The 144,179-nt window shown below is 45.5% G+C and overlaps 1 protein-coding gene across 1 annotated transcript; it reads left to right on the forward strand.

Moving 5' to 3' along the window:
* Window positions 1-6,540: 6,540 nt before the first annotated feature.
* Window positions 6,541-118,240, forward strand: LOC148523023 (uncharacterized). The gene is made up of 6 exons (XM_088473295.1): window positions 6,541-6,696; window positions 57,675-57,804; window positions 58,027-58,152; window positions 69,816-69,950; window positions 111,982-112,131; window positions 118,121-118,240. Exons 1-5 carry the CDS (start codon window positions 6,541-6,543, stop codon window positions 112,128-112,130), a joined length of 696 nt encoding a protein of 231 aa, XP_088329421.1. The 3' UTR covers window position 112,131; window positions 118,121-118,240.
* The last annotated feature ends 25,939 nt before the right edge of the window (window positions 118,241-144,179 follow it).

Below are 144,179 nucleotides of genomic sequence, written 5' to 3' on the forward strand. Positions count from 1 at the left end.
GTGGTGTACAGCCATGTGTTGTGACTATATGCTAATGCTGGTATCAGCCCTTCCCCTGGTGTACAGCCATGTGTCTGTGACATTATACTAATGCTGGTATCAGCTCTTCCCCCGGTGTACAGCTGTGTGTCTGTGACTATATTCTAATGATGTTATCAGCCTGTCTCCTGTGTACAGCTGTGTGTCTGTGACTATATGGTAATGCTGGTATCAGCTCTTCCACCGGAGCACAGCCATGTGTCTGTGACTATATGATAATGCTAGTATCAGCCCTACCCCTGGTGTACAGCCATGTGTATGTGACTTTATGCTAATGCTGGTTTCAGGCATTACCCTGGTGTACAGCCGTGTGTCTGTGACGATATGGTAATGCTGGTATCAGCCCTTCCCCTGGTGTACAGCCGTGTGTCTGTGACTATATGCTAATGCTGGTATCAGCCCTTCCCATGGTGTACAGCCATGTGTCTGTGACTATATCCTAATGCAGGTCTCAGCCCTTCCCCTGGTGTACAGCCATGCTAATGCTGGTATCAGCCCATCCCCTGGTGTACAGCCTTGTGTATGTGACTTTAAGCTAATGCTGGTCTCAGCCCTTCCCCTGGTGTACAGCCATGCTAATGCTGGTATCTGGCCTTCCCGTGGTGTACAGCCATGTGTTGTGACTATATGCTAATGCTGGTATCATCCCTTCCCCTGGTGTACAGCCATGTGTCTGTGACTATATACTAATGCTGGTATCAGCCCTTCCCCTGTTGTACTTCTGTATTTATGTGACTATATGCTAATGCTGGTATCAGACCTTCCCCTGGTGTACAGCCGTGTGTATGTGACTATATGCTAATGCTGGTATCAGCCCTTCCCCTGGTGTACAGCCGTGTGTAAGTGACTATATGCTAATGCTGGTATCAGACCTTCCCCTGGTGTACAGCTGTGTGTCTGTGACTATATGCTAATGCCGGTATCAGCTCTTCCCCCGGTGCACAGCCGTGTGTCTGTGACTATATGCTAATGCTGGTATCAGCCCTACCCCTTGGTGTACAGCCGTGTGTCTGTGACTATATGCTAATGCTGGTATCAGCCTTTCCTATGGTGTACAGCCGTGTGTCAGTGACTATATACTAATGCTGGTATCAGTCCTTCCCCTGGTGTACAACAGTTTGTCTGTGACTATATGCTAATGCTGGTATCAGCTCTTCCCCTGGTGTACAACAGTTTGTCTGTGACTATATGCTAATGCTGGTATCAGCTCTTCCCCTTGTGTACAAGCTGTGTGTCTGTGACTATATGCTAATGATGGAATCAGCCCTTCCCCTGGTGTACAGCTGTGTGTTTGTGACTATATGCTAATGCTGGTATCAGCCCTTCCCTTGGTGTACAGCTGTGTGTATGTGACTATATACTAATGCTGGCATGAGCGCTTCCACCGGTGTACAGCCGTGTGTCTGTGACTATATGCTAATGTTGGAATCAGCCCTTCCCCCGGTCTACAAGCTGTGTGTCTGTGACTATATGCTAAAGCTGGTATCAGCCCTTCCCCTGGTGTACAGCCGTGTGTCTGTGACTATAAGCTAATGCTGGTATCAGCCCTTCCCCTGGTGTACAGCCATGTGTTTGTGACTTTATGCTAACGCTGGTTTCAGGCCTTATCCTGGTGTACAGCCGTGTGTCTGTGATGATATGGTAATGCTGGTATCAGCCCTTCCCCTGGTATACAGCCGTGTGTCTGTGACTATATGCTACTGCTGGTATCAGCCCTTCCCATGGTGTACAGCCATGTGTCTGTGACTATATCCTAATGCAGGTCTCAGCCCTTCCCCTGGTGTACAGCCGTGCTAATGCTGGTATCAGCCCTTCCCCTGGTGTACAGCCATGTGTATGTGACTTTAAGCTAATGCTGGTCTCAGCCCTTCCCTGGTGTACAGCCATGCTAATGCTGGTATCTGGCCTTCCCGTGGTGTACAGCCATGTGTTGTGACTATATGCTAATGCTGGTATCAGCCCTTCCCCTGGTGTACAGCCATGTGTCTGTGACATTATACTAATGCTGGTATCAGCTCTTCCCCCGGTGTACAGCTGTGTGTCTGTGACTATATTCTAATGATGTTATCAGCCTGTCTCCTGTGTACAGCTGTGTGTCTGTGACTATATGGTAATGCTGGTATCAGCTCTTCCACCGGAGCACAGCCATGTGTCTGTGACTATATGATAATGCTAGTATCAGCCCTACCCCTGGTGTACAGCCATGTGTATGTGACTTTATGCTAATGCTGGTTTCAGGCATTACCCTGGTGTACAGCCGTGTGTCTGTGACGATATGGTAATGCTGGTATCAGCCCTTCCCCTGGTGTACAGCCGTGTGTCTGTGACTATATGCTAATGCTGGTATCAGCCCTTCCCATGGTGTACAGCCATGTGTCTGTGACTATATCCTAATGCAGGTCTCAGCCCTTCCCCTGGTGTACAGCCATGCTAATGCTGGTATCAGCCCATCCCCTGGTGTACAGCCTTGTGTATGTGACTTTAAGCTAATGCTGGTCTCAGCCCTTCCCCTGGTGTACAGCCATGCTAATGCTGGTATCTGGCCTTCCCGTGGTGTACAGCCATGTGTTGTGACTATATGCTAATGCTGGTATCAGCCCTTCCCCTGGTGTACAGCCATGTGTCTGTGACTATATACTAATGCTGGTATCAGCCCTTCCCCTGTTGTACTTCTGTATTTATGTGACTATATGCTAATGCTGGTATCAGACCTTCCCCTGGTGTACAGCCGTGTGTATGTGACTATATGCTAATGCTGGTAACAGCCCTTCCCCTGGTGTACAGCCGTGTGTAAGTGACTATATGCTAATGCTGGTATCAGACCTTCCCCTGGTGTACAGCCGTGTGTATGTGACTATATGCTAATGCTGGTATCAGCCCTTCCCCTGTGTACAGCAGTGTGTCTGAGACTATATGAATGCTGGTAACAGCCCTTCCCCTGGTGTACAGCCGTGTGTATGTGACTATATACTAATGCTGGTATTAGCCCTTCCCCTGGTGTACAGCTGTGTGTCTGTGACTATATACTAATGCTGGTATCAGCCCTTCCCCTGGAGTACAGCCGTGTGTATGTGACTATATACTAATGGTGGTATTAGCCCTTCTCCTGGTGTACAGCTGTGTGTCTGTGACTATATGCTAATGCTGGTATCAGACCTTCCCCTTGTGTACAGCAGTGTGTCTGTGACTATATGCTAATGCTGGTATCAGCCCTTCCCCTGGTGTACAGCTGTGTGTATGTGACTATATGCTAATGCTGGTATCAGCCCTTCCCCTAATGTACAGCTGTGTGTCTGTGACTATATGCTAATGCTGGTATCAGCCTTTCCCCTGGTGTACAGCTGTGTGTTTGTGACTATATGCTAAAGCTGCTATTAGCCCTTCCCCTGGTGTACAGCCGTGTGTCTGTGACTATATGCTAATGCTGGTATCAGCCCTTCCCCTGGTGTACAGCTGTGTGTCTTATACTATATGCTAATGCTGGTATTAGCCCTTCCCCTGGTGTACAGCCGTGTGTCTGTGACTATATGCTAATGCTGGTATCAGCCCTTCCCCTGATGTACAGATGTGTGTCTGTGACTATATGCTAATTCTGGTATCAGCCCTTCCCCTGGTGTACAGCCGTGTGTCTGTGAGTATATACTAATGCTGGTATCAGCCCATCCCCTGGTGTACAGCTGTGTATGTGTGACTATATACTAATGCTGGTATCAGCCCTTCCCCTGGTGTACAGCTGTGGGTATGTGACTATATGCCCTTGCCCTGCTGTACAGCTCTGTGTATGTGACTATATGCTAATGCTGGTATCAGCCCTTCCCCTGTTGTACTTCTGTATTTATGTGATTATATGCTAATGCTGTTATCAGCCCTTCCCCTGGTGTACAGCTGTGTGTCTGTGACTATATACTAATGCTGGTATCAGCCCTTCCCTTGTGTACAGCTGTGTGTCTGTGACTATATGCTAATGCTGGTATCAGCCCTTCCCCTGGTGTACAGCCATGTGTATGTGACCTTATACTAATGCTGGTATTAGCGCTTCCCCTGGTGTACAGCTGTGTGTCTGTGACAATATGCTAATGCTGGTATCAGCCCTTCCCCTGGTGTACAGCCGTATGTATTTGACTAAATGCTAATGCTGGTACCAGCCTTTCCCCTGGTGTACAGCCGTATGTATTTGACTATATGCTAATGCTGGTATCAGCCCTTCCCCTGATGTACAGCCGTGTGTCTGTGACTATATGCTAATGCTGGTACCAGCTTTTCCCCTGGTGTACAGCCATATGTATTTGACTATATGCTAATGCTGGTACCAGCCTTTCCCCTGGTGTACAGCCGTATGTATTTGACTATATGCTAATGCTGGTATCAGCCCTTCCCCTGGTATACAGCTGTGTGTCTGTGACTATATGCTAATGCTGGTATTAGCCCTTCCCCTGGTGTACAACCGTGTATCTGTGACTATATGATAAACGAAATGACTGTATAGGAGTGGAGAGGGTTAAACTTCCTAGGCTGGGGGCAGACCAGTGTGAGGAATCATGTGATAATTAGGGCCTATGGGTTCTTATGATTGTAGGTTTTAGCAGGGATATTAGAGTTTGTTGGAGGTGGAGTCAGCCTCTTTTGTTCCTGTCTTCAGAGTTAGTAAGTGTTTTTCCTGAGCTCTGTGTTGCTGGGCAGTTTATATCATAGTCCTACTTCTGTAACCTCCCCCGATTTGCCTGTGTTTCTTTCTTTCTTTAATTCCACATCCTATCTCTATTGTGTTAAAAGAATATCCTGTGCTCCCTATTTTTGTGACCCTGATTTCTTTACCCCACAATTACAAACCCCCCCCCATTTGTGTCATGCCCCGCCACAGGCACGCAACGCGGACCCCTGCCCGTTGCCGGGTACCGGAGGCTAACGCTGGTGCCATAGTGGGAGCTCTTGATCGGCAGGATGGTACTGAGGTGACCAGTGGGGAGTCCCCGGCGCCACAGCGGCAGCAAAGCTTAGGCACGGCGGGGGTCAGGTGCGGTGGCTCAGAGCCTGATAAGACCCTGCGAGTGGGCAGAGCCGCCGCAATTTGGCCGGCAAGTGCTCACCCGCAGAGGTTTGGCGCGGCGGCTCTGAGCAGCAGTTAGTTAGCCCGCGGGCGAGCAGAGCCGCGGCAGGGAGGTAGGTCAGCGAATGCTCACCCCCCGTGGGTGCAGAGCCTACAGGGGCGCGCACGCTCCTTTAGAGGAGGTGTAGGGAGTAGGGCTAGTGCCCGGATGGGCAGCGGGGATCATCCCCACAGTTCAGGTAGTGAGGGAGGTGAGAGACCTGGCCCTGTCAGTAGTGTAAGGGCTAGGTCAGGCAGGGAGGCTGGCGGCCATTACAGGGAAGTAGGAGCAGGCATAGGAGGGGAGGGGCTAGGAGACAATATGGAGGATGATTGGCAGGCTGTGCACAGCTCTGATGGCAGCAGCCTGTCAGGTCCTGTTGTACAGCCTGAATCCACTGCTGCTGGTCAGCGCTCAGCGTGTAGGGGCGGGAGAAGCATTCCTGCGGTTGCAGTTTCCGGCTCATTGGATATGCAGTCCAGTAGTTGGCTTCCTAGTCAGGCTTTTGACCCTGCAGTGTTTGCGGCCATGATGTCATCTATGGCATCTGCATTTGCTCCCATGGTGGCGGCATTGGGTCCTAACTATGCAGCTAGTGTGGGAGTAGATCAAGGGCAGCGTTCCATTCCTACTAATCTGGGGCCTGCTGTAAATCAGTTCATGCAGGCTTGCAGGGCTAAGGGTGCTGCTGCGGCTTAGTTGGCTGCTGGTCCGGAGATGTCTGTGGTGCCTACTGCTGTGTCTTCTCTTGCTGTGTTGGCTGAGTCCGGGGTTTTGGCCCTGGGGCCAGCTTTACTGTCTTTTTCAGATGCTGTTGATGGCGGGACTATGGAGCAGGATTACAGCGTCGAGGAGGCGTCATCATCGGCAGCTTCCGGGGGTGACAAGGCAGGGTCGTCAGGTGTGACCTCAGAGGTTTTTTGATGATGATATTGCTGATTCTGCCTCCTCTTTCTCCTCTGTTTCAGACTTGTCATCATCTTCTTCCTCCTTGGCTTCTTCAGCCAGCAGCGCGATGAAGGCGCGGAAGAGGGCTGCTAGATATGCATGACGAGAGGCGGCAAGGCGCGATAAGAGGGCAAAACGGTGGCGTAAGTGGAATAGTTTGCGTAAGTCCAGGTAGCGCCAGTGTCAGCCAGGTCTGGTGTATTGCTACAATACAGCAGTTTTGCGGTGTTAGCGTGCTTATTGCAAGAAGAAAATTAGGAAGGGCAATTACGTGGACTTGTTTATCTTAACTGAGCAAGCCAAAAAGATTTTAAAGCAGCTAAGCTTAAAGGCGGTGTGGGGGTGGAATATTTTCGCTCTTATGATAACTGGCTGGCTGGGTTTTTGCGTATTCGCAGCATGCTACCTGAAACACCGCCCAGGGGAGCACCTGAACGTAATACGGTATATCCACCTGATTCACGGGATGCAGCGTATATCCAGGGGCGATGCCTGGAGGACCTTTGATGGGGAGTTTAGGCGCAAGGAGGACGGATCCAAAAACTTAGATTTCGGGAGCAAGGATTTGGAAGTGTGGCTTGACGTCACTCAACCACCTAAAGGTGGAGTGGAGGAGTCTCGGGCAGGTGGGGATACTAATAAGGGGGGGTCTGGTGCGTGGCACCCAAATTCTGATCCCTTCCCTGGGCGCCGGCAGACTGGCCCCGGGCAGCTTTCCGGGCAGACGCCTGTTAAGGATAAATATTTTGCTTTTAATAATGCCACCTGTTCCCAGGGCCAACGGTGTCGTTTTCGACACCTTTGCTTGCATTGTAATGGATTGCACCCCGCCTCTAATTGCATCCGGTTGTCGGCCCAACAGTGATCCAAGTCAGGAGGAGGAGCTATTCCCAAAGCCGGAGGTAGCGCAGGCGCTAAATAGGGCCCCAACACCTATCCGTTTGGATGCTATGTCCAGGTGGCTAGGGTGGTACCCTTATAGACAGGACGCTGAATTTCGTTTTTCGGGTTCGAGTTGGGTTTTACTTTACCCGTTATAGGCAAAGTTTGAGTCTGTTCCCCTAGGAATTTACAATCCGCTAGAGCCTTCAGGCAAAGATCGAGAAAGAAGTTCAGTTAGGACGGATGGCGGGTCCCTTTGCACATCCTCCAGTGGGGAATCTGATTCTTTCCCCAGTGGGGGTGGTGCCCACGAATACTCCAGGAAAATTTTGGCTGATCCGGCATCTGTGTTATCCATCAGGGTCCTCAGTTAATGACGCTATACCTCCTGAACACTGTTCAGTGAGGTATCAGTCTTTTGATGATGCTTTCAGTATCGTTAGGGCATATGGATGTGGGGCCCTCATGGCTGAGATGGATGTTGAATCAGCCTTTTCGTTTGCTCCCTTTGCGACCAGAATCATTTAGGTTCAGTGTTTTCGCATTGGGGGGGAATACTTCATAGACAAGTGCTTGCCTATGGGGTGTTCGATTTCCTGCGCATTTTTTGAAAGTTTAGCACCTTCCTTCATTGGTGTATGGATTTTTCTTGTGGGGATCATGGGATAGCGTTGACTTCCTCTGCGTGGGGCCTGCTGGTTCAGAGCGTTGTAACGAGCTACTTGGTTCCATGAGAGTGCTGTTTTTTCTTTTTTCTTGTACCAATGGCAGACGAGAAGACAGAGGGTCCCCTCTAGTGTTTGTTGTTTTTTAGGTATCAGGATTGATACCTTGTCCGGCTCCTGTCGTCTTCCACGCGATAAAGTTGACAAATTGCAAAAATCCATTTCAGAGAGTTTGGTTGCGCGTAAAATTTGTCTTCGGCAGGCCCAATCGCTTTTGGGTTGTATGAACTTTGCCTGTAGAGTTATACCAATGGGTATGGCATTTTGCCGAAAGCTAGAGAGGGCCACAGCGGGGGTTTCCAGACCGCACCATTTGATCGGTTTATCATCAAAAATAAAAAGAGACCTGAAAGTTTGGGTTTCCTTTCTGGCGGATTTTAATGGGGTCAGTGTCTGGTATCCCCTCTTGTGGACAATGTGGATTTGCAGCTGTTTACTGACGCAGCAGGATCTTCGGGGTTCGGTTGCTTCCTGAAGGGATCCTGGTGCATCGCAACTTGGCCGGAGGAGTGGGTTCGTACAGCTTTGACAAGGGATATGCTGCTCTTAGAGTTGTTCCCAATAATGGTGGCATTGGAGGTCTGGGGAGAGCACATCTGCAATCGCAGCATTTTGTTCAGATGTGACAATCTGGGCGTGGTGCATGCGATAAATGGTCAGAGAGCAAAGTTTTTGCGTGTGACAGTGGGAAGTTTTTTCCGTGGACAAGGCCTCGGTGGTAAGGGTCAGCATCAATTGATGCTTTCTTTTATTTGGCAGCTGTACATATCTGGCAGGTCAAGAGCAGTAGTCTCACGATATCTGGCAGGTATTTTGTTTTCTCCAAATTGAAGGGAATCCCTGACCTTACAAGGAGTTTTGTCATCACAAAGGCCTTGAAAGGATGGGCGCGCGCTGAGCCAGTTACCCCCGATAAAAGATGGCCCATAGACATCTCCTTGTCACCGTCCATCCTAGGAGCAGTTGCGGACGTGGCGGTTCCAGTTTGGAAACGCTTTTGTTTGAGTTAGCTTTCTCCATGGCTTTTCATGGTGCTTTCCGGGTGTCAGAATTAGTTGCTCCCTCCAAATGGAGGGATTCAACTATGCTTCGTTCGGATATGAAGGTGAGTGAGAGCATTGTTCTAAGACTGATCAGCTAGGCAGGGGTTGCTGGATAACATTGGTCCCCACTGCGGATGGTCAAATTTGTCCGGTCGGCTTGGCCACTCGTTATGCATCGGTTAGACCTTCAGCGGAGGGCTCATGGCTGATGCATTGCGATGGGCTTCCACTGACAGAATTTCAGTTTAGCTGGATGCTGCGGCGATGTCTTTGCAGCGTGGGCCTCTCACCAGGGGAATTCGGCATGCAGTCATTTCGAATCGGTGCTGCCGCTTCCGCCGCCACTGCGGGATTTCCAGAGTCACAGATTCAGGCTTTGGGCAGGTGGAAATCATCCAGTGATAAGTGTTACATTCGGCCAAATCGTTGAGGTTTAATGTTGGGCATGCATGTTAATTATGGTTTGTTATGTGTTAACTAAATGTCATTGGTCCTGGTCTTGTCTGTTCTTCCCCTGTCTTTCCTACTCGGGGATTAGCTACTCACCATTGATTTCAGTGGGAGTCTGGAGAGTTTTGACGATTTTTTTTACCTGATCTGACAGACTTAATTCGGCTATTGGATTCACTATGATAATTATATGTCCCTCAGCAGGTTTTACGTTTTCTCTCCGGTCAAGTTCATTTGTGTTATCCTTAACCCCCCCCCTGCCATTTTATTGTTTTAACTTATCCTCTTGTATCTTCATGTCACTTCAGATTGGCACAGAAGCTTGTTGATCTTTAAAGATTCAGAACTAAATTTTTCTTTTTGGCAGATCCTCACTAGTATGTTCCCCGTTAGATATACATTATTAAATATGCTAAGATTTTTACAAAAACTTTAATCTTTTCATTGTTTTTCCCTCATTTATAGGAATGGCTAGTGATGATTGTACTGTATGGATAGTTGGCCATTCATTTGTTTTTGGGCAGCTCAGTTCATGACCGCGCAGGAGGCACCATTGTTTCCGGGATCTAGTGGAGTTAGATGGCTAGGGATCAGAGGTATGTTGAGGGAGAGCCTTAAGCCTACACTCTTGCAGCAGGTTCAGCAGTATGGCTTGCCGAGAGTCTTGGTGATACATCTAGGCGGGAATGTTCAGGGCAAGGGACATCTCTGGAGTTAAGGCATGCGGTGGTGGATGCGGTGGTGGATGATTTGGGTCAGATTATGATGGCTTGGCCATCTTGCAAAATAGTCTGGGCTTTCATGGTCCCTAGATTGTTGGCGTGGTGTGGTTAACGGCAGAGCCATTGATAAAGCTCAGAAAAAAGTGATCTTGGCTGTTTCAAAATATGTGATGAGAAATGGCGGGGCGGTGGTCAGACATACTAGGATTAAATTTAGGTATACTTACCTTTTTCGGTCTGACGGGGTACACTTAGCTAAGGAAGGTTTGGTTCTTTTTCTTGAGGATCTGTTTGAGGTTGTAGTTTCTGTGCATTAGTTCTATGTTGGCAGTGCAAGGTGTCTGTTAGCAGAACCTTGCTTTTGGCGGGAAAGAACGGCAGGTTACCTATTAGCACTGTGAATATTGGTTTACTTTTTGTTTCGCTCACCTTCGTTGACTGTTAAAGTCTGCTGGACCACCCAGCCGGGGGCAGCATCATCACCTTTCCGGGTGGGTAGTCAAGGTAGAAGGCTTGAGCGCATTGTGTTGTGGTTAGAGTGTTTATAGTGTTAGGCTTGGGCTGTTGATAGCCGTTTTTTCTTTGCCACCATATTTAAATTAATTTAATTAATTTTAGTAATTAATTCATTATCTGTTAATTAAATAAAATAGCTAACAATTCTGCCAAATACAAGTCTCTGTGTCTTTATTTCAATTGAGTATGTTTTATTGTCAATGATTCACGCACTGGTCAATCCTCAGACGATGGGAGGTTTAGCTAATAGTGGTATCAGCCCTTCCCCTGGTGTACAGCTGTGTATCTGTGACTATATACTAATGCTGGTATCAGCCCTTCCCCTGGTGTACAGCTGTGTGTCTGTGACAATATGCTAATGCTGGTATCAGCCCTTCCCCTGGTGTACAGCCGTGTGTCTGTAACTATATGCTAATGCTGGTATCAGCCCTTCCCCTTGTGTACAGCAGTGTGTCTGTGACTATATACTAATGCTGGTATCAGCCCTTCCCCTGGTGTACAGCTGTGTGTATGTGCATATATATGCTAATGCTGGTATCAGCCCTTCCCCTGGTGTACAGCCGTGTGTCTGTAACTATATGCTAATGCTGGTATCAGCCCTTCCCCTGGTGTACAGCTGTGTATCTGTGACTATATACTAATGCTGGTATCAGCCCTTCCCCTGGTGTACAGCTGTGTGTATGTGACTATATGCTAATGCTGGTATCAGCCCTTCCCCTGTTGTACTTCTGTATTTATGTGACTATATGCTAATGCTGGAATCATACCTTCCCCTGGTGTACAGCCGTGTGTCTGTGACTATATGCTAATGCTGGTATCAGCCCTTCTCCAGGTGTACAGCTGTGTGTCTGTTACTATATGCTAATGCTGTTATTAGCCCTCCCCCTGGTGTACAGCCGTGTTTCTGTGACTATATACTAATGCTGGTATCAGCCCTTCCCCTGGTGTACAGCTATGTGTATGTGACTATATGCTAATGCTGGTTTCAGCCCTTCCTCTGGTGTACAGTTGTGTGTATGTGACTATATGCTAATGCTGGTATCAGCCCTTCCCCTGTTGTACTTCTGTATTTATGTGACTATATGCTAATGCTGATATGAGACCTTCCCCTGCTGTACAGCTGTGTGTCTGTGACTATATACTAATGCTGGTATCAGCCCTTCCCCTAATGTACAGCCGTGTGTCTGTGACTATATGCTAATGCTGGTATCAGCCCTTCCCCTGTTGTACTTCTGTATTTATGTGACTATATGCTAATGCTGTTATCATACCTTCCCCTGGTGTACAGCTGTGTGTTTGTGACTATATACTAATGCTGGTATCAGCCCTTCCCCTAATGTACAGCCGTGTGTCTGTGACTATATGCTAATGCTGGTATCAGCCCTTCTCCAGGAGGGATCTCCGTCGTGCGCATGCACCAGACGCGACGAGCGAAGGAAAGTCCTTCGCTCGTTGTGTCCGATCAAAGGGGGCGTGCTGTCAATGTTGATTGACAGCACGCCCCCTTTGGTGGGCGTTCCGGGGGCGTGCCTCCCTGACGGGGGCGTTCCCACGGGAACGCCTCCCATCAGAAGCCGGCCCTCTGACATCACTAGTGATGTCAGTGGGAGTGATTTTGTCTCTGATAGAGCCAAAATCACACCGGAGTTTGCGGTTGAAAACCTCAACCGCAGGCTCCGGCTCGCAATTTCGATTGTCGCGATGGTCTCGACCATCGCGGCCATCATAAATCACGCTCGTATAGCCTGTTGGTGGTGACCCACAGCTATACGAGCGTCCAGGAGGACTCTCCATGAAAATGGAGCCCGGCCCTCATTCAGAGCGTGCGCTCTGCTCAGAGCGTACGGCTCTGAATGAGGGCCTATATACTAATGCTGGTATTAGCCCTTCCCCTGGTGTACTGCTGTGTGTTTGTGACTATATACTAATGCTGGTATTAGCCCTTCCCCTGGTGTACAGCTGTGTGTCTGTGACTATATACTAATGCTGGTATCAGCCCTTCCCCTGGTGTACAGCTGTGTTTCTGTGACTATATGCTAATGATGGTATCAGCCCTTCCCCTAGTGTACAGCCGTGTGCATGTGACTATATACTAATGATGGTATTTGCCCTTCCCCTGGTGTACAGCTGTGTGTCTGTGACTATATGCTAATGCTGGTATCAGCCCTTCCCCTTGTGAACAGCAGTGTATCTGTGACTATATGCTAATGCTGGTACCAGCCCTTCCCATGGTGTACAGCTGTGTGTATGTGACTATATGCTAATGCTGGTATCAGCCCTTCCCCTAATGTACAGCCGTGTGTCTGTGACTATATGCTAATGCTGGTATCAGCCTTTCCCCTGGTGTACAGCTGTGTGTCTGTGACTATATGCTAATGCTGGTATTAGCCCTTCCCCTGGTGTAAAGCCGTTTGTCTGTGACTATATGCTAATGTTGGTATCAGCCCTTCCCCCGGTGTACAGCTGTGTGTCTGAGACTATATGCTAATGCTGGTATTAGCCCTTCCCTGGTGTATAGCCATGGAACTGTGACTATATTCTAATTCTGGTATCAGCCCTTCCCCTGGTGTACAGCTATGTGTATGTGACTATATGCTAATGCTGGTATCAGCCCTTCCCCTGAAGTACAGATGTGTGTCTGTGACTATATGCTAATGCTGGTATCAGCCCTCTCCCCTGATGTACAGATGTTTGTCTGTGACTAAATACTAAGGCTGGTATCAGCCCTTCCCCTGGTGTACAGCTGTGTGTCTGTGACTATATACTAATACTGGTATCAGCCCTTCCCCCTGTGTACAGCTGTGTGTCTGTGACTATATACTAATGCTGGTATCAGCGCTTCCCCTGGTGTACAGCAGTGTGTCTGTGACTATATACTAATGCTGGTATCAGCCCTTCCCCTGGTGTACAGCTGTGTATCTGTGACTATATACTAATGCTGGTATCAGCCCTTCCCCTTGTGTACAGCCGTGTGTATGTGACTATATATTAATGCTGGTATCAGCCCTTCCTCTGGTGTCCCGCCATGTGTATGTGACTTTATGCTAATGCTGGTATCAGCCCTTCCCCTTGTGTATAGCAGTGTGTCTGTGACTATATACTAATGCTGGTATCAGCCCTTTCCCTGGTGTACAGCCGTGTGTATGTGACTATATACTAATGCTGGTATCAGCCCTTCCCCTGGTGTACAGCCGTGTGTATGTGACTATATGCTAATACTGGTATCAGCCCTTCCCCTGGTGTACAGCAGTGTACAGCCATATGTCTATAACTATATGCTAATGCTGGTATCAGCCCTTCCTCTGGTGTAAAGCTGTGTATCTGTGACTATATACTAATGCTGGTATCAGCCCTTCCCCTGGTGTACACCTGTGAGTATGTGTCTACATGCTAAAGCTATTTTCAGCCCTTCCCCTGGTGTACAACTGTGTGTATGTGACTATATGCTAATCCTGGTATCAGCCCTTCCCCTGTTGTACTTCTGTATTTATGTGACAATATGCTAATGCTGGTATCAGCCCTTCCCCTGGTGTACAGCCGTGTGTATGTGACTATATACTAATTCTGGTATTAGCCCTTCCCCTGTGTACAGCTGTGTGTCTGTGACTATATGCTAATGCTGATATCAGCCCTTCCCCTGGTGTACAGCAGTGTGTCTGTGAGTATATGCTAATGCTGGTATTAGCCCTTCCCCTGGTGCACAGCTGTGTGTATGTGACTATATGCTAATGCTGGTATCAGCCCTTCCCCTAATGTACAGCCGTGTGTCTGTTACTATATGCTAATGCTGGTATAAGCCATTCCCCTGATGTACAGCTGTGTGTCTGTGACTATTTGCTAATGCTGGTATTAGCCCTTCCCCTAGTGTACAGCCATGTGTTTGTGACTATATACTAATTCTGGTATCAGCCCTTCCCCTGGTGTACAGCTATGTGTATGTGACTATATGCTAATGCTAGTATCAGCCCTTCCCCAAATGTACAGATGTGTGTCTGTGACTATATGCTAATGATGGTATCAGCCCTTCCCCGAAAGGTACAGATGTGTGTCTGTGACTATATACTAATGCTGGTATCAGCCCTTCCCCTGGTGTACAGCAGTGTGTCTGTGACTATATACTAATGCTGGTATCAGCCCTTCCCCTGGTGTACAGCAGTGTATCTGTGACTATATAGTAATGCTGGTATCAGACCTTCCCCTGGTGTACAGCTGTGTGTATGTGACTATATGCTAATGCTGGTATCAGCCCTTCCCCTGTTGTACTTCTGTATTTATGTGACTATATGCTAATGCTGGTATCATACCTTCCCCTGGTGTACAGCTGTGTGTTTGTGACTATATACTAATGCTGGTATCAGCCCTTCCCCTAATGTACAGCCGTGTGTCTGTGACTATATGCTAATGCTGGTATCAGCCCTCCCCCTGGTGTACAGCCATGTTTCTGTGACTATATACTAATGCTGGTATCAGCCCTTCCCCTGGTGTACAGCTATGTGTATGTGACTATATGCTAATGCTGGTTTCAGCCCTTCCCCTGGTGTACAACTGTGTGTATGTGACTATATGCTAATCCTGGTATCAGCCCTTCCTCTAGTGTACACCTGTGTGTATGTGACTATATGCTAATGCTGGTATCAGCCCTTCCCCTGTTGTACTTCTGTATTTATGTGACTATATGCTAATGCTGGTATCATACCTTCCCCTGGTGTACAGCTGTGTGTTTGTGACTATATACTAATGCTGGTATCAGCCCTTCCCCTAATGTACAGCCGTGTGTCTGTGACTATATGCTAATGCTGGTATCAGCCCTTCTCCTGGTGTACAGCCATGTGTTGGTGACTATATGCTAATGCTGGTATCAGCCCTTCCCCTGGTGTACAGCTGAGTGTCTGTGACTATATTCTAATGCTGGTATCAGCCCTTCTCCCGGTGTACAGCTGTGTGTCTGTGACTATATGCTAATGCTGGTATCAGCCCTTTCCTTGGTGTACAGCTGTGTGTATGTGACTATATGCTAATGCTGGTATCAGCCCTTCCCCTGGTGTACAGCTGTGTGTCTGTGACTATATGCTAATGCTGGTATCAGCCCTTCCCCTGGTGTATAGCTGCGTGTATGTGACTATATGCTAATGCTGATATCAGCCCTTCCCCTGGTGTACAGCTGTGTGTATGTGACTATATGCTAATGCTGGAAACAGCCCTTCCCCTTGTGTACAGCTGTGTGTCTGTGACTATATATTAATGCTGGTATCAGCCCTTCCCCCGGTGTACAGCTGTGTGTCTGTGACTATATACTAATGCTGGTATCAGCCCTTTCCCTGGTGTACAGCCATGTGTATGTGACTTTATACTAATGCTGGTAGCAGCCCTTCCCCTGGTGTAAAGCCGAGTGTCTGTGACTGTATGCTAATGCTGTTATCAGCCCTTCCCCTGGTGTACAGCTATGTGTATGTGACTATATGCTAATTCTGGTATCAGCTCATCCCCTGGTGTACAGCCGTGTGTCTGTGACTATATGCTAATGCTGGTATCAGCCCTTCCCCTGGTTTACAGCCATGTGTATGTGACTATATGCTAATGCTGGTATCAGCCCTTCCCCTTGTGTACAGCCATGTGTCTGTTACTATATACTAATTCTGGTATCAGCCCTTTCCCTGGTGTACAGTCGTGTGTATGTGACTATATACTAATGCTGGTATCAGCACTTCCCCTGGTGTACAGCCGTGTGTATGTGACTGTATGCTAATGCTGTTATCAGCCCTTCCCCTGGTGTACAGCCGTGTGTCTGTGACTGTATGCTAATGCTGTTATCAGCCCTTCCCCTGGTGTACAGCCGTGTCTCTGTGACTTTATGCTAATGCTGGTATCAGCCCTTCCCCTGGTGTATAGCCGTGTGTCTGTGACTATATACTAATGCTGGTATCAGCCCTTCCCCTGGTGTACAGCAAAGTGTCTGTGACTATATGCTAATGATGTTATCAGCCCTTCCCCTGGTGTACAGCTGTGTGTCTGTGACTAGGTGCTAATGCTGGTATCAGCCCTTCCCCTGGTGTACAGCCGTGTGTATGTGACTATAAGCTAATGCAGGTATCAGCCCTTCCCCTAGTGTACAGCTGTGTGACTGTGACTATATGCTAATGCTGGTATCAGCCCTTCTCCTTGTGTACAGCCATGTGACTGTGACTATATGCTAAAGCTGGTATCAGCCCTTCCCCTGGTGTACAGCTATGTGACTGTGACTATATGCTAATGCTGGTATCAGCCCTTCCCCTGGTGTACAGCTGTGTGTATGTGACCATATTGTAATGCTGGTATCAGCCCTTCTCCTGGTGTACAGCTGTGTGTCTTTGACCAAATTGTAATGCTGGTATCAGCCCTTCTCCTGGTGTACAGCCGTGTGTCTGTGACTATATGCTAATGCTGGTATCAGCCCTTCCCCTGGTGTACAGCCATGTGACTGTGACTATATGCTAATGCTGGTATCAGCCCTTCCCCTGGTGTACAGCTGTGTGTATGTGACCATATTGTAATGCTGGTATCAGCCCTTCTCCTGGTGTACAGCTGTGTGTCTGTGACTATATACTAATGCTGGTATCAGCCCTTCCCCTGGTGTACAGCCGTGTGTCTGTGACTATATGCTAATGCTGGTATCGGCCCTTCCCCTGGTGTAGAGCTGTGTGTCTGTGACTATATGCTAATGCTGGTATTAGTCCTTCCCCTGGTGTACAGCCATGTGTCTGTGACTATATACTAATGCAGGTATCAGCCCTTCCCCTGGTGTACATCTGTGTGTCTGTGACTATATACTAATGCTGGAATCAGCCCTTCCCCTGGTGTACAGCCGTGTGTCTGTGACTATATGCTAATGCTGGTATCAGCCGTTCCCCTGGTGTAGAGCTGTGTGTCTGTGACTATATACTAATGATGTTATCAGCCCTTCTCCTGGTGTACAGCTGTGTGTCTGTGACTATAAGCTAATGCTGGTATCATCCCTTCCCTTGGTGTACAGCCGTGTGATTATATGCTAATGCTGGTTTCAGCCCTTCCCCTGGTGTACATCCTTGTGTCTGTGACTATATGCTAATGCTGGTATCAGCCCTTCCCCTGGTGTACAGCCGTGTGTCTGTGACTATATGCTAATGCTGGTATCAGCCCTTCCCCTGGTGTACTGCTGTGTGTCTTTGACCATATTATAATGCTGGTATCAGCCCTTCTCCTGGTGTACAGCCATGTGTCTGTGACTTTATGCTATTGCTGGTATCAGCCCTTCCCCTGGTGTACAGCCGTGTGTATGTGACCATATTGTAATGCTGGTATCAGCCCTTCTCCTGGTGTACAGCCGTGTGTCTGTGACTATATGCTAATGCTGGTATCAGCCCTTCCCCTGGTGTACAGCCGTGTGTCTGTGACTATATGCTAATGCTGGTATCAGCCCTTCCCCTGGTGTACAGCTGTGTGTATGTGACCATATTGTAATTCTGGTATCAGCCCTAACCCTGGTGTAAAGCTGTGTGTATGTGACTATATGCTAATGCTGGTATCAGCCCTTCCCCTGGTGTACAGCTGTGTGTCTGTGACTATATGCTAATGCTGGTATCAGCCCTTCCCCTGGTGTACAGCTGTGTGTCTGTGACTATATGCTAATGCTGATATCAGCCCTTCCCCTGGTGTACAGCTGTGTGTCTGTGACTATATGCTAATGCTGAAAATAGCCCTTCCCCTGGTGTACAGCAGTGTGTCTGTGACTTTATGCTAATGCAGGTATCAGCTCTTCCCCCGGTGTACAGCTGTGTGTCTGTGACTATATGCTAATGCAGGTATCAGCTCTTCCCCTGGTGTACAGCTGTGTGTCTGTGACTTTATGCTAATGCTGGTTTCAGCCCTTCCCCTGGTGTACAGCCGTGTGTATGTGACTATATGCTAATGCAGGTATCAGCCCTTCCCCTGGTGTACAGCTGTGTGTCTGTGACTATATGCTAATGCTGGTATCAGCCCTTCTCCTGGTGTACAGCTGTGTGTCTGTGACTATAAGCTAATGCTGGTATCATCCCTTCCCTTGGTGTACAGCCGTGTGTCTGTGACTATATGCTAATGCTGGTATCAGCCCTTCCCCTGGTGTACAGCTGTGTGTATGTGACCACATTGTAATTCTGGTATCAGCCCTAACCCTGGTGTAAAGCTGTGTGTATGTGACTATATGCTAATGCTGGTATCAACCCTTCCCCTGGTGTACAGCTGTGTGTCTGTGACTATATGCTAATGCTGGTATCAGCCCTTCCCCTGGTGTACAGCTGTGTGTCTGTGACTATATGCTAATGCTGATATCAGCCCTTCCCCTGGTGTACAGCTGTGTGTCTGTGACTATATGCTAATGCTGGAAACAGCCCTTCCCCTGGTGTACAGCTGTGTGTCTGTGACTATATGCTAATGCAGGTATCAGTTCTTCCCCTGGTGTACAGCTGTGTGTCTGTGACTTTATGCTAATGCTGGTATCAGCCCTTCCCCTGGTGTACAGCCGTGTGTATGTGACTATATGCTAATGCAGGTATCAGCCCTTCCCCTGGTGTACAGCTGTGTGTCTGTGACTATATGCTAATGCTGGTATCAGCCCTTCTCCTGGTGTACTGCTGTGTGTCTGTGACTATAAGCTAATGCTGGTATCATCCCTTCCCTTGGTGTACAGCCGTGTGACTATATGCTAATGCTGGTTTCAGCCCTTCCCCTGGTGTACATCCGTGTGTCTGTGACTATATGCTAATGCTGGTATCAGCCCTTCCCCTGGTGTACAGCCGTGTGTCTGTGACTATATGCTAATGCTGGTATCAGCCCTTCCCCTGGTGTACAGCAGTGTGTCTGTGACTAAATGCAAATGGTGGATTCAGCCCTTCCCCTGGTGTACAGCCATGTGTCTGTGACTATATGCTAATGCTGGCATCAGACCTTCCCCTGTGTACAGCCTTGTGTATGTGACTATATCCTAATACTGGTATCAGCCCTTCCCCTGGTGTACAGCAGTGTGTCTGTGACTACATGTTAATGCTGGTACCAGCCCTTCCCCTTGTGTACAGCCGTGTGTCTGTGACTATATGCCAATGCTAGTATCAGCCCTTCCCCTGTGCACAGCCGTGTGTATGTGACTATATACAAATGCTGGTAGCAGCCCTTCCCCTGGTGTACAGCCGTGTGTCTGTGACTATATGCTAATGCTGGCATCAGACCTTCCCCTGTGTACAGCCTTGTGTATGTGACTATATCCTAATACTGGTATCAGCCCTTCCACTAGGGTACAGCCATGTGACTGTGACTATATGCTAATGCTGGTATCAGCCCTTCCCCTGGTGTACAGCCGTGTGTTTGTGACTATATGCTAATGCTGGTATCAGCTCTTCCCCTGGTGTACAGCTGTGTGTATGTGACCATATTGTAATGCTGGTATCAGCCCTTCTCCTGGTGTACAGCCGTGTGTATGTGACTATATGCTAATGCAGGTATCAGCCCTTCCCCTGGTGTACAGCTGTGTGTCTGTGACTATATGCTAATGCTGGTATCAGCCCTTCTCCTGGTGTACTGCTGTGTGTCTGTGACTATAAGCTAATGCTGGTATCATCCCTTCCCTTGGTGTACAGCCGTGTGACTATATGCTAATGCTGGTTTCAGCCCTTCCCCTGGTGTACATCCGTGTGTCTGTGACTATATGCTAATGCTGGTATCAGCCCTTCCCCTGGTGTACAGCCGTGTGTCTGTGACTATATGCTAATGCTGGTATCAGCCCTTCACCTGGTGTACAGCCGTGTGTCTGTGACTATATGCTAATGCTGGTATCAGCCCTTCCCCTGGTGTACAGCAGTGTGTCTGTGACTAAATGCAAATGGTGTATTCAGCCCTTCCCCTGGTGTACAGCCATGTGTCTGTGACTATATGCTAATGCTGGCATCAGACCTTCCCCTGTGTACAGCCTTGTGTATGTGACTATATCCTAATACTGGTATCAGCCCTTCCCCTGGTGTACAGCAGTGTGTCTGTGACTACATGTTAATGCTGGTACCAGCCCTTCCCCTTGTGTACAGCCGTGTGTCTGTGACTATATGCCAATGCTAGTATCAGCCCTTCCCCTGTGCACAGCCGTGTGTATGTGACTATATACAAATGCTGGTAGCAGCCCTTCCCCTGGTGTACAGCCGTGTGTCTGTGACTATATGCTAATGCTGGCATCAGACCTTCCCCTGTGTACAGCCTTATGTATGTGACTATATCCTAATACTGGTATCAGCCCTTCCCCTGGTGTACAGCCATGTGACTGTGACTATATGCTAATGCTGGTATCAGCCCTTCCCCTGGTGTACAGCCGTGTGTCTGTGACTATATGCTAATGCTGGTATCAGCCCTTCCCCTGGTGTACAGCTGTGTGTATGTGACCATATTGTAATGCTGGTATCAGCCCTTCTCCTGGTGTACAGCTGTGTGTCTGTGACTATATACTAATGCTGGTATCAGCCCTTCCCCTGGTGTACAGCTGTGTGTCTGTGACTATATGCTAATGCTGGTATCGGCCCTTCCCCTGGTGTAGAGCTGTGTGTCTGTGACTATATGCTAATGCTGGTATCAGTCCTTCCCCTGGTGTACAGCCATGTTTCTGTGACTATATACTAATGCAGGTATCAGCCCTTCCCCTGGTGTACAGCTGTGTGTCTGTGACTATATGCTAATGCTGGTATCAGCTGTTCCCCTGGTGTAGAGCTGTGTGTCTGTGACTATATACTAATGCTAGTATCAGCCCTTCCCCTGGTGTACAGCTGTGTGTCTGTGTCTATATGCTAATGATGTTATCAGCCCTTCTCCTTGTGTACAGCTGTGTGTCTGTGACTATAAGCTAATGCTGGTATCATCCCTTCCCTTGGTGTACAGCCGTGTGACTATATGCTAATGCTGGTTTCAGCCCTTCCCCTGGTGTACATCCTTGTGTCTGTGACTATATGCTAATGCTGGTATCAGCCCTTCCCCTGGTGTACAGCCATGTGTCTGTGACTATGTGCTAATGCTGGTTTCAGCCCTTCCCCTGGTGTACAGCTGTGTGTCTTTGACCATATTATAATGCTGGTATCAGCCCTTCTCCTGGTGTACAGCCGTGTGTCTGTGACTATATGCTATTGCTGGTATCAGCCCTTCCCCTGGTGTACAGCCGTGTGTCTGTGACTATATGCTAATGCTGGTATCAGCCCTTCCCCTGGTGTACAGCTGTGTGTATGTGACTATATCCTAATACTGGTATCAGCCCTTCCCCTGGTGTACAGCAGTGTGTCTGTGACTACATGTTAATGCTGGTACCAGCCCTTCCCCTTGTGTACAGCCGTGTGTCTGTGACAATATGCCAATGCTAGTATCAGCCCTTCCCCTGTGCACAGCCGTGTGTATGTGACTATATACAAATGCTGGTAGCAGCCCTTCCCCTGGTGTACAGCCGTGTGTCTGTGACTATATGCTAATGCTGGCATCAGACCTTCCCCTGTGTACAGCCTTGTGTATGTGACTATATCCTAATACTGGTATCAGCCCTTCCCCTGGTGTACAGCAGTGTGTCTGTGACTTTATGCTAATGCTGGTATCAGCCCTTCCCCTGGTGTACAGCCATGTGTCTATAACTATATGCTAATGCTGGTATCAGCCCTACCTCTGGTGTAAAGCTGTGTATCTGTGACTATATACTAATGCTGGTATCAGCCCTTCCCCTGGTGTACAGCTGTGAGTATGTATCTATATGCTAAAGCTATTTTCAGCCCTTCCCCTGGTGTACAGCTGTGTGTATGTGACTATATGCTAATCCTGTTATCAGCCCTTCCCCTGTTGTACTTCTGTATTTATGTGACAATATGCTAATGCTGGTATCAGCCCTTCCCCTGGTGTACAGCAGTGTGTCTGTGAGTATATGCTTATGCTGGTATTAGCCCTTCCCCTGGTGCACAGCTGTGTGTATGTGACTATATGCTAATGGTGGTATCAGCCTTTCCCCTGATGTACAGCTGTGTGTCTGTGACTATTTGCTAATGCTGGTATTAGCCCTTCCCCTAGTGTACAGCCATGTGTTTGTGACTATATACTTATTCTGGTATCAGCCCTTCCCCTGGTGTACAGCTATGTGTATGTGACTATATGCTAATGCTGGTATCAGCCCTTCCCCTGATGTACAGCTGTGTGTCTGTGACTATATGCTAATGATGTTATCAGCCCTTCTCCTGGTGTACAGCTGTGTGTCTGTGACTATAAGCTAATGCTGGTATCATCCCTTCCCTTGGTGTACAGCCGTGTGACTATATGCTAATGCTGGTTTCAGCCCTTCCCCTGGTGTACATCCTTGTGTCTGTGACTATATGCTAATGCTGGTATCAGCCCTTCCCCTGGTGTACAGCCGTGTGTCTGTGACTATATGCTAATGCTGGTATCAGCCCTTCCCCTGGTGTACAGCTGTGTGTCTTTGACCATATTATAATGCTGGTATCAGCCCTTCTCCTGGTGTACAGCCGTGTGTCTGTGACTATATGCTAATGCTGTTATCAGCCCTTCCCCTGGTGTACAGCAGTGTGTCTGTGACTAAATGCAAATGGTGGATTCAGCCCTTCCCCTGGTGTACAGCCATGTGTCTGTGACTATATGCTAATGCTGGCATCAGACCTTCCCCTGTGTACAGCCTTGTGTATGTGACTATATCCTAATACTGGTATCAGCCCTTCCCCTGGTGTACAGCAGTGTGTCTGTGACTACATGTTAATGCTGGTACCAGGCCTTCCCCTTGTGTACAGCCGTTTGTCTGTGACTATATGCCAATGCTAGTATCAGCCCTTCCCCTGTGCACAGCCGTGTGTATGTGACTATATACAAATGCTGGTAGCAGCCCTTCCCATGGTGTACAGCCATGTGTCTATAACTATATGCTAATGCTGGTATCAGCCCTACCTCTGGTGTACAGCTGTGTGTATGTGACTATATGCTAATCCTGGTATCAGCCCTTCCCCTGTTGTACTTCTGTATTTATGTGACAATATGCTAATGCTGGTATCAGCCCTTCCCCTTGTGTACAGCCGTGTGTATGTGACTATATACTAATTCTGGTATTAGCCCTTCCCCTGGTGTACAGCTGTGTGTCTGTGACTATATGCTAATGCTGGTATCAGCCCTTCCCCTGGTGTACAGCAGTGTGTCTGTGACTATATGCTAATGCTGGTATCAGCCCTTCCCCTGGTGTACAGCTGTGTGTCTGTGACTATTTGCTAATGCTGGTATTAGCCCTTCCCCTAGTGTACAGCCATGTGTTTGTGACTATATACTTATTCTGGTATCAGCCCTTCCCCTGGTGTACAGCTATGTGTATGTGACTATATGCTAATGCTGGTATCAGCCCTTCCCCTGATGTACAGCTGTGTGTCTGTGACTATATGCTAATGATGTTATCAGCCCTTCTCCTGGTGTACAGCTGTGTGTCTGTGACTATAAGCTAATGCTGGTATCATCCCTTCCCTTGGTGTACAGCCGTGTGACTATATGCTAATGCTGGTTTCAGCCCTTCCCCTGGTGTACATCCTTGTGTCTGTGACTATATGCTAATGCTGGTATCAGCCCTTCCCCTGGTATACAGCCGTGTGTCTGTGACTATATGCTAATGCTGGTATCAGCCCTTCCCCTGGTGTACAGCTGTGTGTCTTTGACCATATTATAATGCTGGTATCAGCCCTTCTCCTGGTGTACAGCCGTGTGTCTGTGACTATATGCTATTGCTGGTATCAGCCCTTCCCCTGGTGTACAGCCGTGTGTCTGTGACTATATGCTAATGCTGGTATCAGCCCTTCCCCTGGTGTACAGCTGTGTGTATGTGACCATATTGTAATGCTGGTATCAGCTCTTCTCCTGGTGTACAGCCGTGTGTCTGTGACTATATGCTAATGCTGGTAACAGCCCTTCCCCTAGTGTACAGCCGTGTGTCTGTGACTATATGCTAATGCTGGTATCAGCCCTTCCCCTGGTGTACAGCTGTGAGTATGTGACCATATTGTAATTCTGGTATCAGCCCTAACCCTGGTGTAAAGCTGTGTGTATGTGACTATATGCTAATGCTGGTATCATCCCTTCCCTTGGTGTACAGCCATGTGACTATATGCTAATGCTGGTTTCAGCCCTTCCCCTGGTGTACATCCTTGTGTCTGTGACTATATGCTAATGCTGGTATCAGCCCTTCCCCTGGTATACAGCCGTGTGTCTGTGACTATATGCTAATGCTGGTATCAGCCCTTCCCCTGGTGTACAGCTGTGTGTCTTTGACCATATTATAATGCTGGTATCAGCCCTTCTCCTGGTGTACAGCCGTGTGTCTGTGACTATATGCTATTGCTGGTATCAGCCCTTCCCCTGGTGTACAGCCGTGTGTCTGTGACTATATGCTAATGCTGGTATCAGCCCTTCCCCTGGTGTACAGCTGTGTGTATGTGACCATATTGTAATGCTGGTATCAGCCCTTCCCCTGGTGTACAGCTGTGTGTCTGTGACTATATGCTAATGCTGGTATCAGCCCTTCCCCTGGTGTACAGCTGTGTGTCTGTGACTATATGCTAATGCTGATATCAGCCCTTCCCCTGGTGTACAGCTGTGTGTCTGTGACTATATGCTAATGCTGAAAACAGCCCTTCCCCTGGTGTACAGCTGTGTGTCTGTGACTATATGCTAATGCAGGTATCAGCTCTTCCCCTGGTGTACAGCTGTGTGTCTGTGACTTTATGCTAATGCTGGTATCAGCCCTTCCCCTGGTGTACAGCCGTGTGTATGTGACTATATGCTAATGCAGGTATCAGCCCTTCCCCTGGTGTACAGCTGTGTGTCTGTGACTATATGCTAATGCTGGTATCAGCCCTTCTCCTGGTGTACAGCTGTGTGTCTGTGACTATAAGCTAATGTTGGTATCATCCCTTCCCTTGGTGTACAGCTGTGTGTCTTTGACCATATTATAATGCTGGTATCAGCCCTTCTCCTGGAGTACAGCCGTGTGTCTGTGACTATATGCTAATGCTGGTATCAGCCCTTCCCCTGGTGTACAGCCGTGTGTCTGTGACTATATGCTAATGCTGGTATCAGCCCTTCCCCTGGTGTACAGCTGTGTGTCTTTGACCATATTATAATGCTGGTATCAGCCCTTCTCCTGGTGTACAGCCGTGTGTCTGTGACTATATGCTATTGCTGGTATCAGCCCTTCCCCTGGTGTACAGCCGTGTGTCTGTGACTATATGCTAATGCTGGTATCAGCCCTTCCCCTGGTATACAGCCGTGTGTCTGTGACTATATGCTAATGCTGGTATCAGCCCTTCCCCTGGTGTACAGCTGTGTGTCTTTGACCATATTATAATGCTGGTATCAGCCCTTCTCCTGGTGTACAGCCGTGTGTCTGTGACTATATGCTATTGCTGGTATCAGCCCTTCCCCTGGTGTACAGCCGTGTGTCTGTGACTATATGCTAATGCTGGTATCAGCCCTTCCCCTGGTGTACAGCTGTGTGTATGTGACCATATTGTAATGCTGGTATCAGCTCTTCTCCTGGTGTACAGCCGTGTGTCTGTGACCATATGCTAATGCTGGTATCAGCCCTTCCCCTAGTGTACAGCCGTGTGTCTGTGACTATATGCTAATGCTGGTATCAGCCCTTCCCCTGGTGTACAGCTGTGAGTATGTGACCATATTGTAATTCTGGTATCAGCCCTAACCCTGGTGTAAAGCTGTGTGTATGTGACTATATGCTAATGCTGGTATCAGCCCTTCCCCTGGTGTACAGCTGTGTGTCTGTGACTATATGCTAATGCTGGTATCAGCCCTTCCCCTGGTGTACAGCTGTGTGTCTGTGACTATATGCTAATGCTGATATCAGCCCTTCCCCTGGTGTACAGCTGTGTGTCTGTGACTATATGCTAATGCTGAAAACAGCCCTTCCCCTGGTGTACAGCTGTGTGTCTGTGACTATATGCTAATGCAGGTATCAGCTCTTCCCCTGGTGTACAGCTGTGTGTCTGTGACTTTATGCTAATGCTGGTATCAGCCCTTCCCCTGGTGTACAGCTGTGTGTATGTGACCATATTGTAATTCTGGTATCAGCCCTAACCCTGGTGTAAAGCTGTGTGTATGTGACTATATGCTAATGCTGGTATCAGCCCTTCCCCTGGTGTACAGCTGTGTGTCTGTGACTATATGCTAATGCTGGTATCAGCCCTTCCCCTGGTGTACAGCTGTGTGTCTGTGACTATATGCTAATGCTGATATCAGCCCTTCCCCTGGTGTACAGCTGTGTGTCTGTGACTATATGCTAATGCTGGAAACAGCCCTTCCCCTGGTGTACAGCTGTGTGTCTGTGACTATATGCTAATGCAGGTATCAGTTCTTCCCCTGGTGTACAGCTGTGTGTCTGTGACTTTATGCTAATGCTGGTATCAGCCCTTCCCCTGGTGTACAGCCGTGTGTATGTGACTATATGCTAATGCAGGTATCAGCCCTTCCCCTGGTGTACAGCTGTGTGTCTGTGACTATATGCTAATGCTGGTATCAGCACTTCTCCTGGTGTACAGTTGTGTGTCTGTGACTATAAGCTAATGCTGGTATCATCCCTTCCCTTGGTGTACAGCCGTGTGACTATATGCTAATGCTGGTTTCAGCCCTTCCGCTGGTGTACATCCGTGTGTCTGTGACTATATGCTAATGCTGGTATCAGCCCTTCCCCTAGTGTACAGCCGTGTGTCTGTGACTATATGCTAATGCTGGTATCAGCCCTTCACCTGGTGTACAGCCGTGTGTCTGTGACTATATGCTAATGCTGGTATCAGCCCTTCCCCTGGTGTACAGCTGTGTGTCTGTGACTATATGCTAATGCTGGAAACAGCCCTTCCCCTGGTGTACAGCTGTGTGTCTGTGACTATATGCTAATGCAGGTATCAGTTCTTCCCCTGGTGTACAGCTGTGTGTCTGTGACTTTATGCTAATGCTGGTATCAGCCCTTCCCCTGGTGTACAGCCGTGTGTATGTGACTATATGCTAATGCAGGTATCAGCCCTTCCCCTGGTGTACAGCTGTGTGTCTGTGACTATATGCTAATGCTGGTATCAGCCCTTCTCCTGGTGTACAGCTGTGTGTCTGTGACTATAAGCTAATGCTGGTATCATCCCTTCCCTTGGTGTACAGCCGTGTGACTATATGCTAATGCTGGAAACAGCCCTTCCCCTGGTGTACAGCAGTGTGTCTGTGACTATATGTTAATGCTGGTACCAGCCCTTCCCCTTGTGTACAGCCGTTTGTCTGTGACTATATGCCAATGCTAGTATCAGCCCTTCCCCTGTGCACAGCCGTGTGTATGTGACTATATACAAATGCTGGTATCAGCCCTTCCCCTGGTGTACAGCCATGTGTCTATAACTATATGCTAATGCTGGTATCAGCCCTACCTCTGGTGTAAAGCTGTGTATCTGTGACTATATACTAATGCTGGTATCAGCCCTTCCCCTGGTGTACAGCTGTGTGTCTGTGACTATATGCTAATGCTGGTATCAGCCCTTCCCCTGTTGTACTTCTGTATTTATGTGACAATATGCTAATGCTGGTATCAGCCCTTCCCCTGGTGTACAGCCGTGTGTATGTGACTATATACTAATTCTGGTATTAGCCCTTCCGCTGGTGTACAGCTGTGTGTCTGTGACTATATGCTAATGCTGGTATCAGCCCTTCCCCTGGTGTACAGCAGTGTGTCTGTGAGTATATGCTAATGCTGGTATTAGCCCTTCCCCTGGTGCACAGCTGTGTGTATGTGACTATATGCTAATGCTGGTATCAGCCTTTCCCCTGATGTACAGCTGTGTGTCTGTGACTATTTGCTAATGCTGGTATTAGCCCTTCCCCTAGTGTACAGCCATGTGTTTGTGACTATATACTAATTCTGGTATCAGCCCTTCCCCTGGTGTACAGCTATGTGTATGTGACTATATGCTAATGCTGGTATCAGCCCTTCCCCTGATGTACAGATGTGTGTCTGTGACTATATGCTAATGATGGTATCAGCCCTTCCCCTAATGTACAGATGTGTGTCTGTGACTATATACTAATGCTGGTATCAGCCCTTCCCCTGGTGTACAGCAGTGTGTCTGTGACTATATACTAATGCTGGTATCAGCCCTTCCCCTATTGTACAGCTGTGTGTCTGTGACTATATGCTAATGCTGGTATCAGCCCTTCCCCTTGTGTACAGCCGTGTGTCTGTGACTATATACTAATGTTGGTATCTGCCCTTCCCTTGGTGTCAAGCCATGTGTGTGTGACTATATCCTAATGCTGGTATCAGCCCTTCCCCCGGTGTACAGCTGAGTGTCTGTGACTATATACTAATGCTGGTATCAGCCCTTCTCCCGGTGTACAGCTGTGTGTCTGTGACTATATGCTAATGCTGGTATCAGCCCTTTCCATGGTGTACAGCTGTGTGTGTGTGACTATATGCTAATGCTGGTATCAGCCCTTCCCCTGGTGTACAGCTGTGTGTCTGTGACTATATGCTAATGCTGGTATCAGCCCTTCCCCTGGTGTATAGCTGTGTGTCTGTGACTATATGCTAATGCTGATATCAGCCCTTCCCCTGGTGTACAGCTGTGTGTATGTGACTATATGCTAATGCTGGAAACAGCCCTTCCCCTTGTGTACAGCCGTTTGTCTGTGACTATATATTAATGCTGGTATCAGCCCTTCCCCCAGTGTACAGCTGTGTGTCTGTGACTATATACTAATGCTGGTATCAGCCCTTTCCCTGGTGTACAGCAGTGTGTATGTGACTATATACTAATGCTGGTAGCAGCCCTTCCCCTGGTGTAAAGCCGAGTGTCTGTGACTGTATGCTAATGCTGTTATCAGCCCTTCCCCTGGTGTACAGCCGTGTGTCTGTGACTATATGTTATATCTGGTATCAGCTCATCCCCTGGTGTACAGCCGTGTGTCTGTGACAATATGCTAATGCTGGTATCAGCCCTTCCCCTGGTGTACAGCCATGTGTATGTGACTATATGCTAATGCTGGTATCAGCCCTTCCCCTTGTGTACAGCCGTGTGTCTGTTACTATATACTAATGCTGGTATCAGTCCTTTCCCTGGTGTACAGTCGTGTGTATGTGACTATATACTAATGCTGGTATCAGCCCTTCCCCTGGTGTACAGCCGTGTGTCTGTGACTGTATGCTAATGCTGTTATCAGCCCTTCCCCTGGTGTACAGCCGTGTGTCTGTGACTGTATGCTAATGCTGTTATCATCCCTTCCCCTGGTGTACAGCCGTGTCTCTGTGACTTTATGCTAATGCTGGTATCAGCCCTTCCCCTGGTGTATAGCAGTGTGTCTGTGACTATATACTAATGCTGGTATCAGCCCTTCCCCTGGTGTACAGCCAAGTGTCTGTGACTATATGCTAATGATGTTATCAGCCCTTCCCCTGGTGTACAGCTGTGTGTCTGTGACTATATGCTAATGCTGGTATCAGCCCTTCTCCTGGTGTACAGCTGTGTGTCTGTGACTATATGCTAATGCTGGTATCATCCCTTCCCTTGGTGTACAGCCGTGTGACTATATGCTAATGCTGGTTTCAGCCCTTCCCCTGGTGTACATCCGTGTGTCTGTGACTATATGCTAATGCTGGTATCAGCCCTTCCCCTGGTGTACAGCCATGTGACTGTGACTATATGCTAATGCTGGTATCAGCCCTTCCCCTGGTGTACAGCTTTGTGTATGTGACCATATTGTAATGCTGGTATCAGCCCTTCTCCTGGTGTACAGCTGTGTGTCTGTGACTATATGCTAATGCTGGTAGCAGCCCTTCCCCTGATGTACAGCAGTGTGTCTGTGACTATATACTAATGCTGGTATCAGCCCTTCCCCTGGTGTACAGGTGTGTGTCTGTGACTATATGCTAATGCTGGTATCGGCCCTTCCCCTGGTGTAGAGCTGTGTGTCTGTGACTATATGCTAATGCTGGTATCAGTCCTTCCCCTGGTGTACAGCCATGTGTCTGTGACTATATACTAATGCTGGTATCAGCCCTTCCCCTGGTGTACAGCCGTGTGTCTGTGACTGTATGCTAATGCTGTTATCAGCCCTTCCCCTGGTGTACAGCCGTGTGTCTGTGACTGTATGCTAATGCTGTTATCATCCCTTCCCCTGGTGTACAGCCGTGTCTCTGTGACTTTATGCTAATGCTGGTATCAGCCCTTCCCCTGGTGTATAGCAGTGTGTCTGTGACTATATACTAATGCTGGTATCAGCCCTTCCCCTGGTGTACAGCCAAGTGTCTGTGACTATATGCTAATGATGTTATCAGCCCTTCCCCTGGTGTACAGCTGTGTGTCTGTGACTATATGCTAATGCTGGTATCAGCCCTTCTCCTGGTGTACAGCTGTGTGTCTGTGACTATATGCTAATGCTGGTATCATCCCTTCCCTTGGTGTACAGCCGTGTGACTATATGCTAATGCTGGTTTCAGCCCTTCCCCTGGTGTACATCCGTGTGTCTGTGACTATATGCTAATGCTGGTATCAGCCCTTCCCCTGGTGTACAGCCATGTGACTGTGACTATATGCTAATGCTGGTATCAGCCCTTCCCCTGGTGTACAGCTGTGTGTATGTGACCATATTGTAATGCTGGTATCAGCCCTTCTCCTGGTGTACAGCTGTGTGTCTGTGACTATATGCTAATGCTGGTAGCAGCCCTTCCCCTGATGTACAGCAGTGTGTCTGTGACTATATACTAATGCTGGTATCAGCCCTTCCCCTGGTGTACAGGTGTGTGTCTGTGACTATATGCTAATGCTGGTATCGGCCCTTCCCCTGGTGTAGAGCTGTGTGTCTGTGACTATATGCTAATGCTGGTATCAGTCCTTCCCCTGGTGTACAGCCATGTGTCTGTGACTATATACTAATGCAGGTATCAGCCCTTCCCCTGGTGTACAGCTGTGTGTCTGTGACTATATGCTAATGCTGGTATCAGTCCTTCCCCTGGTGTACAGCCGTGTGTCTGTGACTATGTGCTAATGCTGGTATCAGCCGTTCCCCTGGTGTAGAGCTGTGTGTCTGTGACTATATGCTAATGCAGGTATCAGCTCTTCCCCTGGAGTACAGCTGTGTCTGTGACTTTATGCTAATGCTGGTATCAGCCCTTCCCCTGGTGTACATCCGTGTGTCTGTGACTATATGCTAATGCTGGTATCAGTCCTTCCCCTGGTGTACAGCCATGTGTCTGTGACTATATACTAATGCAGGTATCAGCCCTTCCCCTGGTGTACAGCTGTGTGTCTTTGACTATATACTAATGCTGGAATCAGCTCTTCCCCTGGAGTACAGCTGTGTGTCTGTGACTTTATGCTAATGCTGGTATCAGCCCTTCCCCTGGTGTACAGCCGTGTGTATGTGACTATATGCTAATGCAGGTATCAGCCCTTCCCCTGGTGTACAGCCGTGTGACTATATGCTAATGCTGGTTTCAGCCCTTCCGCTGGTGTACATCCGTGTGTCTGTGACTATATGCTAATGCTGGTATCAGCCCTTCCCCTGGTGTACAGCCGTGTGTCTGTGACTATATGCTAATGCTGGTATCAGCCCTTCACCTGGTGTACAGCCGTGTGTCTGTGACTATATGCTAATGCTGGTATCAGCCCTTCCCCTGGTGTACAGCTGTGTGTCTGTGACTATATGCTAATGCTGGAAACAGCCCTTCCCCTGGTGTACAGCTGTGTGTCTGTGACTATATGCTAATGCAGGTATCAGTTCTTCCCCTGGTGTACAGCTGTGTGTCTGTGACTTTATGCTAATGCTGGTATCAGCCCTTCCCCTGGTGTACAGCCGTGTGTATGTGACTATATGCTAATGCAGGTATCAGCCTTTCCCCTGGTGTACAGCTGTGTGTCTGTGACTATATGCTAATGCTGGTATCAGCCCTTCTCCTGGTGTACAGCTGTGTGTCTGTGACTATAAGCTAATGCTGGTATCATCCCTTCCCTTGGTGTACAGCCGTGTGACTATATGCTAATGCTGGAAACAGCCCTTCCCCTGGTGTACAGCAGTGTGTCTGTGACTATATGTTAATGCTGGTACCAGCCCTTCCCCTTGTGTACAGCCGTTTGTCTGTGACTATATGCCAATGCTAGTATCAGCCCTTCCCCTGTGCACAGCCGTGTGTATGTGACTATATACAAATGCTGGTATCAGCCCTTCCCCTGGTGTACAGCCATGTGTCTATAACTATATGCTAATGCTGGTATCAGCCCTACCTCTGGTGTAAAGCTGTGTATCTGTGACTATATACTAATGCTGGTATCAGCCCTTCCCCTGGTGTACAGCTGTGTGTCTGTGACTATATGCTAATGCTGGTATCAGCCCTTCCCCTGTTGTACTTCTGTATTTATGTGACAATATGCTAATGCTGGTATCAGCCCTTCCCCTGGTGTACAGCCGTGTGTATGTGACTATATACTAATTCTGGTATTAGCCCTTCCGCTGGTGTACAGCTGTGTGTCTGTGACTATATGCTAATGCTGGTATCAGCCCTTCCCCTGGTGTACAGCAGTGTGTCTGTGAGTATATGCTAATGCTGGTATTAGCCCTTCCCCTGGTGCACAGCTGTGTGTATGTGACTATATGCTAATGCTGGTATCAGCCTTTCCCCTGATGTACAGCTGTGTGTCTGTGACTATTTGCTAATGCTGGTATTAGCCCTTCCCCTAGTGTACAGCCATGTGTTTGTGACTATATACTAATTCTGGTATCAGCCCTTCCCCTGGTGTACAGCTATGTGTATGTGACTATATGCTAATGCTGTTATCAGCCCTTCCCCTGATGTACAGATGTGTGTCTGTGACTATATGCTAATGATGGTATCAGCCCTTCCCCTAATGTACAGATGTGTGTCTGTGACTATATACTAATGCTGGTATCAGCCCTTCCCCTGGTGTACAGCAGTGTGTCTGTGACTATATACTAATGCTGGTATCAGCCCTTCCCCTATTGTACAGCTGTGTGTCTGTGACTATATGCTAATGCTGGTATCAGCCCTTCCCCTTGTGTACAGCCGTGTGTCTGTGACTATATACTAATGTTGGTATCTGCCCTTCCCTTGGTGTCAAGCCATGTGTGTGTGACTATATCCTAATGCTGGTATCAGCCCTTCCCCCGGTGTACAGCTGAGTGTCTGTGACTATATACTAATGCTGGTATCAGCCCTTCTCCCGGTGTACAGCTGTGTGTCTGTGACTATATGCTAATGCTGGTATCAGCCCTTTCCATGGTGTACAGCTGTGTGTGTGTGACTATATGCTAATGCTGGTATCAGCCCTTCCCCTGGTGTACAGCTGTGTGTCTGTGACTATATGCTAATGCTGGTATCAGCCCTTCCCCTGGTGTATAGCTGTGTGTCTGTGACTATATGCTAATGCTGATATCAGCCCTTCCCCTGGTGTACAGCTGTGTGTATGTGACTATATGCTAATGCTGGAAACAGCCCTTCCCCTTGTGTACAGCCGTTTGTCTGTGACTATATATTAATGCTGGTATCAGCCCTTCCCCCAGTGTACAGCTGTGTGTCTGTGACTATATACTAATGCTGGTATCAGCCCTTTCCCTGGTGTACAGCAGTGTGTATGTGACTATATACTAATGCTGGTAGCAGCCCTTCCCCTGGTGTAAAGCCGAGTGTCTGTGACTGTATGCTAATGCTGTTATCAGCCCTTCCCCTGGTGTACAGCCGTGTGTCTGTGACTATATGCTATATCTGGTATCAGCTCATCCCCTGTTGTACAGCCGTGTGTCTGTGACAATATGCTAATGCTGGTATCAGCCCTTCCCCTGGTGTACAGCCATGTGTATGTGACTATATGCTAATGCTGGTATCAGCCCTTCCCCTTGTGTACAGCCGTGTGTCTGTTACTATATACTAATGCTGGTATCAGTCCTTTCCCTGGTGTACAGTCGTGTGTATGTGACTATATACTAATGCTGGTATCAGCCCTTCCCCTGGTGTACAGCCGTGTGTCTGTGACTGTATGCTAATGCTGTTATCAGCCCTTCCCCTGGTGTACAGCCGTGTGTCTGTGACTGTATGCTAATGCTGTTATCATCCCTTCCCCTGGTGTACAGCCGTGTCTCTGTGACTTTATGCTAATGCTGGTATCAGCCCTTCCCCTGGTGTATAGCAGTGTGTCTGTGACTATATACTAATGCTGGTATCAGCCCTTCCCCTGGTGTACAGCCAAGTGTCTGTGACTATATGCTAATGATGTTATCAGCCCTTCCCCTGGTGTACAGCTGTGTGTCTGTGACTATATGCTAATGCTGGTATCAGCCCTTCTCCTGGTGTACAGCTGTGTGTCTGTGACTATATGCTAATGCTGGTATCATCCCTTCCCTTGGTGTACAGCCGTGTGACTATATGCTAATGCTGGTTTCAGCCCTTCCCCTGGTGTACATCCGTGTGTCTGTGACTATATGCTAATGCTGGTATCAGCCCTTCCCCTGGTGTACAGCCATGTGACTGTGACTATATGCTAATGCTGGTATCAGCCCTTCCCCTGGTGTACAGCTGTGTGTATGTGACCATATTGTAATGCTGGTATCAGCCCTTCTCCTGGTGTACAGCTGTGTGTCTGTGACTATATGCTAATGCTGGTAGCAGCCCTTCCCCTGATGTACAGCAGTGTGTCTGTGACTATATACTAATGCTGGTATCAGCCCTTCCCCTGGTGTACAGGTGTGTGTCTGTGACTATATGCTAATGCTGGTATCGGCCCTTCCCCTGGTGTAGAGCTGTGTGTCTGTGACTATATGCTAATGCTGGTATCAGTCCTTCCCCTGGTGTACAGCCATGTGTCTGTGACTATATACTAATGCAGGTATCAGCCCTTCCCCTGGTGTACAGCTGTGTGTCTGTGACTATATACTAATGCTGGAATCAGCCCTTCCCCTGGTGTAGAGCTGTGTGTCTGTGACTATATGCTAATGCTGGTATCAGTCCTTCCCCTGGTGTACAGCCGTGTGTCTGTGACTATGTGCTAATGCTGGTATCAGCCATTCCCCTGGTGTAGAGCTGTGTGTCTGTGACTATATGCTAATGCAGGTATCAGCTCTTCCCCTGGAGTACAGCTGTGTCTGTGACTTTATGCTAATGCTGGTATCAGCCCTTCCCCTGGTGTACAGCCGTGTGTATGTGACTATATGCTAATGCAGGTATCAGCCCTTCCCCTGGTGTACAGCTGTGTGTCTGTGACTATATGCTAATGCTGATATCAGCCCTTCCCCTGGTGTACAGCTGTGTGTCTGTGACTATATGCTAATGCTGGAAACAGCCCTTCCCCTGGTGTACAGCTGTGTGTCTGTGACTATATGCTAATGCAGGAATCAGCCCTTCCCCTGGTGTACAGCTGTGTGTCTGTGACTATATGCTAATGCTGGTATCAGCCCTTCTCCTGGTGTACAGCTGTGTGTCTGTGACTATATGCTAATGCTGGTATCATTCCTTCCCTTGGTGTACAGCTTGTGACTATATGCTAATGCTGGTTTCAGCCCTTCCCCTGGTGTACATCCGTGTGTCTGTGACTATATGCTAATGCTGGTATCAGCCCTTCCCCTGGTGTACAGCCATGTGACTGTGACTATATGCTAATGCTGGTATCAGCCCTTCCCCTGGTGTACAGCTGTGTGTATGTGACCATATTGTAATACTGGTATCAGCCCTTCTCCTGGTGTACAGCTGTGTGTCTGTGACTATATGCTAATGCTGGTAGCAGCCCTTCCCCTGATGTACAGCAGTGTGTCTGTGACTATATACTAATGCTGGTATCAGCCCTTCCCCTGGTGTACAGGTGTGTGTCTGTGACTATATGCTAATGCTGGTATCGGCCCTTCCCCTGGTGTAGAGCTGTGTGTCTGTGACTATATGCTAATGCTGGTATCAGTCCTTCCCCTGGTGTACAGCCATGTGTCTGTGACTATATACTAATGCAGGTATCAGCCCTTCCCCTGGTGTACAGCTGTGTGTCTGTGACTATATACTAATGCTGGAATCAGCCCTTCCCCTGGTGTACAGCCGTGTGTCTGTGACTATGTGCTAATGCTGGTATCAGCCGTTCCCCTGGTGTAGAGCTGTGTGTCTGTGACTATATACTAATCCTGGAAACAGCCCTTCCCCTGGTGTACAGCTGTGTGTCTGTGACTATATGATAATGCAGGTATCAGCTCTTCCCCTGGAGTACAGCTGTGTGTCTGTGACTTTATGCTAATGCTGGTATCAGCCCTTCCCCTGGTGTACAGCCGTGTGTATGTGACTATATGCTAATGCAGGTATCAGCCCTTCCCCTGGTGTACAGCTGTGTGTCTGTGACTATATGCTAATGCTGATATCAGCCCTTCCCCTGGTGTACAGCTGTGTGTCTGTGATTATATGCTAATGCTGGAAACAGCCCTTCCCCTGGTGTACAGCTGTGTGTCTGTGACTATATGCTAATGCAGGTATCAGCTCTTCCCCTGGTGTACAGCTGTGTGTCTGTGACTTTATGGTAATGCTGGTATCAGCCCTTCCCCTGGTGTACAGCCGTGTGTATGTGACTATATGCTAATGCAGGAATCAGCCCTTCCCCTGGTGTACAGCTGTGTGTCTGTGACTATATGCTAATGCTGGTATCAGCCCTTCTCCTGGTGTACAGCTGTGTGTCTGTGACTATATGCTAATGCTGGTATCATCCCTTCCCTTGGTGTACAGCTTGTGACTATATGCTCATGCTGGTTTCAGCCCTTCCCCTGGTGTACATCCGTGTGTCTGTGACTATATGCTAATGCTGGTATCAGCCCTTCCCCTGGTGTACAGCCATGTGTCTGTGACTATATGCTAATGCTGGTATCAGCCCTTCCCCTGGTGTACAGCTGTGTGTCTTTGACCATATTATAATGCTGGTATCAGCCCTTCTCCTGGTGTACAGCCGTTTGTCTGTGACTATATGCTAATGCTGGTATCTGCCCTTCCCCTGGTGTCCAGCCGTGTGTCTGTGACTATATGCTAATGCTGGTATCAGCACTTCCCCTGGTGTACAGCTGTGTGTATGTGACCATATTGTAATGCTGGTATCAGCCCTTCTCCTGGTGTACAGCCGTGTGTCTGTGACTATATGCTAATGCTGGTATCAGCCCTTCCCCTGGTGTACAGCCGTGTGTCTGTGACTATATGCTAATGCTGGTATCAGCCCTTCCCCTGGTGTACAGCTGTGTGTATGTGACCATATTGTAATTCTGGTATCAGCCCTAACCCTGGTGTAAAGCTGTGTGTATGTGACTATATGCTAATGCTGGTATCAGCCCTTCCCCTGGTGTACAGCTGTGTGTCTGTGACAATATGCTAATGCTGGTATCAGCCCTTCCCCTTGTGTACAGCTGTGTGTCTGTGACTATATGCTAATGCTGATATCATCCCTTCCCCTGGTGTACAGCTGTGTGTATGTGACTATATGCTAAAGCTGGAAACAGCCCTTCCCCTTGTGTACAGCCGTGTGTCTATGACTATGTATTAATGATGGTATCAGCCCTTCCCCTGGTGCCCCGCCATATGTATGTGACTATATGCTAATGCTGGTATCAGCCCTTCCCCATGTGTACAGCCGTGTGTCTGTGACTATATACTAATGCTGGTAGCAACCCTTCCCCTAGTGTACAGCTGTGTATGTGTGACTATATACTAATGCTGGTATCAGCCCTTCCCCTGGTGTACAGCTGTGTGTATGTGACTATATGCCCTTCCCCTGCTGTACAGCTCTGTGTATGTGACTATATGCTAATGCTCGTATCAGCCCTTCCCCTGGTGTACAGCTGTGTGTATGTGACTATATGCCCTTCCCCTGCTGTACAGCTCTGTGTATGTGACTGTATGCTAATGCTGTTATCAGCCCTTCCCTTGGTGTACAGCCGTGTGTCTGTGACTATATGCTAATGCTGGTATCAGCACTTCCCCTGGTGTACAGCTGTGTGTATGTGACCATATTGTAATGCTGGTATCAGCCCTTCTCCTGGTGTACAGCCGTGTGTCTGTGACTATATGCTAATGCTGGTATCAGCCCTTCCCCTGGTGTACAGCCGTGTGTCTGTGACTATATGCTAATGCTGGTATCAGCCCTTCCCCTGGTGTACAGCTGTGTGTATGTGACCATATTGTAATTCTGGTATCAGCCCTAACCCTGGTGTAAAGCTGTGTGTATGTGACTATATGCTAATGCTGGTATCAGCCCTTCCCCTGGTGTACAGCTGTGTGTCTGTGACAATATGCTAATGCTGGTATCAGCCCTTCCCCTTGTGTACAGCTGTGTGTCTGTGACTATATGCTAATGCTGATATCATCCCTTCCCCTGGTGTACAGCTGTGTGTATGTGACTATATGCTAAAGCTGGAAACAGCCCTTCCCCTTGTGTACAGCCGTGTGTCTATGACTATGTATTAATGATGGTATCAGCCCTTCCCCTGGTGCCCCGCCATATGTATGTGACTATATGCTAATGCTGGTATCAGCCCTTCCCCATGTGTACAGCCGTGTGTCTGTGACTATATACTAATGCTGGTAGCAACCCTTCCCCTAGTGTACAGCTGTGTATGTGTGACTATATACTAATGCTGGTATCAGCCCTTCCCCTGGTGTACAGCTGTGTGTATGTGACTATATGCCCTTCCCCTGCTGTACAGCTCTGTGTATGTGACTATATGCTAATGCTCGTATCAGCCCTTCCCCTGGTGTACAGCTGTGTGTATGTGACTATATGCCCTTCCCCTGCTGTACAGCTCTGTGTATGTGACTGTATGCTAATGCTGTTATCAGCCCTTCCCTTGGTGTACAGCCGTGTGTCTGTGACTATATGCTAATTCTGGTATCAGCCCTTCCCCTGGTGTACAGCCGTGTGTCTGTGACTATATGCTAATGCTGGTATCAGCCCTTCCCCTGGTGTACAGCCGTGTGTCTGTGACTGTTTGCTAATGCTGTTATCAGCCCTTCCCCTGGTGTACAGCTGTGTCTCTGTGACTATATGCTAATGCTGGTATCAGCCCTTCCCCTGGTGTATAGCCGTGTGTCTGTGACTATATACTAATGCTGGTATCAGCTCTACCCCTGTGTACAGCCGTGTGTATGTGACTATATACTAATGCTGGTATCAGCCCTTCCCCTGGTGTACAGCCATGTGTCTGTGACTATATGCTAATGCTGGTATCAGCCCTTTCCCTGGTGTACAGCCGTGTGTATGTGACTATATTCTAATGCTGGTATCAGCCCTTCCCCTGGTGTACAGCCATGTGTCTGTGACTATATGCTAATATCAGACCTTCCCCTGGTGTACTGCCGTGTGTCAGTGGCTATATGCTAATGCTGGTATCAGCCATTCCCCTGGTGTACAGCCGTGTGTCTGTGACTATATGCTAATGCTGGTATCAGCCCTTCCCCCGGTGCACAGCCGAGTGTATGTGACTAAATGCTAATGCTGGTATCAGCTCTTCCCCAGGTGTACATCCGTGTGTCAGTAACTTTATGCTAATGCTGGTATCAGCCCTTCCCCTTGTGTACAGCTGTGTCTGTGACTATATGCTAATGCTGGTATCAGCCCTTCCCCCGGTGTACAGCTGTGTGTCTGTGACTATATGCTAATGCTGGTATCAGCCCTTCCCCTGGTGTACAGCTGTGTCTGTGACTATATGCTAATGCTGGTATCAGCTCTTCCCCAGGTGTACATCCGTGTGTCAGTGACTTTATGCTAATGCTGGTATCAGCCCTTCCTCTTGTGTACAGCTGTGTCTGTGACTATATGCTAATGCTGGTATCAGCCCTTCCCCCGGTGTACAGCTGTGTGTCTGTGACTATATGCTAATGCTGGTATCAGTCCTTCCCCTGGTGTACAGCTGTGTCTGTGACTATATGCTAATGCTGGTATCAACCCTTCCCCCTTTGTACAGCCGTGTGTCTGTGACTATATGCTAATGCAGGTATCAGCCCTTCCCCCGGTGTACAGCCGTGTGTCTGTGACTATATGCTAATGCTGATATCAGCCCTTCCCCTGGTGTACAGCCGTGTGTCTGTGACTATATGCTAATGCTGGTATCAGCCATTCCCCTGGTGTACAGCAGTGTGTCTGTGACTATACTAATGCTGGTACCAGCCCTTCCCTGGTGTACAGCCATGTGTCTGTGACTATATGCTAATGCTGGTATCAGCCCTTCCCCTGGTGTACAGCAGTGTGTCTGTGACTATATGCTAATGCTGGTATCAGCCCTTCCCCTGATGTACAGCCGTGTGTATATGACTATATGCTAATGCTGGTATCAGCACTTCCCCTGGTGTACAGCTGTGTGTCTGAGACTATATGCTAATGCTGGTATCAGCCCGTCTCCTGGTGTACAGCTGTGTGTCTGTGACAATATGCTAATGCTGGTATCATCCCTTCCCTTGGTGTACAGCCATGTGACTATATGCTAATGCTGGTTTCAGCCCTTGCCCTGGTGTACATCTGTGTGTCTGTGACTAGATGCTAATGCTGGTATCAGCCCTTCCCCTGGTGTGTAGCCATGTGTCTGTGACTATATGCTAATGCTGGTATTAGCCCTTCCCCTGATGAACAGATGTGTGTCTGTGACTATATGCTAATGCTGGTATCAGCCCTTCCCCTGGTGTACAGCTGTGTGTCTGTGACTATATGCTAATGCTGGTGTCAGCCCTTCCCCTGGTGTACAGCTGTGTGTATGAGACTAAATGCTAATGCTGGTATCAGCCCTTCCCCTGGTGTACAGCCGTGTGTCTGTGACTATATGCTAATGCTGGTATCAGCCCTTACCCTGGTGTACAGCCATGTGTCTGTGACTATATGCTAATGCTGATATCAGCCCTTTCCCTGGTGTACAGCCATGTGTCTTGGACCGTATTGTAATGCTGGTATCAGCCCTTCTCCTGGTGTACCTCCATGTGTCTGTGACTATATGCTAATGCTGGTATCAGCCCTTCCCCTGGTGTACAGCCGTGTGTCTGTAACTATATGCTAATGCTGGTATCAGCCCTTCCCCTGGTGTACAGCTGTGTGTCTGTGACCATATTGTAATGCTGGTATCAGCCCTTCTCCTGGTGTACAGCCGTGTGTCTGTGACTATATGCTAATGCTGGTATCAGCCCTTCCCCTGGTGTACAGCTGTGTGTCTGTGACTATATGCTAATGCTGGTATCAGCCCTTCCCCTGGTGTATAGCCGTGTGTCTGTGACTATATGCTAACGCTGGTATTAGCCCTTCCCCTGGTGTACAGCTGTTTGTCTGTGACTATATGCTAATGCTGGTATCAGCCCTTCCCCTGGTGTACAGCCATGTGTCTGTGACTATATGCTAATGCTGGTATTAGCCCTTCCCCTGATGTACAGATGTGTGTCTGTGACTATATGCTAATGCTGGTATCAGCCCTTCCCCTGTGTACAGCTGTGTCTGTGACTATATGCTAATGCTGGTATCAGCCCTTCCCCTGGTGTACAGCTGTGTGTATGTGACTATATGCTAATGCTGGTATCAGCCCTTCCTCTGGTGTACAGCTATGTGTCTGTGACTATATGCTATTATTGGCATCATCCTTCCCCTGGTGTACAGCTGTGTGTCTGTGACTATAAGCTAATGCTGGTATCAGCCCTTCCCCTAGTGTACAGCTGTGTGTCTGTGACTATATGCTAATGCTGGTATCAGCACTTCCCCTGGTGTACAGCTGTGTGTCTGTGACTATATGCTAATGCTGGAAACAGCCCTTCCCCTGGTGTACAGCTGTGTGTCTGTGACTATATGCTAATGCAGGTATCAGCTCTACCCCTGGTGTACAGCTGTGTGTCTGTGACTTTATGCTAATGCTGGTATCAGCCCTTCCCCTGGTGTACAGCCGTGTGTATGTGACTATATGCTAATGCAGGAATCAGCCCTTCCCCTGGTGTACAGCTGTGTGTCTGTGACTATATGCTAATGCTGGTATCAGCCCTTCTCCTGGTGTACAGCTGTGTGTCTGTGACTATATGCTAATGCTGGTATCATCCCTTCCCTTGGTGTACAGCTTGTGACTATATGCTCATGCTGGTTTCAGCCCTTCCCCTGGTGTACATCCGTGTGTCTGTGACTATATGCTAATGCTGGTATCAGCCCTTCCCCTGGTGTACAGCCATGTGTCTGTGACTATATGCTAATGCTGGTATCAGCCCTTCCCCTGGTGTACAGCTGTGTGTCTTTGACCATATTATAATGCTGGTATCAGCCCTTCTCCTGGTGTACAGCCGTTTGTCTGTGACTATATGCTAATGCTGGTATCTGCCCTTCCCCTGGTGTCCAGCCGTGTGTCTGTGACTATATGCTAATGCTGGTATCAGCACTTCCCCTGGTGTACAGCTGTGTGTATGTGACCATATTGTAATGCTGGTATCAGCCCTTCTCCTGGTGTACAGCCGTGTGTCTGTGACTATATGCTAATGCTGGTATCAGCCCTTCCCCTGGTGTACAGCCGTGTGTCTGTGACTATATGCTAATGCTGGTATCAGCCCTTCCCCTGGTGTACAGCTGTGTGTATGTGACCATATTGTAATTCTGGTATCAGCCCTAACCCTGGTGTAAAGCTGTGTGTATGTGACTATATGCTAATGCTGGTATCAGCCCTTCCCCTGGTGTACAGCTGTGTGTCTGTGACAATATGCTAATGCTGGTATCAGCCCTTCCCCTTGTGTACAGCTGTGTGTCTGTGACTATATGCTAATGCTGATATCATCCCTTCCCCTGGTGTACAGCTGTGTGTATGTGACTATATGCTAAAGCTGGAAACAGCCCTTCCCCTTGTGTACAGCCGTGTGTCTATGACTATGTATTAATGATGGTATCAGCCCTTCCCCTGGTGCCCCGCCATATGTATGTGACTATATGCTAATGCTGGTATCAGCCCTTCCCCATGTGTACAGCCGTGTGTCTGTGACTATATACTAATGCTGGTATCAGCCCTTTCCCTGGTGTACAGCCGTGTGTATGTGACTATATACTAATGCTGGTAGCAACCCTTCCCCTAGTGTACAGCTGTGTATGTGTGACTATATACTAATGCTGGTATCAGCCCTTCCCCTGGTGTACAGCTGTGTGTATGTGACTATATGCCCTTCCCCTGCTGTACAGCTCTGTGTATGTGACTATATGCTAATGCTGGTATCAGCCCTTCCCTTGGTGTACAGCCGTGTGTCTGTGACTATATGCTAATTCTGGTATCAGCCCTTCCCCTGGTGTACAGCCGTGTGTCTGTGACTATATGCTAATGCTGGTATCAGCCCTTCCCCTGGTGTACAGCCGTGTGTCTGTGACTGTTTGCTAATGCTGTTATCAGCCCTTCCCCTGGTGTACAGCTGTGTCTCTGTGACTATATGCTAATGCTGGTATCAGCCCTTCCCCTGGTGTATAGCCGTGTGTCTGTGACTATATACTAATGCTGGTATCAGCTCTACCCCTGTGTACAGCCGTGTGTATGTGACTATATACTAATGCTGGTATCAGCCCTTCCCCTGGTGTACAGCCATGTGTCTGTGACTATATGCTAATGCTGGTATCAGCCCTTTCCCTGGTGTACAGCCGTGTGTATGTGACTATATTCTAATGCTGGTATCAGCCCTTCCCCTGGTGTACAGCCATGTGTCTGTGACTATATGCTAATATCAGACCTTCCCCTGGTGTACTGCCGTGTGTCAGTGGCTATATGCTAATGCTGGTATCAGCCATTCCCCTGGTGTACAGCCATGTGTCTATGACTATATGCTAATGCTGGTATCAGCCCTTCCCCCGGTGCACAGCCATGTGTATGTGACTAAATGCTAATGCTGGTATCAGCTCTTCCCCAGGTGTACATCCGTGTGTCAGTGACTTTATGCTAATGCTGGTATCAGCCCTTCCCCTTGTGTACAGCTGTGTCTGTGACTATATGCTAATGCTGGTATCAGCCCTTCCCCCGGTGTACAGCTGTGTGTCTGTGACTATATGCTAATGCTGGTATCAGCCCTTCCCCTGGTGTACAGCTGTGTCTGTGACTATATGCTAATGCTGGTATCAGCTCTTCCCCAGGTGTACATCCGTGTGTCAGTGACTTTATGCTAATGCTGGTATCAGCCCTTCCTCTTGTGTACAGCTGTGTCTGTGACTATATGCTAATGCTGGTATCAGCCCTTCCCCCGGTGTACAGCTGTGTGTCTGTGACTATATGCTAATGCTGGTATCAGTCCTTCCCCTGGTGTACAGCTGTGTCTGTGACTATATGCTAATGCTGGTATCAACCCTTCCCCCTTTGTACAGCCGTGTGTCTGTGATTATATGCTAATGCAGGTATCAGCCCTTCCCCCGGTGTACAGCCGTGTGTCTGTGACAATATGCTAATGCTGATATCAGCCCTTCCCCTGGTGTACAGCCGTGTGTCTGTGACTATATGCTAATGCTGGTATCAGCCATTCCCCTGGTGTACAGCAGTGTGTCTGTGACTATACTAATGCTGGTACCAGCCCTTCCCTGGTGTACAGCCATGTGTCTGTGACTATATGCTAATGCTGGTATCAGCCCTTCCCCTGGTGTACAGCAGTGTGTCTGTGACTATATGCTAATGCTGGTATCAGCCCTTCCCCTGGTGTACAGCCGTGTGTATGTGACTATATGCTAATGCTGGTATCAGCACTTCCCCTGGTGTACAGCTGTGTGTCTGAGACTATATGCTAATGCTGGTATCAGCCCGTCTCCTGGTGTACAGCTGTGTGTCTGTGACAATATGCTAATGCTGGTATCATCCCTTCCCTTGGTGTACAGCCATGTGACTATATGCTAATGCTGGTTTCAGCCCTTGCCCTGGTGTACATCTGTGTGTCTGTGACTAGATGCTAATGCTGGTATCAGCCCTTCCCCTGGTGTGTAGCCATGTGTCTGTGACTATATGCTAATGCTGGTATTAGCCCTTCCCCTGATGAACAGATGTGTGTCTGTGACTATATGCTAATGCTGGTATCAGCCCTTCCCCTGGTGTACAGCTGTGTGTCTGTGACTATATGCTAATGCTGGTGTCAGCCCTTCCCCTGGTGTACAGCTGTGTGTATGTGACTAAATGCTAATGCTGGTATCAGCCCTTCCCCTGGTGTACAGCCGTGTGTCTATGACTATATGCTAATGCTGATATCAGCCCTTTCCCTGGTGTACAGCCATGTGTCTTGGACCGTATTGTAATGCTGGTATCAGCCCTTCTCCTGGTGTACCTCCGTGTGTCTGTGACTATATGCTAATGCTGGTATCAGCCCTTCCCCTGGTGTACAGCCGTGTGTCTGTGACTATATGCTAATGCTGGTATCAGCCCTTCCCCTGGTGTACAGCTGTGTGTCTGTGACCATATTGTAATGCTGATATCAGCCCTTCTCCTGGTGTACAGCCGTGTGTCTGTGACTATATGCTAATGCTGGTATCAGCCCTTCCCCTGGTGTACAGCCATGTGTCTGTGACTATATGCTAATGCTGGTATCAGCACTTCCCCTGGTGTATAGCCGTGTGTCTGTGACTATATGCTAATGCTGGTATTAGCCCTTCCCCTGATGTACAGATGTGTGTCTGTGACTATATGCTAATGCTGGTATCAGCCCTTTCCCTGTGTACAGCTGTGTGTCTGTGACTATATGCTAATGCTGGTATCAGCCCTTCCCCTGGTGTACAGCTGTGTGTATGTGACTATATGCTAATGCTGGTATCAGCCCTTCCTCTGGTGTACAGCTATGTGTCTGTGACTATATGCTATTATTGGCATCATCCTTCCCCTGGTGTACAGCTGTGTGTCTGTGACTATAAGCTAATGCTGGTATCAGCCCTTCCCCTAGTGTACAGCTGTGTGTCTGTGACTATATGCTAATGCTGGTATCAGCACTTCCCCTGGTGTACAGCTGTGTGTCTGTGACTATATGCTAATGCTGGTATCAGCCCTTCTCCTGGTGTACAGCTGTGTGTCTGTGACAATATGCTAATGCTGGTATAATCCCTTCCCTTGGTGTACAGCCTTGTGACTATATGCTAATGTTGGTTTCAGCCCTTCCCCTGGTGTACATCTGTGTGTCTGTGACTATATGCTAATGCTGGTATCAGCCCTTCCCCTGGTGTGTAGCCGTGTGTCTGTGACTATATGCTAATGCTGGTATTAGCCCTTCCCCTGATGAAGAGATGTGTGTCTGTAACTATATGCTAAAGCTGGTATCAGCCCTTCCCCTGGTGTACAGCTGTGTGTCTGTGACTATATGCTAATGCTGGTATCAGCCCTTCCCCTGGTGTACAGCCATGTGTCTGTGACTATATGCTAATGCTGGTATCAGCCCTTCCCCTGGTGTACAGCTGTGTGTATGTGACTATATGCTAATGCTGGTATCAGCCCTTCCCCTGGTGTACAGCCGTGTGTCTGTGACTATATGCTAATCCTGGTATCAGCCCTTCCCCTGGTGTACAGCCATGTGTCTGTGACTATATGCTAATGCTGGTATCAGCCCTTTCCCTGGTGTACAGCCATGAGTCTTTGACCATATTGTATTGCTGGTATCAGCCCTTCTCCTGGTGTACAGCAGTGTGTCTGTGACTATATGCTAATGCTGGTATCAGCCCTTCCCCTGGTGTACAGCTGTGTGTATGTGACCATATTGTAATGCTGGTATCAGCCCTTCTCCTGGTGTACAGCCGTGTGTCTGTGACTATATGCTAATGCTGGTATCAGCCCTTCCCCTGGTGTACAGCTGTGTGTCTGTGACTATATGCTAATGCTGGTATCAGCCCTTCCCCTGGTGTATAGCCGTGTGTCTGTGACTATATGCTAATGCTGGTATTAGCCCTTCCCCTGGTGTACAGCCGTGTGTCTGTGACTATATGCTAATGCTGGTATCTGCCCTTCCCCTGGTGTACAGCCATGTGTCTGTGACTATATGCTAATGCTGGTATCAGCCCTTCCCCTGGTGTACAGCCATGTGTCTTTGACCATATTGTAATGCTGGTATCAGCCCTTCTCCTGGTGTACAGCCGTGTGTCTGTGACTATATGCTAATGCTGGTATCAGCCCTTCCCCTGGTGTACAGCCGTGTGTCTGTGACTATATGCTAATGCTGGTATCAGCCCTTCCCCTGGTGTATAGCCGTGTGTCTGTGACTATATGCTAATGCTGGTATTAGCCCTTCCCCTGATGTACAGATGTGTGTCTGTCACTATATGCTAATGCTGGTATCAGCCCTTCCCCTGGTGTACAGCTGTGTCTCTGTGACTATATTCTAATGCTGGTATCAGCCCTTCCCCTGGTGTATAGCCGTGTGTCTGTGACTATATACTAATGCTGGTATCAGCTCTTCCCCTGTGTACAGCCTTGTGTATGTGACTATATACTAATGCTGGTATCAGCCCTTCCCCTGGTGTACAGCCATGTGTCTGTGACTATATGCTAAAGCTGGTATCAGCCCTTTCCCTGGTGTACAGCTGTGTGTATGTGACTATATACTAATGCTGGTATCAGCCCTTCCCCTGGTGTACAGCCATGTGTCTGTGACTATATGCTAATGCTGGTATCAGACCTTCCCCAGGTGTACAGCCGTGTGTCAGTGGCTATATGCTAATGCTGGTATCAGCCATTCCCCTGGTGTACAACCGTGTGTCTGTGACTATATGCTAATGCTGGTATCAGCCCTTCCCCCAGTGCACAGCCGTGTGTATGTGACTATATGCTAATGCTGGTATCAGCTCTTCCCCAGGTGTACATCCGTGTGTCAGTGACTTTATGCTAATGCTGGTATCAGCCCTTCCCCTGGTGTACAGATGTGTCTGTGACTATATGCTAATGCTGGTATCAGCCCTTCCCCTGGTGTACAGCTGTGTGTCTGTGACTATATGCTAATGCTGGTATCAGCCCTTCCCCTGGTGTACAGCTGTGTCTGTGACTATATGCTAATGCTGGTATCTACACTTCCCCCTTTGTACAGCCGTGTGACTGTGACTATATGCTAATGCTGGTATCAACCCTTCCCCATTTGTACAGCCGTGTGTCTGTGACTATATGCTAATGCAGGTATCAGCCCTTCCCCCGGTATACAGCCGTGTGTCTGTGACTATATGCTAATGCTGGTATCAGCCCTTCCCCTGGTGTACAGCAGTGTGTCTGTGACTATACTAATGCTGGTACCAGCACTTCCCCTGGTGTACAGCTGTGTGTCTGTGACTATATGGTAATGCTGGTATCAGCCCTTCTCCTGGTGTACAGCTGTGTGTCTGTGACAATATGCTAATGCTGGTATCATCCCTTCCCTTGGTGTACATCCATGTGACTATATTCTAATGCTGGTTTCAGCCCTTCCCCTGGTGTACATCTGTGTGTCTGTGACTATATGCTAATGCTGGTATCAGCCCTTCCCCTGGTGTGTAGCCATGTGTCTGTGACTATATGCTAATGCTGGTATTAGCCCTTCCCCTGATGAACAGATATGTGTCTGTGACTATATGCTAATGCTGGTATCAGCCCTTCCCCTGGTGTACAGCTGTGTGTCTGTGACTATATGCTAATGCTGGTATCAGCCCTTCCACTGGTGTACAGCCATGTGTCTGTGAATATATGCTAATGCTGGTATTAGCCCTTCCCCTGGTGTACAGCCGTTTGTCTGTGACTATATGCTAATGCTGGTATCAGCCATTCCCCTGGTGTACAGCCATGTGTCTGTGACTATATGCTAATGCTGGTATCAGCCCTTCCCCTGGTGTACAGCCATGTGTCTGTGACTATATGCTAATGCTGGTATCAGCCCTTCCCCTGGTGTACAGCTGTGTGTATGTGACTATATGCTAATGCTGGTATCAGCCCTTCCCCTGGTGTACAGCCGTGTGTCTGTGACTATATGCTAATGCTGGTATCAGCCCTTCCCCTGGTGTACAGCCATGTGTCTGTGACTATATGCTAATGTTGGTATAAGCCCTTTCCCTGGTGTACAGCCATGAGTCTTTGACCATATTGTAATGCTGGTATCAGCCCTTCTCCTGGTGTACAGCCGTGTGTCTGTGACTATATGCTAATGCTGGTATCAGCCCTTCCCCTGGTGTACAGCTGTGTGTATGTGACCATATTGTAATGCTGGTATCAGCCCTTCTCCTGGTGTACAGCCGTGTGTCTGTGACTATATGCTAATGCTGGTATCAGCCCTTCCCCTGGTGTACAGCTGTGTGTCTGTGACTATATGCTAATGCTGGTATCAGCCCTTCCCCTGGTGTATAGCCGTGTGTCTGTGACTATATGCTAATGCTGGTATCAGCCCTTCCCCTGGTGTACAGCCGTGTGTCTGTGACTATATGCTAATGCTGGTATCTGCCCTTCCCCTGGTGTACAGCCATGTGTCTGTGACTATATGCTAATGCTGGTATCAGCCCTTCCCCTGGTGTACAGCCATGTGTCTTTGACCATATTGTAATGCTGGTATCAGCCCTTCTCCTGGTGTACAGCCGTGTGTCTGTGACTATATGCTAATGCTGGTATCAGCCCTTCCCCTGGTGTACAGCCGTGTGTCTGTGACTATATGCTAACGCTGGTATCAGCCCTTCCCCTGGTGTATAGCCGTGTGTCTGTGACTATATGCTAATGCTGGTATTAGCCCTTCCCCTGATGTACAGATGTGTGTCTGTCACTATATGCTAATGCTGGTATCAGCCCTTCCCCTGTGTACAGCTGTGTGTCTGTGACTGTTTGCTAATGCTGTTATCAGCCCTTCCCCTGGTGTACAGCTGTGTCTCTGTGACTATATGCTAATGCTGGTATCAGCCCTTCCCCTGGTGTATAGCCATGTGTCTGTGACTATATACTAATGCTGGTATCAGCTCTTCCCCTGTGTACAGCCGTGTGTGTGTGACTATATACTAATGCTGGTATCAGCCCTTCCCCTGGTGTACAGCCATGTGTCTGTGACTATATGCTAATGCTGGTATCAGCCCTTTCCCTGGTGTACAGCCGTGTGTATGTGACTATATACTAATGCTGGTATCAGCCCTTCCCCTGGTGTACAGCCATGTGTCTGTGACTATATGCTAATGCTGGTATCAGACCTTCCCCAGGTGTACAGCCGTGTGTCAGTGGCTATATGCTAATGCTGGTATCAGCCATTCCCCTGGTGTACAGCCATGTGTCTGTGACTATATGCTAATGCTGGTATCAGCCCTTCTCCTGGTGTACAGCTGTGTGTCTGTGACAATATGCTAATGCTGGTATCATCCCTTCCCTTGGTGTACATCCATGTGACTATATTCTAATGCTGGTTTCAGCCCTTCCCCTGGTGTACATCTGTGTGTGTGTCTGTGACTATATGCTAATGCTGGTATCAGCCCTTCCCCTGGTGTGTAGCCATGTGTCTGTGACTATATGCTAATGCTGGTATTAGCCCTTCCCCTGATGAACAGATGTGTGTCTGTGACTATATGCTAATGCTGGTATCAGCCCTTCCCCTTGTGTACAGCTGTGTGTCTGTGACTATATGCTAATGCTGGTATCAGCCCTTCCACTGGTGTACAGCCATGTGTCTGTGACTATATGCTAATGCTGGTATCAGCCCTTCCCCTAGTGTACAGCTGTGTGTATGTGACTATATGCTAATGCTGGTATCAGCCCTTCCCCTGGTGTACAGCCGTGTGTCTGTGACTATATGCTAATGCTGATATCAGCCCTTTCCCTGGTGTACAGCCATGTGTCTTTGACCATATTGTAATGCTGGTATCAGCCCTTCTCCTGGTGTACAGCTGTGTGTCTGTGACTATATGCTAATGCTGGTATCAGCCTTTCCCCTGGTGTACAGCCGTGTGTCTGTGACTATATGCTAATGCTGGTATCAGCCCTTCCCCTGGTGTACAGCTGTGTGTATGTGACCATATTGTAATGCTGGTATCAGCCCTTCTCCTGGTGTTCAGCCGTGTGTCTGTGACTATATGCTAATGCTGGTATCAGCCCTTCCCCTGGTGTACAGATGTGTGTCTGTGACTATATGTTAATGCTGGTATCTGCTCTTCCCCTGGTGTATAGCCATGTGTCTGTGACTATATGCTAATGCTGGTATTAGCCCTTCCCCTGGTGTACAGCCGTTTGTCTGTGACTATATGCTAATGCTGGTATCAGCCATTCCCCTGGTGTACAGCCATGTGTCTGTGACTATATGCTAATGCTGGTATCAGCCCTTCCCCTGGTGTACAGCCATGTGTCTTTGACCATATTGTAATGCTGGTATCAGCCCATCTCTTGGTGTACAGCCGTGTGTCTGTGACTATATGCTAATGCTGGTATCAGCCCTTCCCCTGGTGTACAGCCATGTGTCTGTGACTATATGCTAATGCTGGTATCAGCCCTTCCCCTGGTGTATAGCCGTGTGTCTGTGACTATATGCTAATGCTGGTATTAGCCCTTCCCCTGATGTACAGATGTGTGTCTGTGACTATATGCTAATGCTGGTATCAGCCCTTCCCCTGTGTACAGCTGTGTGTCTGTGACTATATGCTATTATTGGCATCATCCTTCCCCTGGTGTACAGCTGTGTGTATGTGACTATATGCTAATGCTGGTATCAGCCCTTCCCCTGGTGTACAGCCGTGTGTCTGTGACTATATGCTAATGCTGCTATCAGCCCTTCCCCTGATGTACAGCCATGTGTCTGTGACTATATGCTAATGCTGGTATCAGCCCTTTCCCTGGTGTACAGCCATGAGTCTTTGACTATATGCTAATGCTGGTATCAGCCCTTCCCCTAGTGTACAGCTGTGTGTATGTGACTATATGCTAATGCTGGTATCAGCCTTTCCCCAGGTGTACAGCCGTGTGTCTGTGACTATATGCTAATGCTGGTATCAGCCCTTCCCCTGGTGTACAGCTGTGTGTATGTGACTATATGCTAATGCTGGTATCAGCCCTTCCCCTGGTGTACAGCCGTGTGTCTGTGACTATATGCTAATGCTGCTATCAGCCCTTCCCCTGATGTACAGCCATGTGTCTGTGACTATATGCTAATGCTGGTATCAGCCCTTTCCCTGGTGTACAGCCATGAGTCTTTGACCATATTGTAATGCTGGTATCAGCCCTTCTCCTGGTGTACAGCTGTGTGTCTGTGACTATATGCTAATGCTGGTATCAGCCCTTCCACTGGTGTACAGCCGTGTGTCTGTGACTATATGCTAATGCTGGTATCAGCTCTTCCCCTGGTGTACAGCCATGTGTCTGTGACTATATGCTAATGCTGGTATCAGCCCTTCGACTGGTGTACAGCTGTGTGTATGTGACTATATGCTAATGCTGGTATCAGCCCTTCGACTGGTGTGTAGCCATGTGTCTGTGACTATATGCTAATGCTGGTATTAGCCCTTCCCCTGATGAACAGATGTGTGTATGTGACTATATGCTAATGCTGGTATCAGCCCTTCCCCTGGTGAACAGCTGTGTGTCTGTGACTATATGCTAATGCTGGTATCAGCCCTTCCACTGGTGTACAGCCATGTGTCTGTGACTATATGCTAATGCTGGTCTCAGCCCTTCCCCTAGTGTACAGCTGTGTGTATGTGACTATATGCTAATGCTGGTATCAGCCCTTCCCCTGGTGTACAGCCGTGTGTCTGTGACTATATGCTAATGCTGGTATCAGCCCTTCCCCTAGTGTACAGCTGTGTGTATGTGACTATATGCTAATGCTGGTATCAGCCTTTCCCTGGTGTACAGCCGTGTGTCTGTGACTATATGCTAATGCTGGTATCAGCCCTTCCCCTGGTGTACAGCCGTGTGTCTGTGACTATATGCTAATGCTGCTATCAGCCCTTCCCCTGATGTACAGCCATGTGTCTGTGACTATATGCTAATGCTGGTATCAGCCCTTTCCCTGGTGTACAGCCATGAGTCTTTGACTATATGCTAATGCTGGTATCAGCCCTTCCCCTAGTGTACAGCTGTGTGTATGTGACTATATGCTAATGCTGGTATCAGCCCTTCCCCTGGTGTACAGCCGTGTGTCTGTGACTATATGCTAATGCTGGTATCAGCCCTTCCCCTGGTGTACAGCTGTGTGTATGTGACTATATGCTAATGCTGGTATCAGCCCTTCCCCTGGTGTACAGCCGTGTGTCTGTGACTATATGCTAATGCTGCTATCATCCCTTCCCCTGATGTACAGCCATGTGTCTGTGACTATATGCTAATGCTGGTATCAGCCCTTTCCCTGGTGTACAGCCATGAGTCTTTGACCATATTGTAATGCTGGTTTCAGCCCTTCTCCTGGTGTACAGCTGTGTGTCTGTGACTATATGCTAATGCTGGTATCAGCCCTTCCACTGGTGTACAGCCGTGTGTCTGTGACTATATGCTAATGCTGGTATCAGCTCTTCCCCTGGTGTACAGCCATGTGTCTGTGACTATATGCTAATGCTGGTATCAGCCCTTCGACTGGTGTACAGCTGTGTGTATGTGACTATATGCTAATGCTGGTATCAGCCCTTCCCCTGGTGTGTAGCCATGTGTCTGTGACTATATGCTAATGCTGGTAAAAGCCCTTCCCCTGATGAACAGATGTGTGTATGTGACTATATGCTAATGCTGGTATCAGCCCTTCCCCTGGTGTACAGCTGTGTGTCTGTGACTATATGCTAATGCTGGTATCAGCCCTTCCACTGGTGTACAGCCATGTGTCTGTGACTATATGCTAATGCTGGTCTCAGCCCTTCCCCTAGTGTACAGCTGTGTGTATGTGACTATATGCTAATGCTGGTATCAGCCCTTCCCCTGGTGTACAGCCGTGTGTCTGTGACTATATGCTAATGCTGGTATCAGCCCTTCCCCTAGTGTACAGCTGTGTGTATGTGACTATATGCTAATGCTGGTATCAGCCCTTCCCCTGGTGTACAGCCGTGTGTCTGTGACTATATGCTAATGCTGATATCAGCCCTTTCCCTGGTGTACAGCCATGTGTCTTTGACCATATTGTAATGCTGGAATCAGCCCTTCTCCTGGTGTACAGCCGTGTGTCTGTGACTATATGCTAATGCTGGTATCAGCCTTTCCCCTGGTGTACAGCCGTGTGTCTGTGACAATATGCTAATGCTGGTATCAGCCCTTCCCCTGGTGTACAGCTGTGTGTATGTGACCATATTGTAATGCTGGTATCAGCCCTTCTCCTGGTGTACAGCCGTGTGTCTGTGACTATATGCTAATGCTGGTATCAGCCCTTCCCCTGGTGTACAGATGTGTGTCTGTGACTATATGCTAATGCTGGTATCTGCCCTTCCCCTGGTGTATAGCCGTGTGTCTGGGACTATATGCTAATGCTGGTATTAGCCCTTCCCCTGGTGTACAGCCGTTTGTCTGTGACTATATGCTAATGCTGGTATCAGCCATTCCCCTGGTGTACAGCCATGTGTCTGTGACTATATGCTAATGCTGGTATCAGCCCTTCCCCTGGTGTACAGCCATGTGTCTTTGACCATATTGTAATGCTGGTATCAGCCCTTCTCCTGGTGTACAGCCGTGTGTCTGTGACTATATGCTAATTCTGGTATCAGCCCTTCCCCTGGTGTACAGCCATGTGTCTGTGACTATATGCTAATGCTGGTATCAGCCCTTCCCCTGGTGTATAGCCATGTGTCTGTGACTATATGCTAATGCTGGTATCAGCCTTTCCCCTGGTATATAGCCGTGTGTCTGTGACTATATGCTAATTCTGGTATTAGCCCTTCCCCTGATGTACAGATGTGTGTCTGTGACTATATGCTAATGCTGGTATCAGCCCTTCCCCTGTGTACAGCTGTGTGTCTGTGACTATATGCTAATGCTGGTATCAGCCCTTCCCCTGGTGTACAGCTGTGTGTATGTGACTATATGCTAATGCTGGTATCAGCCCTTCCTCTGGTGTACAGCTATGTGTCTGTGACTATATGCTATTATTGGCATCATCCTTACCCTGGTGTACAGCTGTGTGTCTGTGACTATATGCTAATGCTGGTATCAGCCCTTCCCCTAGTGTACAGCTGTGTGTCTGTGACTATATGCTAATGCTGGTATCAGCACTTCCCCTGGTGTACAGCTGTGTGTCTGTGACTATATGCTAATGCTGGTATCAGCCCTTCTCCTGGTGTACAGCTGTGTGTCTGTGACAATATGCTAATGCTGGTATCATCCCTTCCCTTGGTGTACAGCCATGTGACTATATGCTAATGCTGGTATCAGCCCTTCCACTGGTGTACAGCCATGTGTCTGTGACTATATGCTAATGCTGGTCTCAGCCCTTCCCCTAGTGTACAGCTGTGTGTATGTGACTATATGCTAATGCTGGTATCAGCCCTTCCCCTGGTGTACAGCCGTGTGTCTGTGACTATATGCTAATGCTGGTATCAGCCCTTCCCCTAGTGTACAGCTGTGTGTATGTGACTATATGCTAATGCTGGTATCAGCCCTTCCCCTGGTGTACAGCCGTGTGTCTGTGACTATATGCTAATGCTGATATCAGCCCTTTCCCTGGTGTACAGCCATGTGTCTTTGACCATATTGTAATGCTGGTATCAGCCCTTCTCCTGGTGTACAGCCGTGTGTCTGTGACTATATGCTAATGCTGGTATCAGCCTTTCCCCTGGTGTACAGCCGTGTGTCTGTGACTATATGCTAATGCTGGTATCAGCCCTTCCCCTGGTGTACAGCTGTGTGTATGTGACCATATTGTAATGCTGGTATCAGCCCTTCTCCTGGTGTACAGCCGTGTGTCTGTGACTATATGCTAATGCTGGTATCAGCCCTTCCCCTGGTGTACAGATGTGTGTCTGTGACTATATGCTAATGCTGGTATCTGCCCTTCCCCTGGTGTATAGCCGTGTGTCTGTGACTATATGCTAATGCTGGTATTAGCCCTTCCCCTGGTGTACAGCCGTTTGTCTGTGACTATATGCTAATGCTGGTATCAGCCATTCCCCTGGTGTACAGCCATGTGTCTGTGACTATATGCTAATGCTGGTATCAGCCCTTCCCCTGGTGTACAGCCATGTGTCTTTGACCATATTGTAATGCTGGTATCAGCCCTTCTCCTGGTGTACAGCCGTGTGTCTGTAACTATATGCTAATGCTGGTATCAGCCCTTCCCCTGGTGTACAGCCATGTGTCTGTGACTATATGCTAATGCTGGTATCAGCCTTTCCCCTGGTATATAGCCGTGTGTCTGTGACTATATGCTAATTCTGGTATTAGCCCTTCCCCTGATGTAAAGATGTGTGTCTGTGACTATATGCTAATGCTGGTATCAGCCCTTCCCCTGTGTACAGCTGTGTGTCTGTGTCTATATGCTAATGCTGGTATCAGCCCTTCCCCTGGTGTACAGCTGTGTGTATGTGACTATATGCTAATGCTGGTATCAGCCCTTCCTCTGGTGTACAGCTATGTGTCTGTGACTATATGATATTATTGGCATCATCCTTACCCTGGTGTACAGCTGTGTGTCTGTGACTATATGCTAATGCTGGTATCAGCCCTTCCCCTAGTGTACAGCTGTGTGTCTGTGACTATATGCTAATGCTGGTATCAGCACTTCCCCTGGTGTACAGCTGTGTGTCTGTGACTATATGCTAATGCTGGTATCAGCCCTTCCCCTGGTGTACAGCTGTGTGTCTGAGACTATATGCTAATGCTGGTATCAGCCCTTCTCCTGGTGTACAGCTGTGTGTCTGTGACAATATGCTAATGCTGGTATCATCCCTTCCCTTGGTGTACAGCCATGTGACTATATGCTAATGCTGGTTTCAGCCCTTCCCCTGGTGTACATCTGTGTGTCTGTGACTATATGCTATTATTGGCATCATCCTTCCCCTTGTGTACAGCTGTGTGTCTGTGACTATATACTAATGCTGGTATCAGTCCTTCCCATGGTGTTCAAGAATGTGTCCAAAAGTGTAAGGATAAATATGCCTCCTTTGAGCATCTTTAGATGCCACCATCGGTTGCACTGTTAAAACTTGCACCAGCCCCATGGTGGGTGTATAGTAGACTATGGCCTTCTTATTTATATGTCTTTGTATGCAAACATTTTGGTGACACACTCATGACCCTCCCTTAACATGCAAATAAGATGGACAATATTCATCCATCGTAATAGCCACCTCCAAGTCAGGTACATATTCAATATATGTCTGAAACTGTGTTTCTCTTCATTAAATGATCCAGGTATTTCCCAATAGGTTCCACAGAGGGGACATGTTTGTGATGATTAGGATCATGAAGTCACAGGTTTTTCTTGGGGTACATTTGTTACTCTTCCAGTTGAGCACCTTATCCAAATGCAACTGGTTGGAAGGTCAGCATTGATGGATCTCTGTAATATTACTGATTATTTAATCACTATAAAAGTATTCTATGAGTTTGTGGTATTTTGATTTGTGCACATGACTTTGTAATATAATTTTAGTCACTGATTCAGTAAAATAAAATTCTCTCCAATTATCGTAGCTGAACAGACTATAAAATTTATATATATTTGGCTTTTCTTGTGACCCATTTACTTACCTTTTTATTTTAGTGCCTTTTGAAATATTAAGAACATGTCCTGCAGACAAAGCAATGATGCCAGAATGTAAGACGGACAGAGACTGCTCTCATAAGATGAAATGCTGCTTCACAGGCTGTAGGTGGAGCTGTCTGGACGGTAAGAGATAGAGATCACTCACAAGATGGTCAGATAATATTGTATGAACATGAAATATCTATATTTTTTATATTTTTGAAGTAGATGAAAGAAAACATGAATACATATCACGGAAAACAATATTGTCATTGTTTAACATAATTTGAGAGGTCCATTAAAAAAAAAAGACTGTCAATAATAACAAAGTATTTGGTGATTTATCTATAGCTGTAACCGTAAACTATACATGTAATTAAAAACACACATCAAATAAAAACAATATTATATAACCTTGGGTAAAAGTGATAGAAAGGGGGTGGGGGTGGTTTATGAAAGCAAACCATTGAGAAATTAGACATAATCTACCAAAATCAAAATGGGGGGTGCCATTGGCCAGAGTCATGAGGTTACATCATGTGGTTAGTTGTATCGATGGGTAAATGGTCTATTTAGCCTAAGGTGAAAGGGTAAGGACATAAGGGAGACAAATAGATTTTTTTTTTAGCCCTGTCCTCTTTATCTATGGAAATTTATGTCTAGTCCATTTGTAAAGGTCGGAAAAATGTGGCAGCTGGAGAGACAGGATAGGGATGTCAGGTGAGATCCAATGAGAAAGAATGATCTTCTTCGCTGCCACTCTAGCAAGAAGAAGTTTATTGCCACATGCCAGGGCAGATGAGGAGGATGGAAGATAAATATTCCATAGTGCCCATGTATTCATCACCATAATAGTGATACCCAAGTCACTCTGAATATAATTCTGCACCATCCCCCAAAACATCTGCACCTTTATACAAGACCACATACAGTGTATAAGATTGATTTCCGGTGACAGACAGTAAAAACAATTATTGTCAGAGGAAGGATTACAATGTAATTTGGGGGTTAGGTATGAATGATGTAACAGTTTGTACAGCATTTCAGCATAAGTCTTGGACACCAATTGTGAGTTTGAGCTCACAGCAGCTATCCCAGTCCATTAAGCCAAGGCCCAATGTGTTTGATCTAAGTCAATTTAATGATGATCGTTTTTCTAACTGTGAGATGTGGAAAGAACTGAATAGGATCTAAGACACAGTGCACCATCAAGAACACAAGTCTTATCGATTTTTGTAAAAGCAGAAACCACTTTGGCAATATAACTAGAAACCTGAAAATAAGTAAAAAGGGGGATAAATAGTGTTTAGAGCAGTGTTGGCTAACCTTGACACTCCAGCTCTTATGGAACTACATAACCCAGCATGCACTGCTACAGGTTTGCTATTAGGGCATGCTAAAACTGTGGCAGGGCATGCTGGGATATATAGTTCCACAACAGCTGGAGTGTCAAGTTTAGCCAACACTGGTTTAGAGCGACGGCAGAGTGAGCGCACGCCGGTGTAAAGACGCCCACTTTTCTTTATTTAGCACACGTCATCTCCAGGAAGTGTATGATTAATCAGTAACATCGAGAGCCATCGGAGGTGCTTGCAGAGCTTGAGGTAGACCCAACCCTGCTGCGATCACTGCAGGCTGAAATACAACCAAGTGACATGTACAATGATGCCTCCTTGTTAATTATGCACATCCTAAAAACAGCGTTTTGACGCTCAGACACGCCTGTGTTGACACGTCCACCACACCATTTTCCTGGACCTTCCCCTGTCACTACTCACAAACGGCACTATCTTTCTCTCACTGAGTGTTCCATCTGTGAGCTATGAGCGATCACCTCTCTATCACACAGACTGATTCGCACATGTGTATTTTGCAGAATATGCATGCTCAGATGGGCAAATATCATCCATAGCGAGCGATCGCGGCTTAGTGTCCGGGTCTGAATCAGCCCCAGAGTATCCTAGGAAAACTGACCATATTATTCATATGGCAATGGCCCAAGTATTAGAGGGGAATATGTCACCATGTAAGAAAATCGCTTTTCACATTTTTAATTAAAGTAAGAAAATTAGTATCATAGAGAGATGAGATGGGAAGTGTAAACCAATATCTTTTAAAGAGGAGGTGGTTCATTGACAGGGGAAATTACCTGACCAACCCACACGGGTCTTCCTGAAAAATGCTAAAGCTACTATTTTGGACTTGTTAATTAGAAAACCCGAAGTATAATTATAAACATCTAAAGTGCATAAAACTGCTGGGATTGCTTCTCTAGGATTATGAAAATATAACAGTAAATAAATTTCCCAGCACCTATAGTGATGCCCTGCTAAACTGAGGTCTTAAGGAAATACCTGATTAATGGGTTTAATGTGAGGTTGAAAAGGAGGGGTGAAAGGGGACAGCTCTGTCTGGTCCCACAGTAAAGAGGAAAAGGATGAGTATTGAGTCCATTTATTGTAAGAAAGGCCAAGGTGTTACATGGTCACAGTGTCTGCAGGACAAGAACAAAATCTGCCCCAAAACCCTGAATGTGGAATACTCATAGCAAGTGGGACCATGACACTCTATCAAATGCCTTATCGGCATTGCAGCTCTCCACTATATTACTATGGGCTCCAGTCATATGAGTGTGTGTCATGGCTGCAATCAGATGGTGAACATTGTGCACAGAAGAGCGACACCTCACAGATCCTTTCTAAGAGGGATGAATTAATTTTGGAAGGATAACCTGGAGTCTGAAGGCTAGAAGCCTAATAAAATAATCTTGATTTAACAGGATAATAGGTCAATATAACTAAAGCAACTCCCCCTCCCCATCTATGACCATCACCTACTCTGTTTTAACTTATCAATCTCTCCTTCCACTACTCTACCTCCTAAATCCACAATCACAAAGCATAATATTGAGGTTATTGACACCATTTCCTTTTCTTCCCTGCTTGACTCACTTCTCTCCCTTAACCGCTCTCTCCTGCCCTGAACATGCTGCTTCCCTGCACAATGACTCACTTACTTCTGCTCTTGACTCTTTTGCTGCAGTAATCACTACTCACCCTCACAGACACACACCTCATCCCTGGCCTTCCAAATGCAAAAGTGCTGAGGAGCCACCAAGCAATAGTAAAAAAGATCAAACTCTAAGGCAGACATTCTCCATTTCAAATTTATGTGCTCATCCTACAGTGCTGCCTTTTCCCTCTCTAAACAGTCATATTCCATGAACATCATCTCCTCCCAGTCCTCAAATCCCCAGTGCCTCTTCACCACCTTCAACCCCCTCCTCGTCTCCCCTCCTCACCCACTGTCCTTGACTTTGCTACCTACTTTACATTTAAAATTTATTTCATATGTCAGGACATCATATTCAACCAGTCCGCCAGCTCTCCACCTCCTCATTTTCTGAATCACCCATCCCCATACATGTTACCAACTCTGAAATCCTTCTCCCCTGCATCAGGAGAGGAGGTCATGGCCCTCATCCGGTCCTTTCCCACTTCCACCTCCCCCCTTGAGCTTATCCTCTCCCGCCTCCTCTGCTACCTCTCTGCATGCTCCCATGTTACCCACATCTGTAACTTTTCCCTCTTATCAGACTCTGTCCCTTCTGCATTTGAACATGCCTTTGTCTCCCACATTCTTAAAAAAATTGTACCCTTGACCTTAGCATTCTCTCTAGCTTCCAACCCATCTCTCTCCTGCTTTTGCCTCCGAATTCCTTGAGCATATTTTTTACAACCACCTCACCACCTTTCTTTCCTCCCACTCCCTCTTTGACCCTTTTAAATCTGGCTTACAGTACGTGTCCATCAAGGTTTTGTTATTAGACCTCTCCTGTTCTCCCTCTTTACATCCACTCTAGGTGAACTCATCATCTCCTTTGACCTCCAGTATTATCTATATGCTGATGATACTCAGATCTACATTTCATCCCCTTTCCTCCCCTGACCTCTCCCCCTCTCTACTGATTTGCATCTCCAACTATCTCTCTGCTATCTCTTCCTGGATATCCCAGTGATTTCTTAAACTTAATATGTCTAAGACTGAGCTGATAGTCTTCCCACACTCCCACATAACTTAATTTCCCACAATTGTTTTATCAATTGATGGCACAACTATCATCATGGACTCATCCCTCTCCTTCAAACCACATATCCAGTACCTCTCACAGTCCTGTCATTTTCATCTCAAAATATTTCCAAGATCAGACCCGATCTTACCCAGGATGCTACTAAAACCCTCATACACTCACTGGTCATCTCCAGATTGGACTACTGTAACCTCCTCCTATTTGGCCTCCCCAATTCCCATCTTTCTCCTCTACAGTGGTGCTGCTTGGCTCATCTTCAACTCCAAATGCTCTACATCTGCCTCCCCTCTTCTACAAGCCCTCCATTGGTGCCTCTTCTCTTTCAGAACCCAATTCAAGGTTCTCATGCTTGCTTACAAAGTCCTCCCATTAACATCTCTGATCTCATCTCCCATTACTCTCCTGCTGACCCTCTTTGTTCAACTAATGCATGCTGCCTTTCATGCCAACTAATTACTTCCTCCTCCTCATGCCTCCAATATTTTGTCCGTGCTGCTCCCCACCTTTAGAACTCTCTCCCTCCCTACATCAGACTCTCTAACTCACTACAATCACTCAAATGGGCTCTGAATACCCACTACTTTATTAAAGTCTTCCAGCTCTCATCCTAACTTGCTGCTACATGTTACTTCCTCCCTGTCTAACCCATCTGTGTCACACCTGTTTGTCTGTCCCTCCCTTTTAGAATGTAAGCTCTTATGAGCAGTGCCCTCTACCCTCTTGTGCTACTCCATACTTCACTTTCATCTACTTCTTACTTCCCACTAGGGCACCTAACGCTTGGTTGCTTATGCTCTGCTGCTTATGTGGGGGATATGGTTGCTAATGTAGCTATGTATATTATCTATGTCTTTATCCTGCATTGTTTTGTATTGTACTGTACTGTAAGTTACTGGCCACCTATTTGTTTAAGTATTTTGGAAGGTACTGCAGAACACTTGTGGCAATAAATAAATAAATAAAAATATTAATAATTAATAATAATAATAATAATAATAATAATAACACCAACTAGGGATGGGAATTTTGTTTAGGAAGTATAATTATTTTGGCATTAGTAAAGCCAACAGGAGGGTCATTATCAGCCATTATGGAGTTATATAAGGACATTAGAAGAGGTAACAATAAAAGGGGCCAATATTTTGTAATATTCTGTTCCAAAACTGTCTGGGCCTGGTGCTTTGCTATTATGTAAGTCTTTATGACCATGGAAGATTCCACCTCAGTCACTGGGGCCATCAGATTATCCCTGTCAAGGTCAGACAGCCAAGGAAGTTCAGCAGTCTGAAGAAACTCTATTCCTAATTTTGGATTATCTAGAGGTGCCTTATATAAGAATTTATAATATTCCAAAACTGCATCAGAAATGTCTCAACTAGTCGAGCACCAGAAGTGCAGCAGATATGACTGATATGGGCTGGTTTACGTTGGGTGATAATGACATTTGCTAAAAGATTTCTGGACCTGTTATCCCAGCAAAAATATATATTTATTTGATAATCAAGGTTAGGTTGGGCTCTTTCTGCACACAATTTGTCATATGACTGTGGTACCTCCTTAAATACCTGATGGGTAACCTCAGTGTCATCGGTCTGTAAAGCCGAATACGCGGCTGCCAGAGCATCACTTATAGTCTGGAATCAAATTAATAATTGATTATTTTTAACTGAAAGATATGTGATGACATGACCCCGGATCATAGGCATAGATATGGTTTAAAATAAATTAAAATCATCCAGGTGTTCCAGATTGTCATCCATATCAATTGCAAAATGTTGTATTAGATACTGTCTAAAATCTACAGAGGAAAAAAGGTATGCTGAAATTCGCCAATTGAATGACTTGGTTTGGAGAGTAGCCAATTATATGGAGAAACATGTGGGGGCATGATCAGAAATTGCTATATTACCAATCCCGTAATCAAATAACCTATTCAGTAAAATAGTAAGGACTAGCTAAAAATAAAATCCTGGAAAAGGCTTGGTGGGAGTGGGAATAAAAGATAAAGTCTCTAGCAGTAGGATGTTGATATCTCAACGGATCTATAAGTTAGAAAGAGCTCTGCAGTAATGTAAGTGCCGAAGGTGTGCTGCCTCACCACCTACCTGAGGACCTGACTTGTCTAGTGTAGGAGATAATGGAGTGTTGAAGTCACCATGGATAATCAGTGTGCCCGCAGCCTAATATTGTAAATTTACATAGATATCTGTAAAAAAGCAAGCATTAGGACTCATGGGTGCATACAAATTATCTAACATAAAATGTTCCCCCTCTAGTTTAAGCTTAAGAAAGATAAATAAGACCTCAAGGTCCAGCAGGCTATCAACAATAGTATATTGAACCCTAATAATAATCAATAAAAGTACCCCTCTTTTTTTGTTGTAAAGAAGGCCAGCTGACAATCTTCTATCCATGAATCCCGTAATACATTGGGATCCGCTAACTTCCAGTTAGTCTTCTGAAGGAGTACCACATCAGGGGCTAAACTTTTCAAAATAGTGTCAGGGTTCAGCCTAGGATCTGAAATCTCTTACCTCTGCACCGACTTCCTCTGACTTCTCATGCAATCAGACGTTTAGTGCAGTGATGAATGAGGTGCTGAGCATTCTAACTTAGGTGCTTGTGAACTTCCATGGTCGGCTGTGTGTGTTATGTATCGTAATTTCCATAATGGGTGCTGCCATGACAGTTCCTCTCATGTGACAGTATTCCAACCAATGATAGCATGATCTCGGTCAGCTGACGCTGTTTTCCAATCATCGGCTACCCCTGGGTATATATCCGGCTCCAGAACTCCAGGAAGTTGCCTGATCAAAAATTCTCACTCCTAGTGTACTAGTAGAGTCCTTTTTCCAGGAATCCTTGGTTCTCATGTTCTGACAATAACCTGTGTGCCTAATCTCCAGTGTTAACTTTGAGTGACAGTGCAATTACATCTCTGCCTGTGTATTGGTTCCAGTGTCTCCTTTGAGCAAACAGTGTAACCAACATCCCTGCTTGTGCATAAATTACAAGTCTTTTCCAGAGCAGCAGTGCGTTTACATCGTTTCATGGGTGCTTTATCTCCAGTAACAGTGTGATTACATCTTGAGTGCTATCTCATGGTACAAAAGGGCATCAGCATGCCACTCCCTGTGTATCCCTTGAGTGCCACCCTGTGGAGCAAAAGTGTGTCCGCACACCTTTACCTGTGTATTCCTCAAGTGCCAACCCATGGTGCAAAAGTGTGTCTGCATGCCACTACCTGTGTATTCCTCGAGTGCCATCCCATGGTGCAAAAGTGCATCAGCCCATCACTTCCAGTGTACTCCTCAAGTACAATTTGAAAAGTACTTCTCAAGTTCCATTAGATTGTGCAAAAGTGTGTCAGTATGCTATTCCTGGAGTGCTCCTCAAGTACCATCCTCTGGTGTAACCCTTTGTGTAACAGTGCATTTGTTAGGCACTTCAACTGGGCCATTAATATCTTCAGTCTCTATTCCCACGGATCTTGGATACCTGATCAAAGGACCGCAACCTGCTTGCAGGATGCAGATAAACCCATTTCCTGCTTGGAGGGGTCACTGGAGAACAACTCTCTGCAGGTTAGACTCCGCACCATTGACAAGGTCTCATCAACATCCAAGATCTGTGGATGAGGAGTTCTGATATCCATGCCTCTCACCCCAAATTCTTCCTCAGTAGGGGATTCCACAATGGCATACCTGACAAAGAGCTTGTACTTTTTTCCATTTAATAGGAATATTAAGATATCTGACATTTGTAAGACAGGAATTTAACCAAATATTAAATTATGTTTGTGGATACCTGGGTACTATTTAATCTGGACATAATTTAACCTATCCCTACCCACCTGATCCTGCAAAAGGTAATTATTTTTGAGGTGCCTTCTACCATCCCAGTGAGCAGAGAGAGCATAGTCTTAAATTGCACAAAAAGAAACATAGTGCAAAAAAAGACCTATATTAATAAAGAAGAACTGTAGATGGACAATGACAATCATTTACATTTTGGAAATAATAGTCACTATCATATAGTGACGTAGTGTGCAAAATAACTATACAAATGGATCAAAAACCAGTCATGGTCATGGAAACCATTTTCAGTAGCACAACCAGAAGGGTTGTGAAACAGAAACCATTATAAATGTCTGCCGTGAAAAAGAGAAAAAAATAATAGCATTTATTTAATACTCTACAGAGTCCGTAGATATCAAGAAAACATTGATTTGGGTCAAAATTATCCAGAGCATTTGGCAAGCATCCATAAGAAACACAAAAGTGGACCATGCAACCAACTAGTTAAACTTGTTCCACATCCGTCAACCCACATCATCCATTTGAGAATTTGAAGCAGATGAGGATAGAGTCCAGGAAATTCTGTGCAGCAGTAGGAGAATCAAAGTAGTGTGGTCTGCCATAGCGAGAGATATGGAGTTTCACAGGGTACAAATAAGTCACAGCAAACACCAGGTTGGTAAAGAGAGCTACACACTAAAGAGCTCTTGAGATACTAAAAATCTTGAAAAAGAAGGAGCTTTTCACCTTTGTCAGTTAAGCCAAGATGTTTCTGATAGGTTTCTAGAAGACCAAACTTATCTGCATAATTTAGGATGTTCATTATCACAGGTCTTGGTCACTGCTGGTCATAAGAATGATCTGAGCCTATGCAATGGACATGTTCTAGCACCGAGAGATGCATAGACGTTGGGCATCCCAATTCCTTGGGAAGCCAATGTGTGACAAAGTGATCCAAGTCTCTTGGCTTCACCACCTCAGATAAACCAATGATGTGTACATTGTTTCTTCAATTGCAGTTTTCTTAGTCCTCCATTTTATCTTGCAAGGGGGAGATAAGGGATTTCTGAGAATGAAGTTGAGCTTGGTCTTTCTTCAGTTCATCTTCCACTGTGGATATACATTGTTCTGTCTCATCCAACCGATAGGTATGATTAGTGAGTTGTGACATTTCTGAGTCTATGGTCTCTTTGAGGCCTGCCACTTCAGTGTCCAATTCTGAGAAAAGTAAATGGTAAAGTTCTTACAATTTTATGTGTATGGCGGTTTAGACCCAGATGGGTCAACAGAATCTCCCAGGGAACTTGGCCCAGCAGGTGAAGGTGGGGGATGGCAGTAGAAATAACAGGTCTTTACCCGTTTGTGGTCTGGTCCCCCTAGCACCACAGGGTTCTTTTGCTAAAAATCTTTATCGCAGTGAAACATAGAGATTCCCCATGAAAAGAGTGTAAGTGTAGCTGAAAACTCAACAGATAAGTCGTTGTTGGAAGAAGACACTGAATAGGCTAGTAGCAGGGAAATCTCTGTAGCAAGGAATTCAACTAAATTGACAGGCTGTTAAAATGAAAACTGGACTCCTAGCATCCATGCGACCAGTGACACTGGGGGGTCAGACGGAAGCAGCTTTTAGAAACATAAAGTGGTGGATGTAATAGTGGGCCAGGTATTATTCAGAAATGTAAGAAACAGGTAAGCAGGGTAAGCAGCCCTTTTTCAGAGTGTAACTGACTGCCATTATACATCAGTTATAAAGAACTGAATAGAATCTGCACTAGCAAGGTTGTTGTAGGTCAGCTAGATGAAAGTGAGAGATTTGTGCTGATGTATACATGCAGAATCCAAAGTAGCAGACGCTTGCGGGCAGAGGATGGCAGGGAGCAAATAAACTATGGAGATTAGACTGTGCTCACCTCCCTGTGGCTAATGTCCAATAGCTTTTGGGTTCTGGATTACTTAGGCCATTTAAGGGTTTTTTTTATGTTCCTGGCCAAAAAAGCAGGTTGCAGCTCCAAGATGTTGGCTGTGGGAAAGCAGAGTGCTGCTGGAAGTGGCTGTTAGGTGGGAAGGGAGCAGCACTACCCTTCCAGAGGACCAGAGGCCAGTGGCTGAGAGGTCCAGTGTGGCCAGGCCATTCACGGAGCCTAACAAGTGGGTTGGAGAGCATGGAGACGTGTAAATGTACTGGCAAGATGGCGGTAGCCACCTTGCAGCAACGAAGTTGGATTCATGCAAATATAATGTTACCAGGAGATGAATCAATGCTACTGCAGTGCTGCTGACTTAAATAAATACTAGTGCTAGTATCAGTACTTCCCCTATTGTACAGCCATATGTCTGTGACTATATGCCACTGCTAGTATCTACTCTTCCCCTGGTGTACATCCGTGTGTGTCTGTGACTAATTGCTAATGCTGCTACCAGCCCTTCTCCCGGTGTACATCCATGTGTCTATGACTATATATTAATGCTGGTATCAGCCCTTCCCTCGGTGTACAGCTGTGTGTTCGTGACTATATGATAATGCTAGCATCGCCCATTCCCCTGGTGTACAGCTGTGTGTCTATGACTATATGCTAATGCTGGTATCAGCCCTTCGACATTTGTACAGCCATATGTCTGTGACTATATTCTAATGCTGGTATCAGCCCTTCCCTTGGTGTACAGCCAGGTTTCTGTGACTATTTGCTAATACTGGTTTCAGCCATTCCCCTGGTGTATAGCCATGTGTCTATGACTATATGCTAATGCTGGTACCATCCCTTCCCCTGTTGTACAGCCATGTGTTGTGACTATATGCTAATGCTGGTATCTGTCATGCTTGGAGGCTGTTTATTGAAATCTGAGGCCTGAGGTTGCGGGAAGAAGCAAAGGTGAGGGGCAAGGATGTATGATCTCTGAATCCACTGGTCTTGGTCATTCGCTTGACCCAGTCAATGGTGCAGAATCTAACCCACAGTGAGGTGTTCACCAGAGACCCCTCCGAGCAGGATATGGGCTTGAGATGCACCCTGTTAGCAGGTCATGGTCCTTTGACTAGGTGACCAAGCCCCGCAGAGAATAGAGAACCAGATACCCATGGCCCATAAGAGAGTGCCGGAATGGGCACATGGGAAATATTGGGTAGGACCCCTGGCTAGGGGTTTCGTACTTGAAATGCTCTATCAGGCTTGCTATAGTAGAAGCGAAGTGAAGGCGCGGGGCCTGGATGTATGATCTTCGCATCCACAGGTCTTGGTCATTGGCTAGACCCAGTCAATGGTGTGCGGAATCTAATCAACAAGGAGGTGTTTGCCGAGTGGGATATGGGCTTGAGCTGCACCCTGTACGCAGGTCGCGGTCCTTTGACTAGGTGACCAAGCCCCACAGGGAATAGAGAACCAGATAACTGTGGCCCAAAGGAGAGTGCCGGAATGGGCACATGGGAAATACTGGGTAGGACCCCTGGCTAGGGGTTTCGTACTTGAAATGCTAGTAGATATTATTACAAGTCACACTGGTCTAGCAGGCTTGCTATAGTAGAACTCACCCTGGGATGCGACTGGGCACACACTATACCGGAGTGCTGGTAGGAGAGATGCAGTGACTAGGTAAAGAGCATACAGACTGTGATGATTAGGATCATGAAGTCACAGGTTATTCTGGGGGTACATGAGTTACTCTACCAATTGAGCCCCCTGTCCACATGCAAATGGTTCTAAGGTCAGCATTGATGGATCTCTGTAATATTAGCGATTCTTTAATCACTATAAAGTATTCTATGAGTTTGTGGCATTTTGATTTGTGCACATGACTTTGTAATATAATTTTAGTCACTGATTCAGTAAAATAAAATTCTATCCAATTATCGTAGCTGAACAGTCTATAAAATTTATATATATTTTGCTTTACTAGTGACCCATTTACTTACCTTTTTATTTTAGTGTCTAATAGAAAACATCGAACATGTCCTGCAGTCACAATATCAAAGCCAAAATGTAAGACAGACGATGACTGCAAGCCTTATTTGAAATGCTGCTTGTCATGCTGTACATGGAGCTGTCAGCTGCCTCGGGAAGGTAAGAGATAGAGATCACTCACAAGATGATCAGATAATATTGTATGAACATGAAATATCTATATTTTTATATTTTTGAATTAGAAGAAAGAAAACATGAATACATATCACGGAAAACAATATTGTCATTGTTTAACATCATTTGAGAGGTCCATTGAAAATAAAGACTGTGAATAAAAACAAAGTATTTGGTGATTATCTATAGGTGTAACCGAAAAGTATACATGTAATTAAAAACACACATCAAATAAAAACAATATTATATAACCTTGAGTAAAGGTAACAGAAAGGGGGTGGGAGTAGTTGATGAAAACAAACCATTGAGCAATCAGATATAATCTACCAAAATCAAAATGGAAGGGTGTTATTGTCGTGAAGTTATACCATGATGTTAGTTGTATCGATGTGTTAATGGTGGATTTAACTAGAAACCTGAAAAAAAATAAAAAGGGGGATAAATAGTGTTGGGAATTGAGTTTGAAGCTGTGAATAAGTATAAGGGGAGAGGGTATCGGGGTCTAAGTATTAATAAACATAGCGCAGCCTGAAAATACCAATTGTGAACTATTCTAGAGGAATGTCCATCCTAAAAGTCTGCATTACCTATTAATGGAAGGAAAAGACATGTTAACAGCATTAACTTCTGATGTGATCAAAGCGTTTGCCAGGCATCCCAAGTACCACAAAGCAATAAATTATCAGGAAGATGGGTGGTGCCCCACAGGGTGGGTATGAAGGAGACTATCAAACTTACTAATGGCTATGTTTAATTAAATATTTATTTTTAATAAATGGGGAAACATCTGGAGGGCATAGAGCAGCTCATTCAGACCAATTCACAGTGCAGCACACTTTCACAGGCAACAGATGTCAGGTATGCAAATTCCACGATCGCATGGCCAGGGTTAAGGACGCCCTCTATAATATCTTAGAGAGCGATGGCAGAGTGATCGCACATCGGTGTAATGACGCCCACTTTTCTTTCTTAGCACACGTCATCTCCAGGAATGGTATGATTAATCAGTAACATCGAGAAACATCAGAGCTGCACGCAACCCTTGAGGTAGACCCAACCCCGCTGCAATCACTGCAGGCTGAAGTACAACCAAGTGACGTGTACAGTGATGCCTACATGTTAATTATACACGCCCAAAGAACAGTGTTTTGACGCTCAGACATGCCGGCATTCACACATCCACTCCACCTTTTCCTGGACCTCCCCCTGTCACCACCTACAAACGGCACTATCTGTCACTCAAATGAGTGGCCCGTCTGTGGGCTACGAGCGATCACTTCTCGATCACACAGAATGGTTCGCATATGCGTATTTTGACACATATACATGCACAGACGGGCGATCGCGGCTTAGTGTCCGGGTCTGAATCAGCCCCAGAGTATCCTAGGAAAACTGACCATATTAATCATATGGCAATGGCCCAAGTATGAGAGGGGAATATGTCACCATGTAAGAAAATCGCTTTTCACATTTTTAATTAAAGTAAGTAAATTAGCATCATAGAGGGATGAGATGGGAAGTGTAAACCAAAATATTTTAAAGAGGAGGTGGTTCATTGACAGGGAAAATTACCTTACCAACCCACACGGGTCTTCCTGAAAAATGCTAAAACTACTATTTTGGACTTGTTAATTAGAAAACCAGAAGTATAATTATAATCATCTAAAGTGCATAAAACTGCTGGGATTGCATCTCTAGGATTATGAAAATATAACAGAAAATAAGTTCCCCAGCACCTATAGTGATGCCCTGCCAAACTGAGGTCTTAAGGAAATACCAGATTAATGGTTCTAATGTGAGGTTGAAAAGGAGGGGTGAAAGGGGGCAGCTCTGTCTGGTCCCACAGTAAAGAGGAAAAGGCTGAGTATTGAGTCCATTAATTTTAAGAAAGACCAAGGGGTCACATGGTCACAGTGTCTGGAGGACATTAACTAAATCTGCCCCAAAGCCCTGCATGTGGAATACTCATAGCAAGTGGGACCATGACACTCTATCAAATGGCTTATCGGCATCGCAGCTCACCACTATATTACTATTGGCTCCAGTCATGAGTGTGTGTCATGGCTGCAATCAGATGGTGAACATTGTGCACAGAAGAGTGACACCTCACAGATCCTTTATAAGAGGTATTAAATAATTTAGGAAGGATAACCTGGAGTCTGAGGGCTAGAAGCCTAATAAGAATTGTAAGTCTTGATTTAACAGGAATATAGGTCTATATAACTAAAGCAACTCCCCCTCCCCATCTATGACCATCACTTACTATGTTTTAACTTATCCATCTCTCCTTCCCCTACTCTACCTCCTAAATCCACAATTACTAAGCATAATATTGAGGCTTTTGACACTGTTTCCTTTTCTTCCCTGGTTGACTCACTTCTCTCCCTTAACCGTTCTCTCCTGCCCTGAACAAGCTGCTTCCCTGTACAATGACTCACTTACTTCTGCTCTTGACTCTTTTGCTCCAGTAATCACTACTCACCCTCGCAGATGCACACCTGAACCCTGGCCTTCCAAATGCTCCAGATACCTGCAAAAGTGCTGAGGAACCGCCAAGCAACAGTAAAAAAGATCACACTCTAAGGCCGACATTCTCCATTTCAAATTTATGTGCTCATCCTACAATGCTGCCTTTTCCCTCTCTAAACAGTCATATTTCGAGAACATCATCTCCTCCCAGTCCTCAAATCCCCAGTGCCTCTTCACCACCTTCAAGTCTCTCCTCTGTCAACCACCTCCTTGTCTCCCTTCCTCACTCACTGTCCTTGACTTTGCTACCTACTTTTAATCTAAAATTAATCCCATATGTCAGGACATCATATCCAACCAGTCCCACAGCTCTCCACCTCCTCCTTTTTTGAAATCACCGCTCCCCATACATGTAACCAACTCTGATATCCTTCTGCCCTGCATCAAGAGAGGAAGTCATGGCCCTCATCCGGTCCTCCCCCCCTTCCACCTCCCCCCTTGATCCTATCCTCTCCCACCTCCTCTGATACCTCTCTACTTCTGCATGCTCCCATCTTTGCCCACATCTGTAACCATTCCCTCTCATCAGACTCTGTTCCTTCTGCATTTGAACATGCCCTTGTCTCCCCCATTCTTAAAAAAAACCTACACTTGATCTTAACATTCTCTCTAACTACCAACCCATCTATCTCCTGCTCTTGCCTCCAAATTCCTTGAGCATATTTATACAGTTGCCTTACCACCTGTCTTTCCTCCCACTCCCTGTTTATCCTTTTCAGCCTGGCTTACAGTAGGTGTTCCCCAAAGTTTTGTTCTTAGACATCTCCTATTCTCACTCTATACATCCTCTCTAGGTGAACTCATAATCTCCTTTGACCTCCAGTATTATCTATATGCTGATGATACTCAGATCTACCTTTTCTTCCCTGACCTCTCCCCCTCTCTACAGATTTGCATCTCCAACTATCGCTCTGAAATCTGTTCCAGGATATCCCAGTGATTTCTTAAACTTAATATCTCTAAGACTGAGCTGATAGTCTTCCCACACTCCCACATAACTTCACTTCCCACAATTTTTTTATCAATTGATGGCACAACTATAATCCTGGACTCATCCCTCTCCTTCAAACCACATATCTAGTACCTCTCACAGTCGTGTCATTTTCATCTCAAAAATATTTCCAAGATCAGACCCAATCTTACCCAGGATGCTACTAAAACCCTTATACACTCACTGATCATCTGCAGATTGGACTACTATAACCTCCTCCTATTTGGCCTCCAAAATTCCCATCTTTCTCCTCTACAGTGCTGCTGCTTGGCTCCTCTTCAACTTCAAATGCTCTACATCTGCCTCCCCTCTTCTTCAATCCCTCCACTGGTGCCTCTTCCCTTTCAGAAACCAATTCAAGGTTCTCATGCTTGCTTACAAAGCCATCCCATTAACATTTTTGATCTCATCTCCATTTACTCTCCTGCTGGCTCTCTTTGTTCAACTTATGCATGCTGCCTTTCATGGCAATTAATTACTTCCTCCCACTCACACCTCCAAGACTTTGTCCGTGCTGCTCCCCACCTTTAGAACTCTCTTCCTCCCCACATCAGACTCTCTAACTACTACAATCACTCAAACGGGCTCTGAAGACCCACTACTTCATTAAAGTCTTCCAGCTCTCATCCTAACTTTCTGCAGCATTTTACTTCCTCCTTGTCTAACCCATCTGTGTCACACCTGTTTGTCTGTCCCTCCCTTTTAGAATGTAAGCTCTTATGAGCAGTGCCCTCTACCCTCTTGTGCTTCTCCCTACTTCACTTTCATCTACTTCTTACTTCCCACTAGGGCAGCTAACACTTGGTTGCTTATGCTCTGCTGCTTATGTGGGGGATATGGTTGCTAATGTAGCAATGTATATTATCTATGTCTTTATTCTGCATTGTTTTGTATTGTACTGTACTGTAAGTTACTGGCCACCTATTTGTTTAAGTATTTTGGAAGGCACTGCAGAACACTTGTGGCAATAAATAAATAAATAATAATATTAATAATTAATAATAATAATAATAATAATAATAATAATAATAATAATAATAATAATAATAATAACAACTAGGGATGGGAATTTTGTTTAGGAAGTATAATTATTTTGGCTTTAGTAAAGCCAACAGGAGGGTCATTATCAGCCATTATGGAGTTATATAAGGACATTAGAAGAGGTAACAATAAAGGGGCCAATATTTTGTAATATTCTGTTCCAAAACTGTCTGGGCCTGGTGCTTTGCTATTATGTAAGATCCTTCTGACCATGGAAGATTCCTCCTTAGTCACTGGGGCCATCAAAGAATCCCTGTCAATATTCCAAAAATACATCAGAAATGTTACCTGACTCAACTAGTCGAGCAGCAGATATGACTGATATGGGCTGGTTTACGTTGGGTGTTAATGAAATTTGCCAAAAAATTTCTGCACCTGTTATCCCAGCAAAAATATCTATATCTTTGATAATCAAGGTTAGGTTGGGCTCTTTCTGCACACAATTTGTCATATGACTGTGGGACTTTCTTAAAGACCTGACGGGTTAATTCAGTGTCATCGGCCAGTAAAGCCGAATACGCGGCTGCAAGGGCATCACTTAGAGTCTGGAATCAAATTAATAATTGATTATTTTTAACTGAAAGATATGTGATAACATGACCCCGGATCATAGGCATAGATATGGCTTAAAACAAATTAAGATCATCCAAGTGTTCCAAGTTGTCATCCATATCATTTGCAAAATGTTGTGTTAGATACTGTCTAAAATCTACAGAGGAAAAAAGGTATGCTGATATTTTCCAATTGAATGACCTGGTTTGGAGAGTAGCCAATGATATGGAGAAACATGTGGGGACATGATCAGAAATTGCTATATTACCAATCCCGTAATCAATTAACCTATTCTGTAAAATAGTAATGACTAGCTAAAATGTAATCCTGGAAGAGACATGGTGGGAGTGAGAATAAAAGTTAAAATCTCTAGCAGTAGGATGTTGATATCTCAATGGATCTATAAGTTAGAAAGAGCTCTGCAGTAATGTAAGTGCCGATGGTGTGCTGCCACACCACCTACCCTGAGGACCTGACTTGTCTAGTGTATGAGATAATGGAGTGTTGAAGTCACCACGGATAGTCAGTGTGCCCTCAGCCTAATATTGGAATTGCACATATATATCTGTAAAAAAGAAAACATTAGGACTTATGGGTGCATACAAATTATCTAACATAAAATGTTCCCCCTCTAGTTTAAGCTTAAGAAAGATAAATCAGACCTCAAGGTCCAGCAGGCTATCAACAATAGCATATTGAACCCTAGTACTAATCAATAAAAGCACCCCTCTTTTTTGTTGTAAAGAAGGCCAACTGACAATCTGCTATCCATGCATCCCGTAATACATTGGGATCCCCTAACTTCCAGTTAGTCTTCTGAAGGAGTATCACAACAGGGGCTAAACTTTTCAAAGAGTTTTAGGGTTCAGCCTAGGATCTGCCATCTCTTATCTCTGCATCGGCTTCGTCTGACTTCTTATGTGGTCTGACGTTTGGTGCAGTGATGGGTGAGGTGCTGAGCATTCTGCCTTAGGTGCTTGCAGACTTCCATGGTCGGCTGTGTGTGTTGGGGATCGGAGTTCCCATCATGGGCGCCGCCATGACAGTTCCTCTCATGTGACAGTATTTCAATGAATAGTAGCATGATCTCGGTCAGCTGTTGCTGTGCTCCAATCATCTGCTACCCATGGGTATATATCCGGCTCCAGAACTCCAGGAACTTGCATGATCAATAATTGTCACTCCTAGTGTACTAGTAGAGTCTTTGTTCCAGGTTCCCTTGGTTCTCATGTTCTGTCTCCAGTGTTTCTTCGAGCAATACTGCGACCAACATCCCTGCCTGTGTGCCTAGTCTCCAGTGTTTCCTTTGAGCGACAGTGTGATTACATCTCTGCCTGTGTATTAGTTCCAGTGTCTCCTTTGAGCAAACAGTGTGACCAACATCCATGCCTGTGTATAAATTACATTTATATTCTGGAGCAGCAGTGTGTCTACATTGTAGCCTGGGTGCTTCATCTCCAGCGATAGTGTGATTACATCTTGAGTGCTATCTCGTAGTGAAAAATGGTGTCAGCACACCACTCCCTGTGTATCCCTTGAGTGCCACCCTGTGGTGCAAAAGTGCATCTGCATGCCACTACCTGTGTATTCCTCAAGTGCCACCCCATGGTGCAAAAGTGTGTCTGCACACCACTACCTGTGTATTCCTCAAGTGTCATCTCCTGGTGCCCAAATGCATCAGCCCATCACTTCCAGTGCATTTATCAAGTGCCATTTCCAAAGTACCTCTCAAGTTCCAACCGGTTGTGCAAAAGTGCATCAGTACACTATTCCTGTAGTACACCTCAATTACCATCTTTTGGTGTAACCCCTTGTGTAACAGTGCCTTTGTCAGGTGCTTCCCCTGGTCCATCGATATCTTGATCTCTATTCCCATGGATCTTGGATACCTTGTCAATGGACCATGACCTGCCTGCAGGGTGCAGCTAAACCCATATCCTGCTTGGAGGGGTCACTGGAGAACACCTCCCTGCCAGTTAGACTCCGCACCATTGACTAGGTCTCATCAACGTCCAAGATCTGTGGATGAGGAGTTCTGATTTCCATGCCTCTCACCCCGAATTCTTCCTAACTAAAGACCACAACCCCTCAGTAGGGGATTCCACAATGGCAAATCTGACAAATAGCTAGTACTTTTTTCGATTTAATAGGAGTATTAAGACATCCGACATTCTAAGACAGGAATTTAACCGAATATTTAATTATGTTTGTGGATACCTGTGTACTATTTAATCTGGACATAATTTAACCTATCCCTACCCACCTGTACCTGCAAAACGTAATTATTTTTAGGTGTCACAGAACAGGCAAACTTGCATGTTTTTCATACTCAAAAAACTCTCAAGATTTAAGTTATCATCCAGGTGTTTCCAGTTTTGAAAATACAACTCGATCAATTTATTATTGCGAGAGTTTTCCTGCTAAATTCTCACATTTTCTAAACTCTCACCCTAGTACATTTGGCTGCTAGTGTGTAAATACCTATAAAAATTGATCAAAAAACTGTCATGGTCATGGAAACCAATTTCAGTAGCACAACCAGAAAGGTTGTGAAATAGAACCATTTATAAATGTCTGCCATGAAAAAGAGAAAAAAATAATAACATTTATTTAATACTCAACAGATTCCATAGCAATCAAGAAAACATTTATTTGGGTCAAAAATAACCACTGCATTTGACAAGCAGCATAAGAATTACAAAAGTGGACCATACAATCAACTAGTTAAACTTGTTCCACATCCGTCAACCCACATAATCCATTTGAGAATTTGAAGCAGATGAGGAGAGAGTCCAGGAAATTCTGTGCAGCAGTAGGAGAATCAAAGTAGTGTGGTCTGCCATTGTGAAAGATATGGAGTTTCACAGGGTACAAATAAGGCACAGCAAACACCAGGTTGGTAAAGAGAGCTACACACTAAGGAGCTCTTGATATACAATAAAATCTTGAAAAAGAAGGAGCTTATCACCATTGTCAGTTAAGCCAAGATGTTTCTGATAGGTTTCTAGAAGACAAACCTTATCTGCATAATTTAGGATGTTCCTTATCACAGGTCTTGGTCAGTGCTAGTCATGAGAATAATCTGGGCCTATGCAATGGACATGTTCTAGCACCAAGGGTTGCATAAACATTGTGCATCCGAATTCCTTGGGAAGCCAATTTGTGACAAAGTGATCCAAGTTTCTTGGCTTCACCACCTCAGACAAACCAATGATGTGTACATTTTTTCTCCAATTGCAGCTTTCTTCGTCCTCCATTTTATCTTGCAAGGGGGAGATAAGTGATTTCTGAGAATGAAGTTGAGCTTGGTCTTTCTTCAGTTCATTCTCCACTGTGGCTATTCATTGTTCTGTCTCATCCAACCGATGGGTATGATTAGTGAGTTGTGACATTTCTGAGTCTATGGACTCTTTGAGGCCTGCCAGTTTAGTGTCCAGTAATGAGAAAAGTAAATTGTAAAGTTATTTTGCCTTTTATGTGTATGGCGGTTTAGACCCAGATGGGTCAACAGAATCTCCCAGGGAATTTGGTGCAGCAGGTGAAGATGGGGGCTGGCAGTAGGAATAACAGGTCTTTCCCCCTTTGTGGTCCGGTTCCCCTAGCACCACAGGGTTTTTTTTGCTCCAAAATCTTAATCGCAGTGAAACATAGAGATTCCCCATGAAAAGAGTGTAAGTGTAGCAGAACACCCAATAGAGAAGTGGGTGTTGAAGAAGACACTGAATATGCTAGTAGTAGGGAAGTGTCTGTAGCAAGGAATACAACTAAATTGAAAGGCTGTTAAAATTGAAGCTGGACTCCTAGCCTCCATGCGACCAGTGACAATGGGGGGTCAGATGGGAGGCAGATTTTAGAAATGTAAAGTGGCGGAGGTAATAGGGGCTCAGGTTTAATTCAGAAATGTGTTAAAACAGGTGAGCAGGGTAGCAGCTGCAGCCCCTTTTCAGAGTGTAACTGACTGCCAGTATAAATCAGCTATAAAGAACTGAATAGAATCTGCACTAGCAAGGTTGTTGTGGGGCAGCTAGATGAAAGTGAGAGATTTGTGCTGATGTATACCTGCAGAATCCAGAGTAGCAGACGTTTGCAGGAAGAGGATGGCAAGGAGCAAATAAGCCATGGAGATGAGACTGTGCCTACATCCTGTGGCTAATGTCGAGTAGCTTTAGGGATCTGGATTACTTTGGCCACCCAAGTATTTTTTTAGATATTGTCCCATCTGCAGGTTGCAGCTCCAAGCTGGTGGCCGTGGGAAAGCAGAGGGCAGCTGGAAGTGGCTGTTAAGTGGGGAGGGAACAAAACGATCCTCCCTGAGTACCGGAGACCAGTGGCTGAGATGTCTAGTGTGGCCAGGCCACTCACGGAGCCTAATAAGTTGGTTGGAGAGCATGGAGACCTGTGAATGCACTGGCATGAAGGCGGCAGGCCATTGAACATTGAAGCAGCGAGGTTGGATTCCTGCAGGTATAGTGTCACCAGGAGGTGAATCAATGCTACTGTAGTGCTGCAGGCTTATATAGATAATAGTGCTAGTATCAGTATATATTCCACTGCTAGTATCTGCCCTTCCCCTGGTGTACATCCATATGTCTGTGACTATATGCTAATCATGGTAACAGACCCTTCCCCTGTTGTAAAGCTGTGTGTCTGTGACTATATGAGAATGCTGGTATCAGCCCTTCCCCTGGTGTACAGCTGTGTGTACATGACTATATACTAATGCTGGTATTAGCCCTTCCCCTGGTGTACAGCTGTCTGTCTGTGACTATATGCAAATGCTGGTATCAGCCCTTCCCCTGGTGTACAGCTGTGTGTACGTGACTATATACTAATGCTGGTATTAGCCCTTCCCCTGGTGTACAGCCGTGTGTCTGTGACTATATGTTAATGCTGGTAACAACCCTTCCCCTGGGGTACAGCCGTGTGTCTGTGACTAAATGCTAATGCTGGTATCTGCCCTTCCCCTGGTGTATAGCCGTGAGTCTGTGACTATATGAGAATGCTGGTATCAACCCTTCCCCTGGTGTACAGCTGTCTGTGACTATATGCTAATGCTGGTATCAGCCCTTCCCCTGGTGTACCGCTGTGTGTACGTGACTATATACTAATGCTGGTATTAGCCCTTCCCCTGGTGTACAGCCATGTGTCTGTGACTATATGTTAATGCTGGTATCAACCCTTCCCCTGGGGTACAGCTGTGTGTCTGTGACTATATGCTAATGCTGGTATCAGCCCTTCCCCTGGTGTACAGCCGTGTGTCTGTGACTATATGGTAATGCTGGTATCAGCCCTTCCCCTGGTGTACAGCTGTGTGTCTGTGACTATATGCTAATGCTGGTATCAGCCCTTCCCCTGGTGTACAGCCATGTGTCTGTAACTATATGCTAATGTTGGTATCAGCCCTTCCCGGGGGTGTACAGCCATGTGTCTGTGACTATATGCTAATGCTGTTATCAGCCCTTCCCCTGGTGTACAGCTGTGTGTGTGACTATATGCTAATGCTAGTATCAGCCCTTCCCCTGGTGTAAAGCCGTGTGTCTGTGACTATATAATAATGCTGGTATCAGCCCTTCCCCTGGTGTACAGCTGTGTGTCTGTGACTATATGCTAATGCTGGTATCAGCCCTTCCCCTGGTGTACAGCCATGTGTCTGTGACTATATGGTAATGCTGGTATCAGCCCTTCCCCTGGTGTACAGCCATGTGTCTGTGACTATATGCTAATGCTGGTATCAGCCCTTTCCTCTGGTGTACAGCTGTGTGTCTGTGACTATATGCTAATGTTGGTATCAGCCCTTCCCCTGGAGTACAGCTGTGTGTCTGTGACTATATACTAATGCTGGTAATCCTTTTTTATTGAAAATTTTGCAGCGTATAAATAAATACATAAAAATACTGCACTTCAACAAAAACTTTGGCATATAAACATGCTCAACAAGATTTTTATGATCCAAACATACTGGCTCTATTAATACTCTCAAAGAGCCACCAAAAGGATAAACATCATAAACATAACAAAACACTCGCTCCACCCAAACAAGACAATGTGTAAGCCATCACCCTTCATCAATACAAAATCTAACACAATAAACACTAAATACTACTTCAAAAGACCTTATTTATCACCAACACTATCTCCATAACAAAGAAATGTGAAGGAGCTGTTTAGGCGTATGAAAATCATTCCATACAAAAAAAAAACAGAAAAGTCCAAAATCTACTACGGAAGTGAAAAGGAAAGCTTCAATCCTATAGCATGAACAGGAAAAGGACTATCCACCACCCTCTAAGGGGGATTCAGGTGCCTCCATCTCCTCAACCACCCAACGGCATCCAGTCTTCTCCTGTCCATCACCATCAGAGTCTTAACCTCCTGAAGAATATTATACGCCACCACCTCACAGGGAAGGAATTTGCTTCTAGTTGTTACTAAGCACCGTGCGTTCCACGTGTGATACCTAACAACTAAGCTGACTACAAAAATAGTGACCAAATCATAATGCCCATACCCTTTAAATGCTCCGTAAACCCACTCAGGGTAACTGAGCCCCGAGAGGCATGGAATGCGTAAGGCGCTTGAAACCTTCTTATAAATCTCGATGTTAAAAGGACATTCAAGCAGGAAGTGGTCCATGGTCTCCTCCTCCCCTAGACATTCCTCCCGTGGGCAGCCACGATCAATGGTGCTTCTCCACCTGATGTGCCCTCTAACATAGAGCCTTCCTTGAAAAGAGAGCCAGGCCAGGTCCCTGTACTTCAGTGGAATCCTCTCTGAACAAATCAAAGAGATCCCATCTGAGCAAACCTTGCCTGGGCAGTCCCTTAATGACAGCGGGGCATAGAAGTGAGCCCGCAAAATGCCTTTCTCCAACTCCCTCCTAGAAAGGGTTTTGACATCACCCGCCACTATTCCCCATTGCCTTGTCACTATCAAGCACAGGATGACATAGATCGGAAGACTGCCAGACCTGCCTGTGAAGGCTTTAACATGGCCACCGTCATACCAGAGTTCAAGGAAAGGAGACACCCAGGCCTTAAAACTCTCTACCCACCATGGAGTAGTCTCCAAAAACAGACTTCCAAGATTCAGCTTAATAAAAGTTGTGGCAAAAAATACCACTGGATTGACCATACCCAATCCACCTTCATTCCTTGGTCTGTTGGTTATGCCCCTCTTGACAATGTTCATCCCGTTCCCCCAAAATAAAAGGAAGAACAGGGACAACACTTTAGACCACAAAGATTGTGGCAAGAAACACACGTAGCTGACATAAAGAAATATAGGAACCAGGAAGGTTTTGCACAGATGAACCCTTTACCTGTAAGAGAACTGCCAAGTTCTCCAGGACAGCACTTTCCTGTTGGCTTCCTCTATCCTCCTTTCCCAATTTCGAGTGGCATAATCACCACGATCAAATGTGATGCCTAGAATTTTTATCTGAGGACTGGCCCCGGGGAGGCTGTCCAGAAGGTGAAATTCATCACCTTCCTCCCCCATCCAGAAAGCTTCACATTTGTCCTGGTTTACTCTGGAGCACGAGGCTTCAGAGTAGTCGGAGATCAGGTGTTCTAAGCACTGTGCCTCTGCCACAGAGGACAAGACCACAGTGACATCATCCGCGTAGGCCACTACTCTCAATGGAGCCTCTGGGCCCAGCTGCACCCCTCTCAATGCACTACAACCAATCCTCCTTACGAAGGGATCAATTGAAAATATATATAAGAGCGGGCTCAGGGGGCATCCCTGATGGACACCAGAGTCAACCTTGAAAGCAGGGCCCACCCAACCATTGACAAGCGGGAAGCTCTCGGCCTGATTGTACAAAGCACGAAGCCAATCCACCACCCTCACTGGAAAACCATACCATTCCAGAACAGCCAACAGGTACTTGTGGTTCACCAGGTCAAAAGCCTTGGACTGGTCCAATGCGAGTAAGTTCTTGCCCCATTTTTCAGCAGAACATCGCTCCACGGCCTCCCGGACACCAAGGACAGTACGAAACGTGCTACGGACCTTCATGGTGCAATGCTGAGACGAGGAAAGTAACATCCCGGAAACTTCCATCAGCCGATTAAACAGTATTTTTGCCAAGATCTTTCTGTCCGTATTGAGAAGGGTGATGGGGCGCCAGTTTTCAATATGGGAGGGGTCCTTACCTTTTGATAACAATATGAGGGCAGAAGACCTCTTGGAGGGATGGAGCGACCCCTCACCCAGGCATTCATTATAAACCTCGATAAGGCGCGGAGCCAAGATGTCCTTGAAAGCTTTAAAGAATTCGGATGTTAAACCATCCGGTCCTGGAGATTTTTTAATAGACAAACCGTCTATAGCCCTCTTGACTTCTTCCACCGTTACATCATCACCCAAGGAGTCGAAGGAGGCATCAAGCTTCTCCAGCCCCAGTGTTTCCCTCAGAAAGGACTCCATCCTCTCTCTAATGAGCGGTGGCTCAGACAGAAGGTCTGAATAATAGGACCTGATGACCCCCAGGATGCCATCCCTATCTTTACAGAGAGTACCCTGCCCATCATATAGGCCCCTCACCTTTCTTAGATCGACCGACTTCCTGCAACTCTGGTAGGGATCAGGCGAGTGGTATTTACCATAATCCCTCACCAAAGTCAAGGAAGTCAGACGATCATATTGGAGCTCCCTCAGCTGGGCTTTCACCCGGGAGATATCCCCACTATCTCAACACTCAGAGATCAGGAAATCAAGTTTCTTTCTCAAACTCTGGTAGATGCATCTTTTTTTCAAGTTTTTGTGTGCTACCAGCCTCTGGAAAAGCCTCCGAGTCCTTTTTTTGCACTCTTCCCACCACTCAGACCTAGACCAACCAGCCTCCAGAAGTGTCTCCTGTAGTTGGAAGAAATCCCTAAAGGACTGGCTAACACTCTCTTCTTTCAGAAGTTCAGAGCTCAAACGCCAAAGGCCCCACTCTCTCTGAGGAGTTTCCGAAGCATTCAACGCGACACTCAGGAAAACGTGGTTGGAAAATTCTACAGCCCATACCTCAGGAGGCAGGGTTTTGGAACTTTCCTTAACAAAAAAACTGTCTATCCTTGACCTACGACTACCACAATGATATGTGTAACCCGTGGGGTCTGGACTATGGCGAATGTGCACATCGACCAGACCTGCCTCTCTAACCATACTAACTAAAAATCTAGCATCATAGCCCAGGGTTGACTTTGCACCCCCCCTGTCTTTGGGCCTTACAATGGCATTGAAATCACCACCAAAGACAACTTGCCGGGCTGTAAAAAGGAATGGTTTTATCAGCCCAAAGAGGCACTTCCTATCCCAGGCCGACTGCGGTCCGTAGACGTTAATTAGCCTGAGATCATGCCACCTTAGGCTAACATCCAAAACAATACTCCTACCTACCTGTAATTCTATAATCTTGTGTACAGTTATCATTTCGGTAAAAAGTACCGCCACCCCACCGTACGGCTCGGCCGCAAGAGACCAGTAGGACGGCCCGCTCCTCCACTGGCTTTTGGCCCTATGGAGAGTGGACAAGTCCCCTATCCTGCTCTCTTGCAAAAACAAAATATCAACATCAATCGTGTTGAAAAAAGTGAAAGCCATGAAACGAGCTCGTTCGGAAAAAACGGAAGCCACATGAATGGTGGTGCATCGTATGGGGTGGGAAGCCATAGTTCTAGATTATAGAGATAGGGCCCCATTTCACTTTCACTTTGTCGTGCAAGAAGACTCCCACCCCCGAAGAACCTTCTTGTTTACAGGGCACCTCAGGAGTGATACCCTCACCAGTCGATGACACAACCAAACACTCGCCCTCCACCACATCCTCCATAGAAGGTACAATATCCACAGTTGATTCACTTGACCTATCAGCCCCAACCACAGACACCGACCTCTCTTCCTCAACATCCTGCATATCCCCATCAGCCAGAGGGCCAGAGACAGGATCCGGATGATCAGGGTCAGGATCCGGTGGCTTTGGATCCACCGAAGTGACCGGAACACCTAGGCTTAGAGGGATCTTTCCAGAGGAACCCGAACTTATATTGAGCTCAGGAGTTTCCTTCATGACATCTGGCTCTCCTATAGAAGCAACTTTTTCGACTCCCCCCACTTTCTCTGACCCCGATAATTCAAGGTTTGATAAATCCCACTCCAAACTACAGCCACGCACCACATTTTTGGACTTTACCGTAACCTTGCCCCCTTGTTTCTTTCTAGTTTTTGCCTTGGCCCCTTCCGCAGCCTCACCAAAGGCGGTCTTCTTAATGACCCTTTTTCTCTGAGAGGCCCTAGACCCTTGGACCAACTCTCCATTCTCCTGCATTCTCACCTCCTCATACCTCACCTCCTTTTCCTCCTCTGCCTCATCTTCAGCCAATGAGAAAGTGAATCTATTTGACAGTTGAATGCTCTCCTCTTTTGGCCCTACTCTTCTCTTTCTGGATGACGACTATTGAGAAGGAAGACTCTCCCTTCTCTACCGGCACTTCTTTTTGGACCTTAGAGACCACCTGCAAACCTCTCGTACCCTTAACCACCTCAACCTCATTGTCACTCATTATACTTTCTCCTTCTCTTAGCAATACCACAGGCAGCTCACCAATATCCCCACATGACCCCTCATTGTGTGAAGCAGATGGGCAGCGGCTGTATGGGTGACCAACACACCCACAAAGGTTGCATTACAACATTGCACTCCTTTGATAGGTGGCCCAGCTCACCACAAAGAGCACATTTCACTTCAGGGCAGTTATTCGAAAAGTGCCTGAAACTGCCGCATCTGTGGCATACTCTAGGCTGTCCTGGATAGAACACCTGAATTTTATCGCAACCAATGAAGGCTGCAGCCGGGATGTGTTTGGTCTCAATGCCCACCCTGTTTAATCTAACAAAAACTGAGTAGGCACCTCCCCACACCCCCTTTGTATAATCGATCTTTTCTAAACATGGGGATAGAACTACACAAAACCGGGAGAGCCAAAAGAAAATATCTTGAGCTGGAAGGCTCTCATTCCTCACCAGGACAGTGACTTTGACCCTATCCTGGTGAGAAACCATCTGAGACCTGTAGTTAATGAAAGGGGCCTCCTCCTTTTTCTCCTCCCATTTAGTTGCAAATGACTGTAACCCCCGCAAGGTCTGAAAGCACAGATCATATTCAGGGGTATGTGGATGCAACAAAAAGATCCAAAGGCGAGATCCAAAAAGATCCAAGGGTTAGAAACCTAAGGAATAGATCATTTCCAAAAATTCCCCCTTGCTGGGTGGATCTCCTACAGCCACCCACCTCAGCTGTACTACGTTCTGCCTCCTTATTTGAGCACCTCCACTAGTACCACTCCCACCACTGTCACCAATAGTTGCAGCACTAGGGACCCTTGGTGTTCCCCCACCAGACACCACTCTAGCATAGGACCTTGGTACAGATTGGCCCATACTCTCTAGCCTTGCATTATTTGTGGCTATTAATTCAATCGCCACTTTTGACTCTTCCCAAGTCAGAGTTGACCTGTCCAGTGGGGGAAGTCCCTGCTCCAGGCTAGAACCTGTTACTGGCACCAGAGCCCCTGGCACCACGGATGAAGCTAGAGTCACATCTGCTTCCACCTTCTCAGCCAGCAGTAGCATCTCCACATCCATAGAATTATTAATCAGTTCAGCCGTCTCCAACCTTTCTCCACCGGCAGCTGACAGAACTGACACAGGCATCAGTATAGCACCGGCAGGCAAAGGAAGCGCATTGGATCCCCCAGGAGCAGTGTCCATGCTCACCATGGTAACCGGGATCACGCCCCTCTCCACCACATGCCGGGCCTCCTCTCCTCCATCCAGCTCCATGGCCCCAACAGCGGCAGTCTCCATAGGCACTTCCGCCTTACCTCTGTGAGCCGCATGGTGACCCGCGAGCATCAAGATCCCCGCGGCCATCTTTGGAGCTCCGTGAACTGGCTCTACCAGGCTCCCGTCGGCTACTGTAAAGCCCGCCTCCTCCTCCATTTTAATCAGCGCGCCTTCTCTTTCTCCAATATCGGCGTTCCCTTCCACCACCGGCGCCATCATGGGAGACCCGCCGACCACGAGATTCCCCGATCTCCATGCTCCATCACCGGCCTCTAGGAACTCCGCTGATGTAGCATCAGCCGCCACCGGAACCAGCCAGGCTTTGCAGGTACAGCACTCTGCTTTTATAATTAGCCAGCTTGTCAGCCAGCATCAGCAGCTCGTCGTGGATGACAGATCTATGCTGGCTATTGCTTGTTTGCCGCTTCCTCCTCTTTACCCCGAACCTAGCCGACACTCGCGCCACTTCCTTCCTCAGGGCAGGGACATCCATCGCCAGGAAAGCCTCTTCCTCAGCGGCAACAGCCGCTTCTCTCTCCAATACCACCGAATTGGATTCCCGGCAGTCGTCCATCAGGCCCTGAGCATCAGGGCAGATCTCCTCCTCCTCCATGTGGTCGGTAAGTAGACCCGAAGTAATCAGCTCTCCTTCTGGGGTTACTTCACTCCCAAGGGAGCCTTCCTCCATCTCATACCCTAGAGTTATATTGCCACTCATAGGGGAGCACTGCATCAGCTCACACCCCGGAGTTAAAACGCCACTCACATGGGAGCCATGCAGCATGTGGTCCAAAGTCAGGGTTTGACTTCCATCTGAGGCAGCATCCAGCCGGACAATCCTTACCACTGGCCGGCCAGTACCTTCAGCAAGCTGGGAAAGAGGCCCTCCACCACCTCCAGGATCTGGGCCTACAGAGACCTCAAGGACCCCAGGATCTCCTCCAACATCTCACGGCGGGCCCTCCTTCCTCCATGGGGATGGATACTCCAGACAGTCCCTGGTTGCAAATGACATCAACGGGCCTAAAAGCAACTGCACAGACAAATGCTGGTATCAGCCCTTCCCCTGGTGTACAGCCGTGTGTCTGGGACTATATGTTAATGCTGGTATCAACCCTTCCCCTGTGGTACAGCCATGTGTCTGTGACTATGTGCTAATGCTGGTAAAATCCCTTTCCCTGGTGTACAGCCATGTGTCTGTGACTATATGTTAATGCTGGTATCAACCCTTCCCCTGGAGTACAGCGGTATGTCTGTGACTATATGCTAATGCTGGTATCAGCCGTTCCCTGGTGTACAGCCGTGTGTCTGTGACTATATGCTAATGCTGGTATCAGCCCTTCCCCTAGTGTACAGCCATGTGTCTGTGACTATATGCTAATGCTGGTATCAGCTCTTCCCCTGGTGTACTGCCGTGTGTCTGTGAATGTATGCTAATGCTGGTATCAGCCCTTCCCCTGGTAAACAGCTGTGTGTCTGTGACTATATGCTAATGCTGGTATCAGCCCTTCCCCTAGTGTACAGCTGTGTGTATGTGACTATATACTAATGCTGGTATCAGCCCTTCCCCTGGTATACAGCCGTGTGTCTTTGACCATTTTTTAATGGTGGTTTCAGCCTTTCCTCCGGTGTACAGCCGTGTGTCTGTGACTATATGCTAATGCTGGTAAAATCCCTTCCCCTGGTGTACAGCCATGTGTCTGTGACTATATGCTAATGCTGGTATCAGCCCTTCGACCTGGTATATAGCCATGTGTATGTGAATTTAAGCTTATGCTGGTATCATCACTTCCCCCGGTGTACAGCTGTGTGTACATGACTATATGCTAATGCTGGTATCAGCTCTTCCCCTGGTGTACAGCTGTGTCTGTGACTATATGCTAATGCTGGTATCTGCGTTTCCCCTGGTGTACAGCTGTGTGTGTGACTATATGCTAATGCTAGTATCAGCCCTTCCCCTGGTGTATAGCCGTATGTCTGTGACTATATGCTAATGCTGGTATCAGCCCTTCCCCTGGTGTACAGCCGTATGTCTGTGACTATATGCTAATGCTTGTATCAGCCCTTCCCCTGGTGTGCAGCCATGTGTCTGTGACTATATGCTAATGCTAGTAACAGTCCTTCCCTTGGTGTACAGCTGTATGTCTGTGAATATATGCTAATGCAGGTATCAGCCCTTCCCCTGGAGTACAGCCATGTGTCTGTGACTAAATACTAATGCTGGTATTAGCCCTTCCCCTGGTGTACAGCTGTATGTCCGTGAATATATGCTAATGCTGGTATCAGCCCTTCCCCTGGAGTACAGCCGTGTGTCTGTGACTATATGCTAATGCTGGTAATACTTTTTTATTGAAAAACTTGCAGCGTATAAATAAATACAGAAAAATACTGCACTTCAACAAAAACTTTGCCATATAAACATGCTCAACAAGATTTTTATGATCAAAACATACTCTCAAAGAGCCACCAAAAGGATAAACATCATAAACATAACACAACACTCGCTCCACCCAAACAAGACAATGTGTAAGCCATCATCAATACAAAATCTAACACAATAAACACTAAATACTACTTCAAAAGACATTAATTATCACCAACACTAACTCCATAACATAGAAAATGTGAAGGAGCTGTTTAGGCGTATGAAAATCATTCAATCCAAAAAAAACTGAAAAGTCCAAAATCTACTACGGAAGTGAAAAGTAAAGCTTCAAGCCTATAGCATGAACAGGAAAAGGACTATCCACCACCCTCTAAGGGGGCTTCAGGTGCCTCCATCTCCTCGACCACCCAACGGCATCCAGTCTTCTCCTGTCCATCACCATCAGAGTCTTAACCTTGTGAAGAATATTACACACCACCACCTCACAGGGAAGGTATTTGCTTCTAGTTGTTACTAAGCACCGTACGCTCCACGTGTGATACCTAACCACTAAGCTGACTACAAAAAATAGTTATCAAATCATAACGCCTATACCCTTTGAATGCTCCGTAAACCCACTCAGGATAACTGAGCCCCGAGAGGCACGGAATGCGTAAGGCGCTTGAAACCTTCTTATAAATCTCGATGTTAAAAGGACATTCAAGCAGGAAGTGGTCCATGGTCTCCTCCTCCCCTAGATATTCCTCCCGTGGGCAGCCACGATAATCGGCGCTTCTCCTCCTGATGTGCCCTCTAACATAGAGCCTTCCTTGAAAAGAGAGCCAGGCCAGGTCCCTGTACTTCAGTGGAATCCTCTCTGAACAAATCAAAGAGATCCCATCTGAGCAAACCTTGCCTGGGCAGTCCCTTAGTGACAGTAGGGCATAGAAGTGAGCCCGCAAAATGCCTTTCTCCAACTCCCTCCTAGTAAACGGTTTTGACATCACCCGCCACTATTCCCCATTGCCTTGTCACTCTCAAGCACAGGATGACATAGATCGGAAGACTGCAAGACCTGCCTCTGAAGGCTTTAACATGGCCACCGTCATACCAGAGTTCAAGGAAAGGAGATACCCAGGCCTTAAAACTCTCTACCCGCCAAGGAGAAGTCTCCAAAAACAGACATCCAAGATTCAGCTTAATAATAGTTGTGGCAAAAAATACCACTGGATTGACCATACCCAATCCACCTTCATTCCTTGGTCTGTAGGTTATGCCCCTCTTGACAATGTTCATCCCATTCCCCCAAAATAAAAGGAAGAAAGGGGCAACACTTTAGACCACAAAGATTGTGGCAAGAAGCACACGTAGCTGACATAAAGAAATATAGGAACCAGGAAGGTTTTGCACAGATGAACCCTTTCCCTGTAAGAGAACTGCCAAGTTCTCCAGGACTGCACTTTCCTGTTGGATTCCTCTATCCTCCTTTCCCAATTTTGAGTGGCATAGTCACCACGATCAAATGTGATGCCTAGAATTTTGATCTGAGGACTGGCCCCGGGGAGGCTGTCCAGAAGGTGAAATTCATCACCTTCCTCCCCCATCCAGAAAGCTTCACATTTGTCCTGGTTTACTCTGGAGCACGAGGCTTCAGAGTAGTCGGAGATCAGGTGTTCTATGCACTGTGCCTCTGCCACGGAGGTCAAGATCACAGTGACATCATCCGCGTAGGCCACTACACTCAATGGAGCCTCTGGGCCCAGCTGCACCCCTCTCAATGCACTACAACCAATCCTCCTTACGAAGGGATCAATTGCAAATACATATAAGAGCGGGCTCAGGGGGCATCCCTGATGGACACCAGAGTCAACCTTGAAAGCAGGGCCCACCCAACCGTTGACAAGCGGGAAGCTCTCGGCCTGATTGTACAAAGCACGAAGCCAAACCACCACCCTCACTGGAACACCATACCATTCCAGAACAGCCCACAGGTACTTGTGGTTCACCAGGTCAAAAGCCTAGGACTGGTCCAATGCCAGTAAGTTCTTGCCCCATTTTTCAGCACGACATCGCTCCACGGCCTCCTGTACACCAAGGACAGCACTAAACGTTCTACGGCCCTTCACGGTGCAATGCTGAGATGAGGATAGTACCAGCCCGGAAACTTCCATCAGCCGATTAAACAGTATTTTTGCCAAGATCTTTCTGTCCGTATTGAGAAGGGTGATGGGGGGCCAGTTTTCAATACGGGACGGATCCTTACCTTTTGATAACAATATGAGGGCAGAAGACCTCATGGAGGGATGGAGCGACCCCTCACCCAGCCATTCATTATAAACCTCCATAAGGCGCGGAGCCAAGATGTCCTTGAAAGCTTTAAAGAATTCGGATGTTAAACCATCCGGTCCTGGAGATTTTTTAATAGACAAACCGTCTATAGCCCTCTTGACTTCTTCCACCGTTACATCATCACCCAAGGAGTCGAAGGAGGCATCAAGCTTCTCCAGCCCCAGTGTTTCCCTCAGAAAGGACTCCATCCTCTCTCTAATGAGCGGTGGCTCAGACAGAAGGTCTGAATAATAGGACCTGATGACCCCCAGGATGCCATCCCTATCTTTACAGAGAGTACCCTGCCCATCATATAGGCCCCTCACCTTTCTTAGATCGACCGACTTCCTGCAACTCTGGTAGGGATCAGGCGAGTGGTATTTACCATAATTCTGCTCCAAAGTCAAGGATGTCAGATGATCATATTGGAGCTCCCTCAGCTGGGCTTTCACCCGGGAGATATCCCCACTATCTCCACACTCAGAGATCAGGAAATCAAGTTTCTTTCTCAAACTCTGGTAGACGCATCTTTTTTTCAAGTTTTTGTGTGCTACCAGCCTCTGGAAAAGCCTCCGAGTCCTTTTTTTGCACTCTTCCCACCACTCAGACCTAGACCAACCAGCCTCCAGAAGTGTCTCCTGTAGTTGGAAGAAATCCCTAAAGGACTGGCTAACACTCTCATCTTTCAGAAGTTCAGAGCTCAAGCGCCAAAGGCCCCGCCCTCTTTGAGGAGTTTCCAAAGCATTCAACGCGACACTCAGGCAAACGTGGTCAGAAAATTCTACAGCCCTTACCTCAGGAGGCAGGGTTTTTGAACTTTCCTTAACAAAAAAACTGTATATCCTAGACCTACGACTACCACAATTATATGTGTAACCCGTGAGGTCTGGACTATGGCAAATGTGCACATCGACCAGACCTGCCTCTCTAACCATACTAACTAAAAACCTAGCTTCATAGCCCAGGGTTGACTTTGCACCCCCCCTGTATTTGGGCCTTATAATGGTATTGAAATCACCACCAAAGACAACTTGCCGGGCTGTAAAAAGGAATGGTTTTATCAGCCCAAAGAGGCACTTCCTATCCCAGGCCGACTGCGGACCATAGACGTTAATCAGCCTGAGATCATGCCCCCTTAGGCTAACATCCAAAACCATACACCTACCTACCTGTAATTCTATAATCTTGTGTACAGTTATCATATTGGTAAAAAGTACCGCCACCCCACCGTACGGCTTGGCCGCAATTGACCAGTAGCACGGTCCACTCCTCCACTGGCTTTTGGCTCTATGGAGTGTGTACAAGTCCCCTATCCTGGTCTCTTGCAAAAACAAAATATCAACATCAATCGTGTTGAAAAAAGAGAAAGCCATGAAACGAGCTCGTTCGGAAAAATGGAAGCCACATTAATGGTGGCACACCGTATAGGGTGGGAAGCCATAGTTCTAGATTATAGAGATAGGGCCCCATTTCACTTTCACTTTGTGGAGCAAGAAGACTCCCCCCCCCGAGGAACCTTCTTGCTTACAGGGCACCTCAGGAGTGATACCCTCACCAGACGATGACACAACCAAACACTCACCCGCCACGACATTCTCCATAGAAGGTACAATATCCACAGTTGGTTCACCCAGCCTATCAGCCCCAACCACAGACACCGACCTCTCTTCCTCAACATCCTGCATATCCTCATCAGCCAGAGGGCCAGAGACAGGATCCGGATCAGGGTCAGGATCCGGTGGCTTTGGATCCACCAAAGTGACCGGAACACCTAGGCTTGGAGGGATCTCCCCAGAGGAACCCGAACTTATATTGAGCTTGGGACTTTCCACCACGACATATGGCTCTACTATAGAAGCCACTTTTTCCACTCCCCCCACTTTCTCTAACCCCGATAATTCAAGGTTTGATAAATCCCACTCCAAACTACAGCCACGCTCCACATTTTTGGACTTTACGTAACCTTGCCCCCTTGTTTCTTTCTAGTTTTTGCCTTGGCCCCTTCCGCAGCCTCACCAAAGGCGGTCTTCTTAATGACCCTTTTTCTCTGAGAGGCCCTAGACCCTTGGACCAACTCTCCATTCTCCTGCATTCTCACCTCCTCCTACCTCACCTCCTTTTCCTCCTCTGCCTCATCTTCTGCCAATGAGAAAGAGAATCTATTTGACAGTTGAATGCCCTCCTCTTTTGGCCCTGCTCTTCTCTTTCTGGTTGACTTGACTATTGAGAAGGAAGACTCTACCTTCTCCACCGGCACTTCTTTGTGGACCTTAGAGACCACCTGCAAACCTCTTGTACCCTTAACCACCTCAACCTCATTGTCACTCATTATACTTTCTCCTTCTCTTAGCAATACCACAGGCAGCTCACCAATATCCCCACCTGACCCCTCATTGTGTGAAGCAGATGGGCAGCGGCTGTATGGGTGACCAACATACCCACAAAGGTTGCAATTTACAACATTGCACTCCTTTGATAGGTGGCCCAGCTCACCACAAAGAGCACATTTCACTTCAGGGCAGTTATTCGAAAAGTGCCTGAAACTGCCGCATCTGTGGCATACTTTTGGCTGTCCTTGATAGAACGCCTGAATTTTATCGCGACCAATGAAGGCTGCAGCCGGAATGTGTTTGGTCTCAATGCCCACCCTGTTTAATCTAACAAAAACTGAGTAGGCACCTCCCCACACCCCTTTTGTATAATCGATCTTTTCTAAACATGGGGATAGAACTACACAAAACCGGGAGAGCCAAAAGAGAATATCTTGAGCTGGAAGGCTCTCATTCCTCACCAGGACAGTGACTTTGACCCTATCCTGGCGAGAAACCATCTGAGACCTGTAGGTAATGAAAGGGGCCTCCTTCTTTTACACCTCCCATTTAGTTGCAAATGCCTGCAACCTCCGCAAGGTCTGAAAGCTCAGATCGTATTCAGGGGTATGTACCGGGTGGATGCAAGCAAAAAGATCCAAGGGCGAGAAACCTAAGGAATTTCCAAAAATTCCCCCTTGCTTGTTGGATCTCCTTCAGCCACCCACCTCAGCTGTACTAAGTTCCGCCTCCTTATTTGAGCACCTCCACTAGTACCACTCCCACCACTGTCTCCAATAGTTGCAGCACTAGGGACCCTTGGTGTTCCCCCACAAGACACCACTCTAGCATAGGACCTTGGTACAGATTGGCCCATACTCTCTAGCCTTGCATTTTTTGTGGCTATTAACTCAATCGCCGCTCTGACTCTTTCAGGCCCCCCATATCACAATACAGAGAGTCCACCACTTTTGACTCTTCCCGAGTCAGAGTTGACCTGTCCAGTGGGGGAAGTCCCTGCACCAGGCTAGAACCTGTTACTGGCACCAGAGCCCCTGGCACCACGGATGTAGCTAGAGTCACATCTGCTTCCACCTTCTCAGCCAGCAGTAGCATCTCCACATCCATAGAATTATTAATCAGTTCAGCCGTCTCCAACCTTTCTCCACTGGCAGCTGAAAGAACTGACACAGGCATCAATATAGCACCGGCAGGCAAAGGAAGTGCATTGGATCCCCCAGGTGCAGCGTCCATGCTCACCATGGTAACCAGGACCACGCCCCCCTCCACCACACGCCGGGCCTCCTCTCCTCCATCCAGCTCCACGGCCCAAACAGCAGCAGTCTCCATAGGCACTTCCGCCTTACCACTGTGAGCCGCATTGTGACCCGCAAGCATCAAGATCCCCGCGGCCATCTTTGGAGCTCCGTGAACTGTCTCTACCAGGCTCCCATCGGCTACTGGAAAGCCCGCCTCCTCCTCCATTTTAATCAGCGCGCCTTCTCTTTCTCCAATATCGGCGTTCCATTCCACCACCGGTGCCATCATGGGAGCCCCGCCGACCACGAGCTTCCCCGATCTCCAGGATCCATCACCGGCCTCTAGGAACTCCGCTGGGGTAGCATCAGCCGCCACCGGACCAGCCAGGCTTTGCAGGTACAGCACTATGCTTTTATACTTAGCCAGCTTGTCAGCCAGCTTCAGCAGATCATCGCGGATGACAGACCTATCCTGGCTATTGCTTGTTTGCCGCTTCCTCCTCTTTGCCCTGATCCTAGCCGACACTCGCGCCACTTCCTTCCTCAGGGCCGGGACATCCATTGCCAGAAAAGCCTCATCCTCAGCAGCAGCGGCAGCAGCCGCTTCTCTCTCCAATACCACCGAATCAGATTCCCGGCAGCTGTCCATCATGCCCTGAGCATCAGGGCAGATCTCCTCCTCCTCCATGCGGTAGGTAAGAAGACCTGAAGTAATCAGCTCTCCTTCTGGGGTTACTTCACTTCCAGGGGAGCCTTCCTCCATCTCATACCCTACAGTTATATTGCCAATCATAGGGGAGCACTGCATCAGCTCACACCCCGGAGTTAAAACGCCACTCACATGGGAGCCATGCAGCTTGGGGTCCAAAGTCAGGCTTTGACTTCCATCTGAGGCAGCATCCAGCCGGACAATCCTTACCACTGGCTGGCCAGTACCTTCAGCAAGCTGGGAAAGAGTCCCTCCACCACCTCCAGGATCCAGGCCTACAGAGACCTCCAGGACCCCGGGATCTCCTCCACCATCTCCCGGCGGGCCCTCCATCCTCCCTGGGGAGGGATATTCCAGACAGTCCCTGGTTGCAAATGACTTCCAGGGGCCTAAGAGCAACTGCACAGACAAATGCTGGTATCAGCCCTTCCTCTGGTGTACAGACGTGTGTCTGTGACTATATGCTAATGCTGGTATCAGTCCTTCACCTGGTGTAAAGCCGTGTGTCTTTGACTATATGCTAATGCTGGTAACATCCCTTCCCCAGGTGTACAGCCGTGTGTCTGTGACTATATGTTAATGCTGGAATCAACCCTTCCACTAGGGTACAGCCGTGTGTCTGTGACTATATGCTAATGCTGGTATCAACCCTTCCCCTGGGGTACAGCCGTGTGTTAGTGACTATATGGTAATGCTGGTATCAGCCCTTCCCCTGATGTACAACTGTGTGTCTGTGACTATATGCTAATGCTGGTAAATTCCCTTTGCCTGGTGTACAGCGGTGTGTCTGTGACTATATGCTAATGCTGGTATCAGCCTTTCCCCAGGTAAACAGCTGTGTGTCTGTGACTATATGCTAATGCTGGTATCAGAGCTTCACCTTGTGTACAGCCGTGTGTCTGTGACTATATGCTAATGCTGGTATCAGCACTTCCCCTGGTAAACAGCTGTGTGTCTGTGACTATATGCTAATGTTGGTATCAGCCCTTCCCCTGGTAAACAGCTATATGTCTTCGACTATATGCTAATGTTGGTATCAGCCCTTCCCCTGGTGTAAAGCCGTGTGTATGTGAATATATACTAATGCTGGTATGAGCCCTTCGACCTGGTGTACAGCCATGTGTCTGTTACTATATAGTAATGCTGGTATCAGCCCTTCGACCTGGTGTACAGCCATGTGTCTGTGACTATATGCTAATGCTGGTATCTGCCCTTCGACCTGGTGTATAGCCGTGTGTCTGTGACTATATGCTAATGCTGGTATCAGCCCTTCGACCTGGTGTACTGCCGTGTGTATGAGACTCTATACTAATGCAGGTATCAGTCCTTCGACCTGGTGTACAGCCGTGTGTCTGAGACTATATGCTAATGCTGGTATCAGCTGTTCCCCTGGTGTACAGCCGTGTGTATGTGACTATATGCTAATGCTGGTATCATCCCTTTGACCTGGTGTATAGCCATGTGTATGTGACTGTATGCTAATGCTGGTGTCAGCCCTTCAACCTGTTGTACAGCCATGTGTCTGTGACTATATACTAATGCTGGAATCAGCCCTTCGAACTGGTGTACAGCCATGTGTATGTGACTATATACTAATGCTGGTATCAGCCCTTCGACCTGGTTTACAGCTGTGTGTCTGTGACTATATGCTAATGCTGGTATCAGCCCTTCGACCTGGTGTACAGCTGTGTATCTGTGACTATATGCTAATGATGGTATCAGCCCTTCGACCTGGTGTACAGCCATGTGTATGTGACTGTATGCTAATGCTGGTATCAGCCCTTCGACCTGGTGTACAGCAGTGTATCTGTGACTATATGCTAATGATGGTATCAGCCCTTCCCCTGGTTAAAAGCAGTGTGTCTGTGACTATATGCTAAACCTGGTATCATCCCTTCACCAGGTGTACAGCTGTGTGTTTTTGACTATATGCTAATGCTGGTAACATCCCTTCCCCTGGTGTACAGTCGTGTGTCTGTGACTATATGTTAATGCTGGAATAATCCCTTCCCCTGGGGTACAGCTGTGTGTCAGTGACTATATGGTAATGCTGGTATCAGCCCTTCCCCCGCTTTACAGCCGTGTGTCTGTGACTATATGCTAATGCTGGTATCATCCCTTCCCCTGGTGTACAGCTGTGTGTCTGTGACTATATGCTAATGCTGGTAAAATCCCTTTGCCTGGTGTACAGCCGTGAGTCTGTGACTATATGCTATTGCTGGTATCAGCCTTTCCCCTGGTAAACAGCCGTGTGTCTGTGACTATATGCTAATGCTGGTATCAGCCCTTCCCCTGGTGTACAGCCGTGTGTCTGTGACTATATACTAATGCTGGTATCAGCCCATCCCCTGGTGTACAGCCTTGTGTCTGTGACTATATGCTAATGCTGGTATCAGCCCTTCCCCTGGTGTACTGCCTTGTGTCTGTGACTATATGCTAAAGCTGGTATCAGCCCTTCCCCTGGTGTATAGCCGTGTGTCTGTGACTATATACTAATGCTGGTATCAGCTCTTCCCCTGGTGTACAGCCGTGTTTCTGTGACTATATGCTAATGCTGTTATCAGCCCTTCCCCTGGTAAACATCTGTGTGTCTGTGACTATATGCTAATGCTGGTATCAGCCCTTCCCCTTGTGTACAGCCGTGTGTATGTGACTATATACTAATGCTGGTATCAGCCCTTCGACCTGGTGTACAGCCGTGTATCTGTGACTATATGCTAATGCTGGTATCAGTCCTTCGACCTGGTGTACAGCCGTGTGTATGTGACTATATACTAATGCTGCTATCAGCCCTTCGACCTGGTGTACAGCCATTTGTCTGTGACTATATAGTAATGCTGGTATCAGCCCTTCGACCTGATGTACAGCCGTGTGTCTGTGACTATATGCTGATGCTGGTTTCAGTCCTTCGACCTTGTGTACAGCCGTGTGTCTGTGACTATATACTAATGCTGGTATCAGCCCTTCGACCTAGTGTACTGCCATGTGTCTGTGACTATATGCTAATGCTGGTATCAGCCCTTCGACCTGGTGTATAGCCGTGTGTATGTGACTATGCTAATGCTGGTATCAGTACTTCCCCTGGTGTACAGCCGTGTGTCTGTGACTATATAGGAATGCTGGTATCAGCCCTTCGACCTGGTGTACTGCCATGTGTATGTGACTATATATTAATGCTGGTATCAGCCCTTCGACCTGGTGTACTGCCATGTGTCTGTGACTATATGCTTATACTGGTATCAGCCCTTTGACATGGTGTACAGCTGTGTATCTGTGACTATATGCTAATGCAGGTATCAGCCCCTCCCCTGGTGTACAGCTGTGTATCTGTGACTATATGCTAATGATGGTATCAGCCCTTCCTCTGGTGTACAGCCGTGTGTCTGTGACTATATACTAATGGTGGCATTATCCCTTCCCCTTGTATACTGCCGTGTGTCTGTGACTATATGCTAATGCTGGTATCATCCCTTCCCCTGGTGTACAGCCGTTTGTCTGTGACTATATACTAATGCTGGTATCATCCCTTCCCCTGGTGTACAGCCGTGTGTCTGTGACTATATACTAATGCTGGTATTAGCCCTTCCCCTAGTGTACAGCCATATGTCTGTGACTATATGCTAATGCTGGTATCAGCCCTTCCCCAGATGTACAGCCGTGTGTCTGTGACTATATGCTAATGCTGGTATCATCCCTTTCCCTGGTTTACAGCCGTGTGTCTGTGACTATATACTAATGGTGGTATTATCCCTTCCCCTGGTATACAGCCGTGTGTCTGTGACTATATGCTAATGCTGGTATCATCCCTTCCCCTGGTGTACAGCTGTGTGTCTGTGACTATATACTAATGCTGGTATCATCCCTTGCCCTGGTGTACAGCCGTGTGTCTGTGACTATATACTAATGCTGGTATTAGCCCTTCCCCTGGTGTACAGCCGTGTGTCTGTGACTATATGCTAATGCTGGTATCATCCAGAACCCCCAAGCTACTGGACATTAGCCACATGGAGGTAAGCACAGTATCATCTCCATAGTTTATTTGCTCCCTGCCATCCTCTGTCTGCAAATGTCTGCTACATTAGATTCTGCAGGTATTCATTAGCACATAAGAGCAAGAACCAGAGCTGGATTAAGGCTATTGGGGGGACCGATGCACATAAATCTGGAGCCTTGAAGAGCAACATTTGGAATGTGGGGATTAGGCCAAAATCATGCCCATATTTAATTTCACACTCCAGCCATACACATTGGGGGTGATTCAATTCATCAGGAGTTGAGTCGCACCAGGAAGTTGATCCCAGATCTAATCATTTCACTGCGCTGTTTAGTATGACTGTTACAAGTTAAGTCAGAGAATGCCGGTTTTTGTGACGTAACCTGGGTGTTTAGCCCTAACTTTGTGCTTATTTGAATAGTTCCAGGAGCTCCTAGTTCTATCAACAGTGCACTGAATTGAATCATCCCCATTGCTTCCCTAGGTGCTAGGCTGCCTGCAGCATGAAACATACAGCAGGTGATAGAGTTCCCTCCCTACATTTCTTTCAGCCCAAAGGTGGTACAGTACCCAAAAAATAGGACTGGTCAACTGAAAGCATGACGGTTGGAGGAAAGTATACATTTAAAATCACACATATTCACATACTGTCAGACACCTATATAAATATAGAATGAGTATGGGATGCCATCGCTCAGATCCCGGTGGACAAAATCCCAACATTGGCATTCTGACATTGTTATAATACTGACAAATGTTGGTAGGTATCGTGATCCTCCCCCTCTCCATACCCTTACCCTCCATCGCCAGTGCCTAAACCTAATCTCTCCCTCCCCACAACCTAAACCTAAGCCTCCTCCTAGTGCCTGAACCTACCCTCCCCCTCCCCACAACCTAAACCTAAGCCTACCCCCAAGAGCGTCATCCTAAGTTTCCTCATGGTTCCTATCCATAACACTCCCTACAACCCTGATACTTACTATCGAGATGCCATTGCTAGGATTCTGACAGGTTTCAGGATTCCAGTGCCAGTATTCTAAGTGCCAGCATCTTCTGCACCGTGATACTGAATCTCTCCTGTACATTCATTCAGTAGTTATATATATATATATTAGGGGTGTGCACCGGCCACTTTTCGTGTTTTGGTTTTGGATCTGGATCTTTCTTCGTGTTTTGGATCTGGATTGGTTTTGCCAAAACCACCCTTCCGTGTTTTGGGTTCTGGGTTTTGTGTTTTGGATCTGTATTTTTTTTAAAAAAAGGATAAAAACAGCTAAAATCACAGAATTTGTTGGTTTCTCTGCTCCTATGCTATTATTAACCTCAATAACCTTAATTTCCACTCATTTCCAGTCTATTCTGAACACCTCACACCTCACAATAGTGTTTTCATGTCCAAAAGGTTGCACCGAGGTAGCTGGATGACTATGCTAAGCGACACGAGTGGGCGGCACAAACACGTGACCCATCTAGGAGTGACACTGCAGTGGCAGACAGGATGGCAGTTAGAAAAACTAGGCCCCAAACTGTACATAATGCAAAGAAAAAAAAGAAGTGCAAGATGGAATTGTCCTTGGGCCCTCCCACCCACCCTTATGTTGTATAAACAGGACATGCACACTTTAACAAATCAATCATTTCAGCGCCAGGGTCTGCCACACAACTGTGGCTGAAATGATTGGTTCGTTTGGGCCCCCACAAAACAAGCTGGCAATTAATGTGTCCCTGCACAAACTGGCTCTACGGAGGCAAGATGTCATCCTCATCCTCCTCATCCACCGATTCCTCACCCTCTTCAGTGTGTACATCCTCATCCTCACAGAGTATTAATTCGTCCCTGCTGGAACCACAGGTCCCTCTGTACGTTCTGGAGGCTGGTCTCCCTGGAAGAGTTGATAATTCATTTTATGAACATCATCTTCTCCACATTTTGTGGAAGCAACCTCCTACGCCTTTCGCTGACAAGGTTCCCGGCTGCACTAAACACTCTTTCGGAGTACACACTGGAGGGGGGGCAACTCAGGTAAAATAGAGCCAGTTTGTACAGGGACCTCCAAATTGCTTCTTTTTCCTTCCAGTACAGGTACGGACTGTCTGACATGCCTACTTGGATGCTGTCACCGATGTAATCCTTTAACAGACAGACGCACGCTTGTCGCTGCTGCTTTGAGGATTCAAGTGCGGCTACAGCCCACACAATTCACAAAGACAGAAAAAAAAAAAGAATATTTTTATTGTTTGTGGAGCACACTTTGAGGGTTACACCACCCTTTAACGGACAGACGCACGCTTGTCGCTGCTGCTTTGAGGATGCAAGTGCGGCTACAGCCCACACAATTCACAAAGACAGAAAAAAGAAGAAGAATATTTTAATTGTTTGTGTAGAACACTTTGAGGTGTCACCACCCTTTAACAGACAGACGCACGCTTGTCGCTGCTGCTTTAAGGATGCAGGTGCGGCTACATCGCACACAAGTCACAAACACATTAAAAAAATAGTTTTTTATTTTTTGGAACACTTTGAGAGTTACACCACCCTTTAACAGACAGACGCACGCTTGTCGCTGCTGCTTTAAGGATGCAGGTGCGGCTACAGCCCACACATTTCACAAAGACCAAAAAAAAAAGAACAATATTTTAATTGTTTGTGTAGCACACTTTGAGGGTGTCACCACCCTTTAACAGACAGACGCACGCTTGTCGCTGCTGCTTTAAGGATGCAGGTGCGGCTACAGCCCACACAATTCACAAAGACAGAAAAAAGAACAATATTTTAATTGTTTGTGTAGCACACTTTGAGGGTGTCACCACCCTTTAACAGACAGATGCACGCTTGTCGCTGCTGCTTTAAGGATGCAGGTGCGGCTACAGCCCACACAATTCACAAAGACAGAAAAAAGAACAATATTTTAATTGTTTGTGTAGCACACTTTGAGGGTGTCACCACCCTTTAACAGACAGAGCATGCTTGTCGCTGCTGCTTTAAGGATGCAGGTGTGGCTACAGCCCACACATTTCACAAAGACCAAAAAAAAAAGAACAATATTTTAATTGTTTGTGTAGCACACTTTGAGGGTGTCACCACCCTTTAACAGACAGACGCACGCTTGTCGCTGCTGCTTTGAGGATGCAAGTGTGGCTACATCGCACACAAGTCACAAACACATTAAAAAAATAGTTTTTTATTTTTTGGAACACTTTGAGAGTTACACCACCCTTTAACAGACAGACGCACGCTTGTCGCTGCTGCTTTAAGGATGCAGGTGAGGCTACAGCCCACACATTTCACAAAGACCGAAAAAAAAAGAACAATATTTTAATTGTTTGTGTAGAACACTTTGAGGGTGTCACCACCCTTTAACAGACAGACGCACGCTTGTCGCTGCTGCTTTGAGGATGCAGGTGGAATCTAGATGGGATTTGGAACCGAGGACACACTACCTCCATCAATTGTCTAAATCCCACTGCACTAATGTCGGATACCGGACGCACGTCTAACACCAACATAGCAGTCAAGGCCTCAGTTATACGTTTTGCTTCAGGATGACTGCTGTCGTACTTCATCCTCATCGCTAGGGACTGTTGGAGCGTCAATTGTTTAGTAAAAGTAGTGATGTTCCTACTTCCTCTCTGGGATGATGAACAACTCCCAGCAGCAGCAACAGCACTAGCAGGAAGAGGTTCTTGATCTTTCCCTATTTTATTTTTATCGGAGAAAGTTTGGTCCTCCATTTATGTTATATTGATATATATACGTGCGGCTAAAGCACACACAAACACAGAAAATATTATTTTATTTTTGCTGGAGAGTAGTGCACTTTGTGGGTTACACCACCCTTTAAGAAATGAGCCAGCCGGCTCTTTACTTATGGGACACAGGCGCACGCTTGGCGCTGCTCCTTTGTTGATGCACGTGCAGCCACAGTGCACACAATTCACAAACACAGAAAATAATTTTTTTTTTGGTTTGGACTGGAGTGTACTTTCGGGGTTTACAGCACCCTTAACGGTCAAGCCAGCCGGCCCTTTACTTATGACACAGGCGCACGCTTGGCACTACTTTGTTGATGCACGTGCGGCTACTGCGCACACAATTCACAAACACAGAAAATAATTTTTTTTTAGGTTTGGACTGGAGTGTACTTTCGGGGGTTACAGCACCCTTAACGGTCAAGCCAGCCGGCCCTTTACTTATGACACAGGCGCACGCTTGGCACTACTTTGTTGATGCACGTGTGGCTACTGCGCACACAATTCACAAACACAGAAAATAATTTTTTTTTGGGTTTGGACTGGAGTGTACTTTTGGGGGTTACAGCACCCTTAACGGTCAAGCCAGCCGGCCCTTTACTTATGACACAGGCGCACGCTTGGCACTACTTTGTTGATGCACGTGCGGCTACTGCGCACACAATTCACAAACACAGAAAATAATTTTTTTTTTGGTTTGGACTGGAGTGTACTTTCGGGGGTTACAGCACCCTTAACGGTCAAGCCAGCCGGCCCTTTACTTATGACACAGGCGCACGCTTGGCACTACTTTGTTGATGCACGTGCGGCTACTGCGCACACAATTCACAAACACAGAAAATAATTTTTTTTTTGGTTTGGACTGGAGTGTACTTTCGGGGGTTACAGCACCCTTAACGGTCAAGCCAGCCGGCCCTTTACTTATGACACAGGCGCACGCTTGGCACTACTTTGTTGATGCACGTGCGGCTACTGCGCACACAATTCACAAACACAGAAAATAATTTTTTTTTTGGTTTGGACTGGAGTGTACTTTCGGGGGTTACAGCACCCTTAACGGTCAAGCCAGCCGGCCCTTTACTTATGACACAGGCGCACGCTTGGCACTACTTTGTTGATGCACGTGCGGCTACTGCGCACACAATTCACAAACACAGAAAATAATTTTTTTTTTGGTTTGGACTGGAGTGTACTTTCGGGGGTTACAGCACCCTTAACGGTCAAGCCAGCCGGCCCTTTACTTATGACACAGGCGCACGCTTGGCACTACTTTGTTGATGCACGTGCGGCTACTGCGCACACAATTCACAAACACAGAAAATAATTTTTTTTTTGGTTTGGACTGGAGTGTACTTTCGGGGGTTACAGCACCCTTAACGGTCAAGCCAGCCGGCCCTTTACTTATGACACAGGCGCACGCTTGGCACTACTTTGTTGATGCACGTGCGGCTACTGCGCACACAATTCACAAACACAGAAAATAATTTTTTTTTGGTTTGGACTGGAGTGTACTTTCGGGGGTTACAGCACCCTTTAACGGTCAAGCCAGCTGGCCCTTTACTTATGACACAGGCGCACGCTTGGCACTACTTTGTTGATGCACGTGCGGCTACTGTGCACACAATTCACAAACACAGAAAATATATTATTTTTTTAGCACTTGGGGGGAGCACCCCTGATGGACAGAGCACCCCCTGGACAACACTACAGCACTCCTTTAGGACTGGGACACTGCACAGGACTTTGGAGTGGACACAGCCCCTATGGAGAACTGACTGCACAACACAGTCCAGCCAGCCCCTATGGACTTTGAAGTAGTGGACACAGCCCCTATTAACAACAGCAGCACAGCACAACACAGCCAGCCCCTATGGACTTTGAAGTAGTGGACAACAGCAGCACTACACTACACTACACTACACTACACAGCCCTAACTCCCACCCTCCCTCTTCACTGTCCACAGCCGAGTGAGAAAATGGCGCCGACGCGGGTACCTTATATAGGATCCAAAACCCGCGAAACTCGGAAGGCGGGATGATGACGTTTTGCCTCGATTTCAGATCCGAGTCAGGCGGGAAAAGTCGAGCCTGATTCGGATCGGACTCGGATCGGGGGGGCTCGGGGGGGTTCGGATTTCAGAAATCCGAACCCGCTCACCCCTAATATATATATATATATATATATATATATGTACAGTCACCCACCTAAACCCATGTATACAGACAGAAAGATAATGTTGTTAATCTCCCAATACAATCCAGAAATCACAATGCTGCAGCTTACCTGTCCCAGCATCCCCTGCTCCACTGCCCATGTGTCAGAATTTTTTTTTTTACTTCTGCACTAACCACACTAACCATGTATGTGCAGAAATTATATCAATCAAGAAGAAGAAGATTAATATTATTATGTGTGATTATTCTGTGTATTAAATATAGACATGGCTGTCCTCTGTCGACCTAAAAAGATCCATTCAGGACTGCCGATTGGCCATCCCTAAGGTGCTCTTATGTCCTTCCTCCCTGCTTAGCCTCCACCCAACCTGTTTTCTTTTTCATTTCTACAATTTGCAGTGCACTCCTTCCCTGCTGCTGTAATCAAAGGCTGGAGGGCACCCTTAGAGAAAGAGCCATGGGACACATCACCCCTCTGACTCCCCTTAGTGAGGCTTTGCCTAGAACATTTTCATAAGTGCATATGAATGTGTAACAATTTCCTCAGATCAAACTTTTTGACTCTTAGGGGTAAATTTGCCAAAGTCGAATAACAGAATGTGGCTAAATTGCACGTTAAATGCATATTCTGAATTTACTAAAGGCTAAACTCTCCCAACATTGCTCCATTCGATGTCAAAAACTCTGCCGACAATACCTGTAACTCAGCCGCTAAAATGTTTTTGGACACATAGACTATCAGAACAACTCTGCAGCTCTTTGCCATAGAAAGCAATAGGACCTGCAAATTTACTAAGGATTCAAATTTGTTTTAAAGGGTGAAATATTGTGCAAATTGGCTGCAAAACACACAATAAAGAACCCAAATAGAATACTCAAATAGAACACCTTTTTGTTTGAATTTCTTATATTAACCTAAACAGATGCATGCATGGATCAAGGCAATACATGATACATACATCTGTGTATAAATAAATAAATAAACACAGAAGCAAGGATGGGATCAGTGAGATCCATCTGTGCTTCTGCAATAAAAAAAATGAAAACCAGTGTAAAATTAGAAATAAAAATGTCGTGGCCCCCTCCCCAAAAGAACAACCAGCAACAGGCTTTGGAGCCCCAGTACAAGTTGTGTTGAATATAGGGGAAAAACTGTGTAGATATCCCCCGTTTTAAGCACAACCAGCACCAGGCTATTCAGAACTAGCCCTGGTTGCCAAAATACAAGGGGCAAAATAAATAGGTGTCCCCTGTATTAAGTGCAACCATCACTGGACTCGGAGCCAGTCCTTGTTCTGGAAATTATGAATTCCTAATAACCTTTATACCCAAAATGTCGCTGTTTAGCGTAGTGTACGCATATGAAATAATCACTTTCCAGACTTTGAGTGATGTTCCAAAGCGCAAAAGTTATTATTCACATGAAAATATATAGTTACATGCTGTGATCTAAATACAATTAGCACAAAGGTTATACAAACTACAAGGTATAGTTGATACATACGCAGGTGCATCGGTCCCAGTTACAGTCATCAATCCAGAGGTCTCTGGTCATCCCAGAGAATGGCTACTAACTGGGACCGGGACACAGGCTATATACCCTAACAGATTATGATAACAAACAATGTAGACAGACAAACATTGTTCCATTGGTTCTTGCTCTTTGTAGTACGCTGCAGTTCATAGGACAGTTCATTAGGGGTATGTGCCCATTCTCCAGATTACATTGTCATTCTTTAATTTATTTAAATTAGATAGAGACACTACATTACAGTGTATACATTCTAACCAATAATTTACTATATTCCATAACCATCGAACGCAAGATGCGACTCCCTCGCTGATAGGTTCAGATATCTGGAAATAAACAGTGTGTCAGTTTTGTACCAAACATGCCATGTTTATCATGTTGTATACCATTAATATTAAATACATACATTTTACATCATAATTAATAACTTTAATATAAACTATAATGTGCATGAACCTTTTATGAGTGCGTGTATATTTATGATTATATGTAAGTATGCGTTGTGTGTTTTCATGCAGCGTAAAAGGTGTGCTGTGTGTTTCTATTTATAATTGCAACTGTATATACAGTCAGGTCCATAAATATTGGGACATTGACAGAATTTTCAGATTTTGGCACTATTCACCAAAAAAACAGTGGGAGGCACATATAGAAACCGTTGTAATTCCTACACCGTTCACCTGATTTGGATGTAATTACCCTCAAATTAAATCTGAAAGGCTGCAGTTAAATCACATCTTGTTTGTTTAATTTCAAAGCCATTGTGGTGGTGAATAGAGGCCAAAATATGAAAATTCTGTCAATGTCCCAATATTTATGGACATGACTGTATATATGTGTGCACGCATTGTGGATACCCATGTGATTGTTTAAGTGTATATACATATATATATTCACATATATATATCTGTACATACATATCCTCAAAAAGGTTATTATTTATTTTACTTCTGTCTGAACTAAAAAAATGACAGACAATGGGGTTTTGTCCTGTTCATATGTGGAGCAAGCTTTGGCAAACAATCTGATAATTTTAACAAAAGGCTAATACAACTGTTAGTTCTACTTAACTACATCAGCATTGGATACAAGGCCTACATTTGTTAACAATAGCTACACATCTGGCAATTGTTTATAAATCCACATTCAGGATACTTCAATTGTGCATATCAGTGTCTGGGTTACATTTCAATTGCCAAAGACATACTGTGTATATATTTGAAGTAAACACTCACAGTATATTTAAGTACTCTTGATTATTTTTTACAGACATGTCTACAAGACTAGCTGTCATCATTGAATATATGAAGTCTTTAAATATATAAATATATATATATATATATATATATATTTATATGTGTATCCATGCGTATGGGGGTATGATAGGATTTAAAACAGTATGCAGTGGCAATATGATCGCAAAATGCTGATAATAGCATATGAGCAACACACACCATGGTTTCATGCTGATGATGCAGGCTGGCGGCGTCAGAGGCAACCTAAAAATGGCATCACTCGATATTAATTTTAGCATCTGGTCTCAGCCAATCATCCGGCTACGACAAAATACAGGAGAAAAATGCGTAGGGTTCCCTGTAAATTCCAGAACCAGCACCGGACTGTTCTAGGGGGGGGTAATTCCACAGCCAGGGAAACCCTTTCACCAGTCCCCCTGCCAAAGCATTACAACTGACCGCTAGTCAGTCCAGGCCTGGGGAGCTGTGGACCCCCCCAATAAAGGGGTCCCTCTCTACAGGGCACCCCAGGCCTATGTTGATAGCCTGGCTCTATCCCCAGCACCCTGGCCAGTGGTCTGCAAGGTTGGTAGTGGTATTGTGGTGTAAAAAATAGTTGAGATAATATGGTTTTTTGCTGTGAAAATACAGGTCCAAGCAAGCCTCACCCACATGCTGGTAATTAGAGTACCACCAGTACCAGCATGCGGGGCATTATGGGCCCGCTGGTACCCGTAGTTCCACAGCACAATAAATATAAAAAAAACCACAGAACTCACACACCGTGACAGTACAAGTTTAATAACACATACATGCACACAAAGATGTAAACTCACACTCCCTATCTCACATACTCACCTATGAATCCCTAAAGCCATCACATCCACTTCTCCAAGTAGAATCCATTGGGTGCCTGTAATAAATAAAATCCATACTCACCTCCTCCTATTCGTGGTTCACGTCCTTTTCTGTCCATGTAGGCATCCACGGGCTTGACAAAACAAAAAAATTAAAAATACTGACCCACGAACTAAGGACAGTACTACCCGAATGAGTGCACCACAGCAGGACATCAGTATAGAAATCCCACTGCTGAGCTTTCATTGGCTGAGAGAGGTGAGCCTACCGCCTCTTAGCAATGAATGGGTCCCACTTTTGACTTCGATGGTGAGAACCGCAAATAAAACTATGTTTATTTTGCGGTTCTCACCATTGATGTCAATGGTGGGACCTGTTCATTGGCTGAGAGATGGAAGGCTCATCTCTCTCAGCCAATGAAAGCTCAGCATCTGGATTTCTATACTGAAATCCTGCTGCAATGCGCTTATACGTGTAGTACTGTCCTTAGAGGATAGTACTAAATTCATGGGTCCATGTTTTTTCATTTTATTATTTGATTTGCCAAGCCCGTAAAACTATCTAAGTGCCGCTCTGATGTCCTGAGAACCAGAAATGCTGCCTGTACAAGAATTCTATGCTATGCATGGATGCTTTAACTGGTAAATAGGTTTCATTCTGCATTCTATACTTTTACATGATATACAATTGCAATATTTACCTATTTCACCCTATACACTAAATATAGAATGATCATATATTACCTAGAAGTATTTCACATGCTAAACTGAAAAGATCAGTCTGAGGTAGAAATGGTCACTTGTTACTTGGATTATAACTGAAGAGAAGTAATTGGTTAAATATAAAAAAATATATTAAATTGCCATTGGACTAGAATGTGAATTCGCTCTCCCCACTCATTATTTATTAACACACTTAGGGACATATGTATCAAAGCTTGATGTGATAGAAAATTATGAAATATACATCACCTACCAATCAGCTCCAAACTATCATTTCTTAAACACAGCCTGCAAAATGTAAGTTAGAAGCTGATTGGTTGGTGATATATATCTCACACTTTTATATCACATCAAGCTTTGATACTTATGCCCCTAAACATTATTTATATTCCAGGAATGACTCTATACCCTGATTCATGCACTGACAGCAACTCCTGGTTCAGAGGTTATGCCGATATTTATGCAAATGGACGATTATTTTTCCATTGTCTGAGTCACACTGAGCGCACGTCCCGATGGTGTTTGTACAGAGCAGTCATACAGATTTGGATACATGTAAGAAGAACAGTATAGTCAGTGATCGGGGTGCCCCTGGGTGATGTCTGGGAGGTAACAGAACAGGGGCTAAACAGACACACACTGATGTTGGGTGTTATAGAAGTGTCAACTGTGTCACATGTATGTCACTGACGTGACTCTGAACCTGGCTGTGTAAAGAAATCCTCAGCCACTCAGTTGGCAAATCTCTGACAGGGAATCTGTACCTGCCATAGGAGCGACCAGTAGTGCCATGTACATTTGCATCAGACGGTAATAAGGCATCTCAGCACTTGCACATTCGGACACACGGCTATACGTCAGGGAAGGGCTTTATAGTGGTAATTGCAGAAAGGTTGCAGGTCCTCAATGTGCTGCATATCAGAGAGGAATTCAGTCTCAATTGCTCTTATAACAACATGAGGCAATGTCATAAGTCATAAATGTGCAATGTGATGCTACAATGATGCAACTGATTCATAAGTCTCATACTTGCCAGCTCTCCCTGATTGTCGGGGAGACTCCCTGAAATACCAGCAATCTCCCTGAATTCCTGAAGAGTCTTATAATCTCCCTGATTGCACCTTACCTTTATTATATAGCTGTTACTGTGTATACTTGGGAAAAATAAATAAATCAGATATATACATTCACATGGTATAATCAGTATAATTTCTCTGCATTGGGTATAAGGCACAATGATCCCTATGTATACATGTATTAGTATCATTTCCCTGCATTGGGTATAAGGCACAATGATCCCTATGGATACATGTATTAGTATCATTTCTCTGCATTGGGTATAAGGCACAATGATCCCTATGGATACATGTATTTTCTGAAAAGTATCAGTGTGTTTTCATCAACTAATTGATCTTACTGACTGCTTTGGGGCTCATTTACATTTAGATGTAAATCACTTTTATGACTTGCCCCTCAGATGTAGCAGTACAGTCCACTCTACCACCGCGCTCATAGGTGTGGCTTTCACAACCTTCTAAAATACTTTTCAAAAAGTAGGCAAGTATTCTACATCTTTACATACAAATACTTTCACATATGTATTTTACATGTATTAATTTAACTTGTATATTACACAAATATTAATGTTATATGTGTTGGAATCATAAAATTACTTGCACTCTTTGCATACTATATTATAATTATAATCAAGTTATATTATAAATATGTCTTCTACACTGTGGTGGTGATTAAAGTGATATCATATTTCTGTTATTACTCTCTTCTGTATATACTAGTAGTAGCCATATAAAGAGGCCATATTGTGTATTGCAGGGAAACCTGGAAAATGCCCATCGCCTATCCTAACTGCACGGTGCATTATGCCACATCTTCCTCCTCGATGCAAGAATGACCTTGGCTGCCCAGGGAAAAAGAAGTGCTGTTTCTCAGGTTGTACTCAGCAGTGCACAGACCCCATCTAATGTAAGTTGTCACAAGTTGCTTATACTACACATTTCTGTTGGGTAAATAGGAGTTGCTAACACAAACTTTATATTGTCCATACTATTTATCATGCTATAAAATAGACAGTGTGTAATGGATGGCATGAGACACCATATGTTGGGTGATGGTGATGGTGGATTATAGATTTGGACAAACTCGAGATTAATTCTAACTTCTTATATAGTTTTAATCCTCTCTCCCTATTTATCATCTGCTGAGAACATTTTCTGGACCAACAGCTGCCAGTCACCCCTGAGACTCCAATACTATATTCTGCCAGCTCTGACCTATTACACAACTATCTGGACTCTGTGTCTATCCTAATTCTTCCAACCTTCTATTAAAAATGCTCAGTAATTGCAGAAAGCACACGTCATGGGAATCGCTTATGCTTGGCTCTAACATTTCTTCTTTCTATCATGGAACTGTGCCCATGGGTTACCATTAGTACAACAGTTTTCAATCCTTATATGGTGCCATAGAGTGGTACAGGGATGTAGTTATGTGAACGGCAGCCACAAGGCTGCCAGTCACATTCCTGACTACAGAATGCCAGCAAAGGATTTATGCTAGGCGTCAAAAATACAGATGCCTATCATAATCCCGATGCTTGAATCCAGGACGACACATGAATGAACGAGGTAAGTCCAGCGAGCCCGTCCTGTTAGCCACAGGGGGTGTAGGTTTAGGGCAGTTAGCATGTTAGTGTTAGGTTTTGGGGAGGGAGGTTAGGAATAGGCACCCTTAGGGGGGAGGGTTAGAGTTAGGCACCCCCCAGGTGGATATTAGGGTTAGGCACCCCCCTGGGAGGATTAGGGTTAGGGAGTAGTAAATGGGGGTTAGGGTAAAGCACCCCCATGGGGAGGTTGGGGTTAGGAACCACCACAGGAGTTTAGGGTAAGGCACCCCTAAGGGATGGTTAAGGTTAGGGGAGAGAGGGGATAGTTAGGTCACTTACCTGCCGCTGGTGGGTTTTCCTGCTGTTGGGCTCACGCTGTCGGGATTTGAACCAGAGGCTAAACAGATGCCGGCATTTCAATCCCATTCCAGTGGTACATACATGTATTACTTATTCTTCCATCATTACTAAAATCAAGTCAGACCCTTCCTCACCATGGAGGCAACAAAATGTCCTATTCATACCCTTGTCATCTCTCACCTGGACAATGGCAGCTTATTATTCTCTGATTTTTCTCTATCTTTACATTTTAAATATGACCTTAAACATTTCATCTTCCTTCTTCTCTTCCCTCTGATTCAGACTCTCCTCTCTTTTATCTCCTTTACTATCTCCCCTTCCCATACTGAATAAAGTGTTAGCTCCTCAACCTAACTCTCTAAGCATTGAATTGCTTTAGTTGCCATCTCCACTCTTCCTCTGACTATTTGTCACCTCTCCACCATCCTAGACTTCATGTTTCTCTTCTCCTCTTGAACTCACACCCCTCCATATAAGACTCTCTATCAACCTACAGGGCGTCAATCATGCTTTTAAAAATAAACAACCAAAGAGAGTAACAGCGCTAAGTGGATAACATGATCAAATGATTCAAAGTGCTAATATTAGCGATGTTGATGGTATTAATAATAATTTGCTCCTGAGAAAGGTGTGGAGTGATATCACTTGGAAATGCATAGAGCCCATTTGGAATACTTTATTGGGACTCCATCTCCTAGTTATCATAGTGACTGTTTATATTCTGGACAAGCGACATCTGTGATGCTTAGCCCTGAAGGTCTACAATTCCTACCAAGCAGACACTTGCGAGGACACCTTGCTAATTAAAGAAGATCCATCATAAAGGGTAACATACATCTTACAGTGACTGGATAATACGCCGGACAATTTCGGTCTTATTTATTTATACATCTATATTTGCCATTTCCATAAAATGACTTTTTATATGATAACAGGATTTGGGATTTCCCAGCTACAGTGTGTACACTTTAATATCTTTGGACAGGTTCTATGATGCATGTTTATTCACCTATCACTACATGGCCATGTTTATATATATATATATATATATTGAGTTTTTAATTGTAATGCAGCATTGTATTTATTAAATAATTGTTTCTATGAAGCCACACAGAATAATCATTACTTTAAATATTATTTATAGCATCAACATCGCTAATATTAGCACTTTGAATCATTTGATTGTGTTATCCACTCAGCGCTGTTTCTCTCTTTGGTTGCTCATTTATCTTGGGAGTTCCACAGCTCCTATTTTATCAGCTGCTGATTGGTCAGCGCCACTCATGTCATTTTCTTACTATTTTTATTGTTGTGCCTTAAAAATGCCCCTTTTCTCAAATCCAAGCTCCCATCCTCACAACATTAATTCATTACCTCTAGTCCTCCCTGATTATCTCTTCCCAGTTTATCCTCTTAGTTTACCCTCCAAGCTGTAATGGTAAGTACCCTCCACTCACCATGTGATTTCCTGTCTCCTCTGTATTGCCATTTACTCTGATATCGCACCACCCGCTGAGGGCACCAAGTCACTGAATGCTAAAGTTATTCTCTGTCACTTATGGTGTCAGATTATCATATGATTTGTATGTTACAGTAATTTCTCAGTATGGAATAATAATAATAATAATAATAATAATAATAATAATAATAATAATAATAATATCATGTAGTTAATCATGTGTAGAGCATATATTTCTTCATAGTAGTAAGAAATAACACATCCAAAATTAAAGTTCTACATAAAACATGGAAAATAAATCAGTTGTTGAAGGATTAATACATAAAATGCCTAAAAGCTAAATTAACAGTGGAGAATTGGGGAAGGGGTCTTAATGCCGACTTCTAAAGTTCTGGTGGTCAGAATGCCTACACTAGAATCCCGACACTTGTCAGAATACTGGCTCTGGCATCCTGACCACCAGAATACCGAAGGTACATACTGAAGTTAGGGGTAGGGTTAGGCACTAGGGGGAGGATTAGGTTTAGGCTGTAGGGTGGGAGGGTTAGGGTTAGGCTGCGGGTGGTAGGGTTACTGGTAGGGTAAGGGGTACCTGGGGCCATCGGATTTCTAACCTGGTCGGGATGCCAGCATCAGGGTTCTGACCGCCAGTATCCCAAGTGCCGACATTCCATACTAAACCCAGTGGACTGTACCTAGCGGCTTCAGGACTACAGCCCCACCCAGGTAAAATCTTCCCCCCCGCAGTGACTATTATTATTACATGTATGACAGACAGTCCCAGGGTCAGGCAGCCCTATCTGGTTTGTAGAGGCAGCAGTAGATAAAGGGCCTAATTCAGAGTCAGACGCTATTTGCGGACGGTCGTTCCAAAAAAGGGGCCGACTATTTAAATTGTGCGCTCGCTCATTGCGGTTTGTTGACGCCTCTATGTCTGAGCGAGCGATCGAAAAATGCGCTCGCTATTTTGTAAAGACGCAACTTTGCCATTTGCATCACATGTCATCTCCGGTATTTATTAGATTAATCGGGAACATCGAAAGGCATCGGAACTGCTCGCAGTGCTTGTGGTAGGTTTATCCTACCGCTATCTCTGCGAGCAGTTCAGGCTAAAAGACAACCAAGTGACGTGGTGGATGACGCTCCTTTTCTAATTATGCATTCCCATTAAACGCCCTTTTGACCATTAGGCACGCCTGCGTTCGGATCTCCACTACCCCATTATCAAGCACCTTCCCCTGTTACCACCCTCAAATGGTACATTCTGTTAATCAAATTAGCAGCCCCTCGCTATTTTGCGAGCACACGATTTCTGACCGCAATGACTGGTTTGCGCATGCACATTACGACCCATACGCATGCGCAGTTGTGCGAACATCGCTCATAGCGAATGAGCGGCCGCTTACGAGCAGCTCTGAATCAGGCCCAAAGTCCCTAGAAGGCGGCTTGTTGTTTTGTGTACATGCATTTACAGCCAGTGAACAAAGAGAAAAAAAATGGTTGCGCTGCTGTGGACGTCTAGTTAAAAAGTACTTGATTGATTTAAAGACACACCTGAGCCTCTCTGAATCATAAACATTTAATAACACACAATAACTTTTGATAATACCATCAATAGGCACCTTCTAGTATGAATAAAATCACAGTAATATCTTTGTTACAACAACTCTTAAGACCATTCAGATGTTCTTGTAATATACAGTGTCTCCACTGATATCCTTGGATCTTTAATATAGTCAATTAATGCAATTGAAAAGCATATGCTCACCACTGCTCTCACATGAATGCTGAAAGTATCTGGCAGCACTCTGATAAGTGATATCTGGCTGTCACTTGTAGTGCGCCGGAGCTCATTATGGGATCAGTGTATAGCACCGCTCTCATATGGATGTTGAAAGTCTCTGGTAGATAATATCAGACTGTCACTTGTAGTATGCCAGAGCTCATTGTAAAATCAGCGTGTAGCTGTACTGGAGTCCCCCAGTGTAGCGTGGCAGGAGCCAGTGGAGCCGTGAGTACCTCTTGGCACATGGGGCCGGACGGTAGCCGCAAGGTGGCCGGCGTCCGTCCGACACCTGGTGGTGTGAGCAGTCTCCTTCCTTCTCAGCCGCAATGAGTACAGACGGCTAGTGTCCCATCCTTACTACCGGCTGATGTTAAGTTCAATCTGATCCGGAGCTCGTGTCTCAGAGCGCAGAGATGTGACCAGCGGTGATAAGCAGCAGCAAATGAACTGTTTTTTCTCTTTGTTTACTGGGTGTAGTTTTTTCTCAGACTAGCAACTGGCACAAAGTTTTGCAGCGCTGTGTACTGTATTACTGATTATTTGCATTGGTAATATTTTAGTTTAACAAGCAATTAAGGTTAGTGTTCTCTGGAGCGCCAGGATAACTGAGGGTGTCTAGATGACCCACCTTAGTAATTTTTAGTCATGCATTAACAGACCCCCAACAAATAGAGGTAATAGCAGCCACTGTCTAAATACACAACGTAGGTCCTGATTCAGCTTGGATCGCAGTTGCGACTATGAATGCAGTCAGCCAATTGTTTCATTCTGCACATGCATATGCATTGCAGAACACGTGCACGGACTGGCCACTGTGATCGCAGAGGCTACGCAGACCCATCACATAGTGATTGACAGGAAGTGCTGTTTGTGGGTGGTGACGGGGGGGTGGTCGGGGAAATGCAGGCGTGCCAGTCCATTTCAGAGGCATGCATAAATTAGCCAGTACATTGGCATACGCAGGTCTCATAGCGTGCCTGGCTGTTACCAATTTCTGAGTAAAGTCAGGGATTGTGAAGTGTTCATGAGGCTGTAATGTTACATGATTGTAATGATGGTTCTGCTATTCTGCTAAGTATTATGGCTGTATGGTAATTGGGCGCCCTTATGTAGTGCTGAGTTTGCATTGCGATTGCAGCTGAACCGCGTGCGTACACAATATTGTTATACCATTCTGAGTCAGGCCCTTAGTCGGAAGTTTTAGTTCTAGGATGAAAGTTCAACATCCTTTAGCATAAAAATGAACTTTTAGATTTTCTAAACATATTGGAAGAATAACTAATTACAGTATAATAAGTACGATGTCTGGCTGTTACACATTACATGTGGTGAATATTTGTTATATTTAGAAACCATTATTGTGGTACAAATAAAATAAAATAACCAGAAAAGCCCAAGATAACAGACATCCTGATCCCAGTTCAGAAAAAATAGAGAAAATAAGGTGACAAAAAAACAAATATAATGTTTCATCCTTCCAAACAATAACGCGAGGATATATTTAGGTATATGATCTCCTTTTATGTTAGAATCTATCACTGTTCATCAGTGAACTAGTTGTTATAGGATCAGTAATTCCAATTCTCCTTAGTAAATACATTTCATTGTGGGTCCAACATTCACAACACAACAAAGCAGAAAAATAAATAATGCAGATTGTAAGACTTCAGAAATGTATAAATACCCTGTAATCTGCTCCCCTGGAACTAATCATAACCAGTGGATCTCTCCCTTTATCTTCCAGGAATATTCTCACCTTGTGCGTCAGATCGGTGGCATAGTACAGAGAGAAGAGAACATCCTGGTGCCCTCTGTGTTTCTGTCTGTGAGCAATAAATGAAATGTAGAAGTTAGATGCACTCACCCTGAGCTGTGATTTATCCTCTTTATAATCATCAATAAAACTTTCTTAGCATTCCACAAGAGCATCATTTATTTGGTAAGAAATCAAATCTAAAAAGTGTAATACTACTACAACAATGAAATTAAAATGATTTATGAGCTCACAATTCAGAAACTTGATCACAACTTTAAGTTACTTAGGGCAGGGCTATACAACATATGGTCCTCCAGCTGCTGTGGAAATACATTCAGCATTCCCAGCCATAATATTGCTTTTAGGACATGCTAAACCTGTCACATGGCATGCTGTCATCTGTAGTTTCACAGGAGGGACACATGTTGATTACCCCTGCCCTAGGGTTATTGGGTCCACAAAAAATGCATCCACTTAGGAGAATCAAACTCTTTTCCAGTATCACTAGGGATCATTAATTCACCCCTAGCCTGGGTGTTCAGGTAATTATCATGGTTTCTGTAAAATACAGGAACTGTCATGTTCAATGACATGACCATTTGTGGCCAGAGCATGACTGCACTTGGAGGCATACAGAACTGGCTGATACCTGCAGTGTACCTGTAATAAAAATATATATAAAACATAAATACACTGACACACACTGAATGTTTTAGTATTTTATTCAACAAACAACTCCCCAACTCACAAATTGTTACCCATCTATATAAATTGAATAGGCGGGTTCTCTTCAGTCCATTTAGCACCAGCATCCTGGCTTTGCACAATAAACATTCTGTACATTAAATGATGCATGACTTGTTCCATAATCACTCTTGATGTGAAAGACAGGCATAACACCTGCTGTTATCTTTGAAATGAATGACAGTGCACTGATTGGCCAGAGCATTAGAACAGTCATTCTGATTGGATTGTACCCCACAGGCTCAAGTCATGTTAATGTGCATCGTTACTCTCTCACGAGACACATTTTGCCCCACAACTTCTAGAAACTCTTTTTCAAGTATTTTTTCTAACTTTGAATACAATTTATGGGCCCTGACTGCAAACTGTGTGTATGTGTGTGTGTTTATATATATATAGAGATGTATATAGGAGAACAGAGCAGCTGGCACCCCCCTCTCCCCCTGCACAGTGGCCATGAGACCCACACCCCTACCCACAGCCCACCCTTCTGCATACATCAACAGCAGACATCAGACCAGCCCCCACAACCCACACAGGCGGTAGCCATCCAACAACTTCGCACACTCCCCCTACCTTCTCCCTTAGCTGAGGTCTTAGCAACCCAGCATATGGCCGGCTACAACTTCGGGGTCTCCATAGCCCAGCACTTGCTATGATTGGGAGGGAGGCTGATATCGCTGCCACCCAGACATGCTGGACTATGGAGCGAGTGGCATGGAATAACGCTACAGAGCTGCATGTGTGCATTAGATGGAACCATATATATCGCATATACCTGATGAGCTCACCGGGACAGGCTGTTTTTGCTTCACCTGTCCAGGGAGCAAAATTCATATAAATATGGAGAAAAAAATGTGATGTAGAGTAAAAATGAAGAACAGCGAAAATTATGTTGTATGATTAATTAAATATCCCCCTATATCTGCTCCCAGCCTTCAAGGCTGCTACACAGCCCAGTGGCTGCATCTTCTTTCAGCTCTCAAAGCTGCTACCCAGCCCAGAGACAATATCTACTTCCAGGCCTCAAGGCTGCTACACAGCCCAGAGGCTGCATCTTCTACCAGCCCTCAATGCTGCTACACAGCCCAGAGGCTGTGCCAGCTACTATTCCTTAAAGGTGTACCCCTACCATCATCTTGCATAATCCTCAGCTCAAATCCTACACAGTGTTGATTCCTCTTGGGACTTGTGGCATTATCACCGGCCATAAACTGATTGTGTGATATTGGAGTCGATGGATTGTGATAATGGAACCCGGACAGAATCCAGCTCAAATTCTTGCTGTTCTGATCCAGTTCTTGACCCAGAAGGTCCAGGAAATTTTTCTCTGGGTCGAGGAGTCATGAACGGATGACCGGGGTCATCTGGCTCTGAGACTCAATGATTAGGCATAATAATCTCTCTGCTGCAGGGTGACCCCAAGACCTATGCTTTTGGTCTTCCTCCTATTCACAGTGCTCTTCAGATGGTGGATGTGTTTTTCTCTACTTTAGGTCTTCTCTATGATGATCCAGACAAGGCAGCACTGGCAGAGTCAAACCTTTGGTCCTTGACACAGGGGCAGAGAGCTGCAGAAGACTTCTGCACGGAGTTTTGTAAGTGGTCAATTGACTCCGTGGAGGAATGACCCAGCACTACAGAGTCAATTCTTTTTAGGTCTGTTGGATCAGACCTAAAAAGGTCTGTTGGATCAGATAAAATATATTCTTGTACAGCACTTGGTGCCGGAGACATTGGATGACATTATGCAACTAGCCATCCATATCAACCACCGTCTTCATGAATGAAGGTTGATAAAGGAGCTACCTACATCAGCTCATCAGTCACCAGTGTGGGTAACCCCTCTGGACTCAGGGGAACCCATGCAATTAGGAGCTTACTGCCTCTCTGCTGAAGAGAAACAGAAGACAATCATAAGGTCTCTGCCTATACTGTGGGGGAAAAGGACATACTGCCTCTATTTGTCCAGTTAAATCGAGAAAAGGCAAGGTCTAGGTATTTTGAGAGAGTTACATCTAGGCCTTGCATCTATCTCTCCTTCTAATTCAGTCCTTATTCCCACATTAATTCAGGTGGGCGATCTTCAAGTACCTGTATTTGCTGCGGTGCAGCAGGCAATTTTATGGACATATAGGCCCTCATTCAGAGCCACTCGCTAGCGGCAGTACGCTCGTTCCGAGCGATGTTCGCACATCTGCGCATGTGTACGGATCGTTATACGCATGCGCGAACCAGTCAGTGCGGCCGAAATTCATGTGCTCGCAAAATAGCGAATGCCTGATAATTTGAGTGACAGGATGAGGCGTATGTGGTTGGTAACAGGGGAAGGTGCTTGAAAACGGGGAGTGGAAATCAGAACGCAGGCGTGCTTAAAGGTCAAAACGGGCGTTTTATGGGTGTGCATATTTAAAACAGCAGCGTCATTGACCACGTCACTGGGTTTTTTTTAAGCCAGAACTGTTCGCAAAATTGTGGTAGCAAAAACCAACCACAAGAATAGCGAGCAGCTCATACGTTGGTCGATGTACTCGATTAATCTAATAAATAGCGGACATGACGTATGGTGCGAGCGGCCAGGGGGCGTTTTTAACAAATAAACGAGCGTATGTTTTGCTCGCTCGTTCAGACTTAGAGGTGTGAACAGACTGCAATTTGCGAACTGATCATTTGAATAGCCACCCCTTGTTTTTGAACGAACGACCGCAAATAGCGAACGGCTCTGAATCAGGCCCATAGTTCTTTAACACCTTGGTACTGGAGTTCGAGCCTTTACAACAACCTATCTTTGGTCTTAATGGCAAAGAACTATCCAGGATTGCCATTTTTTTTCCAAACACCTCTCATTTGGTTGTCAATAGGATCCTTACATTCAGAAGAAATAATGTTCCTGCTGCTCCACTGTCCACTAGCGCCATATGTTTTTGGCCTACCATGGCTTAGGAAGCACAACCCCATTATCCATTGCTGCACTAGGGAGATTCTCCAATGGAGAGATTCCTGCTCATTTCTCTGAATAACTCTTCCTGTTCGACTAGCTGCTGCCATCCAGTCTTAATCTCAAAGATTCATGGCACCTTATCGAGACTTGGCAGAAGTATTTTCTAAGAAAAAGGCAGATACTCTAACACCACACCGCTCCTATGATTCTGCTATTGACTTGCTTCCTGGGGAAAGGCTTCCCAAAGGCAGATTGTATGCATTATCCCTTCCTAAGAGCAAAGCATTGCAGGAGTACATTCAGGATGCGTTGGAGAAGGGCTTAATTTGACCTTCCAAATCTCCAGTTGGGGTAGGCTTCTTTTTTGTGCAGAAGAATGATGGCTCTCTCTCCGCATAGATTTTTGGGGATTGAACAACATCACCATGAAGAATTCTTACCCGCTGCCTCTTATTTCATTCTTGTTTGACCAACTTCGGGGAGCCTCCATATTCACCAAGATTGATCTCAGAGGAGTGTATAATCTAGTTTGCATCAGGAAAGGTGATGAATGGAAGATGGCCTTTAATATCTGTTCCGGCCATTATGAATACCTGGTGATGCCATTCGGTCTGTCCAACACCCCAACTGTCATCCAGGATTTCATCAATGCTGTATTGAGAGAATATCTGGGAGTTTTTCTGGTTGACTATATTGATGATATCTTTATTTACTCCAATTACGTGGAAGAGCACCATCAGCAAATGAGTGTCACAAACCATGCTAGAGTCCTCCGACAGAGACACCTGCATCTTCCCATGTGCTGGTGTCATCGTGGCTTGCTCAGTCACTGGCTGCTGCTTTCAGGGGAATCCAGAGTGGGGCCTATGCTAGAAGGTGGTTCCTTGCATCCCCGCTGTTGCCTAGGTGTTCCTGCTACCTCTCTATGCACTTCCTGTGCTTCTGCATGCCAGACATCTGGATCATGGGCGTGGCCATCTTGGATCAGGTCAGGTGATCCAACCCCATCCAGTCAGCAGTGCTCTCCAGTGACTCCAGCCAATCACCATCCAGCCAGGGGTATAAAAGCCCTTCCCTGATTCTGTCTCATTGCCAGTACAATAGTGCTCTTGCTCTAGTCTGACCTATGCTTCTGAGCCCTGCTTTTTCCAGTTCCAGTTCACCTGTGACTCTCTTCCAGTGTACTCCAGCTGGGAGTACTCCTGCCCAATCCAGCACACTCCATCCCAGAGTTCTATTCCAAGTGCTCACCCAAACCAGCACACTCCATCCCGGAGTTCTATTCCAAGTGCTCACCCAATCCAGCACACTCCATCCCAGAGTTCTATTAAAAGTGCTTCCTCAACCCTGCATACTCCATCCAGGAGATATATTCTACTCTGCCACAATATTCAACTCAGTATTCAACTCATCTACATGTTCTACTATATTTAACCCTGCAATTCTCCTCCACAGTACCCCCTGAACCTCAGAGACTTTTGTGTTTGTTTTAAGTATCTGCAGTTGTGCATCTCTGCACCAATGAATTTATTTACCATCACTCAGTTAGTCCTCTTTTATCTGTATGTTAAAGAATTACATTAAACCATCTAAGTTCAAACTCCCTTCTGGTCCAGGTGTCTCTGTCACTCAACCAAGCTCAGGTCCACCCCTTCCAATTTCCCAACCTGTGACAGTAAGGCAGGATCTGCTCAAACTCCCGGAGAACAATTTATTCGTGAAACCGGAGAAGTGTGACTTTGAGATTCAAGAAGTATTATTCCTTGGCTATATCATCTCGTCTCAAGGGTTCTCAATGGATCCAGACAAAGTCAATGCCATCTTGGATTGGGTTCATCCAACCAATTTGAAAGCTGTACAATGCTTTCTTGGCTTTGCCAATTACTACAGGAGATTTATAAGGCCCTCCTCATCCATTTTTGCTCTCCTATCATGGAGCTCACCAAGAAAGGAGCTGATGTTGCGAACTGGCCAGAGAAAGTCCTTCAAGCTTTCATTACCCTGATGTCCTCTTGTACTTCTGCCGCAGTTCTCCCGCATTCCAATCCAGATCTTCCATTTATTGTTGAGGTGGATGTCTCTGAGATTGGTGTGTGTGTGCCATCCTGTCACAGAAAGATCCTGGGGATGATAAACTGCATCCCTGCACATTCTTTTCTTGGAAGTTTGCTTCTGCTGAGCGGAATTATGATGTGGGAAACCATGAGTACTTGGCCATCAAGTGCACATATGAGGACTGGAGACACTGGCTGAAGGGGGCAAATCATATATCGAGACTGCCAAGAGGTTGAATGCCAGACAGGCTAGATGGGCATTGTTCTTTACCTGCTTTAATTATGTTATTTCATTCCGACCTGGCACCAAGAACCTAAAAGCGGACACTTTATCTTGTAGTTTTTAGCCTGCTCAACTGCTCACATTCTTGGATGAAACCATTGTTCCTGCTTCCAACATTCAGTTTGCTGAGAACAAGAGTCTTGCAGATCTCATTTGTGCCTGTCAATCTGAAGCACCAGTAGAGAAGACACAAGGGGTCTTGTTTGTCCCGTAGATATTCTGGAGGGTAGTTCTGTTGGACTTTCATTTTTCCAAAGTGATTGGACATCTGGGTTTTGCCAAATCAACCAAGTTACTGTCTCATTCAGTATGGTAGTGATCCATGGGTCAAGATGTTCACGAGTTTGTGTTAGCCTGAGACACCTGTGCTCGAAACAAATCTCCTTGCACCGTTCCTCCTGGTCTCCTGCTTCCTCTTCCTACTTCTTCTAAGCCCTGGACCCATATTGCCATGGTCTTTATTGTGGACCTTCCATCTTCCTCCCATTACTCCATTATCTGCACTATTGTTGAATGTTTTAGAAACTACCGTCTGCTAAAGTTTATCTTTCTTGTTTATTCTACACATTTTCAGACTCCATGGCTTGCCTTAGGGGCTCAGGAGCTCATTCAGACCAGCTCACTAAGATGCATACACTTGCTGCTGCTAATGGTATGCAGTGTGTATGCATTGTGCACATGTATGTGCATACCTTAGCAAAAGTTCACAATGCATTATCTCGCTGTGCATAGACAGCCCAGCAGAGTGAGTGATGGGGGAAGCTGTTTGTAGGTGGTGACAGGGGCTGGCCATTAAAAACGGGGGAGTGAAGGTGCAAACACAGGTGTGCCTAAGCATCTTAATGGCATTTTAGAGGTGTGCATAATTAAAAGACAGCATCATAGTACACATCACCTGGCTTGTTTTTACACTGAAGTGCCCGCAGTACTTATGGCAGGGTATGGTCAATCTCAAGTGCTGTGATAGCATGCGATGTTACCCTATATACGGATGGTTGCATACACTTCCTGGACATGATGTGCACAAGTGAGTATCTCAAAACAGGCTGGTGGATGACTGCATACACTATATGATCACACTCTAAGAAATACTCGGAATGCTAATAAATTGCTGTGGATAGCACTGCCTACACAATTTGCATACACATCGTGCAAACAATCGCATCTAGTGAGCAGCTCTGAATCAGGCCCTCAGTTTGTGAGACAGTTTTGGAAGAATTGTTGCTCTGCCTATGTATCAACATTAGCCTGTCCTCTGGGTACCATCCACAGTCAAATGTACAGACGGAATGGGTGAAATAGTCTCTACAGCAGTACATCCGATATTTAATTTCCAAGTACCAGAATAAGTGGATGTCCCTTCTTCCCATTGCAGAGTTTGCTTTCAACAATTCCTGCCACTCATCATCTGCTGTTTCACCTTTCTTCTGTAACTCTGGGCTGCACACTAGTGTAAACTCCTTTGAGGCAGTCTCTACCAGTATTCCATCCTCTACATCAGTCTTGATGTTACAGTTGGTTTGGAAGAAGGTACACCAATGTCTCGTCTAGGCATCTTGTTGAGCCAAGACTTGGGCAAATAGGCATTGGAGACCATGCAATGTCAAGGTGGGAGATCTGGTCAGGTTGTCTTCCAAGAATATTAACATCCACCAGAGGTCACAAAAATTGGGTCCAAGATTCATTGGGCCTTTTAGGATTATCTCCCCGGTCAATCCTGTGGCCTTCCATCTTAAGATGCCTAACAATACCAGGATCAACAACACATTTCACTGCTCTTTGCTCAAGCCAGTGTCTTCAACTCTTAGTTTTGGCCCCAGACATCCAGTGAGACCTTCACCCATACTCATCCAAGAACAGCAATAATTTGTTGTCGAAAGAATTATGGATTCCAGATTCTCACATGGCAGTCTTCAGTTCCTGGTCCAATGGAACAGGTATGGACCAAATGAGTGCTCCTGGGTTCCCGTGAGATCTTTGAATGCTCCTGTCTTTATAAGAAGATTTTTTTCAGAATTTTCTGGTGAAACATGTAGCTAAGGGTTCCTTAACCCCTCGTCAAGAGGGGGTACTGTCGCAAGCCACAGCCATGTTTTTTTGGATGACAGTACTCCTGGCAGTTCTCTTAGACCGGTTGCTAGGAAACAGATACCACACTGCCAGTTCTTGAACTCCTCCCATTAGGCTGTACGTCATTCTTGTTGGAAAGAGATTGGTGACTCCTCCTATTTCTGCCTTGCTGATGCATTGCTCAGATGCCGGTGATAGCGTTTAATGTGTTTCCGGTTCTGTTATCTTCATTGTGTTGGTCAAGTGTCCTGTTCCTCCATCTGCCAATCTCCAGTGGTTTCTGTTGCTTGTGTCAACTCAGCAGCACAAGCCTCTGTCTAGTGTCTCCTGCCGCTTTTGTCATCTCGGCGGCAATAGTCACACTCCAACAACATCCACCACTTGTGTCAACTTGGTGGCACAAGTTGCACTCCAGTAACATCCACCACTTGTGTCAACTCGGCAGCACAAGTCTCATTCCAGTGACATCCACCGATTGTGTCAATTTGACAGCACAAGCTATTTTCAAGTGTCATCTGCCGCTTGTGTCATGTTGGTGGCACAAATTGCACTCCTGCATCTTTGCCAATGCAATTCTGTGTCATCTGCTACCCATCCCAAAGACTATATCTGTTCCCAGCTTTCAAGGCTGCTTCACAGCCCAGTGGATGCATCTTCTACCAGCCTCCAAGGCTGCATCACAGCCCAAAGGCTGAATCTTCAACCACCCTCCAAGGCTGCTGCACAGCCCTGAGGATGTATCTTCTTTCAGCTCTCAAAGCTGCTACCAAATACCAGAGGCAATATCTACTTTCAGGCCTCAAGGTTGCTACACAGCCAAAAGCTGCATCTTTTACCAACTCTCAAGGCTGCTACACAGCCAAAGGCTGCATCTTATTGCATTCCTCAAGTCTGCTCCACAGCCAAGAGGCTGCATCCTCTACCAGCCCTCAAGGCTGCTCCACAGCCCAGAGGCTGTATATTCTACCAGCTCTCAAGGCTGCTACAAAGCCCAGAGGCTGCATCTACTTACATCCCTCAAGGCTGCTACAGAGCCTAGAGGCTGCATCTTCTATCAGTCTTAAGGTTGCTACATGGCCCAAAAGCTGCATCTTCTATCAGCCCCCAAGGCTGCTATCCAACCCTGAGGCTGCACCAGCTACTGCTCCTAAAAAGGGTACCCCAACCATCATCTTCAGATCAAACACTACACAGTGTTGATTCATCTTGGGACTTGTGACACCCTGCAGGCCCAAGATGGCACTAGACATATACTTTCAGTTAGGCTTCCTCAAAAGTCCAGGGAGAAATACATCAATGCATAGTCTTTCTTAGTATTCATCTCACTGATGAATACCAAGAAAGAATAGAAAAAACATGAGATAGAACTGAAACTGATATGCTTTAAGTGACAAAAGCAAAGAGTGTTCAGGAACAAATTAAAAATACTTTGGATTAATTTATGTCCAGTTATGTGACTCATAGGTTGCAGTCAGATAAATATTCCCCCTATTTAACCAAAACAAATGTAGAAGAACGCTTGAAGGAACGAGCCTCTTATGCAAAAATGGAGATAGCATTAAGGATAGAAAAAGCACATCTGGAAGCCAATTTAGATGCACTGTGTCAAGTGAAAGAAGCAGTTGCTACTTTTGCACATGCTGATGCCCTTGAAGCAGCCCTAAGCCGAGATAGCAGAGATGATCTAAGTAGCTAATTTATCTGAGAAGACCCTGATAAATAGAAAGTATGGTGGTCGCTCACATCAGCTTAATGATATTGCTCAGGTGCTTGTAAAGGGTGAGGTTTACACTGAACCGCAGAAAACAAAAAGATTCCCTCCAGCACACTGCAGCAATATTAGCAAAAATACTTGAATACTACATGATAATAGAAATTCAGAGGTATTGGTTGCATACATTTGCAAATATATGACTTAGCGCCGGGCCAACGTCAAGGCTCCTCTATACCGGCATCCCTAAAATTAAGGGGTTCACGTCCGAGGCGCAGAGCAGCCCAAAAGAATCCAGCCAAGGACCACTCCCAGGGCATCACACGAAAAATGGAAGAAAGGTGATAGTGAAGTGTAAAGTATAGATGTGTCATGATAATCGATAAGTGTTAATAAAATAAGAAAGAATTAAAATTACAGAAATTATAACAAACAAATGGAAAAGTGATGAAAAAATATCTATGTGAATTAAGTGGTGATGCCCTGAAAAAGGCCCAGCCAGAGCCACTCTGGGGGTCCCTCACCCAAATGCTCACCCCAAAATAATTATTGCTACAAAAGAGTTGCACCCACTCTGGGTAATATAATTACAATTAATGTACTGCATAATAACAGCACATATATAAGTGGAGAGCTGACTCACTTAGGAGGTACCCAAAAACCTCCAAATTGCACTATACAGACGAGCACATCCAATGCTGGCTCCCTTCATGCCTCTCAGAACTGCAAATTGAAAGTTTTGTGGCTGCTCACATCAGCTTAATGAAATTGCTCAGGTGCTTGTAAAGGGCGGGGTTTACACTGAACCAAAGAAAAAAAAAGATTCCATCCAGCACACTGCAGCTATATTAGCAAAAATACTTAATCCTACATGATAATAGAAATTCAGAGGTATTGGTTGCATACATTTGCAAATATATGACTAAGCGCCGGGCCAACGTCAAGGCTCCTCTATTCCAGCGTCCCTAAATTAAGGGGTTCACATCCGAGGTGCAGAGCAGCCCAAAAGAATCAAGCCAAGGACCACTCCCAGGGAATCACATGAAAAATTGAAGAAAGATGATAGTGAAGTGTAAAGTATAGATGTGTCAATATAATCGATAAGTGTTAATATAATAAAATTGAATTAAAATTACATAAATAATAAACAAACAAATGGAAAAGTGATGAAAAAATAACTATGTGAATTAAGTGGTGATGCCCTGAAAAAGGCCCAGCCAGAGCCACTCTGGGGGTCCCTCACCCAAACGCTCACCCCAAAATAATTATTGCTACAAAAGAGTTGCACCCACTCTGGGTAATATAATTACAATTAATGTACTGCATAATAACAGCACATATATAAGTGGAGAGCTGACTCACTTAGGAGGTACCCAAAAACCTCCAAATTGCACTATACAGACGAGCACATCCAATGCTGGCTCCCTTCATGCCTCTCAGAACTGCAAATAGAAAGTTTGGTGGCTGCTCACATCAGCTTAATGAAATTGCTCAGGTGCTTGTAAAGGGAAGGGTTTACACTGAACCAAAGAAAAAAAGATTCCATCCAGCACACTGCAGCTATATTAGCAAAAATACTTAATCCTACATGATAATAGAAATTCAGAGGTATTGGTTGCATACATTTGCAAATATATGACTAAGCGCCGGGCCAACGTCAAGGCTCCTTTATTCCAGCGTCCCTAAAATAAGGGGTTCACATCCGAGGTGCAGAGCAGCACAAAAGAATCAAGCCAAGGACCACTCCCAGGGTATCACATGAAAAATGGAAGAAAGGTGATAGTGAAGTGTAAAGTATAGATGTGTCAAGATAATCAATAAGTGTTAATATAATAAGAATTAAAATTACATAAATAAACAAACTAATGGAAAGGTGATGAAAAAATATCTATGTGAATTAAGTGGTGATGCCCTGAAAAAGGCCCAGCCAGAGCCACTCTAGGGGTCCCACACCCAAACGCTCACCCCAAAATAATTATTGCTACAAAAGAGTAGCACACACTCTGGGTCATATAATGACAATTAATGTACTGCATAATAACAGGACAATTATAAGCTGAGAGCTGACTCACCTAGGAGGTACCCAAAAACCTCCAAATGGCACTATACGGACCAGTACATCCTCCCAATGCTGGCTCCCTTCATGCCTCTCAAAACTGCAAATGGAAAGTTTGGTGGTTGCTCACATCAGCTTAATGATATTGCTCAGGTGCTTGTAAAAGGCGGGGTTTACACTGAACCAAAGAAACAAAAGATTCCCTCCTGTACACTGCAGCAATATTAGCAAAAATACTTGAATCCTACATGATAATAGAAATTCAGAGGTAATGGTTGCATACATTTGCAAATATATGACTAAGCACCGGGCCAACGACAAGGCTCCACTATTCCAGCATCCCTAACATTAAGGGGTTCACATCCGAGGTGCAGAGCAGCCCAAAAGAATCAAGCCAAGGACCACTCCCAGGGAATCACACGAAAAATTGAAGAAAGATGATAGTGAAGTGTAAAGTATAGATGTGTCAATATAATCGATAAGTGTTAATATAATAAAATTGAATTAAAATTACATAAATAATAAACAAACAAATGGAAAAGTGATGAAAATATATCTATGTGAATTAAGTGGTGATGCCCTGAAAAAGGCCCAGCCAGAGCCACTCTGGGGGTCCCTCACCCAAACGCTCACCCCAAAATAATTATTGCTACAAAAGAGTTGCACCCACTCTGGGTAATATAATTACAATTAATGTACTGCATAATAACAGCACATATATAAGTGGAGAGCTGACTCACTTAGGAGGTACCCAAAAACCTTCAAATTGCACTATACAGACGAGCACATCCAATGCTGGCTCCCTTCATGCCTCTCAGAACTGCAAATTGAAAGTTTGGTGGCTGCTCACATCAGCTTAATGAAATTTCTCAGGTGCTTGTAAAGGGCGGGGTTTACTCTGAACCAAAGAAAAAAAAAGATTCCATCCAGCACACTGCAGCTATATTAGCAAAAATACTTAATCCTACATGATAATAGAAATTCAGAGGTATTGGTTGCATACATTTGCAAATATATGACTAAGCGCCGGGCCAACGTCAAGGCTCCTCTATTCCAGCGTCCCTAAATTAAGGGGTTCACATCCGAGGTGCAGAGCAGCCCAAAAGAATCATGCCAAGGACCACTCCCAGGGTATCACATGAAAAATGGAAGAAAGGTGATAGTGAAGTGTAAAGTATAGATGTGTCAAGATAATCGATAAGTGTTAATATAATAAGAATTAAAATTACATAAATAAACAAACTAATGGAAAGGTGATGAAAAAATATCTATGTGAATTAAGTGGTGATGCCCTGAAAAAGGCCCAGCCAGAGCCACTCAAGGGGTCCCACACCCAAACGCTCACCCCAAAATAATTATTGCTACAAAAGAGTAGCACACACTCTGGGTCATATAATTACAATTAATGTACTGCATAATAACAGGACATTTATAAGCTGAGAGCTGACTCACCTAGGAGGTACCCCAAAAACCTCCAAATGGCACTATACAGACCAGTACATCCTCCCAATGCTGGCTCCCTTCATGCCTCTCAAAACTGCAAATGGAAAGTTTGGTGGTTGCTCACATCAGCTTAATGATATTGCTCAGGTGCTTGTAAAACGCGGGGTTTTCACTGAACCAAAGAAACAAAAGATTTCCTCCTGTATACTGCAGCAATATTAGCAAAAATACTTGAATCCTACATGATAATAGAAATTCAGAGGTAATGGTTGCATACATTTGCAAATATATGACTAAGCACCGGGCCAACGTCAAGGCTCCTCTATTCCAGCATCCCTAACATTAAGGGGTTCACATCCGAGGTGCAGAGCAGCCCAAAAGAATCAAGCCAAGGACCACTCCCAGGGAATAACACGAAAAATTGAAGAAAGATGATAGTGAAGTGTAAAGTATAGATGTGTCAATATAATCGATAAGTGTTAATATAATAAAATAGAATTAAAATTACATAAATAATAAACAAACAAATGGAAAAGTGATGAAAAAATATCTATGTGAATTAAGTGGTGATGCCCTGAAAAAGGCCCAGCCAGAGCCACTCTGGGGGTCCCTCACCCAAACGCTCACCCCAAAATAATTATTGCTACAAAAGAGTTGCACCCACTCTGGGTAATATAATTACAATTAATGTACTGCATAATAACAGCACATATATAAGTGGAGAGCTGACTCACTTAGGAGGTACCCAAAAACCTCCAAATTGCACTATACAGACGAGCACATCCAATGCTGGCTCCCTTCATGCCTCTCAGAACTGCAAATACAAAGTTTGGTGGCTGCTCACATCAGCTTAATGAAATTGCTCAGGTGCTTGTAAAGGGCGGGGTTTACACTGAACCAAAGAAAAAAAGATTCCATCCAGCACACTGCAGCTATATTAGCAAAAATACTTAATCCTACATGATAATAGAAATTCAGAGGTATTGGTTGCATACATTTGCAAATATATGACTTAGCGCCGGGCCAACGTCAAGGCTCCTTTATTCTAGCGTCCCTAAATTAAGGGGTTCACATCCGAGGTGCAGAGCAGCCTAAAAGAATCAAGCCAAGGACCACTCCCAGGGTATCACATGAAAAATGGAAGAAAGATGATAGTGAAGTGTAAAGTATAGATGTGTCAAGATAATCGATAAGTGTTAATATAATAAGAATTAAAATTACATAAATAAACAAACTAATGGAAAGGTGATGAAAAAATATCTATGTGAATTAAGTGGTGATGCCCTGAAAAAGGCCCAGCCAGAGCCACTCAAGGGGTCCCACACCCAAACGCTCACCCCAAAATAATTAATGCTACAAAAGATTAGCACACACTCTGGGTCATATAATTACAATTAATGTACTGCATAATAACAGGACATTTATAAGCTGAGAGCTGACTCACCTAGGAGGTACCCAAAAACCTCCAAATGGCACTATACGGACCAGTACATCCTCCCAATGCTGGCTCCCTTCATGCCTCTCAAAACTGCAAATGGAAAGTTTGGTGGTTGCTCACATCAGCTTAATGATATTGCTCAGGTGCTTGTAAAGGGCAGGGTTTACACTGAACCAAAGAAAAAAAGATTCCATCCAGCACACTGCAGCTATATTAGCAAAAATACTTAATCCTACATGATAATAGAAATTCAGAGGTATTGGTTGCATACATTTGCAAATATATGACTAAGCGCCGGGCCAACGTCAAGGCTCCTTTATTCCAGCGTCCCTAAATTAAGGGGTTCACATCCGAGGTGCAGAGCAGCCCAAAAGAATCAAGCCAAGGACCACTCCCAGGGTATCACATGAAAAATGGAAGAAAGGTGATAGTGAAGTGTAAAGTATAGATGTGTCAAGATAATCAATAAGTGTTAATATAATAAGAATTAAAATTACATAAATAAACAAACTAATGGAAAGGTGATGAAAAAATATCTATGTGAATTAAGTGGTGATGCCCTGAAAAAGGCCCAGCCAGAGCCACTCTAGGGGTCCCACACCCAAACGCTCACCCCAAAATAATTATTGCTACAAAAGAGTAGCACACACTCTGGGTCATATAATGACAATTAATGTACTGCATAATAACAGGACAATTATAAGCTGAGAGCTGACTCACCTAGGAGGTACCCAAAAACCTCCAAATGGCACTATACGGACCAGTACATCCTCCCAATGCTGGCTCCCTTCATGCCTCTCAAAACTGCAAATGGAAAGTTTGGTGGTTGCTCACATCAGCTTAATGATATTGCTCAGGTGCTTGTAAAAGGCGGGGTTTACACTGAACCAAAGAAACAAAAGATTCCCTCCTGTACACTGCAGCAATATTAGCAAAAATACTTGAATCCTACATGATAATAGAAATTCAGAGGTAATGGTTGCATACATTTGCAAATATATGACTAAGCACCGGGCCAACGACAAGGCTCCACTATTCCAGCATCCCTAACATTAAGGGGTTCACATCCGAGGTGCAGAGCAGCCCAAAAGAATCAAGCCAAGGACCACTCCCAGGGAATCACACGAAAAATTGAAGAAAGATGATAGTGAAGTGTAAAGTATAGATGTGTCAATATAATCGATAAGTGTTAATATAATAAAATTGAATTAAAATTACATAAATAATAAACAAACAAATGGAAAAGTGATGAAAATATATCTATGTGAATTAAGTGGTGATGCCCTGAAAAAGGCCCAGCCAGAGCCACTCTGGGGGTCCCTCACCCAAATGCTCACCCCAAAATAATTATTGCTACAAAAGAGTTGCACCCACTCTGGGTAATATAATTACAATTAATGTACTGCATAATAACAGCACATATATAAGTGGAGAGCTGACTCACTTAGGAGGTACCCAAAAACCTTCAAATTGCACTATACAGACGAGCACATCCAATGCTGGCTCCCTTCATGCCTCTCAGAACTGCAAATTGAAAGTTTGGTGGCTGCTCACATCAGCTTAATGAAATTTCTCAGGTGCTTGTAAAGGGCGGGGTTTACTCTGAACCAAAGAAAAAAAAAGATTCCATCCAGCACACTGCAGCTATATTAGCAAAAATACTTAATCCTACATGATAATAGAAATTCAGAGGTATTGGTTGCATACATTTGCAAATATATGACTAAGCGCCGGGCCAACGTCAAGGCTCCTCTATTCCAGCGTCCCTAAATTAAGGGGTTCACATCCGAGGTGCAGAGCAGCCCAAAAGAATCAAGCCAAGGACCACTCCCAGGGTATCACATGAAAAATGGAAGAAAGGTGATAGTGAAGTGTAAAGTATAGATGTGTCAAGATAATCGATAAGTGTTAATATAATAAGAATTAAAATTACATAAATAAACAAACTAATGGAAAGGTGATGAAAAAATATCTATGTGAATTAAGTGGTGATGCCCTGAAAAAGGCCCAGCCAGAGCCACTCAAGGGGTCCCACACCCAAACACTCACCCCAAAATAATTATTGCTACAAAAGAGTAGCACACACTCTGGGTCATATAATTACAATTAATGTACTGCATAATAACAGGACATTTATAAGCTGAGAGCTGACTCACCTAGGAGGTACCCCAAAAACCTCCAAATGGCACTATACAGACCAGTACATCCTCCCAATGCTGGCTCCCTTCATGCCTCTCAAAACTGCAAATGGAAAGTTTGGTGGTTGCTCACATCAGCTTAATGATATTGCTCAGGTGCTTGTAAAACGCGGGGTTTTCACTGAACCAAAGAAACAAAAGATTTCCTCCTGTATACTGCAGCAATATTAGCAAAAATACTTGAATCCTACATGATAATAGAAATTCAGAGGTAATGGTTGCATACATTTGCAAATATATGACTAAGCACCGGGCCAACGTCAAGGCTCCTCTATTCCAGCATCCCTAACATTAAGGGGTTCACATCCGAGGTGCAGAGCAGCCCAAAAGAATCAAGCCAAGGACCATTCCCAGGGAATAACACGAAAAATTGAAGAAAGATGATAGTGAAGTGTAAAGTATAGATGTGTCAATATAATCAATAAGTGTTAATATAATAAAATAGAATTAAAATTACATAAATAATAAACAAACAAATGGAAAAGTGATGAAAAAATATCTATGTGAATTAAGTGGTGATGCCCTGAAAAAGGCCCAGCCAGAGCCACTCTGGGGGTCCCTCACCCAAACGCTCACCCCAAAATAATTATTGCTACAAAAGAGTTGCACCCACTCTGGGTAATATAATTACAATTAATGTACTGCATAATAACAGCACATATATAATTGGAGAGCTGACTCACTTAGGAGGTACCCAAAAACCTCCAAATTGCACTATACAGACGAGCACATCCAATGCTGGCTCCCTTCATGCCTCTCAGAACTGCAAATACAAAGTTTGGTGGCTGCTCACATCAGCTTAATGAAATTGCTCAGGTGCTTGTAAAGGGCGGGGTTTACACTGAACCAAAGAAAAAAGATTCCATCCAGCACACTGCAGCTATATTAGCAAAAATACTTAATCCTACATGATAATAGAAATTCAGAGGTATTGGTTGCATACATTTGCAAATATATGACTTAGCGCCGGGCCAACGTCAAGGCTCCTTTATTCTAGCGTCCCTAAATTAAGGGGTTCACATCCGAGGTGCAGAGCAGCCCAAAAGAATCAAGCCAAGGACCACTCCCAGGGTATCACATGAAAAATGGAAGAAAGATGATAGTGAAGTGTAAAGTATAGATGTGTCAAGATAATCGATAAGTGTTAATATAATAAGAATTAAAATTACATAAATAAACAAACTAATGGAAAGGTGATGAAAAAATATCTATGTGAATTAAGTGGTGATGCCCTGAAAAAGGCCCAGCCAGAGCCACTCAAGGGGTCCCACACCCAAACGCTCACCCCAAAATAATTAATGCTACAAAAGATTAGCACACACTCTGGGTCATATAATTACAATTAATGTACTGCATAATAACAGGACATTTATAAGCTGAGAGCTGACTCACCTAGGAGGTACCCAAAAACCTCCAAATGGCACTATACGGACCAGTACATCCTCCCAATGCTGGCTCCCTTCATGCCTCTCAAAACTGCAAATGGAAAGTTTGGTGGTTGCTCACATCAGCTTAATGATATTGCTCAGGTGCTTGTAAAAGGCGGGGTTTACACTGAACCAAAGAAACAAAAGATTCCCTCCTGTACACTGCAGCAATATTAGCAAAAATACTTGAATCCTACATGATAATAGAAATTCAGAGGTAATGGTTGCATACATTTGCAAATATATGACTAAGCACCGGGCCAACGTCAAGGCTCCACTATTCCAGCATCCCTAACATTAAGGGGTTCACATCCGAGGTGCAGAGCAGCCCAAAAGAATCAAGCCAAGGACCACTCCCAGGGAATCACACGAAAAATTGAAGAAAGATGATAGTGAAGTGTAAAGTATAGTTGTGTCAATATAATCGATAAGTGTTAATATAATAAAATTGAATTAAAATTACATAAATAATAAACAAACAAATGGAAAAGTGATGAAAATATATCTATGTGAATTAAGTGGTGATGCCCTGAAAAAGGCCCAGCCAGAGCCACTCTGGGGGTCCCTCACCCAAACGCTCACCCCAAAATAATTATTGTTACAAAAGAGTTGCACCCACTCTGGGTAATATAATTACAATTAATGTACTGCATAATAACAGCACATATATAAGTGGAGAGCTGACTCACTTAGGAGGTACCCAAAAACCTCCAAATTGCACTATACAGACGAGCACATCCAATGCTGGCTCCCTTCATGCCTCTCAGAACTGCAAATAGAAAGTTTGGTGGCTGCTCACATCAGCTTAATGATATTGCTCAGGTGCTTGTAAAGGGCGGGGTTTACACTGAACCAAAGAAAAAAAAAGATTCCATCCAGCACACTGCAGCTATATTAGCAAAAATACTTAATCCTACATGATAATAGAAATTCAGAGGTATTGGTTGCATACATTTGCAAATATATGACTAAGCGCCGGGCCAACGTCAAGGCTCCTCTATTCCAGCGTCCCTAAATTAAGGGGTTCACATCCGAGGTGCAGAGCAGCCCAAAAGAATCAAGCCAAGGACCACTCCCAGGGTATCACATGAAAAATGGAAGAAAGGTGATAGTGAAGTGTAAAGTATAGATGTGTCAAGATAATCAATAAGTGTTAATATAATAAGAATTAAAATTACATAAATAAACAAACTAATGGAAAGGTGATGAAAAAATATCTATGTGAATTAAGTGGTGATGCCCTGAAAAAGGCTCAGCCAGAGCCACTCTAGGGGTCCCACACCCAAATGCTCACCCCAAAATAATTATTGCTACAAAAGAGTAGCACACACTCTGGGTCATATAATTACAATTAATGTACTGCATAATAACAGGACATTTATAAGCTGAGAGCTGACTCACCTAGGAGGTACCCCAAAAACCTCCAAATGGCACTATACGGACCAGTACATCCTCCAAATGCTGGCTCCCTTCATGCCTCTCAAAACTGCAAATGGAAAGTTTGGTGGTTGCTCACATCAGCTTAATGATATTGCTCAGGTGCTTGTAAAAGGCGGGGTTTACACTGAACCAAAGAAACAAAAGATTCCCTCCTGTACACTGCAGCAATATTAGAAAAAATACTTGAATCCTACATGATAATAGAAATTCAGAGGTAATGGTTGCATACATTTGCAAATATATGACTAAGCACCGGGCCAACGTCAAGGCTCCTCTATTCCAGCGTCCCTAACATTAAGGGGTTCACATCCAAGGCACAGAGCAGCCCATAAGAATCCAGACAAGGACCACTCCCAGGGAATCACACGAAAAATTGAAGAAAGATGATAGTGAAGTGTAAATTATAGATGTGTCATTATAATCGATAAGTGTTAATATAATAAAATAGAATTAAAAATACATAAATAATAAACAAACAAATGGAAAAGTGATGAAAAAATATCTATGTGAATTAAGTGGTGATGCCCTGAAAAAGGCCCAGCCAGAGCCACTCTGTGGGTCCCTCACCCAAACACTCACACCAAAATAATTATTGCTACAAAAGAGTAGCACCCACTCTGGGTCATATAATTACAATTAATGTACTGCATAATAACAGCACATATATAAGCTGAGAGCTGACTCACCTAGGAGGTACCCAAAAACCTCCAAATTGCACTATACGGACCAGCACATCCAATGCTGGCTCCCTTCATGCCTCTCAGAACTGCAAAAAGAAAGTTTGGTGGATGCTCACATCAGCTTAATGATATTGCTCAGGTGCTAGTAAAGGGCGGGGTTTACACTGAACCAAGAAAAAAAAAGATTTCGTCCACCACACTGCAGCAATATTAGCAAAAATACTTAAATCCTACATGATAACAGAAATTCAGAGGTATTGGTTGCATACATTTGCAAATATATGACTAAGCGACGGGCCAACGTCAAGGCTCCTCTATTCAAGCATCCCTAATATTAAGGGGTTCACATCCGAGGTGCAGAGCAGCCCATAAGAATCCTGCCAAGGACCACTCCCAGGGCATCACACGAAAAATGGAAGAAAGGTGATAGTGAAGTGTAAAATATAGATGTGTCAAGATAATCGATAAGATATAATATTAAAAGAAAGAATTAAAATTACAGAAATAAAAAACAAACAAATGGAAAGGTGATGAAAAAATATCTATATGAATTAAGTGGTGATGCCCTGAAAAAGACACAGCCAGAGCCACTCTGGTGGCCCCACACCCAAACGCTCACCCCAAAATAATTATTGCTACAAAATAGTAGCACCCACTCTGGGTCATATAATTACAATTAATGTAATGCATAATAACAGCACATATATAAGCTGAAAGCTGACTCAAATAGGAGGTACCCCAAATATCCTCCAAATGGCACTATACAGACCAGCACATCCTCCCAATGCTGGCTCCCTTCATGCCTCTCAGAACTGCAAATAGAAAGCATGGTGGCCGCTCACATCAGCTTAATGATATTACTCAGGTGCTTGTAAAGGGTGGGGTTTACACTGAACCACAGAAAAAAAAAGATTCCCTCCAGCACACTGCAGCAATATTAGCAAAAATACTTGAATCCTACATGACAATAGAAATTCAGAGGTATTGGTTGCATACATTTGCAAATATATGACTAAGCGCCGGGCCAACGTCAAGGCTCCTCTATTCCAGCGTCCCTAAATTAAGGGGTTCACATCCGAGGTGCAGAGCAGCCCAAAAGAATCAAGCCAAGGACCACTCCCAGGGTATCACATGAAAAATGGAAGAAAGGTGATAGTGAAGTGTAAAGTATAGATGTGTCAAGATAATCAATAAGTGTTAATATAATAAGAATTAAAATTACATAAATAAACAAACTAATGGAAAGGTGATGAAAAAATATCTATGTGAATTAAGTGGTGATGCCCTGAAAAAGGCTCAGCCAGAGCCACTCTAGGGGTCCCACACCCAAATGCTCACCCCAAAATAATTATTGCTACAAAAGAGTAGCACACACTCTGGGTCATATAATTACAATTAATGTACTGCATAATAACAGGACATTTATAAGCTGAGAGCTGACTCACCTAGGAGGTACCCCAAAAACCTCCAAATGGCACTATACGGACCAGTACATCCTCCAAATGCTGGCTCCCTTCATGCCTCTCAAAACTGCAAATGGAAAGTTTGGTGGTTGCTCACATCAGCTTAATGATATTGCTCAGGTGCTTGTAAAAGGCGGGGTTTACACTGAACCAAAGAAACAAAAGATTCCCTCCTGTACACTGCAGCAATATTAGCAAAAATACTTGAATCCTACATGATAATAGAAATTCAGAGGTAATGGTTGCATACATTTGCAAATATATGACTAAGCACCGGGCCAACGTCAAGGCTCCTCTATTCCAGCGTCCCTAACATTAAGGGGTTCACATCCAAGGCACAGAGCAGCCCATAAGAATCCAGACAAGGACCACTCCCAGGGAGTCACACGAAAAATTGAAGAAAGATGATAGTGAAGTGTAAATTATAGATGTGTCATTATAATCGATAAGTGTTAATATAATAAAATAGAATTAAAAATACATAAATAATAAACAAACAAATGGAAAAGTGATGAAAAAATATCTATGTGAATTAAGTGGTGATGCCCTGAAAAAGGCCCAGCCAGAGCCACTCTGTGGGTCCCTCACCCAAACACTCACACCAAAATAATTATTGCTACAAAAGAGTAGCACCCACTCTGGGTCATATAATTACAATTAATGTACTGCATAATAACAGCACATATATAAGCTGAGAGCTGACTCACCTAGGAGGTACCCAAAAACCTCCAAATTGCACTATACGGACCAGCACATCCAATGCTGGCTCCCTTCATGCCTCTCAGAACTGCAAAAAGAAAGTTTGGTGGATGCTCACATCAGCTTAATGATATTGCTCAGGTGCTAGTAAAGGGCGGGGTTTACACTGAACCAAGAAAAAAAAAGATTTCGTCCACCACACTGCAGCAATATTAGCAAAAATACTTAAATCCTACATGATAACAGAAATTCAGAGGTATTGGTTGCATACATTTGCAAATATATGACTAAGCGACGGGCCAACGTCAAGGCTCCTCTATTCAAGCATCCCTAATATTAAGGGGTTCACATCCGAGGTGCAGAGCAGCCCATAAGAATCCTGCCAAGGACCACTCCCAGGGCATCACACGAAAAATGGAAGAAAGGTGATAGTGAAGTGTAAAATATAGATGTGTCAAGATAATCGATAAGATATAATATTAAAAGAAAGAATTAAAATTACAGAAATAAAAAACAAACAAATGGAAAGGTGATGAAAAAATATCTATATGAATTAAGTGGTGATGCCCTGAAAAAGACACAGCCAGAGCCACTCTGGTGGCCCCACACCCAAACGCTCACCCCAAAATAATTATTGCTACAAAATAGTAGCACCCACTCTGGGTCATATAATTACAATTAATGTAATGCATAATAACAGCACATATATAAGCTGAAAGCTGACTCAAATAGGAGGTACCCCAAATATCCTCCAAATGGCACTATACAGACCAGCACATCCTCCCAATGCTGGCTCCCTTCATGCCTCTCAGAACTGCAAATAGAAAGCATGGTGGCCGCTCACATCAGCTTAATGATATTACTCAGGTGCTTGTAAAGGGTGGGGTTTACACTGAACCACAGAAAAAAAAAGATTCCCTCCAGCACACTGCAGCAATATTAGCAAAAATACTTGAATCCTACATGACAATAGAAATTCAGAGGTGTTGGTTGCATACATTTGCAGATATTTGATTAAGCGCCGGGCCAACGTCAAGGCTCCTCTATACCAGCATCCCTAACATTAAGGGGTTCACGTCCGAGGCGCAGAGCAGCCCAGAAGAATCCTGCCAAGGACCACTCCCAGGGCATCACACGACAAATGGAAGAAAGATAATAGTGAAGTGTAAAGTATAGATGTGTCAAGATAATCAATAAGTTTTAATATAATAAGAAAGAATTAAAATTACATAAATAATAAATGGAAATAATGGAAAGGTGATGAAAAATATTTAAATGAATTAAGTGGTGATGCCCTGAAAAAGGCCCAGCCAGAGCCACTCTGGGGGCCCCACGCCCAAATGCTCACCCCAAAATAATTATTGCTACAAAATAGTAGCACCCACTCTGGGTCATATAATTACAATTAATGTACTGCATAATATCAGCACATGTATAAGCTGAGAGCTGACTCACCTAGGAGGTACTCCAGAAACCTCCACATGGCACTATACGGACCAGCACATCCTCCCAATGCTGGCTCCCTTCATGCCTCTCATGCCATTTTTTTTCTAAGACCCTGATAAATGCAGCAGAAAATATGTGCTAAGTCATACCAGTTAGAACTGCAGCTTACCCTGATATGACAATAAGAAACCAGTTTTAAATGCTAAACCTTAAAATTTACAATTTGATAGGCACATTGGCAGTCTCCACAGTGGTTTGCAAACCTTCTCACATGCAAATTCCCTTCATCAGGCTCACAAACCAAGTGTAGATCAGTCAAAGGATACATTATTTTGCTTCAAGAATGAAAACCTTCTTATAGACTACAAATATCTGATCAGCAGAACTTTCCCCACTCTTCAAAGAAAATATGCAGATTCATACATTGAATCATAACATCCTAAATACAACTCATCATACAACAGGATGTTACATCAGAGATGACAGACTTTGTTAAATTCATGGTATGCCATGAGCTAGTTAATATAGGACTTACAAAGTTTGATGACATCCAAAGAACTACAGATCATGGAGGTCCAGCTTTAATAACTCAATCAATGACATAAACATCACAGCAAGTTAAGAACTTGATCTCTTAGTAAAATGGTTAGGGATAAAGGGCCTGATTCAGACCCACTCGCGAGCGGCTGTCCGCTCGCAAGTGGGTCGATGTTCTGGACTGAGCATGCGCAGGACAGAGGTAACTCCGTCGCGCGCATGCGCCAGACGCGACGAGCGAAGGAAAGTCCTTCGCTCGTTGTGTCCGATCAAAGGGGGCGTGCTGTCAATGTTGATTGACAGCACACCCCCTTTGGTAGGCGTGCCTCCCTGACGGGGGCGTTCCCACAGGAACGCCTCCCGTCAGAAGTCAGCCCACTGACATCACTAGTGATGTCAGTGGGAGTGATTTTGGCTCTGATAGAGCCAAAATCACTCCGGAGCTTGCGGTTGAAAACCTCAACCGCAGGCTCCGGCTCGCAAATTCGATGGTCGCGATGGTCTCGACCATCGCGGCCATCAAAATGCACGCTCGTATAGCCTGTGGGTGGTGACAGCTATACGAGCGTCCAGAAGGACGCTCCATTTTCATGGAGGCCGGCCCTCATTCAGAGCGTGCGCTATGCTCAGAGCGTACGGCTCTGAATAAGGGCCAAAGTCTTCAGAATATTTGAATACACTCAGGTCAGTCAATGTGAATAATCCCTCAATATGACTCAAACTAGTATGGAAAAAACTTGAACCCAGCCCTTAGAAGCCCTTCTCAACAAAGCTAAAAGTTTTCCCAAAATTTCAAACACAAATAATCAGAAATTACAAGACTTGGAGTGCTGCTGCTTGAATTAGAATCAGCTAAAACTGATCCATTTTAACCAGGAGTAAGCTATTTAGATACTTCTCAAGGGGTAAAACCCATTGTTGAGAAACTTCCGTATAGCATACAAGAAAAATGGCCTTTACAAGGCACAAGGTACAAGAAAGGAAATCAATTGGCATTTCCTCCCTTCTCTTTCTTTTCAAGGTTAATTTGGAACTTAGCAAAAACAATAAAGTATCCAAGTTTTGCCCTTAACTCCCAAACAACAGCCAGTCCAGGTTATCCAAAAGGTGAAATAACTATGATCAGGTATGATAACTCCAAAATACCTATTTCAGTACACAAGACAGAAGTAAAAGAACTTGCGATTTCTCCCTTCACAATGGGTAAACAGGTAGAGGATCCAGATAGACAATGCCCTCTGCATAAGAAATCACATGCTCTTAATAAATTTTGTACTTTCAGAGAGAAATCTTTAAAGAGAGAAATAATTTTGTAAAAAACTTTGGAATCTGTTTCTGATGCTGTTCTTCTACAAATCACCTCTCTAAAGACTGTAAATCTACAATTAAATGTTTGGAGTGTGACTGTGAGAAGCAT

Source organism: Taudactylus pleione, unplaced genomic scaffold, assembly GCF_031769625.1.
Source record: "Taudactylus pleione unplaced genomic scaffold, aTauple2 ptg000134l, whole genome shotgun sequence".
In the NCBI taxonomy this organism is placed as follows: domain Eukaryota; kingdom Metazoa; phylum Chordata; class Amphibia; order Anura; family Myobatrachidae; genus Taudactylus; species Taudactylus pleione.

Bases quoted from the DNA above. Each gene is read 5' to 3' on its own strand.
- LOC148523023 (XM_088473295.1), top strand. From the start codon at position 6,541: ATGCAGCGTATATCCAGGGGCGATGCCTGGAGGACCTTTGATGGGGAG. The intron at 6,697-57,674 runs GCAGGTGGGGAT...TAAATGATCCAG, and splicing joins GTGGAGTGGAGGAGTCTCGG to GTATTTCCCAATAGGTTCCA. The intron at 58,153-69,815 runs GTAAGAGATAGA...TTTTTATTTTAG, and splicing joins TAGGTGGAGCTGTCTGGACG to TGTCTAATAGAAAACATCGA.